The 123,772-nt window shown below is 54.6% G+C and overlaps 3 protein-coding genes across 5 annotated transcripts in view; all 3 read left to right on the top strand.

The window, feature by feature from the left end:
- Positions 1-10,392: 10,392 nt before the first annotated feature.
- PEBP4 (phosphatidylethanolamine binding protein 4) lies at positions 10,393-86,436 on the top strand. Of its 2 annotated transcripts, XM_053966694.1 has the most exons (8): positions 10,393-10,560; positions 10,724-10,795; positions 12,329-12,456; positions 13,074-13,206; positions 46,467-46,565; positions 79,471-79,516; positions 80,484-80,600; positions 86,255-86,436. In XM_053966694.1, the coding sequence occupies exons 3-8, from the start codon at positions 12,335-12,337 to the stop codon at positions 86,344-86,346; spliced, it is 609 nt and encodes a 202-aa protein (XP_053822669.1). In that variant the 5' UTR covers positions 10,393-10,560; positions 10,724-10,795; positions 12,329-12,334; the 3' UTR covers positions 86,347-86,436. The 2 variants fall into 2 exon arrangements, with proteins under 2 accessions (XP_053822669.1, XP_053822668.1); XM_053966693.1 differs by lacking the exon at positions 10,393-10,560 and having other exon boundaries at positions 10,671-10,795.
- Positions 86,437-97,269: 10,833 nt separating this feature from the next.
- EGR3 (early growth response 3) lies at positions 97,270-105,843 on the top strand. The gene is given in 3 exon segments (XM_053966683.1): positions 97,270-99,161; positions 100,212-100,388; positions 100,391-105,843. Coding segments are annotated over 3 exon segments (1,989 nt in total). The 5' UTR covers positions 97,270-98,209; the 3' UTR covers positions 101,251-105,843.
- A 1,659-nt stretch (positions 105,844-107,502) lies between these two features.
- Positions 107,503-123,772, top strand: part of BIN3 (bridging integrator 3) — a 47,003-nt gene continuing 30,733 nt past the window's right edge. The window contains exons 1-2 of one of the 2 annotated variants that reach the window (XM_053966691.1): positions 107,503-107,544; positions 121,764-121,812. In XM_053966691.1, the coding sequence (XP_053822666.1) occupies positions 107,537-107,544; positions 121,764-121,812 (57 nt within the window). In that variant the 5' untranslated portion in view covers positions 107,503-107,536. Of the gene's footprint in view, positions 107,545-115,930; positions 116,081-121,763; positions 121,813-123,772 lie in introns of those variants that run through there. The other variant, XM_053966692.1, reaches the window with a different exon arrangement.

Here is a 123,772-nt window from a genome sequence, read left to right as displayed (position 1 = left end):
AGAGAAACTTCCTACCCCAAGGGCGAGGGAAGGGGCAGCAGCGCAGGGCACGCAGGCAGGGAGGTGACCCAGGGCTCGGTGGCTGCGTGGCCGTGCTGGTGACTGGCCAGGAGCCACCAACAGCCCTGAGTGGATTCATGGCTGTGCTGATGACCTGCCAGGAGCCACCAACAGCCCAGACTGCCTGCATGGCTGTGCTGATGACCTGCCAGGAGCCACCAGCAGCCCTGACTGCCTGCATGGCTGTGCTGGTGACTGGCCAGGAGCCACCAACAGCCCTGACTGCCTGCATGGCTGTGCTGGTGACTGGCCAGGAGCCACCAACAGCCCTGAGTGGATTCATGGCCATGCTGATGGTCTGCCAGGAGCCACCAACAGCCCTGAGTGGATTCATGGCTGTGCTGATGGTCTGCCAGGAGCCACCAACAGCCCTGAGTGGATTCATGGCTGTGATGATTGTCTGCCAGGAGCCACCGACAGCCGTGACCGAAACAGCGAGCAGCGCACGGGGAGCGCCGCCGGCTTTATCTGCGGTTTTATCTCCCTTTCCCGTGGGAGAGCAGGGCCAAATTCCGCGCTGGAAAACTCTCTGCTCGCACACCTCGGTGTCTCCTCACACGTGGCTCTGCCTGATCAGCCTCTTCTCTGCCCTGAGGGCCACCACGGCACCCCACAGGCCCCACACCCCAATTCTCGACAGCTCCAAGAGGTAGTGAGAGAAGGAGGAGCAGCGAATGCCACCCTCTCCCCGCTCCGGAGGGGCTGCATCGCCCCTGGGCACCGGGAAAAGCCTCGGAGGCGCTTGGAGCTGTTCCTAGGGCAGGATCCAGCCCTTCTCCCGCACAGTTCCCCCATTTCCCAACTCTCAGAGCCTCTGCATTCCCAGCGGAGAAACCTTCACCCCTCCGTGCCCCATCGGCGCTCCCTGGGGAAATGGGGCATGATTTGCTCCGGGCGTGGTTACCTGAGCGTAGCGGCCCTGCTCTGTCCCGCGGCTCTTCCCCTCTGCTCCAGCAGCCGCCTTCTCTTTCCAGGTGCAAACTAGCCTGGACTGGCAGCACCCATTTTTATACGCTCGCCCATGTGATCCAAACAAATGCCCTAGGGATGAGTTTTTGCACTGACACAACTCAAGGGGCTGGGACTAAAAACCTGTTGGACCACAATCCCAGCTCAACGGACAGGAATTTTCCACTCAGGTCGGCTCTGGGTGCGCCGGCACGCGCCGGGGCCCGCATCTCTCTGCTCCCCCCCGCCCCCCCCCCCCCCAAAAAAAAATCCCATTTCCCTGCAAATCCCAAGTCTCTCAGACTCGTTCCTAAATGTTTCCTCTGCTACAGCTGGAGAAAACGACCCATGGGATGGTTCCACGATGGAGGGAGGGATGGATGGGAAGTGTGAAAGAATATGTTTGAGGCACTGATTGCATCTAAATTCTGCAAAGCTTTTAATTTTCTCATGATCTGTGGGAAAAAAACAAACAAACAAACAAACAAAAACCCAACACAGCAGAAGATGCCAGCCAGGGTGAGAAATGGGGAGAATCCTTTGCTCCTGGAAAAGGAAACTCCCTGCAGCCTTGAGGCCTGGGAATAGCACTTCTGCACAGGTTGGAGGTGATTTTAGGAGCTGCCCAGCCTTGGGGTCCTGCTCTGGGATGCTCCTCAGGGATGCAGGGAAGGAAGGCAGGTCCCAGGTGAGGCCGAGTGACCAGAAATGCCCGGGATGGGAACTGGAAAAGAGACGGTGAGCTCTGAATGGGTGAGTCAATGGGAACCGAGGCACCGGGGAAATGGCCACGGGCCACGGAAAGGAGGCACGAGCGTGACTCAGTGGGATCGAGCGGTGACTCCGTGGGAAAGGAGGGTGGCGATGGGATTATGGGCAGCGCCACGGGATTAAGGGGCAGGAGGAGCCCCTTGAACGCGCTCCTCTCGGGCTGTTCCCCTCGCTGGAGAACGCTGGCAGCGGGAGCCGCTGGAGCTGATCCCGATGGATTTGATAAGAGCAGGAACGTGCAGCTCGGCACACACGGGGCCAGCGCAGCGCTTGCCTCGCCTCCACCCCGAGGTGCCGCGGGGCACCCAGCGGGGCTCTCTCGCACCTCCAGGATGTTCTGGCCTCACTGCAGGCACAGCCCCGCGCTCCAGCCTGGGTCAGGGAGGGAACTCGGGGGCATTTTTCCACCTAATTTGGTGGGAGGCACTAAAAGGCGCCTGTTTTGCCGGGTCACAGAGCGAGGGAAACGTTCCCCGCCCGGAGCAAGGGCGGGTTTGCAGCTGCGTCTTGGAGCATCTGCAAATGGTCCTAATCTCGCCCAAATTGCTCCCAAATGATCACCCTGGGGGGATCTCAGCCCTCGCTGGCTCCAGGCTCAGCCCTGGGGCTCTGCCAGAGCCGGCTGGGCACAGGCTCAGCCCTGCCCTGGGGATACTGGTGCTGGAAAGAGGGGCAGGTGGAAAAGGGGGGCCTGGCTGGATGTGTTGGGGACCCCAGGCTGTTTTCTGTCGCTTTGCAGCTTAGGGTTTTTTGGGGTGTAAATGCAGCGGCTCTGTGACCCTGCCACTGTGAGGAACTGTAAACAGGGGAGATTTTGGGGTACCCTTCAGAGCCAGGGGGCCAAGGGGCTGCGAAAAAACACCTGGGCAGGGGAGAAGCTGGAAAGTGTTCTGGAAAAGATGCTCACGCTGAAGGATTCCCCCCAAATATGGGAAGTGCCCTCACCTTCTTCCAGCTCCAAACTGGTTTTGGGGGATCAAGAGGGGGCTCGGGGCTTCCCAGGAAAGCACCACCACTGGGACTCAGCTGTGAGCTCGTTAAAGCTCTACCAGCCCCTGCTGCAAACCAGTTAAACCCATTTGGAGAAGGGTTAAGCAGGTTCAGAGTGATTTGGGGGCCTATTGATGAAAAGGTTAATCTGGTATAAGTGCATCAACATAGGGGATTTGAACCAATTTAACTGTTCCAACTCCAGGTTTTCCCTGGAGGATTTAGGGAAGCGTCAAGCCTGTTGTGCTCCCCTTCATCCCAGGCTGCAGAGAGCCTTGGGAAGAGGGAGAAAACAGAGCAGGGATTGAAGGGAAGAGCTTCATGGAGGCTGAATGTGGAACGCTGCTGTTTATAGCCCACCCCTGCCCAGCCGGCTGGGATTCCACGCGGGTCCCGGTGCCCAGCTGGCACAGGGGAGCAGCAGGGTGGGCAGTGGAACCCTCCCAGTCCATCCCAGCTCGTGGGACCAGGGCTGAGCCCGAGCTGAGTCAGAGCAGAGGATGCTCCTTCCTCATCCCGGCTCCTCATTATCCCGCTGCCCCAGGGCTTTCCCACAAGTCTCATCCAGCCGGGCTGTGGCACCTGGAAGAGGTGTTTGTTTATTTTTTGCTGTCATCCCTGAAGGGCTGTAATCACAATTAGAGCATCCACGAGGCACGGGGCAGAGATTCATCTCCTCTTCAAGGCCACAGTGTGCAGGAGAGTGGGAGGGAAAGAGGGAAAAGGTGGAAATGCTTCCATCCCGATCCCTGCGCCCACACAGCATCCCCGGGGAGCGCGGTGAGGTTGGCAGAGGTCACACCTGAGGGTTTCTCAATGCTTTCCCTGCAAGCTGAGGTCGCGTGTCAGGTGTTGCAGCAATTCCCGGTGGTTTTTCCCGTCTCCAGGAGCCGGGAGTGCTTAATGCAGGAATTCGAGCCGGGAAGTTACAGAGGGGCTCAGCGCTGTGGGAACGGAGGGATGGGAACGGGATTGGATCGGGCAGCACCTGGAGAGGAGCGGGCTGGGCTGGGCTGGGCTGTGCCAGCACCGCTGGGGTCGGGGAGCTGCCAGGCTGCGGAGCTGCTGCCGGAGGAGAAGCGGCTCCCGCACCGCTCTGCGCTGCCTTGTGACTGCAAAATGAATGTGCTTAATATAGGCCAAGTGAAAACATTCTGCCCAAAATAGAAGCCCTTCCCCAGAAAGCGCCGCAGCTCCGGCAGGAGCAGTCACAAGGTACCTGCCGTGGCACGGGGGGCAGTGCCAGGTGTGCCTGTGCGGCGCTGCACATCCCGGCTGTCCCCAAGGTCACCTCCCCCGGGCTGCAGCTCCCCCCGACCCTCCCCGAACGTGCCAGAGGAGTTCAGGGATGGGGCAGCCGCCCCCGGGGCTGGGATTGGGGTTGGGGTGCGGGGGTGATGGGGTGGGGGCCGCATCCCCAAGTCCTGTGATCCCACGGGTGCTGCAGGGGATGGAATTGGGATAATTCCTGCTCGTGCTGCTGCTGGACCTGAGCTTTGGGATGGGAATGGGGCGGCTCTGGGGGTTGCTGCCGGGCTCGGGGGGCTCGCTCAGCTGCGCGCTTTTCCCCGGAAAATATCGGATATCCCTCTTCTCCTGATGGCTGCTGGAAAAGCCAGCTGAGTCAGAGGAGTGGGGGTGGTGCCACGGAAGGGTCTGGGGGTCGCAGCAGCGCCGGGGCTGCTCTGGCGCTGCGTTTGTGCTGCTCCTCCTGTTGGGATCCGTGCAGGAGCCGAGGTGCTGCCGGCTCCAAAGGCAAAGAGCATCGTGGATCCCTTCCCTGATCGCACAGACATTCCTGCTCAGAGGGCGCTCTGGGTCCAACCCCCCTTCTCGGGGCTCTGACCTGTCCCCTGCGGTCACTCGTGACCTGCCCAGCCACAAGGTTTAATCCAGCTCCACCAGGCACAGCTGCCGGCCAGGAAAATGGGCCAGGAGGGGGTGAGAGTTCAGCGCTGGAGCTTTGGCAGGTATAAAGGGAAAAGCCAGAAATCCTTCCCTCTTAATCTCAGGCTGCACCAGGGATCTGCATTCGGTGTCTAAAGCTCTGCTGTTCCAGCCTGCGGCTCACAGGAGGGGTTTGGGGAGATAAATTCAACCCCCCTCCCTCCAGGTTTTGCCCCAGCATCTTATAAATGCTGGAAAAACCCAAAATTCCAGGCTCAGCCCTTTAACACGTGGCTCAGCTTTTTATGCTGTGGGGACTTTAACCCCTGCCCCCAACGTGGCTCTAGACAGACCCAGGGGAACTCCCGAGCCCAATAAATCTGTCACATCCCTGAAATCCACTTAAAAATTCCCCAAGGAGCAGAGCCAGCCCCGCAAATCGCTTCAGATGCAAATTTACGGCGTGGGGTTTTTGATTCACAAAGCTCTTGCCCAGGGGCTTGGCCAGGACAAGGTGAAGGCGACCTTGGGGTTGTTGGCTTGGAGCAGGGACCGAGTTCTTGGCCGGGGAAGGAGGGAAATGCGAGGACAACCCATGGAGAAGGGAGATAAGAGGCACAGCGAGGCCAGGGCACAGCTGGAGCTGCTGAGCGAGGAGAGAGGATGTGGGTTTTGTTTCCTTTTCTGATTTCTGCTGAATTAAAGGGCTGGAAAATGGGCTTCCTGCAAGGCCAAAATTGAGGGAATTCCCCCAGCCACCGGGTGCTTGGCTTCGTGCTGCCTTGCTGCTTGGTATCAGCAGTGTAAATACGGTTTTTTAGTGATTTTTCAGCCTGTGGGTGTTGATATTTTGGAGTTGCTCAGGTGATTTGCTCAGTGTACTCTGGGGCATGGAGGTGCCTCCTGGAAATAATTTGGATTTCTTCCCGAATGAGAAGAAAATGCTGGATTATTGAAGGAAGAGCTGGGCTGGGCTGATGCCTGTGGGTCTTGTTGGTAGCCCAAGGAGCATTTTTATTGCTCAGAAATACTTCTGCTGGTGAAAAGCAGAACAAATCCTTGTTTTCCAGAGCTTTGGCTCGCTGATGAGGAAGGATTTGAAATTTCATGGCTTCAGTGGTGACTTAAAATTTTTGTCCAGCCTGAAATTGGGAGCAAAAAAATCCCGATGGGACTGGGGACATCAGGGGCGTGGTGTCACCTCCCTGTCCCTGCAGGCCATTCACGCCTGGGGACAGCTGGGGCTGCAGCGAAATGGGATGGGAGCAAGCTGAAAATTCCAAGAAAATGGCAAAATGTCCTTTTTTTTTTTTTTTATGCAGCAGGGAGAGCAGAAAGGCCGACGTGGGCGCTGGTTTATCAGGATTTCACATCAACAGGAAGCCAGCTCCGGGGGGGGGCAGGAAGTTCCAAACAATGCTTTCCTGGGAAATAAAAACAAGATTTTAATGAACTTTTTAAGTGAAACTCTGCTCGGGAAGTGACGGTTCCGCATTAGATAAACAAAGAGCTGGAGGCTTTGCACATGTGGGGGAGCTCTGAGAGCTCCTCACTCTCAGCTGATGGTCATGGGGAGCCTCGAAAATTTTCTATTTTTGCCTCAGCTGGATCTTAAAGCTCCCTTGAAGAATCCTGGGGCCCCTTGGCAGCGATGGGAGAGTGCCCAGGTGGGATGTGCTGGGGGTTTTCGCCTCCTCTGCCCCTTCCATTCCCTCTCAAACCCCACTTGTGGCCCCATGGCTCAGCCCAGGTTGAACTTGGCTCCCAGCTCGGCTGATTTGGCTTTCACAGGTGCTTTGTTGCTGTTAAAACAAGCCCCAGACTTCTCCCTCCCTCCCCTCCCTTCAGGTGGTTGCCTTTTTTTAAGAGCGTTTTAATCTCTGATATTAACAGGAAAATAATTTCCTCACCTAACTCTCGGTTTTGTCAGCTCTGAGAGGCTTTTGAGCAGCTTTTGGAGGTGTTTGCTGGGGATACAAATGCAAAATATATTTATTTTTGTATCTCTATTTAAATATCTGCTCCCAAATGAATTGATGTTGGGACTGCAGTAATTTCATTCCATCAATTCCCTCATTTGATTAATTAAATTAATCTTGTGACTGATTAGTTTGAAAGCTTTATTCTATTTCCAGAATATTGGGAAATATCCCTCATGAAAGCTGGGAGAGCTGAGGCATTTTAAACAGGTTTTCAACGGTGTTTTTAGCTGAAATAAATGAAAATTTTGACGTGCAGGGCAGCATCTCTTTGTTTCTCATCCCACCCTGGAATGAGGGGGGAATTCCTGGACTTCCCTCGGCTCTGAACCTCACGTGAGGACGGTGGCAGAGGTTTCCCAGCTGGAAAAACGAGATTCCTGCAGTCCCACAGGGCTTAGTCAGGACAGGGAACCTGGGAACACCCCGGGGTGGCCGGGACAGGAACCCGGCTGGGGTGGGATGGTCGGGAAGGCTGACCTGGAACAGAGCTACAGAATAAAGCAGGGATTTATGAAAAGGATCTCCTCCATGGGCAGCACAAGAGCCCAGCCAGGGCTGCACCCAAAATGAACCAAAATGGTCCCAAAATGCACGAATTTTATAAGTTTGGGTCCTTTTGCACATTGGAGTTCATTGTCCAATTACAGCTTTAGCTGATGAAGTCTGTGAAAAACGCCAGTCCCTTGGTTTTAGAATTTTTAGAAGAATTTATTCTAATTTAGAAGAATTTAGAATTTATTGAATAATAACAAAGTGGTTATAAAAGCAGTAATACAATTAGAGTAAGAAAAATTTAGAGTTAGCACAATTACAAGACAATAAGAAGCGAAGAATTTTGGACGTCCGGATGTTTTTGGGCACTGAGCTGCCAAAACCACGCCTTGTGAACAAAGGAACAACCCTTAAAAGCAACAGCCTGTTGCATCTTCATAGATCTCATACATGGTGCAGAAATTCCTTGCAAATTAAGATTTTTTCTGGTTTTTGTCAACTTCTTCCCCTTAATCCTGGTGGTTCCATGAAGATGGAGAGGAGGTGGAAGGATGTTTGTCTTTGCTGATAAGGAGGCTGTAACTCTTTGTGTGCCCTGTCGCTGTTATCTCTGCGTGAAGAGTTTCTTGTTTACCTCATCCCTTTCTTGAGCTAGTAAAAAATACCTTACAGAGTTTCTATTTTAACATTATGTTATAACCTAAAGCTGTATTTAGCACACTACTTAAAAGAATTAATCCAGCACAACTTTCCAACATTACACATATAATACTCATTTTAATATTTGCGAAAAGCCAATCATAAAATTTGCGTTTTTGACAAAGTCCCATCCTCCTTGTTTTCTCTCTCCAGCCCACGTTGTTTGTGCTCTTGGACCTGAAACTTGCATTGATTGTCCTTGGTGCCCAGCTGGAGAAGGAATTGTTTTGTCTCCCTGCTCTGTGCAGAGAGCTCACCATCCCCTGATGTGAAGCCCAGACCCACACACTAAAGCAGCTCTATTTTTTAATATATTATACATTAATGTATCATGCATATTATATATATAATGTATATAATATATATCACATATACAATATATATATAATGTATATTATATATATAATATATTTAATTCTTATAATTCATGCCATTACAATCAAAAGCCAACTATTTTTAATTACATTATAAGCTGTTTTTTGGCCTAGCAGCTTTTGCCACGCCGTACTGTAAATGCTTTAAAGTTAATTATCTAGAATTACTCCTCACACATTTTACTATAATGCATCTTTCATTGTTCTATTTCTCTAAAGTACTTAGTTTTATTTGTAAGGCCATCCTTTCAAACTTGTTTCTGGTTATATTTCTCTCTCTGCGAAGTCTGTCCTATCCTGTGGCATTTCTACGTCAGGATTTCTTATCTCGAGGTGTGCAAACCTCTCAGTTACCCCATCTCCGAGTCAAAAAAGAACCTAAATGTGAAATGTGAATGTGAAAAATAGAAAAGCTCAAACCTGAGGCATCATTTCCCCTCCCTGGGAGCTGGTTTGACACCCAAGCTGCCTTTTCCAACAGCAGGATCCTTCTCCAGAGGGGCAATTGCAGCCTCTGCCGGGGTTTTCCTGCTTCTCCCCAGCCGGGAGAGCTCCAGGCACAGGCAGGAGGATGGAGAGGAGGATGCTGGAGGAAATCGCCCATCCCTGGGGCCGGATTTCCAGGAATGTGGCAGGGACAGCAAAGCCAGCAGATCTGGAGTCACCCTGGCCTGGGTTGCGAAACCACAGGGGTTTAAAAATTAAATATTCCAGTGGTTTCCCGCCCCTCAGGATCATCACACAGCAGAGGGTGTCTGGCCCTGGCAGCAGGACAAGTTTCCTGCTGCCCTTTAAACTCTCTCTCCTGAGTGGAGGAAATAAAATCTTTGTTAAAAAAAAAAAATCTTTCTTTTTTTTTTTCTTTTTTTTTTTTTTTTTTTTTTTTTTTTTTTTTTTTAGGGAGGAAGCCATGGTTCATCTTACATGGGAAGATGAAAAATTGTAAAAGTTTACGTTTAAAAAAAAATGTAAAATTGTTGCTCCCTTGAGTTTTGCTTCCTGAGCATCCCTGGGAGATCCCCCTGCACCTTTTCCATTGGTAAACACTTTTGGGATGATCTGTGAGAGGTCTCCAGATGGAAGGAGCTGATTTTTGGCTCTGCAAAGGACTTTTCTCAGTCTCTGGGCTTGGGGAAAAAAAAAAATCCCTTTTCTGAGTTCATCCCATTTTGAGTTCTTGGTGTTGTTTGGGGAAGCTCTGTAAAGGGGTCACCCAAAAAAAAAAACCACAAACAAAAACAAACAAACAAACAAAAAAAAACCCACTGCAAAGGGTCTGGAGAGGATCCTGAGCCAGACCTGGGGGCCACAGAGCTGCTCCAGGGCTGGAGCCCCTCTGGATGCTGGGAGAGCTGGGAATGCTCACCTGGAGCAGGGAAGGCTCCAGGGAGAGCTCAGAGCCCCTTCAGGGCCTAAAGGGGCTCCAGGAGAGCTGGAGAGGGACTGGGGACAAGGGATGGAGGGACAGGACACAGGGAATGGCTTCCCACTGGGAAAGGGGAGATTTGGGTGGGATATTGGGAAGGAATGATGGTGGGGAGGGGCTGGGATGGAATTCCCAGAGGAGCTGTGGCTGCCCCTGCATCCCTGGGAATGTCCAAGGTGAGTTTGGAGCAGCCTGGGACAGTGGGAGGTGTCCCTGCCGTGGCAGGGGTGGCTCTGGAAGGGATTTCAGGTCCTTCCACCCCAAACCATTCCATGTTTTGCCAGGAGTTCCTTGTCCACATCTCCACCTCTCCCGGTGCCCAGCTCCCTGCCTGCCCCTTGCTCAACTTTCAGCCACATCCCCGTTTCTCCAAGGAAATTCCTGCCTTTCTCACCGTTCCATGACCACATTTCTGGGCGTTTTCTGCTCATCACCAGTTTTGCCCAGGGCTGGGGACCCCGAATTTTCAACCTCCCCTGTCCATGTGCCACCGTGAGGGTGCAAACCCTAGCCCTGACTCAGCCAGCCCGGCATTCCTGGGAAAAGCCTGACTCACGTGAGCCCATTTGCCGGCTCAGGGCTCTAATTACGGGCTGTGCCCATCTCGGCAGCGTGGGAACGGGAGCCATTAAGCCCCTAAAAGCTCCCGATCATTCCCAATCCATTAATGTTTCTAATTAGTTAAGCCCGGCGCCTCTTTCTCTCGCCGGGCTCGCTCGTGTTCTCGGAGCGTGCAGCCACAGCCCCATTATGTAATGATCCCCTCGCTGCTGTAACCCCCACTCCCAACTCACACCGGCCTCTCTTTTACTATTTTATTTTATTTTATTTATTCGCATGTGCCTCTTCCCCGGAGCCGATCAGGCAGTGGACGAGACGGGCAAATCAAAGTTGGGCTCACACCGCTCCTGATTAGCCCGAGCAGCTGCAGGTGCGGCCGGGGGGGGCTGGGCTGGGCAGGACCCGGCGCCGTTTGGGGCGTTTGGGGCGGTTGCCGGGGGGGTTAAAAAGCCGTTGGCACATTCGGAGCAGCCGGCTGCCTCTTCCCTGGGCTTTGACTCTCATTCCCAGTCCCTCTGTCCCTTCCTTCCAAGGAAACCATCTCCACGGCAACCTCAAACCTCCGGGCTCTGCCTCGGAGCTGCTCAGCCGTCCCCAGGACCTTGGTAAGTGGCTCTCTGGTGGCCCGTGGCTACCGGGTCCGCCAGGAGGTGAGGGCTGGCGCTGGGCTTGGCAGGGGGGTGGGGGGACCCAGCCCCGTGTCCCCTCGTCCCCCTCGAGGCTTTGTGTGGCTTAAAAATGGGGTGGCCGGAGTTGTCCTCGTGTGGGAAAAGCGCTGGAGGGGGTGGCCGGGTCAAGGCTCCCCTGCAGGACCAGGGTGGGGACATGTCCTGGTGTCCTGGCTGGTCGCGTGTCCTTGGGGGTGGTCTTGGACACACCACAACCACTCCTGATCCCAATTTTCCGTCGTATTTGGGAGAGCAGCAGGTGGAGATGGGGACTCTGTCCCCTCTTGGCGCTGGGTTTGGAGCGTGGTGTCACCACGTGGGGACATTGCCGGTGCCACGCGGGAAAGGGTCCTCAGAGTGCCTGGCAAAGGGGAGCAGCAGGAAACAGCTGTCCTGGAAAAAATGGGATTAAAGTTGTGGAGCTGGAGGAGGAAATGATGGGCAAGTGCCGGATTTAGGTTCGTTTTCGACTCGGAGATGGGGTAACTGAGAGGGTTGCACACCTCGAGATAAGAAATCCTGACGTAGAAATGCCACAGGATAGGACAGACTTCGCAGAGAGAGAAATATAACCAGAAACAAGTTTGAAAGGATATCAAATAAATACAAATAAAACTAAGTACTTTAGAGAAATAGAACTATGAAAGATGCATTGTAGTAAAAATGCATGAGGAGTAATTCTAGACAATTAACTTTAAAACATTTACAGTACGGCGTGGCAAAAGCTGCTAGGCCAAAAAACAGCTTATAAAGTAATTATAAAAGAGTTGGCTTCTGATTGTAATGGCGTGAATTATAAGAATTTGATATATTATATATATAATATACATGATATATATAATATATATAATATACATGTTATATATATTAATATATAATAGAATATATTATATATAATATACGTTTTATATATTAATATATAATAGAATATATTATATATAATATACATGATATATATATAATATACATTTTATATATATTCATATATAATAGAATATATATAATATACATGATATAATATATAATATACATTTTATATATATTCATATATAATAGAATATATATAATATACATGATATATATAATATACATGTTATATATATTAATATATAATAGAATATATTATATAGATAATATACCTGATATATATAATATGTATAATATTAATATATATTAATATATAATATACATGATATATATTATATAGATAATATACGTGATATACATTATATACATAATATGCATAATACATTAATGTATAATATATTAAAAATCGATATAAATATTAAATTCTATCTGTGTTGTCTCACCCTTCACACGAGCCTAAAAACAGAATAACAGTTCCTAAAGTGCCTCTCCGTTACCGCATCGCTGGGTCCGTGAAGGCCCTGATGGGACCCACGAGGACGGGGATGCTCTGCCTGGTGCGGGTCCCCGTGGGGCTGAGCCTGGCTGTCCCCTTGTCCCCAGGGCAGGATGAAGCTGCTGGGGGCCGTGCTGGTGGCGCTCACCCTGCTGCTGCCGGGCGCCTGGGCCAGCGAGGCCTCCCGCACCTGCATCTTCCAGAGCCTCAGCGAGTCCGACCACGAGTTCTGCAGGTGAGCCTCGCTCCGTGGCCTCTGTCCCCCGCCCGGCCCGGCCATTCCCTTTGTGTCACCTCCCGGCTCTGTTCATCCCGCCGTCCCTTTGGCTCTTTTCCTCCTTTCCCGGGAATCCGGGATGGCTCTGGGCGCCTGGAGTGGTCCCCGCCCTGCTGTGCAGAGGCTTTGAAGTGACTTTGGCAGCGTCAGGGACAACAGAAGTTTTCCGTGGAACACTTCAGGCTGCTTTTTCATGGAATCCTGAAATGTTTTGGGTGGGAAGGGGCCCTAAAACCCATCCAGCTCCAACCCCAGCACTCCCACTCTCCCAGGCTGGTCCAAGCTGGCCTTGGACACTTCCAGGGATGAGGCAGCCACAGCTCCTCTGGGAATTCCATCCCAGCCCCTCCTCACCTTCCTTCCCAAAATCTGCTGAAGAACACACGAGGAGCACAGGAATTTAAAATGCTCTTCAGCAGATTTAGGGAAGGAATTTATAATGACAATCATTTCAAATAACCTTCTGTTATCCCACCCTTGCAGCTCCTGCCTGCCATTCCCAACCCCATCCCGAGCCCGCCCTGGCACCATTCCCACCTCCAGCCTCATTTTCCCTCCCTGTCCCCTTTTTCCAGGGGGAATTTGGAAGTCATCTACCCCGAGGTGGGCGACGTGAGCTGCTCCTACATCCCCAAGTGCCACGGGTACCGCCAGAAGCTGAGCCAGGAGTGGGGCAAGCCCCGCGTCCGCTTCCCCTGGGCCAAGAAGGTGAGGCCCCGCTCCGGCTTTTCCTGGGATCAGGGTGACTTTTGGAAGTTTTTCTCCCACTTTTCCTCATCGATTCAGGGGTTTGGTTGTTGGCTGAGCTGTGGATAAATGGAATTGCCTTTTTTTTTTTTTTTTTTTTTTTGGTGATATTTTTGTCGTTTATTTCTATTTTTTCTTCCTACACTGTGGCCATTAAATCACCTTTTCTCACATTCAGAGTGGTTTTTTTTTTACTACTCTGAAACCCTTTTTATATTTTTACTTTTATATTTATAGTTTATTTTATTATTCTAAAAAATATCTTTATAGCTGTATTTTTAATTTTATATATTTTATATTTTTTTCTTTTGGCCATTTACTTAATATATTTTTTTCTACATTGCACCCATTTTACAGCTATTCCAGCCACATTGTAGCCATTTAATAAATTATTTTCACCCTATCACCACATCTCAATTTAGAATATTTGCTGTATTGTAACTATTATTTCCCCTCTAAATGCAGCCATTTATAATTTTCTCTACATTAACTTTTAAAACAATTAAATTTTTTATATATTATGACCATTTAAGTGGCCAGAAGGTAGCAAAGAAATTAAATTATGTTTTCTGCCACACGTAGCCACTTAATAATTTAATTTGTTGCTATTTGCAGCCTCCTAATGGTTTAATTTTGTGTTCCATCATGGCTGTTTTTTAAAAAGTAATTAAATGGCCACAAAGTATGAAAAATAGGAATTAAATGGCCACATGTAGAGAAAAAAATAATTAATTTTATTTGTGTTGTGGCCACTGTATATATTTTTTGCTGCATTTTCACTATTTCGATTTTGTTTCCTCTGCTTTGACTACTTAATTTTCGGTATTTTCTGACCACTGGATTTTTTTTTTTTTTCACTCCACTGTGGCCGTTTCTTTTTTTCTTTTTTTCTTTTTTTTTTTTGCCACAACTCAGCCAAAAAAAAAAAAATTCAATTTAAACATTTCCACCGCTGATTTTATTTTTGTAGTCAACTTTTCAAAGCCGTCCCGGCCTCGGGCTGAGCTCTGGGATTCGCGTTGGAATTTGGGATTCGCGTTGGAATTTGGGATTCGCGGCGGAATTTGGGAATTTGGGATCGTGGCTGGGGGGGGCGGGTGATGCCGGTGCTGCTGTTCCCTCCTGCCACCACCAGGTGGCAGCATTGAACTGCCCGAGCTCCAGCGCCGCCCGGACTGGGAGGAACTGGGAGGAACTGGGAGCGCCGGGATCTGCGCTGAGGGTGCCGCGGGCACGGGGAGGGGACAATAAATGGGGTGACATCGCCGTATTTTGGGGGACACCCTGCGCCGTGCCCTGCTGTGATCCCAAATCTGTCCCAAGATGCGGCATCGTCTCGTAGCGTTCCCAAATCCAGGTGGAATCCTCGCTGGCACCCCAAAAACCTCCCTATCCCAATAATTTCCGTAATTCCCACGGCCAGCTCCAACCCTGGGAGCTGCTAAGGGAGAAGTCAGCTCTGCTGGCGTTACCTCGGAGTGTGAACAATCCGTTTTTCCGGCTCTTCCGCGCCGTCTGGGAAGTCTCTTCCCCCTGCGGATCACATGGTTGGAAGGAGAACTTTTCCTTAAAGATGTCTGATTCTTCAAAAAAAAAATCCTCCTTCCTGGCAGAGGCTGCTGCACGCAGACCCATCCCCGGCTTTCCAGGAGTTTGAAGTCTCCCAGGGATGTGGGCAGTTGTTTTTCCTTTAATTTTAGTCCTGGAAAGCAAATCAGGGCCGGGAGAAGGGAAGGGACTCTCCGGGGCTGGAATGCCGCTGCCGACGGCTGTGGGAAGGATTTTGGGGACCAGAGCCAGACCTTGCCAGGCTGTGCCAGTGGGATGCAGAATCCACAAAAAGCAGGGAAGGCTGAGCTGGGAGCGTGGGGGTGGCACCTGTTTATTTTGGGATGGAATTCCAGCTGTGCCTCGGGGGTGGCAGGTCCCCAGGGAGCCCCTGGCACGGGCGGCGGCTCCCGCTGGCACCGGGAATGGCTCCGCTGATGGATTTGGCACCGTTTCCTTCCAAGACATCTCGGCACATCTTGCGCTGAGGCGGCATCTGAGGACACGGGGCCCCGCTGCTTCCCAGGGTTTGGGGTGGTTTTCCCCTCTGGCCTTCCCCAAAAATGCCTCCCCAGCTCTGCACAGCTGGCAATGATCCAGCTGCAGTGTCCAAACCAAGAGCTCGTTTTGGGTGGCCTTGAACCCCTCACAGAGAACTGGCTCTCCTCAGGTTTTTTTTTTTGTTTGTTTTTAATAGGAATATACAATTTTCTTACTCCTGAACCTCTAAGGATGCTTTGGGATAATATTTTCCCCCTCCTAAGCTCACCCTAAATTGAGTGGGACCAAGAGCTGTGTCATGAGAGTTGTTTTTATGCTTTGTGTGGGTATTTCTAAACCCAGAAAATTTGATTATTCCTAATTTATTCCCAAATGAGAGTGGGGAAATTTGGCAAAGCGAGGAGATCTCCATCTCCCTGTGGTGCTCCAGTGGGATGCTCCAGCTCGGTGATCCTGGATGGGGTGGGGAGGGCTGGCCGAAGGGCTGGAGATGCTTTTCCCCATCCAAATCCGTGGCAGAAAATCTCGGGGTTTGAGGATGCAAACTTGTGTAGGAAGTGTCGGCTCTCTGTGGAACACTTTGTCTCTTCAAGAAAAACAACCACCAAAAAAGCCAAATGCGGAGTGTTTGTTTTTCTCTCTAGAAATATTTATCAGTTTTCTGAAAGGGGTGGGGGGGGGGGCGAATGGGAAGTTTTCCACTCTCGTCCCAGATATTTGGGATGGGTTTGGGGTCACCTTTGTGCTCAAGGTCTGTCCCTGCAGCTGCTCAAGGAAGGGAACATCGATGGTTTGGGGTGAAGGAGCTGAAAGTGGGGTGGCATCTTGCAAAGCTGAGCTGTGACAGCAGCAAAATCTGGCCTCGGGGACTTTACTGCATCATTTTAGGGTGGAGTTGAATATTTTGTCATGTTTAAACACTGAGCTGTCGAAGCCAGCTTTATCAAACATCAATTTACTGCCCAAAACCCCCATTTTGGGGCAGTTTTTAGTGCCGTGAGAGCATCTCAGTGAGCAACAGGCTCAGGGAAAGGAGTCAGGGATGCACTGCCAGGGACAGGAGAGTGGTTCTGGATGGCTTGGATACCCTGGGAAACCTTGAACTGCTCTGTCCTGGTGGGCAGAGATCTGGGAATATCTCTCAGGAGATCAGCCCTGGGATGTTTGGGATGTTCAATCTATAGGAGATCACTCCAGGGATGTTCAGGATGTTCGATCCATGGGACATCAGCTCTGGGATGTTCAGGATGTTCAATCCATGGGAGATCAGCCCTGGGATGTTTGGGATGTTCAGTCCATGGGAGATCTGGGATGGTCAGGATGCTGAATCCATGGGAGATCAGCCCTGGGATGTTCAGTCCATGGGAGATCATCCTGGGATGGGATGTTCAGGATGTTCAATCTATAGGAGATCAGCCCTGGGATGTTCAGCATGTTCAGTCCATGGGAGATCAGCCCTAGGATGTTTGGGATGTTCAATCCATGGGTGATCTGGGATGGTCAGGATGCTGAATCCATGGGAGATCAGCCCTGGGATGGGATGTTCAGGATGTTCAATCTATAGGACATCACTCCTGGGATGTTCAGGATGTTCAGTCCATGGGAGATCAGCCCTGGGATGGTCAGGATGCTGAATCCATGGGAGATCAGCCCTGGGATGTTCAGTCCATGGGAGATCAGCCCTGGGATGTTCAGTCCATGGGAGATCATGCCCAATCCTCACTGGAAAACTCTCCTGAGCACTCCCCAATCCCCCTTTGGGTCCCACTGCAAAGACCTGACCTCGAACCCCCAAACATCCAAGCACCCACAGCACCTTCCCAAAACCCCCATCCTGGGAGCTGCTGGAGGCCCTTTCCCAGGCCAGGGAAGCAGGAGAACATCTGGAAGGACGGGAAACGCGTCCTCCTTGTCCTGCCTCGATATTGCTTCGCTCAAGCAAAAATAAATTGGAAAAGAAAATTGGCCCTTGCACCAATTTGGGGCAGTTTCTCAATTGTGCAGCGTAGCAAAGCCCCCGACGATGATGGATCGCTGCATTAACCCAAACCCGCGTCCCCTGATTCCCTTTTATTACCACTCGTGGTGGCAGACAGAAAAACAGATTACACGGGAGATCAAATCGATAGGAACTTTATTTACTGGCCTTTTAAAAACATATTTCTGGGCTTTATAAAAACATACGGCAGATGCCAGGGATGGGCCTTGTCTCCTTGTTAAAAAGCAATTTACCTGTGCTGGAGCCGCTACCTTTTACCTGCTCCTCCAGATTTGTTTTCATCCCAAGGTTTGACAACTTCCTTAGAGGCTTCTTTAGGCCATGCCATCACTTTTTTAGGATACAGGAAGGAATTGGAGGGGGTTTTTTTGGTGATAAAATCTAGAAATAAAGTGTTTTTCTCAGGGTTTCTACCCCAAAGGTAACTATTTAAAACTTGTTTTTGCAAGCAGCCCATTTGCACATCCCTGAGCTCAGCTCCTTCCTGGTGCTCCAAAGCTCTCTGGGATAAAAGCATTCCCAAGTTGGGATGAACTGGGGCTGGGAAGGCAGCTGGAAAAGCTCCCCCAGCTGTGTGACCCATGGGATGAGACCCTCAGGGGTGGCTTTGAGCTTTTTGTGCCTCAACCTGTGACCAGCACCCAGGGGTGGGGCTGGAGAGGTCCTGGGAGTTGGAGCTGTCCCCTTTGGAATGGGAGCCCAGGGAGGGAAGAGCAGGAGGATGAGCTTCTCCCAAGAACCCACAGAAAATCCACTCTGGTTCTTTTCCCTGATTCTCCCCCTTTTTTTTTTTTTTTTTTTTTTTTTTTTTTTTTTGTGAAGCACTTGGTGGCCTGGTTGGGGACAGGCCTGATTCATAAAGAGTTTTGTGTTCCCGTTATTTGGGCAATCATTTGTGTGAGGAAATTCGTTAATTTTAACAAAGGTAAGGGGCGGCTTTGTTCCATCTCCTCCCGGGATGTGCAGGAGGGGACGTGCAGCTGCCTGGGGAGGGACCTTTTTGTGGCACTCAGGTTCCATGCACGCCTTGCTGGAGAAGATGGTTGGAAGCAGAAGATTTCTGACAGTTTGTGTATCCCTGCTGGCTCATGGAGCCGTCTGGAGCTGAGGAGCCACCAGCGTGGTTTTCTCCCTCTCTCAATCCTGTCTGGGCTCCTCAGAAACAATGGCCCAACATTCCTTCCCGCCGCTGTCAGCCCGAGATTCCCGGGATTAGCCCAAGCCCCCGGTGATGAACCCCTCCCTCTGGCCCTGCTGGGTTGGGTTCCCATGCCCTGGGATCGCTCCGTGGCATTCCAGCACCCCGGACTTCAGAGGGGAATGGTGTGAGGGATCTGAGCTTCCAGAGGGGTCTCTTTGAGGGCTTTGGAGTGGGGTGGCAAAGCCAAAATAAATGTGTGTGCTGAGAGCTCTGCGTGCTGCCTCGGCCCTGTCCTCTGCTGACCCCCCTGCCACTGCTTCCATGGGGGATTTATTCGGGATGTGACCCCTCCGAGCCAAGCACTGCTCCAATTCCCATCCTTTTGGGGAGCAGGGAGGTTTTTTCCCCTTGATGGGAATGCCTGGAGTGGCTCAACAACATCACAGGGGGTGTTCTCCCCCACCAGGCCCCGGTCCCACCGGAGGGGACCGGTGAGCAGCTGGTGCCACGCGCCAGGAGAGCCTCGTTCCAAGAGCAATCCTGGCAGGAATGTCACTTCACATCCATCTCCTGACCTTCCCGTTCCCTGGACCTTTAACCACCCGGGACAAACATCATCCCCCGAAGGCAGGAGGCTGGGAAGCACCTCCGGGTCATCCCCCGTGCCTCAGCGTCTCCCGCTCGCTCCTCGTTTTCCGCAGCACAGAAAATGTTTGAAGGCGCCGCTGATTTCTCCCTTTGATCCCTGTAAACACTATACAGTAATCAAAGTTTAAGCTGCTTTGGGTGAAATAATTGCTTAACAATCATATAAGACAAAGTGATTCAACAAATGACAATTAGGACTTGTGATCTACAGAACAGATGCATTCAGTGTAGCATATTATAATGTGCTAATAGGAGATTGACAGCACAATAATAGGAGAGAACAGCCACTCAGCCTATAATTCCCAACCAAATGTGAGGCTGTCCACAGAGCTCAAATCCGAACAGGCTGTAAAATTAGAGGTAAGAAGGCACAAGTTTCACAAAGACTCATTAGCAGGTTGGCTGTGAATTTCCAAGGAAGGGGGGAAAATTCCTGCTGGAGGATTTACTCGCGAAAGGAAGGAAGGGGAGGCGGGGGGGGGGAACCTCAACCTCCGCACGTCTTTACGCTGGGAATGAGTAACCTCGATCACACTGGGCTCCAACAGGCTGGAGCCGCCGCTGTTCCCGGATGCCAGCCAGGTTTTGGAGCAGAGGGTGGCTCCCGAGCCGTGGCAGCAGCCGGGTCCCGCTGCCAGGGGCCGGGAAGCGCGGCTCGGCATCGCCGTTCCGCGGGGGACGCGCGGAGCAGGCGACGGTGTGAAGGACCAAATGAAATTAGGACTGATATGAGCACGGAGCTCCACCGGGCGTTCCCGACGGGAATTGGGCACTTCCCAAGCCTTAAATGATACTGATGGGTGACAGGGGCACCCTTTAGCCCTGTCCATGGGAATTAAGGCTTGTGCTTTCTCTGCTCTTTGGGCACATCGAGGGATGGGGACGTGTGCGGGAGTGGAGCTGTCAATCTCCACAACCCTGGCACGTGCGGAGGCAGGAGCTGGGATCCATCCCTGAACCCCTCCACACCCTGGGATAAGGTTCTCTGTGCGCTGCTCTCTCCTCTCTCCTTCCCCAGCAGCTTTGGAGGCAGGGAGATCAAAGGAACTTAAAATTTCCAGCTCTGGTGACAAAACAGATTTCAGCTCGGCTCGTCCTTGCCGTGCCCCGCGCACGTGTTCCACCAATGTGGAATTTGGCCATATTTTATTATTAAATAAACATGCCAGGAAATGCACTTTTTGTGCATGGGGGAGGATGAGAAGGTTTGGTAATTAAAACTTCCATCCATCAACGCTTCGCTCCCAGAGATAATTGTGTGGCTCCCGCAGATGTATGTTTTGTATGGAATTAACCAGTGGGAATTGGTGCTGGTGTGTCTGAGGGGATGGGATGTGCCAGGGGCTGCCCAGGATTCCAGTGGAATATCCTGGGGAAGGTGTGGTCGTGCTCTGGTTGGGAATTTGTTGGAAATTTTGCTTTTTGTCTCAGTTTATTGCACGGGCAAGTGCTTTATATTCACTTTATTTTCACCTGCAAATCCCAAAGCTGCAGGGATGCACCTGCCAGGTGGGTCTGGCATAAAAAATACCGATTTTACATGAATTTTATTAATTGCAGAACCAAACCGAGTTGTAGAAGCAGACGAATCTGTTGGAAACAATGTGATTTTTCTTTCCCCTTGCCCCATCTTTGGGTTTTCCCGGCATGCCGCAGCCTGTGATGTGCCAGTGTGGGCATCGGGCACTTGGAATTTCAGAGCCTTTAACCAAGGTGACACTGGAGAAGAAAGCTGCAAAGATCCCTCCCCTCATCCCAACTCCAGGATTTATTTTTGAGGAGACCCTTAGGAAGCGCTGCCCCCGCAGAGCCTGGAGCCCAGCTGGGTTTCAGAGCTTCCACGTGGTGATCGATGGCAGATCAATGAGCCCCAAGGTGGACCTGTCACCCTCGTGGTGTCTCCTGACATGCCCCGGACCCGCCTGGGCTTTTTCAAAAGGAATTAATGGCATTTTGGGTGGGCATGAGGGTTTATAGCAGCAGGCAGGTTCCTCCCGATGCTCCTGGCGCTTGAAAATTGAATTTATGGGGTTTGGAATTGTGTTTAAATATGGGGGAGCTGAGCATGGCTCCCCTTCATCTTCCTGGCATCCTCCTCGTCTCCCCAGCTCCTCCTGATTCCATGGAGTTTCCCTGCTCTGCAGCTCTGGACATTTTTTGGGCTGGGAAAGGCTCCAGGACCTCTGGAATACTGGGCTGGGTGTACTGGGGGGGGGTCTTTGCTCCATCACTCTCCCCACTCCAGGCAGGTGTTGCTCTCCCTGATTTTCAGAGGGCTCTGGGAGCAGCTGGGCTCTCCTGGGTTTCTCTGGGGTGTGACAAGCTGCTGGATACATGGCTGAAAAATCTGGGAATTGGGAATTGCCAGGTGCTGGGCGGAGGGCAGCGAGGTGTGGGAGAGGTGTTTGCCTGGCAAACACACCCTGACCCTGCTGCCACCCTCCCTTGGGATTATCCAAGCATCTCCCAGCCTGGCTCTGGCATCTAGGATGCCTCGAGCCTGCTCCGAACCCGAATTTTGGCAGCGATGCCCTTCAGCAGCCCTTGCCAGGTCCCTTCCTGGCAGGGAATCCTGCTCTGTCCTGCTCTGCCGCCCCAGCTGCACTTCCCAAACATCACCTCCCACTGCAGGGAGCATCCCGGGGAGCTCAGCCTCACCTCTGGGCTCGGAGCATCATTCCCGGGAGCCTTCCCTCCTCCCCTGCAGTATCTTCCCCGGAGCCTGCCCGCCAGCACAGGAGCCTTTTTTCCATGGATGAGTAATTCTTCCCAATTTGGGGGCTCCTTCCTGCGCTATAACAACCCCGAGCTCGCCTGCCTTTTTCTTTTTCCAGCTGCCATCTCCAGCAGAAATTCCCCTTTTTTTTCTTTCTTTTTTTTTTTTTTTTTTCCCCCTCGGCGGGAGGGGAGGGGCTGGTGGGGGGGGGATCTCGGTTATACAATCCGGGGTTGGGGCGACTATTTTGGATCCCTCCTTCCTGCCTCCAAATTGCAGCTCCGAATGTGACAAGTTACAAAACACTTGAGTCATTTCTCTCTCTCTCTCTCGCGCGCGCGCTGCCTTTTTCCCCCACAAGGGTTTGGGTTGGTTTAAAGGAAAAAAAAAAAAAAAAAAAGAAAAAAAAAGCAGGATGGGGATGGCGATGGGGATGGGGAGGGGGGGGAAAGGCGGCTCCCAGCGTTGCCTCCCAGCCCGGGGGGCTGCGGGCAGCCCCCACGCAGGGGAACTCGCGGGGCTGTTTATGTAAGATGCTCATGTTCTGCTGAGCTGCAGCGAGAGCTGCTGTCGATTCCCAGGAAAACCCACGGCTGCCCACGTAGGATCTCCCGAGCAGGGTTGTGTAACGGGGAGCCAGGCAGCCGCGGGGGGGGGGGGGTCGGGAGATCCTGCCTGGGGAGGGGGGAAAGCAGGGAGGGCTGCGTTGAAACGAGTGGGAAAAGTCCGTGGTGCCGGGGAAAATCCGGCTGCTGGGATGTGCTGTGGGTGCCTCGCCAGGAGGTTTTGGGGTGCTCTCACCTCTTAGCACGGATTTGGAATTAATTGAGTCACTGGGTGACTTCCCAGCATCCCTGTTTCCTTTGGATCTTGGGAGGAAAGGGATTTTTGTGATGAGATTCAGTGTTGAACTCAAAGGAAACATCAGTGATGGCTTGGTGGAGGCGGCCTGATCCTGAGCGCTCCTGGGATCATCCCAAGGGGAGGTTCAGGTTGGACATCAGCAGGAATTCCCTTATGGGAAGGGTTGTTAAACCTCGGAAGCGGAGGTTTGGAGTCCCCATCCCTGGGGGTGTCCAAGGAACACCTGGACGTGGCACTCAGCACTCTGGGCTGGTGACAAAGTGGGGACAGGGCACAGCTTGGACCTGGTGATCCTGGAGCTCTTTTCCAACATGAATGATCCAAAGATCTGGGAAAAAATCCCTCATTTCCCACTGTCCCCGGTGGATCTGCACCACCAGCCTCAATACCTGAAGGAGGGGCTCCAAACCAGCTCTGCACCCCACCAAAATCACCATTTCAATGCTTTTTTCCCTAAATACCAAAAATCCAGGAGTGCTGGAGGCTTGTGCTGCTCCAGCCCGCGAGGAGAGGAGCCCTCTCGAGGTGCTGGGCTGGGAGTTGCGTGTGTTACATTTTTATCCCTATTTATTCATGCAGAGCCGAGGCGCGGGGCGAGGCGCCCTGCTCGGGAGCGCTGCTCTCCATGAGAATGCTCCTTCATTTACATCCTCCCTCCTTCCCCACAACTGAACTTATCCGGGTTATTTTTATTCCTCGTGTGTATTTTTTTTTTTTTTTTTTAAAAAAAAGGTTGGGGGAAGGGGAGGAGAAAAGAAAAAAAAAAAAAGAAACCCCAAAAACCCAAGCATCACCACCCGTCTAAATTCACCTTATTTTTACTTCTATTAAAATTTCCCCTCTGGAATTTTGATAAGCCAGAAAAAAATGAGGCACACGAGTGAGCTTCACCCGAGGGGAGAGCCGAGGCCCGGGGATGAGGGGGAGGAATGTGTTTTGGGGCAAAGAGTAAGTTTAGAACTATTTTTCTCTTAACTGGAGCACTTAGCTGCACTGCAAGCCATTCATCTTGTGCTTTAATAACTCATTCTCCCTGCGAGATGGGATATCACAGCCCTGGATATTGCTTTTCTTGGGATCCAGGACCAAAGATGAATCTGCTTCCTCTAATAAAATACGTTTTCATTGCAATTGAAAACGTTTTTTGCACCCTGATTTTCCCCTGTATTTTGGGTGTTGAGCTCTTCTTTGCCCCAAATCCCCCTGGCTGGCCTGGTATTTATTTATTTCCCTTCCCAAACGATGGAAATACAAATTCCTTCATTTTTCCCCATCCCTGGGGAGCTCCAAGTGCTGCCATTTGCCTCGAGCTGTCTCTAATCAATTGATAAACCAGATATTTATGATTTATAGAGGATATTTTACATCCTGGGGTCTCCCTTGTCATGGGAGCTGATGCATTTTTGGGGTGATAGGGGTTTGTGACCATTTTATCCTTTTCCTGCCACTTTTTAATCAACAATTCATCCCCTGCAGCAAACATTTCCCTGTGCAGCAGCTTGTGCTTGTCCCCTGGGGGTGTGACGAGTTTGCAGGGCCTCGAGAGCGGGCCGGGGAAGGAGGCTGGGAGCGTTTGGAATCCTGGAAGGTTTTTTTCTGGGAGCAGAGGGAGCTCTCGGCTCGCGACTCCGCCGCTTCCCGGCGCCGCCTCGCCGGGATGAAAATCCTGAAACAAAACTTCTCCCTTTCATGTTCCCCCCGGCCCGACTGTCTCTTAACTACGCATTTGATCTCGGCATCTCCGCGAGAAGGTTCAGAGCCTGATCAGGAATTAATGGGAAGCAGGAATTAAGCAGCGGATCAAAGCGGCCGCGTGGCGGGCGGCGATCGGGGAGCGGAGCGCGGCGGTGGCCGAGCGGGGGACGCGATGTGGTGGCACCAGGGGACACGGGGGACACCGCGGGGTGACTGCTCTCACTCCAGCACAGCCCGAGGGGGGCACGGGGTGAAGTGCCCAGTGCGAGGAATTGTCACCTCCACGCCGCAGCTGGGGCCGGGGCTCCAGGGGCTCGTGGCTCTCTGTCTCCAGAGGTTTTCCAGGGTTTGGGAATGCTGGAGGCAGCCGCGCTTCCCGCGTGGACGGGAATTCCCTCGTTAAACAAATATTTGGTGAGTGGGAAGAGGAGGGGAGCAGCAGCGCTGCTGAGCCCCCCCCAAAACGCTGGGTTCCCCAAAAGGTTGAGCCCACCAAAATGCTGAGCCCACCAAAATGCTGCAGCCCCTTAAAATGTTGAGCCCCCCAAAATGGTGCACTTACCCAAAAAGCTTTTCTCCCCCAAAATGCTGCCCCCCCAAAATGCTGCAGACTCCCAAAATGCTGAGTCCCCAAATGCTGCAGCTCCCCAAAATGCTGCACTCACCCAAAAAGCTTCACTCCCCCAAAATGCTGAGCCCATCAAAATGCTGCACTGCTCCAAAATGCTGAGCCCCCTAAAATGCTGCAGCCCCCCAAAATGCTGCGTCCCCAAAATGCTGAGCCCACCAAAATGCTCACTGGTCCAAAATGCTGAGTCCCCTAAAATGCTGCAGTCCCCCAAAATGCTTCACCCCCCAAAATGCTTCACCCCCCAAAATGCTGAGCCCCCCAAAATGCTGAGCCCCCCAAAATGCTGAGCCCCCAAAATGCTGCAGCCCTCCAAAATGTTGAGCCCCCCAAAATGCTGAGACCCCCAAAATGCTGAGCCCACCAAAATGCTGCACTGCTCCAAAATGCTGAGCCCCCTAAAATGCTGAGCCCCCCAAAATGCTGCAGCCTCCCAAAATGCTGAGTCCCCAAAATGTTGAGCCTCCCCCAAAATACTGCACTGCCCCAAAATGCTGAGCCTTTGAAAATGCTGAGCCCCCCAAATGCTGCAGCTCCCCAAAATGCTGTCCCCCTTTCCTGCTGAGCCCTCCAAAATTCTGCAGACCCCAAAATGCTGCAGCTCCTTGAGATGCTTCAGCCCCCCAAAATGCTGCAATCCCTTAGGGTGCTGCAGTCCGCCAAGATGCCAGAGCCCCCCAAAATTCTGCACCCCCTAAGATGTTGCCCAGCCCTTCCCCATCACTCACAGCCCTGAGGAGGACAATGACAGAGCCAGGATGACCCCGGGGTGGGAGCAGTGTCTTGCGCCCACAAGATTTGTAAAATCTGAGTTTTTCTCCACTAAAACTGTTAAATTCCTGCCTGGACCCGACTGTTTTTGGGGGGATTATCCTGGATGGGAGTGAGGGGCACGTGCTGGGCCTGGGGGTCAGGATTGGGTTGGGACTTTGTGGGGCAGCTGCTGGACCTCGTCCTGTCCTCGCTGCTCCCGGGAGTTCTCCCTCCTCACAGAGGGGCGGGTCACAGCAGCCTAGGGATTTGCCAGATTTCTTCCAGCTGGAGTGAAAAGCCTGGGAATTTGGGTGGAGAGCTGGCCATGAGGGAGATCAGGGCTCCTGATGGCTGGGGACAGGAGCAGTTTGGCTGCTGGGTTGGCCCGAGTTTGGCCTTTTCCTTTTCCTTTTCCTTTTCCTTTTCCTTTTCCTTTTCCTTTTCCTTTTCCTTTTCCTTTTCCTTTTCCTTTTCCTTTTCCTTTTCCTTTTCCTTTTCCTTTTCCTTTTCCTTTTCTTTTCCTTTTCCTTTTCTTTTCCTTTCCTTTTCCTTTCCCTTTCCCTTTCCCTTTTTCCCCTTTCCCTTTCCCTTTCCCTTTCCCTTTCTCTTTCCCTTTCCCTTTCCCTTTCTCTTTTCCTTTTCCATGGGGTATCCATGAAATGAGCTGGTCCAGGAGAGGCTGCTGGCAGAGAGGGAGCTGCTGTCTGGCACCTTTCCCTTTGGAAAGTGAAGGAATGTTTGGCAAACGGGACTTTTGTTACTTTTTGGTCTTCTCTCGTTGGAACATCGCTGTGGGGTGAGAGGAGAGATGAGCAAAGCCACTCTGGCCCCTGCAGTGACTGCAGCCTTCACACACGTGGTTTTCCCAGCAAAATCCAGTATTTGGGATGGGGGTACCTGCAGGTGGATGGGGGGATCCCTGTGGGGTCCCTACCTGAGCGATGCCACCCATATCCCACCCAGGCACGCGGAGTTTAAACCCCAACAGATGCTGTTTTTCCAGGCAAATCCTTTATAAACCATGTAACCACCTACATCCAGGGTGGGAATTGCACTTTTCCCAAGGGCTTGAGGCCACAAGGCAGAGCTGTGGCCAAGAAAAGTCTCTGCCTCCTCTTTGCACACCTCAACACACAAAAAATACCTCCTGCACGAGGCCCAGCGTGCAATTAAAACCCCACTACGCGCACACACAAACCCGTGGCAGCCTCCAAACAGTGAATTAAACGAGGATGAAAGGCACATGCCAGCTCTGGCAAAACCCTAGGAAAGGAGCCATCAGCTCTCGGCAGCGTCCTGGGATTTTCAAACCACGCCAATGGAATTTGGCCGCTCCATTTCATTCGCTGTCAATCAGCGTCGCTGCTACTGATGCTTCCTCCTCTTTTTAGATCCCCCATTTCTTTTGGCGATGCCCAGAGCGCAGTTGTATCCCAGCCAGGCAGCCCTCATCACCAAGCGATTAAATCAGCGGGAAAAAAACCAGGAGAGACGTCTCTTCTCAGACATAATAGTAAAAAGGGGGCGGCAGGGACGGGGAGGGGGGCGACGGCTCCGGGTCTATTTCTGCTCTGATGTGTCCTGGCGCCGCCGGAGCCTTCCCCGGGTGCCGAGCTGTGCCGGCGATCACCGGCTGCAGGTGGCAAAGTGGGTTGTGCAGGGAAGGCTCCTGCACCGAGCTGGGTTTTCCCGGCATCCCAAAGTCCCTGGGCCCGCGGGTTGGTTCTGTTTTGGGGCTGGGTCCTGCTGCAGCCGTGACGGGTTCCTGCAGGTGCTGTCGCTGCATGGAGGGATTGGGGTGTTGGGGAATGTGAGGGACTGAGCGTTCCGACATCCAAGGGTCCTGATCCCTGAATATCCTGATCCCTGAGCATCCTGATCCTTGAGCACTTTGATCCCTGAGCATCCTGATCCTTGGACATCCCAACCCCTGAATATCCTGATCCTTGGGCATCCTGATCCTTGAGGATCCTGATCCTTGGGCATCCCGACCGCTGAATATCCTGATCCTTGGGCATCCTGATCCCTGAGCATCCTGATCCTTGGGCTTCCTGATCCCTGAATATCCTGATCCTTGGGCATCCTGATCCTTGAGCACTTTGATCCCTGAGCATCCTGATCCTTGTACATCCCAACCCCTGAATATCCTGATCCTTGGGCATCCTGATCCTTGAGGATCCTGACCCTTGGGCATCCCGACTGCTGAATATCCTGATCCTTGGGCATCCTGATCCTTGAGGATCCTGATCCTTGGGCATCCTGATCCCTGAGCATCCTGATCCTTGGGCATCCTGATCCCTGGGCATCCTGATCCTTGAGGATCCTGATCCTTGGGCATCCTGATCCCTGAGCATCCTGATCCCTGAGCATCCTGATCCTTGGGCATCCTGATCCCTGGGCATCCTGATCCTTGAGGATCCTGATCCTTGGGCATCCTGATCCCTGAGCATCCTGACCCCTGAGCATCCTGACCCTTGGGCATCCTGATCCCTGAGCATCCTGATCCTTGGCCATGCCAACCCCTGAACATGCTGACATCTGAGGGTCCTGATCCCTGGGCACCTTGATCCCTGAGCATCCTGATCCCTAAACACCCTGACCCCCTGTGCATCCCAGACCCTGAACATTGCAGCCTCTGAATATCCTCACCCCTGAACATCCCAGTCCCTGAGCATTCCAACATCCAAGGATCCTGACCTCTGAGCATCCCGGCCTTTGGGAATCCTCATCCCTGAGCATTGTGACCCTTGAGCCTGACCCCTGAGCATCCTGTTCTCCAAGCATCCAATCCTCTGAGCATGCAGACCCCTGAGCACCCTGGCTCTGAGCATCCCTCTCTTCAAGCATCCTGACCCCTGATCATCCCAACCCCCAATCATCCCAGCCTCTGAGCATCCCAATCTCTGATCATCCCGACCTCTGAGCATCCTGACTCCCAAACATTCCATCCTCCAAGTCCCCCAGCTGTTCAACATCCTGCCTCCAAGCATCCCTGGCCCCAAGCATCCTGGCCCCATGCCTTCCTCAGGGGCAGCTTCCTCCCAGCCTCTAAAATCAAGTGCTTTAATAACAGTCTGTAAAAAGACCGTGGAGAGAGGGGGAAATAATTGTGTGATCCAGGGTTATCAGTTCACCAAGTGTTTCCTGCCCTGGATTTGGCCATTCCCAGGATAAAACTGAGCGATGAGGGCTGCCTTAATGAAAATGCCTGTCCCTAGGAAACACCAGTGTGACCATTCCAACCCTGCTGTGGCCGAGTGTTGCTGAACCCCTTTTTCCTGCAGGAATTTGCAGCAGCAGCATGACCCTGGCTTTGCGTGTGTCAGCCCTGAGCTTGTTGGAAGTTGCTTTTATTAATTTTATTGTTGCTTTTATTTCTTTTTAAGGATTTAATGTTTAAACATAAAGATTTAGGAAATCCCACACTGCTCATCACATCCCTGGGGCAGCTCCAGCCGCTGCCACCACACCTGGCTCTGTCCCGAGTGGCAAAGCTGAGCTCAGAATCCCAGTTTTTCCCACACAAAACAAAACCTCTTGGGGTGGGAATCCAAAACTTGCCATCCCAGAGGACCATCCACGAGTGGCTGCACATCCGGGCTGGGGAGTGACGGCTCTGGGGGTTGTTTGTTTGGGAAATAGGATCAGAAATAAGCCCTGGAGTTGTGGTGTGGCCTCAGTGCAGGGCTGGGCCAGCCACTGCTTTTCCATTCCAGAAATGTCACTGAGTCACGAATGACTCAGAATTATAATGGGAGACATTTCCAACCCTGTGCATGACTCGGAGACGTCTTCCAGGGATATTAGAGCTGTTTGTAAAGTCCAGGCCTTGCCCTGGCGCTGTCCCTCCCTCCCTGGCTGCTTGGTGTCCCCCCCTTGGCCAAGGTGACAGCCCAGCGTGTGGTGGCAGCCGGGATGTGGCTGAGGATGCTCCTCCGTGTCCCGCGGGTTCAGGGGGACATTCTGTGCGATCAGGGGGACGCATTAACGCTCCCCATCAGGTGACAGGTGTCTATTAACGTGACTCCCATCACCGCTGCCTCCGGCCTGCCCTTGACCCGGGGCTGGCCCAGCAGACAGCTCCGTGTCACGCGTGACCCCCGTGGGTGACCTCAGCGCCGAGGTGGCCACGGCTCCCGGGATTTTGGCTGCTGCACGGGGGGGATCTGTGTCTGAGCATCATCTGGGTCCGTTCTGCTGCCCTTCCCTCCCCTTCCCACACAGGGAAATTTCCCTCCTGCTCCCGGATGACAGGAAAGGGACAGGTCTATGAGGTGTCCCCGCCTCAGGGACGCGCTGGCACCCAGGGGCAGCGCTCCCCTCGGAGATTCCTCAGCACCTCCTCTTCTCACAGCTCACCTCATCCCGGCCTCCAGAGCCAATTAATGAAGCAGGAATGAAATGAGGGAGGCGTTTGATCCAGTCAGACCAGTCTGGGGCTCTGGGGTGACCGGTGTGGGTCGGTGCCGGCGCCGTTCCCGGTGCGATGCCGTGAGCCGGGCTCGGGGAGCTGCGCGCTTCCCTCCGCGCTGGAAATACTTTCTCACCAAATAGCATTAAATATTCCTGAGCTGTGAACATCTTGGACTGATTTTATTTTCCATAAATAAACTTGTTGGGAGATATTTGGAGATGGGCCTAAGCTGCAGAGCTTGGACTGGCTCCCAAATCTCGCTGCTGTTTGGGCTCGAGGGGTTGGTTCAGGATTGTTTCAAGCTTTATTTCGGTTTCATGGAGTTGGGATTAAAGAGGTGCCCTCAGACAGGACCCTCTCAGTGCTTTCCTAAAATCCCTGATCCCCTCAAATGCTGTTGATGGTGGGAGAGGGGATCACAGGTGTCCCCTCCCCTCCAGACATAGGTGTAGGGTTATATCTATAGGGGTGGGCATTTTGTAAGCAGCATTTCCAGTGGGATCAGCTGGATTCTTCCAGAGGTAGCAAATCCCAGTTTATTGGGCTGGGACTGTGATGTTCCATGCTTTAGGCACTGTGGGGTTTTGGGGCACAAATCTTTCATCATCACACAGACAAGGGTGCCCCTTGCCCAGCTGGAGATGCCTCCAGCCTATCCCAGCTTCTTGCTGGAAATTTGTTGCTTTCCAGATTGGACAAAGAAAAGCAGAAAAAGAGAGATTAAAAAAAAAAAAAAAAAAAGAAAAAAGAAAAAACCCAAAACCAAACAATGATGTTTATTTATTTTCCAATGGGGAAATGAAGTGGGAGAGCTGCAAGGACGTGTTTGCAAACCTGCTCCTGGCACAGCTCATCCAGAGGAGGCCGGATCCGGATCCGTGGGGCAGGGAGGTTTAATTCCAATCCTTTCCCGGCAGGGCCGAGCGTTTCCCGCCTGTCCCTGTGCCTGATTAACAGTGACAAGGACAGGATTGCTCTTTTGGTGAGCGCACATGCTCCCCAAACCCCCGGCCATCCCTCAGCCTCGCCTTCCCTTCTTCTCCCTCAATCCCCAGGTTTATTCCGGAGGAAGAGGAGTCTAATCCGCCCTGTAAACTCTGTCACATCCTCATTAATTTGGCCATGTCTCCCTCGGTCGCCTTAGGGAAGCATCACATTTTTAACGAGGCTCTGGAGGAGGGGGGTGGGCCAGGGCTTCATTTTTGACAGCTGAGGTGGGAAAGGTGCAGCGTCAGGGTTTGTGGCCGCTCCGGGGGCTGCGTTCGGCAGCTCCACACCGGGAATTTCCTCTCGGCTTCTCTTCACCTGGTGTGAGGCCGCTGCTCCCGAATTTCCTGCGGGATTAAAGCTGAGATGAGCACAGACCCAGAGCCGAGGGGTGCTCTGGGTTTTCCACAGTTCCATGGGGTTGGCACTGCCATCCCAGTGTGAGGCACTTCCAAACCTTTAGAAGAACCTCATGGCTCAGCTGCCCTGGCTAATTCTGGTCAATTCTGGGGTTTTTTCCCCCCCATTTTTCCTAAATTCAAACATTTTATAGTGAAATCTCATGACATGGTCTTATTTCCAAAGAATATGTATTCCAAAGAATGTATTCCAAATAATCATACATAAATGGCATATTATATGCCATAAATGGCATTGCCAATTAATTAATGTATATATAATGTATATTCCTAATATTGTATCTATATTATGTATATTCCCAATATTCCTGTTATATTATACATATTATGTGTTTTCCCAATGTATTATATATAATATTTATATCCCCAATATATTGTATATAACACAGCTTTTCTATACATCTGTTTTATATTCCATACATTTAATGCTGTCGCTGGCCCTGCATCCCTGAGTGTTTTTGTGCTCAGGGCAAGGATCCGTGGCTTTTCTGTGTAAGGCCAGTGGCTGATCCGCAGGGATCTCACTCCATCCTGGGAGCTCTTCTAACCCATTCTAATGCAAATGTGCATTAGCTGATAATCGGAATGTTGAGTGGATTATTTCACCCCCAGACAGAGCTGCTGCAAGGCACATTTTTATTTTCTTTCCCTTTTAATATATTAAACCTAAAGAAAAAAAAAAAAATCCAAACCAATCCGCCACAAAGAAACCCACCTTGGGATTAGGATTGATCCCCGGGGATCTGGGCAGGAAGCAGGATCTCTCTTTTTCCCTCTCGAGGCCATAAATAAATGAAGACCCACGACCTGGTGACACCCTCTAACAGCTTTATGGAGTGTGCACCATAATTGTACCAGCAAACATTTGTGTTGTAATTAAAGCCAGGAGCCACCAAACCATGAGAAATTAATTAAAAGGAATCCTGGCTGTGGGAGCAGCATCCCAGCCCTCCTGCCTGTCCTGCTAAAATGCTGCTTCATCCTTTCTCTTCCCCCAAAAAAATCCCACAGAAGGGGCTGATCCCCCCTAAATGGGGATTTTTCCTCCCAATCTCCTGGATGCTGGAGCATCCCTGTCCTGTGGTGTCCCAGCCTCGCTGCTGGTGTTGATTTTGGTGGATTTGGGGAGTGGAGGGGTTGCCCTGGGTGTGTCCCAATGTCCACATGGGATGTGGGGTTTTTTTGGGAGCAGCCACAGGTTGGATGGTTGGTTAAAGGTGCCAGGCTCAGCTCCTGCCAGGAGAAACATGCAGGAAATGGGCATTTTTTTTTCCCAGCAGGGTTTGAATTTTGGGATATAAACAGGGAAGGGAGATAAACCCTTAGGAACAGGACCCTGCTGTGAGATCTCATTAAAAAATATTTAGGGATGATGGGAGAAATCTACACCCATCTATCCCCAGAAAGGGCTTTGGGGTTTTTTGGGGTTTGAGTATAAAAAGGGAAGGGAGATCAGCCCTTAGGAACAGGACCCTGCTGTGAGATCTCATTAAAAAATATTTAGTGATTATGGGAGAAATCTACACCCATCTATCCCCAGAAAGGGCTTTAGAGTTTTTTAGGGTTTGGGTATAAAAAGGGAAGGGCCATCCCACTGTGGGAATCTTGGAATGCTGCTTTGCCTCTGCTCCAACCCCTCAGCATCTTCCCCAAACCCCCTCCCACCCCAGGAGCAGCTTCTGACTGAACCCATCATCCCAAAAAGCGGGATTTGGCTGGAAGCTGCCATCCCCCTCATCCTGCTCCAACCACGGGACACTCCACCCACGGGGAAATTCAATCCCCCCGTGCTCCAGGAGCTTGGAGAAAGGAGCTGAATCCACCAAAACAAACCCTCTCCCTGCACGTGTGGCTGCTTCCCCCGGGAGAGGCTGAAAGAGAGACTGAAGCGCATGTGACAGATGTTAATCGCATCATTTAATGCACTCCTGGAAGGCACTTGGATACAGGGATGGGGAGGAACAGGAGAATAGACCATTGTCTCCCGTTTCCGGCAGCATCCCCCGGGAATGGATAACCCCAGGATGCACAGCTCAGCCCGGGAGTGAGGGAAGTGGGAATGGCAGCGAGGAAATTTGGGAGTTTTCTGGTGGATGTGCCCGTTTTGGTACAACGGAGTGATAAAAAAAGGCAGAGAAATCGGTTTTGTTTGGTTTCCAAAGGGCTGTTTATGGGGAAAAGTGGAGAGGGTGAAATAGAGGTGGTGGGATCACTTCTGATCCACAGCCTGGACCAAACACGGATACAGGAGAGGGGAAAATGGGGATTCAGGGATCATGGCTGGCCCACATCTGAGCATCCCTGGAGAAAACAGGGGATACAGAAGAGGGGAAATAGGGATGGAGGGATCACACCTGATCCACACCTGAACGTCCCTGGAGCAAGCAGAGAATGCAGGAGAGGGGAAATAGGGATGGAGGGATCACTTCTAATCCACAGCCTGGACCAAACATGGATACAGGAGAGGGAAAAATAATGATGGAGGGATCTCACCTGACCCACAAACAGGGAATGCAGGAGAGGAGGAAAGAGGGATGGAGGGATCATTCCTGATCCACACTTGAGCATCCCTGGAGCAAACAGGGAATACAGGAGAGGGAAAATAAATGATGGAGTGATCTCATCTGACCCACACCTGAACATCCCTGGAGTGAACAGCGAGTACAGGAGAAGGGAAAATAAGGATTGCCCCTGATCCACCTGAACATCCCTGGAGCAAATAGGGAATACAGGAGAGGAGGAAATGGGGATGGATGGATCATTCCTGATCCACACCTGAGCATCCCTGGAGCAAACATGGACACAGAAAAGGGAGAAATAAGGATGAAGGGATTTCATCTGACCCATTCCTGGAGCAAACAGTGATACAGGAGAAGGGAAATAGGGATGGAGGGATCAGGTCTGATCCACACCTGAGCATCCCTGGAGAAAAGAGGGGATACAGAAGAGGGGGAAATAGGGATGGAGGGATCACACCTGAGCATCCCTGGACTAGAATTGGATACAGGAGAGGGGGAAATAAGGATGGAGAGATCAGATCTGATCCACACCTGAACATCTCTGGACCAAACACAGATACAGGAGAAGGGAAATAGGGATGGAGGGATCATCTGAGCATCCCTGTACAGAATGAGCGATACAAGAAGGAAAATTATTGTGGAAGGATCATTCCTGATCCACACCTGGAGCAAAGACCTCCTGCTTGGCCTGAGGAACGATGAAACCCCATCCGATATCCATCGTGGGTGGGTTGGAGAGGGGAATTGCATTTCCAAGACAGGAGCAGCATCCCATGGGCTGCTTCCCTGATTGAATTCCCCCTTGGTGACCCGGGCAGGTAATTGAGGCACAGGGGAGCCGGGGCAGATCGCACCCCCTGGAAATCAGCACCTCCAGGCACCCCCCTGAGTCGGGCAGCAATTGAGGCGAGCTGCCTTCAAGGTGCCTAAAAGTAATCAACTTATTGCCTAATAGATTTCTCAGTCATGAATTCCCCGTGCTCCATATGCCCCCCAATCAGAGCAATTATGGATTTAAATGGAGCTGGAATCCGTGGTGCAGAAAATGCCCGTTTTAGCGGGAGATTGGCCAGAGGTGAGGGACCTGTAACACCCCTGGTAATGAAAGCTCTTCACAGCTTGCCGTGTTCCACCCGGGAATAATTGCTGCAGCCTGTGATACGGATCCGGCTGCGTTAATGATGCCCTGTTCCTTTTCACAGGACTCATTTCAGCTTTCCCCCGGTTTTTTTTTTGGTGGTTTGTTTTTTTGTTTTTTTTTTTTTTTTCTCCCGGGATTTCAAAGCGCCGAGGCATGGTGGGAATTAACGCATTAACGCGGCTGTTGTGGAGCTCGGGGTATTTCCAAATGTTGTTCCCGGGATCGATTAACAAAGTGCCGGGGATCAGGAGCCTCGGGAAAGGGTGGCTGGAGGGGAATGGAGTGTGACACGGGTGTCATCCCTCTGTCCATCCCATTTGGAATTTATTCGCTGTGACAGGATGGATTTATCAGAACAAAACATACATCAGGAATTAAAAAAAAAAAAATTAAAAAAATTTTGGATTGTAAATAAAACTCCCATTAACTTCCAAATGAAAACCACATCCAAGGGAGACAGTTGGCTTCTCCTCGGAGTTTATTATTAAATATTTTACCAGGGAGGGAAGTTCTGAGCTGAGCATCTTTTCCCTCCTGTTCCTGGCAAGAGCAGTTTGTGTGGAGGGAGGGTGAGCTCTTGGTTGTTTTCCCGAAGCTCTTTCTGGGGGTAGCTGGGTGTAGATTTCTCCCATTATTCCTAGATTTAAACAGCTTTTTAATGAGATCTTAAGGCAGGGTCCTGTTCCTAAGTAATATTGGGAATATATCTGTACTTCCAATATATCTCTATCTATCTGGGTTATAGTCTGTATTTCTATACAGTGCATATATAAAATATGTAAAGATTATATAGAAAATACATAGAGAATATACAGAGAATGTATAGAGAATATAGTCTACATCTCCATGTGGAATATATTTTAAAAATCTAGACATATATATTAAAATATACAAATATATCTGTTCTATATAGAAATATAGAATATATATAATCTTTATTCCAAATATATGAGATATATATTTTTATAAATTATTTTATTTGGTGCATAGGGGTGGGAGAAAGGCCCTGTCTGTTCTTTTGGATACTCACAACTCGGCAGCAGCAAATTCCAAGTGCTGGGAGGGGGTTCCAGCAGGTGAATGGATGCCGTGGGTGGGTCCGTGCCACATCCCCAGGGATGGAGCCGGACCGAGCAGCTCCCGCCGCTCCTGAAACGCTTTAATTTCCCCCCAAATGGAACCGAGGTATTTTTTTTCTCTCCGTGCCTTTGCGATCGCTCCGGCGGAGGCTCCCAAGGGACTCCGGGATTAATTTCCTCGGGTGACCCTGGGGGGCGCAGCCGCCTGACCCCGGCGCCGGAGGGGCCGCGAGGTCGCGGCGAGGGAGCGGAGGGGACCCGCGGCCGCTGATAAGGAGCTCGGGGCGCTCCGCGCTTTGGACAGCGCGGAAATGGCATTTCCAGTGAACTCAATCCCGGAGCGGCCCCGCCGAGCCCAGATTCAATTACCGGGCCCGGCAGCGCCGTCCCTGGGGACAGCAGTGTCACCGTCCCCCCGCCAGCGCCGCGGCCGCCCCGGCACCCCCCGGTGGCCTCGGGGGCGGCCCCGGGTCCCTGCAGAGGGGTCGGGGAGCGTTCGGGAATGATCAATGAGCAGGGGGAGAGCGCCGGGGGATTGTAGGAATGAGAGCTCATCCCTGTAAGGAATCAGGCTGTGGATTTTCTCTTGGAGCAGAGCTGGGGTTTGGTGGCTGTGGGGGGTGTGTGGTACCCTGAGGACTGTCCCGTGTCCCCCTCTCCACACAGGGCATGGGGCAGAGCCAGGCAGCTGCCACAGGGCCCTATCCATGTCCGGATGATTTTAAGGCTGATCCCAGTGGAGGAGGGGATGGGAGAGGCTGGGGAGAAGCTGGGGAGGCTCCTCTCAACGCCGTGTGCTGCTCTGAGACTCCTCACAAAGACCACAGGGACATCTGCTGAGACAGTGGCCACGTTCCTGACGTGGGCCATGCTCAGGTCACCTGGATCTCCCACAGCCAGGGTCTGTCCTCATCCCCAGATCCTCCTCCCTCAGAAACACAGAATGGCTGAGGTTGGAAAAGGCCTCTGGGATCGCTGAGTCCAACCAGTGCCCCATCCCCACCTTGTCACATCCAGCCATTCCTTGGACACCTCCAGGGCACTCCAACCCTCCCTGGGCAGTTCCAAGGCCTGAGCACCCTTTCCATGGGGAAATTCCTGCTGGTGTCCACCCTGAGCCTGCCCTGGCCCAGCCTGAGGCCGTTCCCTCTCCTCCTGTCCCTGTTCCCTGGAGCAGAGCCCGACTCCCCCGGCTGTCCCCTCCTGGCAGGAGCTGTGCAGAGCCACAAGGTCCCCCCTGAGCCTCCTTTTCTCCAGGCTGAGCCCCTTCCCAGCTCCCTCAGCCTCTCCTGGGGCTCCAGCCCCTTCCCATTTGGGACAGTTTGGGATGTGTGTGCTGGGTGTTTGGCACCATCCACAGCCCCAATCCCAGCGGGAAGCTGGAATTGTGACAGTGGGATAATTCCACTTGTGCTGGAGCCTGTGAAAATGCTCTTTCTTTTCACAGAGCAGAATCTAATCCAGAAGAGAAAACACTCATTATTTAATTTTCCCCAGTATTTTTGTGTGCTCATGGGATTTTAACTGTATTAATTATTATTTAATTTGCACTTTGGCAATTGATTTGTGCTGAGCTATTCTGGTATTTGAGAGCCAGCGATGCTCAATCCCTTTTGCATCCCCATTCATGTTGCCTCTCTCCAGCCCTTCTTCCCAGGTATCCATGCATGCCTCAGTCCCATCCACCTTTCTTCCAGGTGCTCACCCTGTCCCATCCAAAGCATCTCCTCTTTGTCCACCTCCCCTTTATTTGATTTTCTTGCTAATCTCCAACTACCAGACCCCAGCTGGGAAATTCCGAGCAGGAATCATCAGCTCGGAGTCACAGAGTGGAGGAGCTGGTGTCTCCTGGGTGTTCCTGGTGCAGAACCCCCATCCGTGGGGCCAACATCCTGCTGTCTCCATGGAAACATCCCCCCATCCCCTCTCAAGCATCCCTAAATCCCCATCCCTTCATTTCCATGTGAGGATCCCGAAATCCCCATCCCTCCATCTCTGTGAGCATCCCTCAAATCCCCTCTCTCCATCTCCACACATTCCAAAACATTCTTCCATCCACATTCCACAGCATTCTTCCATTCCATTCTTCCATTCACAGCATCCTTCCAGCCCTCCATCCCCACAAGAGAATCCCTCCATCTCCACACAAAACATCCTCCATTCCTGTCCCTCCAGCTCCTCACGAGCATCATTCCATGGCCACAGAACCATTCCTCCATTTCCATTGAAGCATTCCTCCATTTCCATTGAGCCTCCATTCCCATCCTTCCATTTCCATGTGAGATTCCTCCATTCCATTCCCTCCATTTCCATGTGAGATCCCTCCATTCCATTCCCTCCATTTCCATGTGAGATTCCTCCATTCCCATCTCTCCATCTCCATGTAAGGATTTCTCCATTCCCATCCCTCCATTTCCATGTGAGATCCCTCCATTCCCATCCCTCCATCTCCATGTGAACATTCCTCCATTCCCATCCCTCCATCTCCATGTGAACATTCCTCCATTCCCATCCCTCCATCTCCACGTGAGCATCCCTCCTTTTCCATCTGAACATCCTTTCATCTTCTCCATTTCCATGTGCACATCTCTTCATCCCACGTGAGGCTCCCTCCATTCCCCTCCATTCCCTTCCATTCCCCTCCATTCCCCTCCATTCCCCTCCATTCCCCTCCATTCCCAACCTTCCAGCTCCACAGGAGCATCCCTCCACCCCCAATCCCACTATTTCTGTGGGAGCATCCTTTGATCCCATGCAAAAACCTCTCCATCCCCATTTCTCCATTTCTGTGTGCGCATCCCTTCACTCCATTCCAGCCTCTCTCCATCCCATTCCAGCCTCTTTCCACCCCATTCCAGCCTCTCTCCATCCCATTCCAACCTCCCCCCATCCCATTCCAGCCTCTCTCTCTCCATTCCAGCCTCCCTCCATCCCATTCCAGCCTCCCTCCATCCCATTCCAGCCTCTCTCTCTCCATTCCTGTTTCCCTTCATCCCATTCCAGCCTCTCTCCATCCCATTCCTGCTTCCCTTCATCCCATTCCAGCCTCTCTCCATCCCATTCCAGCCTCTCTCTCCATTCCAGCCTCCCCCCATCCCATTCCAGCCTCTTTCCACCCCATTCCAGCCTCTCTCTCTCCATTCCAGCCTCCCCCCATCCCATTCCAGCCTCTTTCCACCCCATTCCAGCCTCTCTCCATCCCATTCCAGCCTCTCTCTCTCAATTCCAGCCTCCCCCATCCCATTCTAGCCTCTCTCCACCCATTCCAACCTCTCTCCATCCCATTCCAGCCTCTCTCCATCCCATTCCAGCCTCTCTCCATCCCATTCCTGCTTCCCTCCATCCCATTCCAGCCTCTCTCTCTCAATTCCAGCCTCCCCCATCCCATTCCAGCCTCTTTCCACCCCATTCCAGCCTCTCTCTCTCTCCATTCCAGCCTCCCCCCATCCCATTCCAGCCTCTTTCCACCCCATTCCAGCCTCTCTCCATCCCATTCCAGCCTCTCTCTCTCAATTCCAGCCTCCCCCATCCCATTCCAGCCTCTCTCCACCCATTCCAACCTCTCTCCATCCCATTCCAGCCTCCCTCCATCCCATTCCAGCCTCTCTCCATCCCATTCCTGCTTCCCTCCATCCCATTCCAGCTTCTCTCTCTCCATTCCAGCCTCTCTCCATCCCATTCCAGCCTCTCTCCATCCCATTCCAGCCTCTCTCCACCCCACTCCAGCCTCCCTCCATCCCCAGCCGAGCCCCCTCCATCCCCATCCTCACATTTCCAAGCCAGCATCCCTTCATCCCATCAAGCCTCCCTCCATCCCCCTCCATCCCCGCCACTTCCCCAGATAATGAGAGCGAGTTTAAAAAACTTAAAGCCTCTTCCTGCCCGCGGTGAGTGACACAAATGGAGTTCATATTTAATCATCTGTTAACTCGTTGTCTATTATAGCTCTTTAATAGCACCAGAGATATTCTTAATGAAGCATGATTTAAGGTATTTACAGCTCTAGGACCGACAGACATCACTCACAGTGTGCAGGTAATGAGGCGTAAAACAGCTCTGGAAACCGTAAAAATGGGAGAGAGAGAGCGAGGAGGGAGAGAAAGCAGGCGAGGAGTTCGGAGCTGAATTGTTCCAGGGTTTGTTTTAAAATGTTTAGGCATTTAAAGTCATTTCAGCTTCGCCGAGGTGTCTGGTAGCACCGAGTTCAGCAATTCCCAGCGCTGAGAACCCCTGCCTTGCCAGGAGGGGTCTGGGCCCCCGATGCTCCCGAGCTGAGACATCTCAGGAATCATGGGAGGGAGCAGGGAAAAAGCTTTTGAGGGTCCCCAAGGGCCTTGTGGGTGCACGGGAGCAAAGCCTGGAATTTCTGGGTGCACTTTCCCCTTTGTTTTCCCACTTGGTGGCACAGCAACCTTTGCTCACGGAGGGGACACCATGACCCTTCCCTTTGCTCGCCTGCAAATGCCACCCCCTGTGCAACGCTTTTGTTTTCTTATTTTTCCCCCCCAGAAAAAAAAAAAAAAAATTAAAAAAAACCCATCAGAACCCAAGCCAAGTTTTGCAAAATAATTTGTGACGGAGGTGCCATTCTGCATCAAAATATTGTGTAGAAAATGTCAAATGTCACCAATCCATGTGTCCCCCCGCGTGATAGTAATTGGGCTGGAAGGCTGCGCTCTGCCACCGCGGCCGCTGGCCGCCTCCTCCTCCTCCTCCTCCTCACACTCTGCTCGGGAGATGTGTCGCTTCCCGAGTCCGTCCCGGCTGCCCCGCCCGCGGAGCGGGGCCGGCCGCGGTGTCCCCAGCCCGGGGACGAGTGCGTGGTGCTCATTAGGCTGGAGTGGTGATAAACAGCTCCTGGGCAAAAGGGGGGCACGGGGTGGCAGCTCGGCAGCTGGAGCAGGCGGTTCTCGGGGTGCTGATTCCCTCCTGGATTTGGGACATGTGGCCCCATTCCCTGGTGTTTTCCCCTTGTGGATTTTGGTGGAATCCCCTCGATTTGGGGAACCCAAAGCAGAACCACAGTGGGGTCTCTGATTGAGGAATAACAGCCTGTTGCTCCCCTCCCTCCCCAAAAGTGCTCCAGAGACACTGACACCTGCATTTCCAGCACCACGGGCCCTTTGGAATATTTATCCCACTTTCTGCCTGGCTGTGTTGGGTGTGTAACAACCCCACTGCTGTTTTATTGCTGCTACGAGGGAAAACAAACTGTTCTTTCAGAGCAAATAATCCATTCCTTAAAGCATCCCAAGCCCTTAATCTGGGAACAGACCTTTCACACACACTCCTTAACCATCCTGGATGAATCAATCCTCATTAGGACATTAGGCTGCATAAATATTTGGCCGGTGAGGGAGCCCCAAGGGAGAGCAGAGGGATGGGGAGAGTTGCAGTTGGAAATTCAATGAAGTTCCCTTCGGCAGCGGGAGCCAGGCCTGGGAGAGTTGGGTCAAGCCTTCAGCCGGTGCCACTTGTCCCCTTGGGCAAGTCCTGCGGAGCAGGGTTAATTTTGCTGACCTATTTTTTTGCCCGTGGAAGTGGCGAGCTGCAGGTGGAAAACGAGGAGGTGAAATCCTGCCGCGCTCGGCAGCTCCTTCCCCAAGCCACAACACAACTCGGTCGCAAACAATTTCTTTGCCGCCGAGGAAGGAGCTGGAATTTCTCTCTGGCGAGGCAGCAGCAGCAGAATTGCGAAGCGGTGCCTGTTATAGAAACTTTTTAGTACTGGGGACAAGCCAAGAAAAAAGCCCAGATTGATCTCAAATCTCAGCTGGTGTTGGCGGCGCTTCCACCTCCGACTCCTGCACTGGTGGGACGTGAGCTGGACCCTCCAAGCATCCCTGAGGAGAGCTGATGATGTTTCCCAGTGTTCTGGGTATTCTTCCCAGCTCCCTGCACAGCCAGGAGCACCTGCCCTGCTCTGGAAGGTGATTTTGGGGCAGATTGAGATTTTTTGGTTTGTAATTGCATAAACACAGCTCTTCCCTGGCTCCATCCCCCGTCCCATCCCCACACCGGTGGGACCAGCCTGGATCATCTCATGCCATCAAAATCCTTCGCAGTAGGATAATCCGGGCTGGGGCAATGCCAGGCTGCAGCTCCCGGGGAGGTGAAAGGTTTTTTGGCTCAGATACCATCACAACCTGTCTGTGATTTCCACGATTTCCTTCAGCACCCAGGGAAATTCCTCAGGAGCTGTCAAGGATGTGGTGGCAACGGGGCAGCTGGAAATGTCACCTCGTCCCTTGAGTGGCGAGGGGCTGGTGTGGGGAACATCCTGTGCTGCGGGCGTGCACGGACAAGGAACAGCTCTGAGGGGTGGGTGAGCTGGGACGATCCAGACTGGATCCATCCAAACCTGTTCATTCCCCATGTTGGGAAGCAGGCGCTGGGCTGGTCCTGGCTGGGGCTTGGCCCAGTTTTGGGATGGAATTCCTACGGCAAAGCTGGGCACCATCCATCTCCCCTTCACAGCATAAAGCACATTTTAATCCATTTTTCCTCCATGCCCTGGATAAACGGCTGCCAACGGGGTGGACACACCAACACGGACACCCCTGGGCTCATCCAGCTCCATGCCCAGCCCAAGCTGGGTATCCCTGGCAGGGCAGAGCTCCGGGGCCACCCCGGCGCTGCCGAAAATGCCGGAGCACTGCATGTGTGCTGCTTCCATGTGTGCTGGTTTCCAAGGAAACCGCTCGCTCTACATGTGTGTCGCTTAACACCCTATTTGCTTTCATTTGGATAAGTCTTTAATTCCTGTGCAGCCCCGGCTCCGCGGGATCTGTTGAGCTCCATGTGTATCCTCAGCGCACAAAATCCCTCTCCTGCCTGCCTGCCTCTTGGAAAAGTCGCTGCCTGCTCGGAGCGAGTTTCCTAAACCTGTGCCTAATTGGAGCAGCTAATGCTTTCTGCAGGAATAACTGGATATTTCACTGCTGCTTCCCCTCTAGAAACAATTAGCAGGGAAAACACGGAATGCAGGGCTCTCGTCACCTGCCACCAGCGCTGCTGCTCCGGCTCCGTGTCGGGTGGAGGAGCAGGGCAGGGACGCCCCTTCCCAGGGATGTGGGGGGCAAAGCTGGGCGGTGCAGCTGGGTTTGAGTCCTTGGGAAGGCAGCAGCTCCTGTCAATGGTTAAATGTCGATTTTAAAGTTCCCCCCAGGTGAGGAAGCAGGGAAGGGTGGCCATGGAAGGGTGACCCAGTTGGTGTCACACATCAGCCTGGAGAAGGGAAGGCTCCAGGGAGAGCTCAGAGCCCCTTCCATGGCCTGAAGAGGCTCCAGGAGAGCTGGAGAGGGACTGGGGACAAGAGAATGGCTCCCACTGCCAGAGAGATGGGATATGGGGAAGGAATTCCTGGCTGTGAAAGTGGGGAGGGGCTGGGATGGAATTCCCAGAGGAGCTGTGGCTTCCCCTGGAGCCCTGGAACTGTCCAAGGCCAGCTTGGAGCATCCTGGGACAGTGGGAGGTGTCCCTGCCCAGGGGATGGAACTGGATGGAATTCAAGTTCTCTTCCCACCCAAACCATTCCAGGATTCCACGACATGGATAGGACACTCTGGGTCCTGCACTCCAGCAGCTCCTCCTTGGCCTGGGCCAAGCAGGAATGAGTGACAAAACTTTGGGGCTGCTTTTTTCCCCCCAGATTTTCATCCGCAGCAACCCAAAGTGGCTTTTTCTTCCCTTTCCCCCTTCTTCCCTTCCCGTTGCACAGCAAGATGCCTCCTGTCCTTGTGCACTGGAGGAATTTTCTGAGCTAAAGCCACTTTCCTCCTCTCCCAAAATCCCTGGGGCTGGCTCATGCTTGCAAAGCCGAGCAGCTCCCGTGTCACTCGGGGCTGGCTCCCGTCTGCAGCCCTGACAGCAGCTAATGCTGTTAGCCTGTGTCGAGGAGGGATTTCAGCATCAAAAACCCCCAAAATCACCACACTCGGGCTGCTCTGCTGCTTGCAAGCAGTTCAAAAACATCCACCCCCCGTGTTTGGGGTGCCTGGCATGGCCCAGGGACGTCGCACAGGGGGTTTTGGGGAGCTGCTGCAGCCTTGGGAGTGGCGCAGGATGAGCAGCCTGGATTAACTCGGCTCGGGGAGGGCTTTGCTATCTTTAGGTGGAAGGTGAGGGATTGTGGCTCTTAGGTTGGCCAGCAGGTGAGGAAAGAGAAAAATCCCCCGGGGCCAACCCGGCTCAGGGCGCTGACCCCAGCTCCTGTCCCCAGCGGGGTCTGGCCCTGCCGGCCCCCGGCCGCGTGCGCTGTCACCTTTCTAGGCCACAATCTGTCCCCAATTCCAAGCCTGCTGTTAGCTTCACTTGCACTCTATTCTCGTGTTTGCTGTTATTTTTTAACACTTTTTTTTCTCCCCATTTTTTTCCTTTTTTTTTTTTTTTTTAATAATTTTTTTTTTTTTTTTGCATAAAAACACTATCCTCTCCCCAGAGCCTGCCTGGAGCGAAGGCATGGTCTGTACAACTGCAATTATTTCGAAGAACAGATGGAGTGAGGAGCAGAAAGTCTGTTAATAGTAATAGAAATGCTACATGTTAACCTGGACAGCACACGATGACAGTCCCATGACTACACGTTCTGTTCCCACCAGCTGGGCTCCGAGCGGAGCCGAGAGATTCAGAAACGCCGAGCTCGGCTCCGCACCCTCCCCAAAGTTAGAGCTCAAATTCCTTCACACTTCCAGCGTAGGGTTTTTGGGTTGTCGGGCTTCTTCTCCCCCTCCCCTCCTCCTCTTCCTTCCTATTAAACGCTGATTTCGGCGCTGTTAAGGAATTTTGCTGCTTCTTCCCCTTTTTTTTTTTTTTTTTTTTTTTCTTTTTCAGCCGGCTGCAGCTGGGAGCGTGGTGGGGATGGTGGTGGCGGCTCAGCCTCGAGGTCCTGACCTTCAGCCTCACGTGGTGACGCCAGCACGGCCCCTTTCCCACGCTCACATCTGCAGGCTTGTTGTAATTCCCCCACCCTGGATGATGCCAGGCTGGGATTTGTGGAGCAGGGCAGTGGCGCTCCCGGGCGGGGCGCTTTGCAGGAGTTTGGGATTTTCTCTGCAACTGTTGCAAGCTAAATGGGTTGAAATCCTCATTTTCTGGTTAAAAACGGCTCTCCCTGTGGAGGTGGGGTCTTCAAGAGGTTTATGAGACATGTGGGATGCCAAGGGAGGGGGGCACAGGTTATGGCAACACCCCAGGGGGTTTTTGCCTCTTTACCCCAGCCAGAGGTTGGGAAACAGAGCAAAAATATTGAGTCAGCCCCAGGAACCTCGCTGTGCAAATCTCTGCCCGGTTTCACAGGGCGGGGGACGCAGCCACAGAGCTCCAGCTAATTCCAGTGGGAATTGCAGGGCTAAATCCCGGGGCTGTTTGTGACAGCCCAGCCCCTGGGGCGGCTGGAGCAGAGCGTGGCACCGCTGGCGCCCTGACAGACGCACCTGGAGGTTTTATTTGGATATAGATCCCTTAATCTGCGTGCTTGCGGGATAATCTGGTGCCTGAGGTCCTGCCAAATCCCTGGAGATCAGCAGGTTTTCCCTCCAGAGGTCACTTCCAACCCAGCTCCATCCTCAGAGGACAAAAATATCCACGTGGGCTCTGTGCTGGTGGCACCTTTGGGTGCTGGGTACCCTCAGTGGGGACCTGGGGTGGGCTGTGAGGGTTTCCTGGGGGCTAAACCAGTGTTATCCATAAATCCCAGCTCTCTTTGCTCAATTCCATCACCCAGGAATGGTACCTGACCTCCAGGTGCTACTTGCTGCAGCATCCCGGGAACATCTTTTGGTTATTTTGGGATGTTTGGGGTAGAGTTTGGCTCCCCACAGCCACTCTCATGGAGGATGGGGTACCCAGCTTGTCCTAAACCAAGTCTGGACCCCAAAAATACCAGAGTGGCTGCAATCCTGCACCTCAGTGGGATGTGGTGAGGAGCAGAGGGAATTCTCCTCGATGCCTTTTCTTTGGAGGAGACAGAACCTACATTTTTCCTCTGGAAAGATTTGGGATTAAATCCATCCTCAGCGGGTTTGTGGCCTCCCCTGGCGCCCGTTCCTCGCTCACCTCTGGCGTGATACCACCAGCATGCTCCTGCTGGGAAAGAGTGGAAAAATGTGGATTTGGGGGCTTCTTGTTGTCACCCCATGGCCACAGCATCCCTCTCTCCTCTGTTGCAGAACAAGAAATACGTCCTGGTGATGGTGGACCCCGACTCTCCCAACAGAGCCAACCCCCAGCACCGCTTCTGGAGGCACTGGCTGGTCACCGACATCCTGGTGAGTCCACGGGGTCCTTCCCAAGCCCCCGGGCAGGGCTGGGTTCCCATGGGATGCAAACTCCTCCCGGTGAAAGCCCGGAGGGGAGGACGAGTGTTTGCCAGAGAAATGTAAATGGTGCTGAGCGTGTAGGGAAGTGCTTCCTCAGGCTAAAAAGAGCCAGGCTGGTCCAAAAATATTGCTGCTTGGGTTTTTGGATTTGTTGGGTTTTTTTTTTTTTTTCCCTCTTTCTCCTAAGGAAATGCTGGAAAAAAAAAAAAAAAGCCCAAAAAACACTTTGCCAATTCCCCACCACCGGTTTTCTCTGCGGAGACAACGCGTCCTTCCAAACAGCTCCTGCTGCTGGTTGGGTTTTGAGCTTTAAAAAGTGGTTTTGGTGAAAATCTCAATTACTTTTCTTGCTTTTAATTTATTTTTTTTTAATTAAAAATGGTTTGAATTCAGTGAGAAAACAAGGGGGGAAATGAGTTTGGGATGAAGTGGGGCACTTCCCAGCACTGTGTCCATGGGATGACTCCTTCCCCCAGTCCCGGTGTGTCGTGGCTTTGCTCCCAGAAATATTTTGGAAAAGCAGTTTTTTCCCCCTCCTGCTTGTTTTTATGTGTTCAAAAAATGCGATGTTGCAGCCCTAAATCAATCTAACTGATAATCTGGGTACTAAAGCCTAATTAAGATATCAATTAATTTGCAGCGTGCATTTAACAAGAAATATCGCGTCGTTCTCCTCTATTATTCTCTGAAATTACTGCTGAGGGCTCTTTGTACAGATACCTTAATTAGACTTTTTATTGTTAATGGGCATATTAAGCAAATTAAAACGGGATATTAATACTTTCCATGAATTCCATAATTGGCTGAAAAATAGGAAGCATCGGGAATAATTGCAGGAATTTGTATACAAGGCTTGGGGTTTTTTTTCCATGTTGTTTTGTGTTTTTATCCTTCACAGAAACCCTTCTGCATTTCTAACAACAGGGTCCTGAAAGTCTCTCATTAATTTTAATATTTACCAAACGCAAAGGAGCCCAAGCTCCTGTGTTTCCTTCTGTACACAGATCCTTCGGAGCCGTTCCCTCTTGCTAATTATTGTGGTTTTCCTCTTTTTTTTTTTTTTTTTTGAGTGTAAAATCCTTTAAGCAAAGAAGGGAAATGTGGGATTCAAACCTCCAGCACAAATGGAAGGTGGGATTTTTTTTCCCCTGGCGTTTGAGTGATGCCATTTGTGATCTCTAAGGTCAAAAATTCTGTGTTAGGCCATGAAAGAGAGTGGGGAAAAAAAGGAGATTTTTGGGAAGGAAAAGGGTTTTCCCTATCTGCCAGGGATGGAGTGGATCCCAGCCCCAACAATTCCTTAAGCTTTCTTATCACGAGATAAATACATTTATAAATATAAACACACACATCTGAGCAGGGATTTGGCCTCGGTGCTCTTGATGGTCCCTTCCAACGTGAGATATTCACTGACTCCATGCAATATTCTATATAAATCCTATATATTGATATGATCCCTATAATGATGGGATAAATATATCCCCTCTATCTCCCGTGGGTGTGTGTATATGTATCTCTCCTCTACACACACAGAAACGCGTATAAATCCCCCAAATCCCACAAATGCACAAGGAACCACCAAAAAAATCATCCCCGCCCCATGAGGACACCGCGACCAAACCACCTCAGCTCGGTCCCCGTGGCTGGGGGTGCAGTGGGGGGGGGGTTCTGGAGTGTCTAGGAGGAGTTTTCCCGATCCCCCAGCCCCAAATCCGGGTGCGGAGCCGGCGGGCTCAGCCACATGGTGTCTCGTTGAGATGCAGATCCTTGGGGGATATGGAAGTCTTGGCTCCGAGGAGCTTCAGCTGACAGCCTTATTTGCACACTGGCTCTAAAATAACCGTGTAGGCTTTACATGACACCTTCTGTTGCTTTGGTGCAGAGAGGGGCTTGCAAGTGCCTTTCTCCGGGAGGGATGGGGCGGCCGGTGCCGTGCCGGGGGGGCTGGCGGAGCCCCCGCGCCCGCTGGTGCCCCGGTGTCACCCCAGTGTCGCCCAGTGTCACCCCAGCACTGAGCCAGCATCACCCCAGTATCACCCAGTGACACTCGGGCATTGCCCAGCAGTGCTTGGTACCAGCCCAGTATCACCCAATGTCACCCCAGTATCACCTCAGTATCACCCAGCAGTGCTTGGGTACCACCCCAGTATCACCCAGCGTCACCCCAGTATTGCCCAGCAGTGCTTGGGTACCACCCCAGTATCACCCAGCATCACCCCAGTATCACCCAGCATTGCCCAGCAGTGCTTGGGTACCACCCCAGTATCACCCAGCATCACCCCAGTATCACCCACCATTGCCCAGCAGTGTTTGGGTACCACCCCAGTATCACCCAGCGTCACCACAGTATTACCTCAGTATCACCCAGCAGTGCTTGGGTACCACCCCAGTATCACCCAGCATCACCCCAGTATTGCCCAGCAGTGCTTGGTACCAGCCCGGTACCACCCCAGTATCACCCAGTGTCACCCCAGTATCACCCAGTATCACCCAGCATTGCCCAGCAGTGCTTGGGTACCACCCCAGTATCACCCAGTGTCACCTCAGTATCACCCAGCATCACCCCAGTATCACCTCAGTATCACCCAGCAGTGCTTGGGCACCAGCCCAGTATCACCCAGTGTCACCCCAGTATTGCCCAGCAGTGCTTAGTACCACCCCAGTATCACCCAGTATCACCCAGCATTGCCCAGCAGTGCTTAGTACCACCCCAGTATTGCCCAGCATCACCCCAGTATCACCCAGCATCACCCCAGTGTCACTCCAGTATCACCCAGCAGTGCTTGGTACCAGCCCAATATCACCCAGTGTCACTCCAGTATCACCCCGGCATCCCATGGGTGTCACCCCAGCATCCCTTGGGTGTCACCCCGGCATCCCTTGGGTGTCATTCTGGCATCCCTTGGGTATCACCCCAGCATCCCTTGGGTGTCACCCCGGCATCCCTTGGGTGTCAGCCCAGCATCCCTTGGGTGTCAGCCCAGCATCCCTTGGATGTCATTCTGGCATGTCTTGGGTGTCAGTCCAGCATCCCTTGGGTATCACTCTGGCATCCCTTGGGTGTCACTCTGGCATCCCTTGGGTGTCAGTCCAGCATCCCTTGGGTGTCACTCTGGCATCCCTTGGGTGTCAGTCCAGCATCCCTTGGGTGTCAGTCCAGCATCCCTTGGGTGTCACTCTGGCATCCCTTGGGTGTCAGTCCAGCATCCCTTGGGTGTCACTCTGGCATCCCTTGGGTGTCAGTCCAGCATCCCTTGGGTGTCAGTCCAGCATCCCTTGGGTGTCACTCTGGCATCCCTTGGGTGTCAGTCCAGCATCCCTTGGGTGTCAGTCCAGCATCCCTTGGGTGTCACTCTGGCATCCCTTGGGTGTCAGCCCAGCATCCCTTGGGTGTCAGTCCAGCATCCCTTGGGTGTCACTCTGGCATCCCTTGGGTGTCACCCCGGCATCTCTTGGTGTCACCCCAGCCTCCCCCCAGCATCACTTGCGTGTCGCCCTGGCATCCCTCTGGCATCGCCCAGGCTTTGCCATCCCCCAGTTTGGAGGGAAGCAGCTCCAGCAGCACTAAATGGGTGCTGCAGTACTTTGGCACGCCACCAGCTTTGGGGTTTGGCTCGGGATTTGCTCTCCCAGGTGGGTTTTAGGGATGGAACCATCCCGTCCCCTCGGCGCCGCTCGCCGTTCCTTATCAGCCGCTGCTCCGTCGCCGCTCCGATTGTCAAACAGAGAGATGCTTTCACTCCTATTCAAAATAATTTAAATAAAAATGTTGCTACAAAGTGGAATAATATCTTTTGATGAATGTTTTTAAAGCCCTTTAGGTTTTCATGGTAATTTGCAGTGTAAAATTATTTAGAGATAAGAGCCAAATTAGCTCTTATAGGCGGAGGTCGATATGTCCCGTTATCCATGGAAGCAGTGTTTAAATATAATCAGCCTTTACTCTAATGCAGCATAATTGTTCATTTGAAATAGCTTTTTTTTTTCTCCCTCTTTTTTTTTTTTACTCCATTCAATGAGTCATTAAAATATTCAAAGGATAATGCAGTGAATTGGAAATGAATTTATCACATTATCCTGTACATACTGTAGAGCATCAGGTAACCAGGCAGAGTCGGAACCGGTTTACAGTGAATTCCCGGTAAACAAGGTTTTCCATTTTGTATTCAGTGGGGAAAGAAAAAGAAGGGAGAAAATACTGCCCTTCAAATGGAAAGCTTTCCGTCTTTATTCCCCCTCCTCGGGGAGGAGGAAGGGGGAGGGCGAGAGCAGTGAATTTGTACTCCACTAAAGCCTCGCCGCTTTAACTTTATTTTTATCAAAATATGTTTGTAACAGAAAGTCGTTATGGAAACGGGTTCTGCCAGCCGGGAGAAATCCTGCGCCAGGATGGAACTGAGCGGGACCCGCCGGGCTCTGCTGCCACCGGCGCCGCTTGGATCAGCCACCAACCCCTTCCCAGGGCAGGGCGCTGGGGAAACTGAGGCATGGAGCTGCCACAGGCAACTCTGGTGTCGGATAGGGGAAGTGCATCCGATGTTTTTGAAGGAGAGCCATTCCCACCCATCGCTCATCCCGGCCTTCCCCGCACTGTGGGTGCAGCTCTCGCTGCTCCAGCTCCTCCCGTGGCTTTGGCGGGCAGGGTGGGGATCCCACGGATGGGCACTGGCGCATTTGGGTGCCGAGGGATGGTGGCACCGCTGTCCCCAAGAGGTCCTGGCAGCACCGCTGGCCTTCCCCGCGGTGCCGTCCCCGGCGGTGGCCGCGCTTGTCACCGCGCGCGGCGTCGCCGTTGATAAACAGGCTCCGGGTTGCAAGTGTCACCATAGAAACAGGTGCTGTCTTAAGCAAACAAGGGCTTTATTAACCTTAAAAATTATGGGGTTTTTGCACAAGGGAAAGATGGAAATGGAGCTGCAGGGCACAGGCTGCTCGCCTCTGCCCGTGGCTCTGTCCCCTGGCCCTGTCCCCGTCCCAAAGGGATGTGTGCTCTGCGGGAAACTTTTCCTCTGTGGCACACGGAACACAGCTCCAGCTTCTCCAGAACGCTGGATTTATCAAAAATCAGAGAGATCAGCTGTTAATTGCTCACTGCTGCTATTCCAGCTCCTCGGTGAAGAGTTGTAGGGACACCTTGGGGACACTTTTGCCGAGCACTCATGAGCCAGGTGCATTCATCATCCCAGCAGGAGAAAAAAGTCAGGGCAAGGAATGATTTTTCATCATTAATTGATGCTGGGGGGAGGAAAAAAATCAGCTTTTGGGTACCCTGCAGACAGGGAGGTTCCACATTTTGGGAGCTGCTGGAGGTGCTGGGGCAGCTTTCCTTGTGCCATGCAGCATCCATGATTCCCACAGATCCGTGGAATTGTGGGATCGCTGATCCCTGCCTCGCTGGGGGGGAGAAGGGGCAGATGTAGGAGTTGGTGCCCTGCTATTGTTCCTCCTCGCTGGAGCCCTCTCGACTCTGCTTTTTGGTGATGAAACCGAGGGTTTGAAAGGGAAAGAACAGAGGGAAATGTTGGTTTAATTGATGACTTGGCTCCTCGGAATACTCAGTTCCCTGGTGTGAGTTTCTGTCGCTGCTCGTTAATGAAGCCTTTATTAATAAAAGAAATTAGAAAAAAAAAAAAAAAAGAAAAAAAAAACCAAAATAAGTAAAGAGACTGCAGCTCAGGGGGAAGTTTTCTTTGCTCTCCAAGCTCCTATGGAAGGAAGGAATTCTTCCCTGTGAGGGTGGTGAGGCCCTGGGATGGATTTCCCAGAGAAGCTGTGGCTGCCCCTGGATCCCTGGAAGTGTCCAAGGCTAGGTTGGACAGGATTTGGAGCACCCTGGGACAGTGGAAGATGTCCCTGCCCATGGAGCTGGATGAGATTTCAGTTCCTTCCCACCCAAACCACTCTTGATTCCATGAATTTCTCATCCTGAGAGATGTTTGAAAGGAGATTGTGTGCCTGGAGGGAGGTTGTGGGCTGGCAGGGATCAGTTTCTTCTCCCAGGTATCAAACGACAGGACAGAAGTTGTGCCAGGAGAGGTTTAGGTTGGATATTGGGAAGATTTCTTCCCTGTGAAGGTTATCCAGCCCAGGGCAGTGGTGATGTCACTGTTCCAGCAGGGATTTTAAAGCCATGTGGACGTGGCACTTGGGGACATGGTTTGGTGCTGGCCCTGGCAGTGCTGGGGGATTGGTTGGACCCGATGATCTCCAAGGGCTTTTCCAACCCAAACAATTTCATGATTCCGTGATTCCATCAGTGCTGCGGTGCTCTGTCCAGAGGGAAGTTGTGTTCCTGGGATGCCGAGGGTTAATCCCACTGCTGCACCCCTGCAAATCCCACTATTCCCACCCCAGGAGCTGCTGGCTCAGCCGCCCTGCTCGGCTTTGTGCTCACCTGGAGTGTAATTAACACTGCCAGGTAATTGCACTCCCAAAGCCCCTGAGAGAGCTGGCACTGAGCAATTCCCACTGGGACCAGCAATGGCTCTGCTGAATTTTGGGAATGTCCATCCCACAGCCGGGATGCAGCAGGGACAGGGAGGATGGAGAGTGTTGGTTGCTCCCTTTGAGGAGTAGGAAAAAAGGGGAAAGCATCCCAAAATCTCCCTTCCTTCTTGGGGGGAGGGTAGGGCAGGCCTGGGACACGCAGCTGTGGCTTTGCTCCCTGGCTCATCCCTTGGGAATGCTGCTCCCTCCTCCTGGGAGCCGCGGGATGCCAGGCTCAGCACAGAGGTGCCTTTTAGCATTATTATCCTAAATAATCCTAATAATCCTAATAATCGTGATGAACGGGGTGTTAACGATGGCTCCGAGAGGCTCCCGGGGCCGCTCGGATTTATCCACACCCCAGCCTTGTCCCAGGGCTGATCCTGACCCTGCCATTCCCTAGGGATGAACTCAGGGTGAAGCCACAGTGCTGAAGTGTTCAACACCCAAAAACCTGCCAGGTTTTGGGGTTATTTGGGATTTTTCCACACTGGCCAAGAGTTGCTCCCTCTGCTCCATGTCCACAGCAAGGATCCTTATATGGATGGGAATTCAGGTTTTTTTTCCCTTCGATGCTTCTGTTTCATTTAACATGCAGAGGCTACTAATTTGTCACAATTCAATAAAGCCAAGGTTACAAACACTCTGGCTGCTGTTTATTTAAACGATAGTTTGTTAATTAGCTCCTCTTAACGAGGAGAGAATAAATCAGATAAAACCTATCAAAAAAAAAAAAAAAAAAAAAAAAAAACAACGGCAGGGAGAGATTTCACAGATTAATTTTATATTCCATCTGAGGTATTCCTGGCAGCCAAGCTCCCATTTCCATCCCAAGCTGCTTCCCTGTGCAGGTACAGGTGTGTGAGGAGCACTGTGGACCTGGGATAATGCTCGGCCTCGTGGCATTTTGCTTACCAGGGGTACAAAAAGGACTTTTCTGGCTCTTTTATGGCTCTTTTATGGCTGTTTTCTGCTGTTGGGCTCCCTCCCTCCAACACGGTCATGGTGAGGGGTGACCCTCTCTGCCTTTTCAGTTTTCCCTCTGTTTAATCTGAGGAAGTTTGGGATGGAATCAAAACTCAGATCCTGAGTAAAGTTGATGCAGTTGGGAGTTCAGGGAAGGTTTATCCATCACCACCAGCAGTGCCGAGCTCCAATCCCATCGCTGGCTCCTGTCACCAACCCATGCCACCACCACGGGAATATTTCATTTACAGCCTGTAAAACCTGTCTGGGGACGGGATTTCTTACAAACTCTTGCCTGTGTCCCCTATTTGGGGACACCTGTGAGCATCCAGGGACCTCAGGAGCATCCTGGTGGCCGCGGTGGTGGCCGGAGGAGAGCGCTGGAGTCGGGCCTACTTTGCAGAAGAGACACTGATCAATGATTAATCGGGCATGTGTGGTTGTGTGGGAGCGATTTGTGTTGGAGGAGGGAACTCCTACAGCACCCCGGTCATGAATCATTTGAAGAGCAAATTTGTGCAGTTACCAAGGGAACGGAAGAAAGGAAGGGACTTCCCTTGCCGAAATGACTCGCGCTCTGATGCGGCTGAGAAAATCGCTCCAAAAAAAAAAAAAAAAAAAAAAAGGGAAAAAAAAAAAAAAAAAAGAGCCGAAGCTGTGACTAAGCAGCAGAAGTTATGTAAAGTGCTCGCTGGGAAGTGCAGGGGAGGGACAGCACATCCTGCCGCTGCCCACGGCGGTGGCGGGGGGCGGCCGCCGGCCCCCTTCTCGCCTCCCCGGGGAGCGGGGGCGAAGCCGCCGGCTGGGCCGGGCCCGCTCCCGCCCCTTGCCCTGGCTCAGGCAGCCGCTTGCAAAGGTTGGGGAAGAGCCTCGGTGTCCCCATGGAGTGCGGCAGCGTCGCCAGGCTGGGACCGCCACGCGTGTCCCACCCCTCGGTGTCACCCTCTGTCGCTGTCCCCCAGGGAGGTGTCCTAGCACCGGGCAAGGGGGGCAGTTTTGGGGTGCTTGGGGTCCCTCATCCAGCTGGGTGTGTGGAGCTGGGATTCTCCATAGGGGATGGGAAGATGTGGGAAGCGATGTTTGCATGGGGCTCATGGTGCTGACCTTGCGGTGGCCGATTTGTCACGTCTCAGTCAGGACCGGAGTGGTGGCCCAGGGTGGGATCCTCTGCTCCGCTCCCCGGGCAAGGGCCACACACTCATTTTGGGGCTCAGCACCCCGATTTAACAATGCTCGCCCAAATTTGGGGATGCTCATCCAAAGGCCACCAAAGCACCAACCTCCCCTCCACGGCAAGGGATGCGCGGGGCACTTCCAAACCCCGGGAATGTGGTTTCCCTGGGAAAAAGTTCCCCTGGGGCTGTGCGAGGCAGAGGGAGAGGCAGAGGCTGCGGCAGCCGAGAGATCCGCAGCAGCAGCGGCGGCGGCATCGCCGGAAAGATGCTTGGGATCTTTCCAACTTCCGCCCGGGAGCCCCCGAGCCCGGCGGGGAGCCGCTATCGCTCCCGAAAAGGGAATGCAGAGGCAGCTGCACGGTGAAGGAAAACCCTCTGCCTGCCCTCCCCTGGTGCCACAGACACCCGGTGTCTGAGCGATTAGTCACCGCCGAGGCTTCCCTCCTCCACAGCAGAGCCTGTCCCCCCACACAGGGAGCCAGCGGAATGCTTAATTGGAGTTCCTCACACCTACCCGGGGGTAGCCTGAAACGAAGTGACAGCGCCGAGCGAAGCGCTGGAGTCAGACCCCGGAGCTGCGGGTTGCTATGGAGTCCCCGGGTCTGGATTTTAGGGGGAAAGGAATTGTGCGGATGGGTACGGGTGGTGGTCCCGACGGCAGGGTGATCCCGTGGGATGGGGAAGGTGCAGGGCTCGTCCCTGAGGGGTTCTGCTCCTTGACGGGATGCTCGGCCCCAAGAAGGTGTTTTGTGCCCCATAAAACTGTCAGGATTTGGGATTGATGAGAAACTCTGTAAGGCTTCTGAATCCTGGGTATGGCAGGGCAGGGAAGCTCATCCTTGAATTCTGGGCATGGAAAAGGGTCAGGGAAGCTCATCCCTGAATTCTGGGCATGGAAAGAGTCAGGGAAGCTCATCCCTGAATTCTGGGAATGGAAGGAGTCAGGGAAACTTATCCCTGAATTCTGGGCATGGAAAGAGTCAGGGAAGCTCATCCTTGAATTCTGGGTATGGAAAGGGTCAGGGAAGTTCATCCCTGAATTCTGGGAATGGAAAAGGGTCAGGGAAACTTATCCCTGAATTCTGGGCATGGAAAGGGTCAGGGAAACTTATCCCTGAATTCTGGGCATGGAAAGAGTCAGGGAAGCTCATCCCTGAATTCTGGGCATGGAAAGGGTCAGGGAAACTTATCCCTGAATTCTGGGCATGGAAAAGGGCCAGGGAAGCTCATCCCTGAATTCTGGGCATGGAAAGGGTCAGGGAAACTCATCCCTGAATTCTGGGCATGGCAGGGCAGGGCAGGGAATCTCATCCTGAATCCTGTGTAGGGCAGGGTCAATGAAGCTCATCCCTGAATCCTGCAGATGGAAAGGGGTAGGGAAGTTCATCCCTGAATCCTGCGGATGGGGAAGAGGATAAGAAATCTGATCCCTAAATCTCTTGTGTGGAAAGGGGTAAGAAAACTCATTCCTTAATTCTGCAGTATGGGAATGGGTTAGGGAAGCTCATCCCTGAATCCTGTGAATGGAGAAGGGGAGGAAAGTTCCTCTCTGCCTTCCGTGCATGAGGAAAAGGGTGGGAAAGCTGATCCCTGCATCCCGTGCTTGGGAAGGAGTAGGAAAACCTCATTCCTTCACTCTGAAGTATGGGAAGGGGGCAGGGTACCCCTGCATCCTGTGGGGGTGAGGAGATTGGGAAGCTCAACATGGCTGGGAGCATCCCACAGGACCCAGGCAAGCTTTTCCTTCCCAATGAAGTTCCTTTGGAACTCCCAGATGCATCAGGAGAGTCCCTGGTGACCGTGTCCCAGGGGTGGGATGTCTGTCCCAGGGGTGGGATGTCTGTCCCAGGGATGGCAGGACAGTCCCCACAGCCTGGGTCTGGAGGCAACAGCGCTGGAGTTGGACCAAAAGATTCATTTTCCTGCCTGAAATTCCCAGTGAGGATTTTAAGCCCCTTAAAAGCAGTTCCTCCTCCCAGTGGGGCCGAGCACCACGGTCTGGTTTGATCAGCCAAGGGGACAGAGCAGCACTGGGACACCCCTAAAAGTCCCATATCCCCCTTCTCATGGCAGCCCATCACCTTCATCTTCCTCCAAAATATATTTGGTTTCAACTTCCAGGTGTTTTTTTTTTTATGTAAAATGTGGAGAGTGGGGTCCCAGGACCTGAGTCCCCACCTGTGCCCCTCACCTGGGGGAGCCTGGACGTTTGCTTTCCCTCAGGAGAAGGAAATTACAGCTTCATTCCCATCAGGAACAACTTCTTTTCCTCAAAACAGAGCAGGAAAACAGGATATCGTTTGTGGTTTCATGAAAAAGTCATCTTTTTTTTTTTTTTTTTTTTTATTCTCGTCACTTTAGGTTCTATTTAAAATTTGGGTATTCTGAGATGGAAAGTTATTTCAAAAGGGCAAAAACACGTCAAGCTCCAGAAAACGGTGAAATCAGCTCCATGGTGGCTTTTTTTTTTTTTAATTTTTTTTCTTTTTAAAATTTTTTTTTTGGAAGCACAATTCTCCCCCAAACTCCCCCAGTGCAGGATCCTGCTCTTGCCCCAGTGCTGCTCAAGGAGCATCCTGGTACCAAAATGCCATTTTTCACCCCGATCTCTCGCCCAGCTGATGGTCTGGGTGTATTCCTGAGGGATTTTCCACCCTCCGGAGCCTCTCAGTTGTCTCAGTTGCCTTGAACCCGACCCCAAACCCGCGGGGGTGGCGAGGGACGATCGTTGCAGCCCCATCGATCCCATCCGCCAGCTAAAGGACCCCTCATCGATAAGGCATCGACTCTCACGGGGCATTCCCACCTTAAAAAGATCATCTAGAAGCGAGAGTGATTAATTAGTGTCTTGTAAACGACTCGGAAAGGAGGTGGCCGGTAAATGCGAGAGCAATTAAATCCGCAGTGCCCGAACGCCTCCGACCCCTCGCCCGGCACATCGATCCCCCTCGGCAGCCTCTGGGGTGGGCTGAGCCGGGATCCTATCCCCCAGGCATGGGGAAAAATGACTTTTCCCGGCCTGGGAAGTGCTGCCGGCTCTCGGTGCAGGCCGGCCCCTGCCGAACGCGATGGGTTCGCTCCCCGCTGTTTCTCAACGAGAGGGATGGAACAAGGTAGGAGAGCGAGGGAAAACCCTCCGCTGGCTTCCCTTGATGAACTGAGCTAATTTCTCTCTTAATGGTTAGCTCCGGAGCTGAATGTGAGGCTTTCCTCCTGCACAGCAAACCCTCTCCCACACACAGACAAATAGGCTGAATATTTAATTGGAATTCCTCACACCTACAGGGTAAAGCCTTGTCAGTAGAAATAGAGCCCATCGCCAGCTGGCATCCCCGCACGCCACCCACCTTCGCTCGGAAAAAAGAAATCCCTCCCCGTCCTCCCCTCTTTTCCACACCCCCACGGTGCCCCCCCGGCCGCGGCGGGATCTGCCCCCCACTCCCGGGATGCCCTGTCCGGGATGGGGGTGCCCGGGCAGCACCCGGCCCTACAGGTCCTGCCGGGAGAAGATTCCAGCGGTTCGTCCCCTGCTGGGCACTGCCCTGGCCGGAGCAGCCCCACGGGAATACCCTAAAGAGCCCCCCTGGGAAAGTGAGGACCCCAGGGCAGGGCCAGGCTGGTGGCAGGGGACTGGGAGCACCAGAGGGCACTGCCAGGCTGTCCATCCGTGCCATCCCTGCCAGCCCAGAGCCATGGAACGCTGGAGAGATGGGGGCTGGCAGGGGGATGTGGAGCGCCCCTGTTTGCCAGCCCTGGGGGTGGCAAAACCACAGCTTGCACTCCCTAAAATGACTTTCCTTCCTGTCCCCACGCTGTCCTGGCTGCTGTGGGATGTGATCCATGTGGGAGCACTGCCAGGGAGTGCAGTACCTCAAGGTTCCCCTTTCGGGGCAGGTTCTGGGCTCTCCCTTGGGGCTGCAGGTGCTGGTAACCCAGCCCAGAGCAATCCCCCAGTTCAGATTTTCCAGGGATGGGTGAAGTGGGAGGAGGAAGGAGTTGCCCTGCGTGGACTCCTGCACCAGGGGACCACCCAGCGCCAGGCAGAGCGTGGCACTGTCCCCATGGTGGCACTGTCCCCATGGTGGCACCATCCCCATGATGTCACAGCACACCCAGACCCTCCCCTTACCTCTGGGAAGGCCAGGGATGGGGCTGTGTGTTCCCAGCTGGATCCACAGCCCAGGCCTACAGGATTTGGGGTGGGATGATGGCAGTGCAGGGACAGGGATGTTCCACCCCGATGTTTCCTCACCCTTGGGATCACCAGGATGGAGGAGCTGCTGGGGACAGGGATGTTCCACCCCGATGTTTCCTCACCCTTGGGATCACCAGGATGGAGGAGCTGCTGGAATGCTCCTGCCTGTCCTGCCCCTGCCCCTTCCCACCTCCATCCCGTGGGGCAGTTCTGACTCCAGAGCATCCCTGGGCAGGGAGCTGGGTTTGCTCCTCTTCCAAGGGATCTGGAACCTCCCGGAGGAGGAGGAGGAAGTTAATGGGTCATGACCCCTGGGACACTCCAACACCACACTCTGCCTTTTATGCTCTGGAGAGCAGTGCTTGCATCCCCCTCATCCTCCCAAAATTTCCTTTGCTTTCCCAAAGAACTGCTCTTTTCTCATCCCCCTCTTTTCCCTTTCTGCTCTTTTTCCCTCTCTCCTTCTCGTACCTCTCTCATCCCAGGTTTCAAAGACCCCCCCCATCCATCCCCTGCAGGGACCTGCCACCATCTGTGGTTTTTCTTTTCCCTTTTATTTTTCCCCCTCTTTTTAAAGTTTCCCGTGTCTTTGTCTTAACGAGCCAGGTTAAATATTCTGTAATCAGTGTAATAATACACCTGGACTCGCTCGCGAGATATCTGCCTTTTGTACTGCGACAGGACATTAATAGTAATTATTCTGCTTTGTAATTGGAGCTTTAAATACTAATTCAAACAGCCAGAGGAAAACCAATTAGTGCTAATTTATCTCTATGTGTTTTGGAGAGCCTGTGTCTGTCATACTGTGAAGAAATAGGTTGGTAATTAGTACAGTTGGGTGGTAGATAGAAGTAATTATCAGATTCTTTCATGTTCTTTAAAGGAAGGGAGAAAAAAAAAAAAAAAAACTCTAAAGGCTGCATGACTCTTCCTTTCCGAGGAAGTTTGCACCTCGAAGGAAGGGCCCAGCCAGCGCCGGCTCCGCGCGACGTTCCCGACGCTCCTGCCCGGATCCGTGGGCACCTGGTGCCACATGGAGCGGGACTGATCCTGGGAATGGGGTGTGAGGGCACGGATGGAACATCCATGGCCTCGGGTGGTGGTTTAGCAGGGCAGGGGGGTGGCCTCGGGGTGACACACCAGTGACAAAGTGTCCATGGCAGGAGGAGCTGCACCCCTGGGATGGCCGGAGGGACGGTCCTGGGGCTGCTGTGTCCAGTTCTGAGGGGCTGGAGTGAATCCAGGGCAGGGAACGGAGCTGGGGAAGGGGCTGGGGCAGCAGGAGAGGCTGAGGGAGCTGGGAAGGGGCTGGAGCACCAGGAGAGGCTGAGGGAGCTGGGAAGGGGCTCAGCCTGGAGAAAAGGAGGCTCAGGGGGGACCTTGTGGCTCTGCACAGCTCCTGACAGGAGGGGACAGCCAGGGGGGTCGGGCTCTGCTCCCAGGGAACAGGGACAGGAGGAGAGGGAACGGCCTCAGGCTGGGCCAGGGCAGGCTCAGGACGGGACATCAGCAGGAATTTCCCCATGGAAAGGCTGCTCAGGCCTTGGAACTGCCCAGGGAGGTTTGGAGTGCCCATCCCTGGAGGTGTCCGAGGAAGGGCTGGGTGTGACAAGGCAGGGATCGGGCACAGCTCAGACTCAGTGACCTTGGAGGGTTTTTCCAAGCTCAACAATTCCATGATTCTGCGATTCTGAGCTGTGACCTCTGCATGTGAATCCGACTCCATTTATTTGAGCCATAACTCCTGGTTATGAAGCCTACCCTGCGCTTTTGGGCCAGGCCCCACATTTATCGAGCCAACCCTGTGCATTTAGAATCCTTCAATCCCAGAATGGTTTGGGTTGGAAGGGACCTTAAATCCCATCCCATGCCACCCCTGCCATGGCAGGGACACCTCCCACCATCCCAGGCTGCTCCAGCCTGGCCTTGGACACTGCCAGGAATGGGGCAGCCACAGCTCCTCTGGGAATTCCATCCCAGGGCCTGCCCACCCTCACAGGGAGGAATTCCTTCCACATATCTGAGCTAAACTTCCCCTCTTTCCATTTGAATCCACTATTCCTTGAATCCACTAAAATTCCTGATGATAATTCCTTCTCCCTCTTCTTTGGAGCCCCTTCAGACCCCCTGGAATGTGCTGGGAGGCAGGAAAGTTGCTATTTGAGGCAGATCCTCTGTGTTTGAGCCATTTCTCACAAAAATTTCAGCCACGCCTCGTGGTTTTGAGCCAGACCTCGAGTACTTAGGGGCATATTTATGGTCCAACAGCCCTCGTGCCCCTCATCTGTGTCCCCAGCACCCCTTCCCAGCTTTCCCATGCTTTCCCAGGAGGAAGCAGCAGGTTCCTTGAGGACACCCAGGCCTGTCACACGCTGCTCTTTTATTTTTCCACTTCTTGGATGAGAAAATCGCGAGGTTTTCGGTGCGGGGAGGATTTATTTGTGGTTACTTCAGTCTCCCCCCCCCCCACTCCGCCCAAGTTGTGCTATTAAAAAAATAAATAATTCATGGAGTAGTTGTTCCCCCCATCAGGAATTCTGGCCGAGCCAGACCAGGAGTGCAGCAGGATCTGCAGGAATTCATTAATGGCCCATTCTGTGTTTCCTTTCCCCTTTAAAACCCCAGTGGAGTTACCTTGGTAATAATAAAGTGCATGATTCCAGGAGGGAGGGAACAGGTTCTTATTTGGATTAAACGGATTTCTCCGCCTCCCCTCTTTTTACCCCTTTTTATTCCTGCCAATTTAAAAAAAAAAAATTGTTTAGGGGGAAGAAAAAAAATTATAAGCAAATGTTAACGCTGGAAAGGAGGGGGAAAAAAAAAAGCACATTTTTTTCCAGGGAGGGGAGAAAATGCTTTTGGAAGTGTTCTATGCAAAGAGATGCCGGGGGGCACGATATATCAAAGAAAATATAATACACCCAGGTTAAAACTAATGATTGCCATATAATTAGATGTGAAGCATTGTGCTATAAATGTGTATTCTTCAGCGTGCTGCGATTTTACTGTAAGAGAGAGAGAGAGAAAGAAAGACAGAAAAACACAGAACCCAGCAACATACTATAAAAAGCACTCTGTTGACTTTTCGGCTGTTTAGTATTCCTTGCCCGTACTCCCCCGGGAGTATGTAATTAGTGCTTTATGAAGAGTGCATTTAAAGCAGTTTAATATTCACCTCATTCAGTCTGAAACAATGTGATCACTGCTTAGACAAATCACTGCTCCTCACTGACATCCTCTGTCAGAACATTACCTCTGAAAAGACCTTTCAAGAGGCTCCGATGTTAATTAGTTGTCTGTCATGGATAAACAGAGCAGTGAGCAGAAGGGCTGCACCAGGCCACAGACACACAGGGAAATACTGGGAATGCTGTGGGATTTTTTTTTTTTTTAATCTTTTCCATGCTCTCTCTCTCTCCCCCTCCTCTTTGTGAAAATTCCTGGCTTTCTCCCCGGCTTCGCGGAGTTTGGCATGGCCTGGAGTGGAGCCTGGGTTTTCCCAGGGTTGGGTGAAATCCTTGGGATGCTGAGCCAGGCTGGCACTGCCAGAGAGGTGCTGGCAGATCCCAAACGGATCCAGGAGCATCCTCTGCTCTGCTTGGGCACCTGCTGAGCTGCCCTGCTGTGCCCCAAAGTGGGAACATCCCAGGCAACATCCCAGTGCCACATCCCAGTGCCACATCCCAGTGCTATACCCCAGTGCCAAATCCCAGTGCCACATCCCAGTGCCAAATCCCAGTGCTAGATCCCAGTGCCACATCCCAGTGCCACATCCCAGTGCCACATCCCAGTGCAACATCCCAGTGCCATATCCATGTACTATATCCCAGTGCCATATCCCAGTACCACAGCCCACTGTCACATCCCAGTGCCACATCCCAGTGCCAAATCCCAGTGCCACATCCCAGTGCCAAATCCCAGTGCCACATCCCAGTGCTATACCCCAGTGCCAAATCCCAGTGCCACATCCCAGTGCCACATCCCAGTGCTATACCCCAGTGCCACATCCCAGTGCTATACCCCAGTGCCACATCCCAGTGCCATATCCCAGTACCACAGCCCACTGTCACATCCCAAAGCCACATCCCAGTGCCAGATCCCAGTGCCAGATCCCAGTGCCACATCCCAGTGCCACATCCCAGTGCCAAATCCCAGTGCCAGATCCCAGTGCCACATCCCAGTGCTATACGCCAGTGCCACATCCCAGTGCCAAATCCCAGTGCCAGATCCCAGTGCCACATCCCAGTGCTATACGCCAGTGCCACATCCCAGTGCCAGATCCCAGTGCCATATCCCAGTGCCAGATCCCAGTGCCAGATCCCAGTGCCACATCCCAGTGCCAAATCCCAGTGCCAAATCCCAGTGCCACATCCCAGTGCCAAATCCCAATGCTATACCCCAGTGCCATATCCATCTACTATATCCCAGTGCTGTGTCCCAGTACCATACCCCAGTGCCAAGTCTCAGTTCCATATCCCAGTTCTATATCCCAGTTCCATGTCCCAGTGCCATATCCCGGTGCCAAATCCCAGTTCCATATCCCAGTTCCATGTCCCAGTTCCATATCCCAGTGCCACAGTCCACTGTCACATCCCAAAGCCACATCCCAGTGCCATATCCCAGTGCCACATGCCAGTTCCATATCCCAGTGCCATATCCCAGTGCCACATGCCAGTTCCATATCCCAGTGCTGTATCCCAGTGCCATATCCCAGTGCCAAGTCTCAGCTCCCTATCCCAGTTCCATGTCCCAGTTCCACATCCCACTGCCACATCCCAAAGCCACATCCCAGTGTCACATCCCGGTGCCAAATCCCAGTTCCATATCCCAGTTCTATATCCCAGTGCCATATCCCGGTGCCAAATCCCAGTTCCAAATCCCAATGCCATGTCCCAGTGCCATATCCCAGTTCCATATCCCAATGCTGTATCCCAGTGCCATATCCCAGTGCTAAGTCCCAGTTCCATGTCCCAGTTCCATGTCCCAGTGCCATATCCCAGTTCCAAATCCCAGTTCCATGCCCCTGTGCTATATCCCAGTGCCATATCGCAGCCCTGCCTCCCAGACCTGTGCCCCAGTTCTGCATCCCAGCCCTCCATCCCATCCTGAATCCCAGCCCTTCATCCCACCCTGTGTCCTTGTGCTGTATCCCAACCCTGCATCCTGGCCCCTCATCCCAATAATGCATCCCAACCCTGCATCCCAGCCCTGCATCCCAATATTTCATCCCAACCCTGCATCCCAGTGCTAAACCCTGGCCCTGCATCCCAATAATGCATCCCAACCCTGCATCCCAGCCCTGCATCCCAATATTGCATCCCCACCCTGCATCCCAGTGCTGAACCCTGGTCCTGCATCCCAATAATGCATCCCAACCCTGCATCCCAGCCCTGCATCCCAATAATGCATCTCAACGCTGCATCCCAGCCCTGCATCTCAATGTTACACCCCAGTCCCAAATGCATATCCCAGTCCTGCATCCCATCCCCTTTTTGAAGTCCAAAGCAGCTTTTTAGCCATTCCAAGAGACTCTTCCCACTTTCCACTGTGTGTCAAATGTTGGGTAATGGTGGTCACCTCATCCCACCTGCTCCTGGTTTTCATTTCTCAGGAAAACCCCACAGATCTGGGGCAGTGCCCACCCTGCCATGCTTCGCTCATCCCCCTCCAGCCCCATCCCTGCAGGATGCTCCCCCTTCCAGCCCTGGAGCTGGAATTCCTCCTTCCCTGTGTGCATCCCTGAGTCCTTCCCGTGTCCCCCTGCGTGTTCCCAGTGTCCCCTCGAGGGCACAAGTTGGATTCAAGGCACGGTCCCAGGAGCTGCTCCTGGCTCTGCTCGTGGCTCCTTCGGGTTGGCATTGAAGGTTTGGAGCCACAGAATTCCATTAGCAGCCCCCACCTGGCAGCTCCCAGGTTTTTGGGAGCCAAATCCAGCAAATCCAACACTTCGCAGGGCCGAGGGAGCCACGAGCTCCTCACTGAGGGGTTTGAGGGGCACACAAGGCCTGGCACCATCCTTTCCCTCTGGGAAGGAGCAGACACAGAATGCTGCTCCCTCTGCTCCTGGGAATGACAGCCAAGGCTTGAAACCTGGGCTGGGCTTGGGTGGGAGCCCCCCACACCCCACGAGGGGCTCCATCCCCCTGCACATCCCATCCTGCAGCGGGAACGCACGGAGCATCCCCCTGGGACACCTTCCTGAGCCTTCCCTGCCTCCAAGCACCCTCCAGCTCAGGGCTTTTCCCCCTTTCCCTCCCTTTTCCAGCAGTTTGTTTCCCTGGCTCTCTTAGTCACGAAGGTGAGGCCCTGACAGAGACACAGACATCAAAAACAAGAGGTGATGAAACGCCGGGAATAATTAAGTTGCACTAAATCACCGGCCCCGGCGGAACGCTGCCAGGGAGCTCGGGAAAACTGGAGCACCACGGAGCAGAGTTATTATTAATAATCACCAGCGCCCTCGTGAACAACAACCTATTTCACACCTATTTTTTGGGAAGGGGTTGGGATGGGGAGAGAACCTCCAGCGTGGAGGGGCAGGAGGGTGAGGTTTGCTTCCGTGCTGCACATCCCAGGATATTCCAGCACGGATCCATCCCGGGGCTGCCGGCACGGTCCGGGCTGAGCCCAGAGCAAGTCTGCTCCCGCCACGGATCCTCCACGCAACCCCGGGCCTTACGTAAGGGCAGCTTTATCCTCCTTCCATCGGGGCCCGGCCTGCAGCTCCCGTTCCCAGTGTGTGGGTGAGCCACTCGCCCCGGGCTGGGAATTGCACAGCTCCTGCACCTCTGCCTTGCTCCACGCATGCAAGCGGCTGCAATTCCCGATGGGCAGATGATAGCAGGCCAGGCTGTCAGCCCTGGATTTGTTGGGTGTTTGGGACGTGTTTCCCTCGCATCCCGTCAGGATTCATCCTTGGGAATGCTTGGGAAGGGGTTGTTGGATGTGCAGGATTTGCTGCCCCGCAGCCTCACCTTGGTTGTGTGGTTTAAGGTCCAGCCATCGCTGCTGGAGGTGCTGGTGGAAGGGATGCTCCAACTCCCAAAAATCTGGAATGTCACTGAGTTTTTTGAGGAGAAAAAAGAGATTTTAATGCAAAGATTCCTTCTCCAATGAATGCTGAGACGATGGCTTTACCTTGTGCAGGTTTAGGGTTTGATCCCACTTGGCTCCATCTCTGCAAGAGCCCAGACAAGTTGAGGGTTTTTGGCTGATTTCAGGTGCCACGTGGCCGTGGGTTAAGCCTGAGCCCCAATTCCCATCACCGCTCCCACCAAGTTTCATCAGGAAAACCATCCAGACCTGGTCAAAATCCTCCCTGGCGGGGTAAACCCGAGGGTGTCGAAATTTGGGAGAGCTGTAAATCTCGTGTGTTTGTAAAATCTTTAAGCCTCCGTCTGCAACGTGCAGGTAAACCTTTAATTCCCTGACAATACCGAGCTAACTCCCAGCTAAATCCTTAATTCCCGTGCACCGTAGCCCTGTGGATTCACCCGTCTGCAGCCCAGGTCTTGTCTGCAGCACTCACCTTTGGGTGTGGAAAATTCCCCCCAAAAATAGCTGTGCCCAAGGTTGTGGTGCTGGAAAATCCCCCTAAAATTGCTGTGCCCAAGGTTGTGGTGCTGGAAAATCCCCCTAAAATTGCTGTGCCCAAGATTCTGGGCTGGAAAAATCCCCCCAAAAATAGATGTGCCAAAGGTTCTGATGCTGGAAAAATCCCCTCAAAATCGCTGTGCCCAAGGTTCTGGTGCTGGAAAATACCACCAAAATTGCTGTGCCCAAGGTTGTGGTGCTGGAAAAATCCCCCAAAATATATATGACAATGGTTCTGGTGCTGGAAAAATCCCCTCAAAATCGCTGTGCCCAAGATTCTGGGCTGGAAAAATCCCCCCAAAAATTGCTGTGCCCAAGGTTCTGATGCTGGAAAAGTCCCCCAAAGATTACTGTGCCCAAGGTTCTGGTGATGGAAAAATCCCCCCAAAATTGCTGTGCCCAAGCTTGTGGTGCTGGAAAGATCCCTCAAAAATAGATATGACAAAGGTTCTGGTGCTGGAAAAATCCCCAAAAATAGCTGTGCCCAAGGTTCTGGTGCTGGAAAGATCCCCCCAAAATTGCTGTGTCCAAGGCTCTGGGCTGGAAAATATCACCAAAATTGCTGTGGCCAAGGTTCTGGTGATGGAAAAATGCCCCAAAAATTGATATGACAAAGGTTCTGGTGCTGGAAAAATCCCCAAAATAGTTTTGCCCAAGGTTCTGGTGCTGGAAAAATCCCTCCAAAATAGGTGTGCCCAAGGTTCTGGTGCTGGAAAAATCCCCTAAAATTGTTGTGCCCAAGGTTCTGGTGCTGGAAAAATCCCCTAAAATTGCTGTACCCAAGCTTCTGGTGCTGGAAAAATCCCCTAAAATTGCTGTACCCAAGGTTCTGATGCTGGAAAAATCCCCCCAAATTGATGTGCCCAAGGCTCTGATGCTGGAAAAATCCCCTAAAATTGCTGTGCCCAAGGTTCTGGTGCTGGAAAAATCCCCCCAAATTGATGTGCCCAAGGCTCTGATGCTGGAAAAATCCCCTAAAATTGCTGTGCCCAAGGTTCTGATACTGGAAAAATCCCCTAGAAATAGTTGTGCCCAAGGTTCTGGTGATGGAAAAATCCCCCAAAATTGCTGTGCCCAAGGTTCTGGTGATGGAAAAATCCCCCAAAATTGCTGTGCCCAAGGTTCTAGTGATGGAAAAATCCCCCAGAAATAGTTGTGCCCAAGGTTCTGGTGATGGAAAAATTCCCCAAAATTGCTGTGCCCAAGGTTCTAGGGTTTTTGCTCTGTTGATCAAAACCTCTGAAATGCTTTTGCAACTCTTAAGAGGAATAATGATGGATCTTGCATCCCTGCAATGGCCGGTGCCTGCCCTGAGGTCACAACGTGCAGGAGGACAGGGAAAAGCCACCAATTTGGGGTTCCAACCCTTCTGAAGGACCTTGGCTGTGACACATGGGAATGATCCCATTGCTGCTGCGGCGTTGCAGCAGCCGCTGACAGACTTTCCCCCCTGATCCAACCGGATCCGATCCTGGGGCGATAGGGACAGGGCGCAGCTGCGGGGCCCCGTGCAGGTGGAGGGGACGCCGAGGAGCCCAACGGGTTTGGGAGCTCGTCAGCCCCGTGATGACAGCCGGGCTGGGATTGGGATTGCTCCACGCGGGTCCCAGCCGCTGGCAGGACGTTTCCCAACCCGGAGGAACCTGTACAGACGACCACCCTTTCTTAGGCAATTTTCCTGACTCAAGATCCCATCCCAAATCAGCTGGAGATGGATCTCTGCTGCCTCTTGCAACACAACTCCATCCAAACTGGTTTTCCCATTAATCCTTTCTCCAGTGATTTTTTTTTTCCCCTTTTTTATTTGGGTGACCATGGGTGCTGTTGCCTCTTCAGGAGGGTGTTTGGTGCTGGCTTTCCTTGGATAGGGATCTGAGCCCACCCAGCACAGATGAGCCAAAATTGTGTCTTTTAGGACACAATTCCTGAGGCAGGAGGGAAGGGAATGATTCCTCTTGGAACTGGGCAGGTGACACACAGGGAAGGACTGTCCAGCAGCCTTTTTTTAATGTTAGTGGCCCAAATATTGATCTGGAACAAACCCAGAGGACAACGCTGTGTTCATCCCCTTGGATCTTCAGCTGAATTCTGAAGGGTGAATATTTTTATAGAGGAGTGAGAAGTTGCTGATTTATTTAAGTGCCCAGCAAACCACAGAAATGTGGAATATCCTGAGCTGGAAGGGACCCACAAGGACCAAGGATGATGATACCAGTGAGTTAAAAACTCTTAATTACATATCCCAAATATATCTGGAAGCATCTGTTGTGATCTCCACCTTGCCCAACCCACTTATAAATTAATTTTGGGGTCTTGGGCACCACCCGCTGCCGCCTCACCTGGGTCCTGCCAGGTCCTGCGCCAGGTCCTGGCAGCTGAAGGGTTACTCAGCCCCATCTGCTCAGCTCCCCATTTCACAAGGGCGGGTTCGGAGTTTTACTACAAGTTTCAGACAATGAAGGTGTGTCTGCGCTCCGAGCCTCGTTTGCCCGTTGTGTAGGCGTCGGGTTCAGCGCCGTCTTGTCAACACTTGAATATGTTGAGCATCACTCACGGGGCATTCTGTAAGAAACCTATTAATTTAATTACCGAGGCTGTGTGTGAGAGAGAGAGAGAGCGTGTGTGCTGCTCCTGTAAAAAATTTGGCTTTCTTCGTTGCAAGACACTTGTGATGCAAGCCCCGGGCTCTCGGTGTGATGACATCTCGTCTGCTGCTGTAACTGAGCCGGGGCTCGGGCGAGCTGCCTGCGAGGGAGGGGGGGTCGAGGGAGGACCCCCACTCGTCCTGCCTTGGGGACACCCACCCCAACACAGGGACCTGCTGCGGTGTCCCCGTGTACAGCCCCGGGGGGGGAATTGGGGTGTAAATCCTAAATCTGTGGGGTTTGAGCTCAGAGCAGCGTGGGGGGAGTTTGGGCATCTCTGTGGGGAAGAGCAGCTCCTGGTTTTGTTTCTTTTTACCTTTCTGCTCCGTCCAAATTCCTGGGACAACGCAGTTTCACAGGATCGTGCAGTGGTTTGGGTTGGAAGGGACCTTAAAACTCATCTCATTCCATTCCACCAGACCAGGGTGTTCCAAACCCCATCCGACCTGGCCTTGGACACTTCCCAGGACGGGGCTTCTCTGCGAGACCCCTTGGTTTGGGAAGAGGGCTGGGAAAAGACCTCTTGGTCTTTATATTTGCACCACCACCCTCAAGTGTCCCAAAATAATCAGGGCTGGAGTTGGGGGGGCTGAGAGGTCCAAGTTTGGTTTGGGAAGGGGATGGAGCAGAAAGAGGCTCCATGGGGGGGACACCCCTTGTGTTTCTCCTCTCCCTGCTTCCCACCAGCCTCTCCAGGGTCTTTCCACCCCCGTGGGGAAGGAGCTCTGGGTCTCCTGGAGGGGAGCAGGGCTGTTGGAGCGGTGCGGGAACTCCGTGAGGAGCAGCACGTGCTGCCCCAGCCCGGCCATCCCTTCCCAGTTTTTCCCCACATCCCTTCCCAGCCCGGCTGGAACGGGGCCGCCTCGCGCTTCGCCGCCCCCAAAAATACGTTTAAAAGGAAAAAAAAAATATATATATATATTTTTCCCCCTCTGGAGCCCGAGGCAGGGCAGGGAGCGGGGCGAGCGCTGGCTCTCGGATCCCGGGGTGGTTTTTTTGAGGGGGGAGGCGCTGCACAAACAGCCCCCGGCGCTTGCACGCGCCCCAGGTAGGGCGGCTCAGCCCCCTCCCTCCAGCATCCCACGGGATCCCGGATCCGGTGGACTTTTATGGAAGAAAGGGAAGTCCGTGGCACCGCCGGAGCGGCTTTTGGCAGGCGAGCAGCGGCGGCGGCGCTGCCGTTAACCCCTCGTCCTCCTCCTGCTGCTGCGGTTGCATTTTTGGGGGGGGGTCAGCAGCTCCTCTGCGGCTCTGCCAAGAACCTGCGGGCCGTGGGATGCTCAGCGGCCAAAAAACTCCAAATAAAGGTGAATTTGGCTCCTCCTCATTATCCAAATCGACGCAAAGCGCTCCTGAGCATCCCATGCTCCCCGAGCACCTCCTCCCCGAGCGAACTCCCAGGCAGGAGGGAGAAGTGAGGAAAACTTGTGCAGCTCCAGAGAGTTTCCGGTTGGAGTTTCTCCCGTCCCAAGGGCAGCTCTGGACTCTCCCTCCGAGTGCTGCCAATTCCAGCCGTCAGGAAGCGGCCTGGGGGGGTTTTGGGGGGAGCGGCGAGGCCGAGCCCGCCCGGATGCTCTGGCGGGGGCCGGACAGCGCGGTCCCCTCCCGGCCGGGGCTGTCGTCATCGGGGGCGAAAGGGAGAATTTTTAATTTTTGGCCAGCAGAAAGAAGGGAAAAGCAAAAAAAACCCCAAACAAACAAACAAAAAACACCCAAAAAAAAAAAAAAAAAAAAAAAAAAAAAAAAAAAACCCAAACCCTCAGAGGAATAAATGAGCCCCCCCAAGCCGAAGCTCCCGCTCCCATCAGATTAGGGAAGCCGAAATAGCCAAATTGGCCCAGAGCGGGAGCAGGACTGGCACGCGCGGGCTTTGATCCGCCCCCGCGCCCGGGAAGGTGCCTGGGACGGGGATCAGACACCCCAGGGAGGAGGAATTTGCAGGGGAGGGTTTTGCGGCGTGTGAGAGCACCCCCGGACCCCCGGCAGCCCCCCCAGCCCGGCTCTGGGGTGGGATTTGGGGTCCGTGTGGGATCTCGGGGAGGGATGGGCTCAGCGTCCAGCCCCAAATCCCACCGAGATCTGTTGGTGGTCACGGCTGGGTGCAAGCCCCAAAATCAGCACAGCATGGCCAGAAAGTGCAGGGAGGGGATTCTTCCCCCTCTGCCCTGCTCTGGGGACACCCCACCTGCAGCTCGGGGTCCCCAAAATCGCAAGGACATGGAGCTGCTGGAATGAGCCCAGAGGATAACACGGAGCTGCTCCAGGGCTGGAGCCCCTCTGGAGCCAGGCTGGGAGAGCTGGGAATGCTCACCTGGAGAAGGGAAGGATCCAGGGAGAGCTCAGAGCCTCTTCCAGGGCCTGAAGGGGCTCCAGGAGAGCTGGAGAGAGATTTGGACAAGGGATGGAGGAACAGGACACAGGGAATGGCTTCCCATTGCCAGAGGGCAGGGATGGATGGGATATTGGGAAGGAATTCCTGGCTGTGAGGGTGGGGAGGGGCTGGGCTGGAATTCCCAGAGGAGCTGTGGCTGCCCCTGGATCCCTGGAAGTGTCCAAGACCAGCTTGGAGCAGCCTGGGACAGTGGGAGGTGTCCCTGGGCATGGCAGGGGTGGCACTGGATGGGTTTAAATCCCTTCCCACCAAACCATTCCAGGATTCCATGATCCTGGCTGTGCCTCGCAGAGGGATGTGTGGTTCAGAGGCGAGGCCCTCGTGCCCCACGGCCGTGGTTATTGCTGGTGACCACAGCCTGGCTGGTGGCAGCACTGGGAATGTGCTGGCACTTCCCAACCACCAAAGGAAATTATCCCTGTCCCCAAAGGTGACACAGCAGCAGAGCCTCCCCAGGGACACACCCCAAGGGACGGTTCCAGTGCAGGCTCCGCTCTCATCCACACAGAATTCGGGCTACGGGCCTTTAAATGACGGAATTAGGCAAAATTTGGTGTTTCTCCAAGAATCCTCCGGAAATCTGCTGCTGGAAAAGCAAACTCATCTTAAAGCTACACGCACACAGGGCGAGCAAGTTTTCCATTCTCAAGGAATGGGATGGAAAAGACCTTTCCAGTCTTAACCAGCCCTTTTTTTCTGGCCAGGTCAAGCTTGTTCCTCCTGCTGGAATCTCAGGGGCTTTGTGGACACCTCTTGTAGTTCACCTTTCCTGGGAGCTCTGCGGCATTTTGGGGATGTCCCATCAGAATGGGAGGTGATGGGGGAGCACCGAGGGAGCCCAAATCATGGGGTGGATGAAGGGAGATCCTGGTGGAGCTCCTGGGAAGGGCTGGGCTGGTGACAAAGCCCAGGGCACCAAATGCAGGCGTGGTCTCACGCCTGGGTGTTGCAAGTGGCATTTGAGCAGTGCCACCATCACACTGAGGGGCACAAAGTGCCCTCCTCCTTGTGCCTGAGCCTTCCTCATCCCCTCCTCCTCCTCCTCCACATCCGGCACCACTTCCCACCCCAGCAGAGCAGCATCCCACTGAGGAGAAGGAGGAGGAGGATGCTCCAGGGGGATCCTGGCCGGATCCTGAGCCAGACAAATCCCACCCCAGCCCTCCCTTGGCCGGGCCAGCCCCGGGCCAGTGGGTCAGGGTGATTCATCCAGCAGCCAGCTCTGCCGGGAGCTCGCCCGGAATTGCGACACCGTGGGGCTGTTAAAGGCAGCCAGCGCCGAGCCCGGCATCCACGCAGCTTCCTAACACACCCCTGGGGTTGCTATCAACATCCCTGTTGTTCTTAGCAATCGCATCCCTCATTTATCATCCCGGCTTTGCAGCAGAGGCCCAGGGGCCGGGAGCCGGGGTGTGACCGTGCAGGACGCGATCGCGGCGCTCCCCGAGAGGGGCTTTGGGGTGCAGCCACCCCCCGACTGCCCGGGCTCCAGAGCATGGCAAGCAGGGAGTGCACGACCCTCTCCACACCCTGGTGCGACCATCAATTGTTCAACCATCATTTTATACAACTTTCATTTGATTCCACCGTCATTTTATTCAGCCATCATTTGTTCAACCTTCATTTTATTCCACTCTGATTTTATTCAACCTCCATCTTACTCAATTTCCTCACTTCAACAAACCCCTGGTGCTTCCCTGCAGGGGTGCAGAGGAAAGGGTAGCAGGGAAACTCCTCCATGAAGTTTCTTGGCAAAGCCACGGGCCTCGACTCCCAAATCCAGCGCTCCGGCCCATGCCAGGAGTGTCCTGGCAAAGCCACATCTCCCGTGCCCTCCCACAGCAGCTCAGCTGCACTTTTGGGAAGGGAGCCCAGCATCCTGCATCCCATTCCCACCCCCAGCTGCCTCCACAATCCTGCAGGTGTTTTATATATATATTAAAAAAAAAAAAAAAAAAAAAAAAAAAGCCAACAAAATCCCTCTCCTTTTCCAACACAAATGTTTTGTCTGAGGTTTCAAAACCCTCCCGGTGTCATCACAGCCTCCGCCCCGCTGGCTCGGACCCCTCACCTATATCCTGCAGGAAAGGTGCAGATGGGCACAGCAGCCGTGCCAGCTACGCCTGAGCCGGGCAGGGATCTGTCTCTCCCTGGAAATGCACCCAGCAGAGCCTCCCTCTTTGCACTGGGGAGCTGCTGGCACTGGGAATGCCATCCTCGGGCTGCCAGGAGGGAGGCAGGAGCCTGGGAAGGTCCCTGCCAGGGATGGTTGGGGTTATGGAGTGCAGGGTTTTATTTCTAGATTAAGAAAACCTTGCAAAAGCCAGGCACAGAGGTGATTTATGTTTATTTTGCTCAGTTAATAACCCGTGGCACGTCCTCCCCTGCGGCGTTAGGGTGGATCAGACAAAGCTGCATTTAAATTACAACCGTGCCCAATATTTATTTTTTAATATATTTTTATGGTCGCCTTCCCCATTTATCGTGAGCTAGAAAAATGTCTGTGCCAAGAGCTGCCTAAGGATCCTACAGGCTGTAGGGGTAAATCCTTGGAGCTCAGACCCTGGAAAAGTGGGAGAGGCTCTTCAGATCCCTGTTGGAGCTGTGACACCCCTGGGTCTGCTCCCACCTGAGCCTCCCAAGGGTGACAAGGGGAGCCCTCCTGCTCCTTGGGGACCCCCAGCAAATTTTCCCAGGAGTTGTGACGAGCCTCAGAGAGTTTTTTGGGATGAGGGTGTGCAGTCAGTGTTGGTCAGTGCCTGCTGGGATGGGGTGTCCTGGCACGATTTTGGGGTTAAAATCACCCAGTTTTGGTGCTTGTGGCTGTGTCAGTCCCTAAACAGACAAATCCAACCCACCCAGGTTTAGCTTTCCTGACGTTGTGGACCTGCCCTGAAAAGAAGTCCCCTGTAGAAGGAAAAGTACCTTCTCCACTTTTTGTCTGCGTGGATGTGGCTCAGATCACGGTGGTTTATCAATTTTTTCAGGTGCAGACTGACGGGGAACAAGTCAAATACCGCTTGGAATGGTGAAATTGCATTAATGTAAAATGTAATAAATTAAAATAATGGGCTCTGGGTAAGGGGGTTGGCAGCTGGAGATGGGGTGATTCCATATATCCCACCCTCCCTGGGGAGCACAGGGCTGGACTGGGCATTCCTGGAGCCTGTGAGAGAAGCAGGAGACTCTGGAGAGAGGATTGACTCCTGTTCCTTACAAAGTGTCTGGGCAGTGAGGATCCAGGTGGGAAGTTTGGATGGAGACGTGGGCTGCAGGGAAATTCTGGGAATCATTCCTGCCTCAGGCCCGGGATGGTCTGGCCACGTCTCCAGCTGTGCCCGGAGAGTGAAACCAGCTCCAAGCACAAAGCTAGGGCCCTGAGTCATCCCAGGATCCAGGAAAAACTGGGGCTGCGGGGAAGCACCAGAGCAGGAGGCTGAGGAGAAGGTTTGGGCTTGGGAAAGCTGGGCTGGTTCCAGCAGGAAGGGGAGGTTTCTCTGGATCTGGGGTGTGATGGGATCCACCCTCTGTGGGGTCTCATCCCTGCCCTGGGAATGCTGTCAAAACACTTTGGAGCAATAGAGCAGGCAGGAGAGGCCGTTCCCAAGGAAGCCTTTCCCATCCAGGCTGGAAGGTGACTCTCCCATCCTGGTTCTTGCATGAAAACTGTTTCTGTGTTTCTCGGTATTTTTTCCTCTTGCTCCCAATTTCTTTCCCGACGGAGAGCCCACGACAATCCAGCAGCACAGCAAGGCTGGCATAATGGGATGTGACATTTCTCATCACAAAAGGACTCGCAGGGTCGGGGCTGACAGGCTCCTTCAGGCACCAAACCCCGGCTTGACGGTGACGGGAAAAGCAAGGCTGGGCTGAGAGCGAGAGGGTCGGGGTGGCGTGGGCGAGAGCCGGAGCCCCTTGGGAGCATCCCACGCCCCAGATCCAGCACCAGGATCCCACTGGAAGCGAGCTGCTGCTCAAACAGGCAGCTGAGCTGGGAAATGCCAGAGTCTGGGAGTGCTGGGAGCTGGCCGGGCCCTGCCCTGCTCTCTCCTGGCCTCCCTGCGCGCGGGGATAATTGGAGGGAGAGTTGCTCTTGGATCGGCTCTTTGCTCACATGCTTTTTGTTGGAAAGCAGGACGAGCCTGGACGTTTCTGGGAGCTGGGGGAGGAGTGGTCCTCCCCACTGCTGCTGGCTTTGGTGGGGAGGAGGAAACCCCAAAACCTTCACCTTCCTCTGCAAGGACACGGTGGAACAGATCCAGATCCACCTGCAATTAGCACCTCATCCTTTTATTCCCCGTTCCAGCCTCGCAGGGAACTGGGTTGCCATCCCAGCGGCTCTACCCTTCCCGGGATGCTCCCCTGCACTCGCTGAGCCAATTCCTCCATCCTGACCTCATTCCAAAGATCACAGGAATTGAGGAGAACAAATCTGGGCTCCCACTGGGCCGGCTTTGAAGCCACTCGGCCCCATCAAACTCCTGCTCGTGAGGAGCAGTGCGGGAGGAACCCCGGGTGTTTGGGATCAGCTTCCCCCTCAGATAATTGTTGGTTAATGCCGGGCCGGCCCCTCGCTGCTTCCCATGGGATGCAGCCCCCGCACCTGGCTGAGCCCCCCCTCGGTGTCCCGAGGTCCCCGGGGCCAGGTTGGGACGCGCTCCCGGCGAGGCAGGAGCAGCCCAGCCCTGCTCGGCTGCACTTCCCCGGGTCCCATCCGTCATCTGTTTGTCCTGGTCCCCTGCCAGCGATTGTGCCGATTCCCACACCCACTTTCCATAAACCCTCCGTCCTCGCCCGGGCGAATCGCTGGCGAGAGCTCGCCACCCATCCCTTTCCCCTCCTCTCCGATGGGATCAGACACGTTCTGGAGAGGGGGAAGAAAGGGGAGGGGGTGAAAAGAAAACAAAAAGATCAAGAGGAAAACACAAGGTGACTCACTGCCTTTAATTTATTTGTGTTTATTTATTTATTCCCCCCACCCTCGGCTGCGACGTGCAGGCAGCAGCAAGGGCTGGCCGTGAGCTCCCAGGGAGCCTCTCTCGGTGCCCAGGGCACCAGAAATGGCAGGGATAAAATTCCCCACTCCTTTGGCCAAGGAAAAGATCGTGGAGAGGAGCTCCTGGGGCTTGAACTGTGTGGCACGGATTTTTTAGGCTTCCCAGGTCTCTGCACGAGCATCCCGTGCCCCACCAGCTCTCAACACCACCCGCCACAGACCGGAGGGTGGGAATATCTAATTCCACCTCCTACACCGTGTCCTCGGCAGGGGAAAGAGAGAAAGAGGAGATAAAAGGCTGGGAAGCTCAAATGGTGTCATTAGGAACTATTAATGCTCTCATAAAAGGGCATTAATAAACGCAGCAGCTCATCAGTGTCCATTAGCTCGGCTCGTGGCAGGGATCTTTGGGAGCTGCCGGAGTGTGATGCTCCCCTCGCCCTCACCGGCGTGCCAGCAAAGGGGAAAGTGGCTTGGGGGGGGGGGGGTTATTCCTCCGACAAACCATTCCCTGAGCAAAAAACAAGGAGAAAATGTCACAGGGCGTCACACCCCACGTCTCCAATCCCTCCCGTATCCCGGCAGCCGTGCCCAGAGCTTGCTCCTTGCTCCCAGGATAGCTGTTTACTATTAAAGAAAAGAAAAGGCAGGGGTTGGAGTGCTCATCCCGACTTTCTCCCTCCCGCCCTCTTCCTGTTCTTGCCTCTTTAAAAGGAGCTTTATCCTTTGACTCTCCCATGCCCGGGGCTAGCGAGGAACCCGCAGCATCTCGAGGCGAGGAGGCAGCCCACATCAGCGGGCAGGGAAGCAGGGAGGAGGCCCGGCCTGTCCCGATAAGCCCCTGGCAAAGCCAGGAATAGCAGCGCGGTCCCCGCACGGGAGAGTTCCTGCCAGGAGCAGAGAGAAACCCGCAGTCCGTGCCTTTGAAGAGCTGGGGCTGGCAGCCGGCCCGGCCGCACGGCGAGCTCGGGATGAGCTCGGGATGCGCCGGCAGCTTCCCCACGCCGGGCAGCGGCAGCGACACATCTGGGGGAGCAGGCACAGCTGGAGGGCTCGCGCACGTCTGCACATCTGGGCAGAGGAGGCGCGAGCCCGTGTGGGTGGGCTGGTGGGGCACATCTGGATGGGCGCTGCCGAGCATCTGCCTGGAGCCGGTGTGCGCATCTGGATGGCGCCGGTTGGCACATCTGGATGGCACGGGTTGGCACATCTGGACAGGGCCACAGCAGCCCCACGACCCCGTGTGTCCCCTCCAGCACCCCTGGATGCTTCTCCCCTCACATCCTGCGCCGCGCCTTCCCCTCCCGCTGTGATCCCAGGCACCCAAACCTGCCCAAATCCTTACTCATCACCTCCCTGTCACCGGGATGTTTTGGCTACAGCTGCCAAGGTGGCAAGCCAGTGTTGGGGAGCCAATATCCAAGGATCTGAGGGAGCTCTTGGCTCCCCGGTGACCTTTGGTGTGCCAGGGGCAGCTGGCAGGAGGCTGTCACCGGCCGTGACTCAGTGCAGAGCAGTTTCCTTTGGAGGGAAAGGGAAGCTTTGATTGCGGGGAGCCGAGGCACTGAACCCTGTTCCCCACGTGCACTTTTGCTGGGAGTTATCTAAGGCTTTTTTTTTTTTTGGGATAATAACTCCCAGGGCAGGTTAGGACAGAGGAGCCCTGGCAGCGGAGCGTGTGTGGGCAGGACTGGAATAACGGGTGCCGTAGGAGAGGATTTACGAGTGCTGGGAGGTTGGGAATGGCTGGGAATAGCACAGCAGGTCAGGGGTGAGGTGGGATGTGCTGGGCCAGGATGTGGGTGCAGCTCCTGTTATTGTCCCTTTGCCATCCACGCAGTCCCACAGGATGCTCGGTGTCCCAGGAAAGGCTCCCCACTCCCGGGAAGCATCCCAGTGTGGGGATGGGGAGCCGAGCCTCTGGTGGGACAAGCTCTGTGAGCAGGAGTTTATTGAGAGCAAAGCCAAAGCTTTGCCATGGGAATGCTGCTGGAAATCATCACAATCCCACCTGGAATGGGCCAACTCTCCCAAATGCTGGTGTGCCAAGCAGCACCGAGGCTTTTAATGGAATTATGGTGGTTTTCCCAGTGTGCCACAGCCTGGATCCCTGGCCTGGATCTCCAGACCGTGGATGGTCTCTGTGTGCGGGTGACAGCAGTGTCACCTGTGTGCCAAGGCATTGTGGATTGAGCCCCTAAATCCCAGATAGCCAAAGAAAAGCCCTGGCACGCTCCTTCCCACCCACCTGGAGAAAATTCTCTTTACAAGGAAAACACACCAGACGTTGGAAAAGGAATCCCTGGGGAGAAGTGGGCACAGCTGTGGGGGCAGGAGGGGTCCATCCCCCCATCTTTCTCCTGAGGATGCCAGTTTCACTTAACCTCCCTCTTTTTGTCCTTTCAGGGTTCGGATCTGAGGGTTGGGAAGATCAAAGGGAAGGTCCTGACAGGTGAGTGCAGACCCCAGATGAGGGGATGGGGTCTCAGCCAGCTGGGACAAGGGGGTGGCAGTGCTGGCTGGGGTGGGCACACCAGGACATGAGGGAGGGACACAAGGGGGGGACACAAGGAGCTCCCTAGGGCACAGCTGGGCACTGTCTGAAATAGGAGCCACTTTTTCTCTAATTTTTTTCTAGAGGCAAAAGTGGTTTAAAAACTCCCCAGCGGTTGGAAAGGCTCCAAACCAGTGCAAAAAGAGGGGGGAGGGATAAAACCCAAAAGAAAAACACAAGATAAAAGTGTGTGGATCCCAACAACTCCTGTGATGTTGCAGGAACAAAGACTTTCAGTTCAAAATGGGCCAGACGTGGCCCAGGGAGGTCACACCCCAGGGGAGAGGGGCTGGGGGCTCACCTGGCTGCAGGTGACTGAGTCCTGGCAGAGCTTCAGCCTCTTGTCCCTTGGTGTCACATCCTCCCTGTCCCTGATGGAGACCGAGGGGTGGCTCTGCTGTGCATCCCATGGATTTCCCTTTCCCAGGGACAACCTCTGTTCTCAGCAGCTGGACATGCCCTGAGCCAGCTGCAGGCCCCACATCTGGGCAGATGTGCACTGCTCCCTCCCAGCCTGGAGCAGAGGGTGGGCCCCAAGACCCCCCTGGGGCAGCCCAAGGGGTGCTGGCTGTGCCCTGGTGGGGGGCTGGGGGGGTCTCAGGTTGGTCTCCCCTGCCCAGGGGAGGCTGCACCCCAGCAGGGAGGGTGCAGATGTGGGAAGGGGGATGGAGGAGAGGTCAGGGTGGTCCAGGATGTGGTGAGGGGCTGTTTTGGTGGAACACCTGAGCTGATGCGCGGTGAGGGGTCACAGCGCAGGGAGCTGCGTGGGAGAGCTGATCTCGGCCTGGAGGAGGGTGGTGGATAACAGGTTCTGGCGGGAGTTTCAGCTCAGAGGGACACTCAGCCCTTCTCTTCTGCATCTCAGATTACAGCCGGCCCAAGCCCTCGCGCTACAGCGGCTACCACCGCTACCAGTTCCGCCTGTACCGGCAGCCGACACACCAGACCATCTCCCTGAGCTCCGAGGAGCAGGAGTCGCTGGGTAAGGACCCGCCGAGTCCTCGATCCCCGCCCCGAGGGCCTTTTCCAGGGCTGTGGATGATGCTGCGTGCTCTGGCAGGCTGGGGATGCCCGCTCGGTGCAAAGGGATCTTTACAGGGGACGTGGGTGAGGTGTTAAATCCTCGCCAGGCAGCAGAAACCCTTGGAAAACGTCTGGTAACGGCCTGGCTAGCGGGATCGGAAGCAGGGAGAGATGTGGGCTGTGAAATGCAGCCCTTGCTGGCACATCCCCCCCAGCCCGAGCCGCGGGAGTTGCATCACCGGCACCTCGGAGCAGGCGGATAAGGATCAGCCGCGGAGAAGGTTTAGCAAGGGATTGCTCAAACCGGGCTGACACAACGCCCGCCAACTCCCAGCTCCTCCCAAAACCTTTCACAGAAGGGATGGAGCAGCCGAGACCCCCAAAATGCCAAGGGTTCCTGCTGCTCCTTGCTGGGGCACGGGGCAGCCTGCAGGACCCCCGGCACGGGCAGGGATCCATCGTGCCCAGTGCCAAGCGTGGGCTCCTCCCTGCCCTGCCTGGAACTCGGGGCTCTGTGGCTCACGTGGCCTCCACAAGGGAAATTTCAAAACTTTCCCAGCTGGGACCACATGAGCAGGGCTCGACGGGCAGGTCAGGTCGGTGCGTCTGGGCTGCGCTGCCTGACTCACCCCGTGCCTGGTAACGCACAGCGCCCGGCCCGGAGTGGGGGCTGCCTCCGGGGGGGCTCTCGGACAGCCCCTGCCCCCCCTCCCTGGCACTGAGCCGTGGTGCTCATCCCATGGCCGGAGCGGGATGAGGCTGCCACGAGTCTCCCTGCGGGTTCTCCCTGCCCTTGGCTTTGTTTTCTGGCTCATTAGCTCCGCTTCTTAATGACACCGCTGATGTCACCCCCCTGCCAGCCCCTCATTCCTGCCCGGAGGAGGGGGCTCCGTGTTGTCCCCACATTCCCACCGCAGCATCCCGGAGCCAAGAAGGGACGCAGAGACACCCACCAAGGAGCTTTTTCCAGATAAATCCTCTTTCTAGCAGGATACGCAGCTCCAACCCCCCCAGATGTCACCCCCGGGGAAGGTCCCGCAGCACTCCGCTGTCCCCAGGGCGGGGGTGGCCAGGCATTCCCCAGCTGCCGCTGTCCCCATCCCATCTGTGTTTCCCAGCCCTTCCCGCACTTCCTGGGAAAGACCCAGCGGATATTTTGGATATTTTTCTGCAGGATCCGATGCCTGAGCATCATTTGTCAGGCAGCTGTGAGGGTCTGGCAGGGGCTCATGTTTAAGGAGTTGGTTGAAGGTTCTTTTTAACCATTTCACTGCTGCATCACATCCTTGGCCTGGCCGGGGGATGCTGCTGGATCCAGCCCCTCATCTTTATTCCCAAGGAATGAGCCCTAAAAGCTGCCAAAGGCTGAGATTTTGGTGTCTCGAGGGTTTTAAATAAATCCATCCCCAAGGCAGTGGGATGAACGCCGATGGATTGGGTGCATCCAGCCCTATGGTGCAAAGGCAGTGCACGGGGGAGAGGAGCAGACACCTTTGGCAGAAGGTGGGAACAAGGAGGGGGTGACCCCAATCCCAAAGGATCACGGATGAGAACCCAGCCCGGGCTCTGCCTTGCTCCTCTCCTGCAGTAGAAGCGATGCAGGTTCTTCCGGCGATGCCGCAGGCACAGTTTGCATCCTTGCTCAGAATTTCCCATCTTATTTGGCCTGAAATGAACCCCTTCTTGCTGTTCTTACTCCGTCCTACATCTGGTGACAGCGACATCTCTGTCTCACCGAGGCTGGGGATGCCCATCATCACCAGCCCTGACCGGGCACAGGGAGTGGCGCTGGCCCATCCCAGCCTCGGGATGTGTCCAGCCTCAGTGTGCATCCCTGTGCTGGGCATTCCTCCCTCTGGCAGCTCCTCCCCTGGCAGAGCTGAGCCCCACCAGAGCGTTTCTGTTCAGCTCTCAGAAAAATTCCCTGCTGGCACGGGATGTGTTCTGGAGGCCAGGCCAGGCGAGGTCCCGGGCCAAGCGTGGCCGAGCCGGGGGAGGTGACAGTGCCAGGCGGGATGGCAGTGGCTCGGCCGGAGCCTCCAGAAGAGGGCACTAAACCAGGACCTGCCCGCGTCGCCTGTCCCTGCTCCTGGAAAAGATCCCTGGGAATTTAAAACGCGAGGGGCAACGGCGAGCGTGGAAAACAAATCCCTGTTCCTTCTCCCTCCTTGTCTGGCTGTGCAGCGCCAGCAGCTCAAAGGGAACGGGGACATTTCCACCCTCCCGCGGGGATGTCCTGGTTGGGATGGCACTGACGGGCACAGGTCGGGTGCTGGAAGGGCTGCAGGACCTGGACACGTCCCCCTGTCGCTTGTGACAATGTGGAAATCAGTTTACGGCCGAGGTGTTTCTCCAGGGAGGCTCTTGAGCAAAAATCTTGTTTCATCAGGGAAAAAAAACCACCCCGATCCTTCCCCGTGAGTGTTTCTGATCAATCCCAGCACCAGCCGGCTCTATGCGACCTCGGGCAAATAACTCAGAGCCTCAGTTTCTCCTCTGGAGTCTGATTCACTTCAATTTTTGGCCGTGCCACTGAACTGTCACCAAGCAGCAGCTCTGTCCCCGCTCAGTACCAAAGGTGGGGACGTTTGGGGTGTCTCTTCCTGCCACTCACCCCACTTCCCTCGCAGCCAGGAGTGTTACAAGCCGTGGTTGTGTTTTGGGGAGATGCAAGATAATAATTTGTGGTCTGTGAAATGTCACAGCCACCGTCGCATCCCGAGGTGGCGGCACTCTGATCCACGGGAAATTCCACAGCTGGGGGAATTCGGGCACCCACCAGACCCCGGCTGCGGAGCTGGGGAATTAAAGTTCCCCCACAGCTTTCATCGAGGGGGATCATTAATTAGCACAAAATCTTGAGGATTAATTGCACCTGAGTTCATCCCTCTGCTTCCACCTTTTCCCATAAGCTCCAGCAAGCTGGGGAGAGGCTCCAGCATTCCCAAAGCCCCTCCTGCCCTGGAAAGATGTTTTACAACAGGGAATGGATTTTTTTTTTTCCTCCCAGAAATTTTGCCTCCGGGAAGCAACAAGTCCCTTGGGGAGCAGGGACAGGGATGAGCCCGGCCAGCCTTTGGCTCCATCCCTCCTCCAGCTCCAGCTCCGGATCGGGGCCGCGGCATTGACTCATGAGCCGACCTTGTGCGCCTCCAATCCGATCCACCCAGCTGGAAAATCGGGTTGGACTGGGCCCCGGCGGGGAGGGAAAGGCTGCGGCCGGGACGGGAGGCGGCAAAGGGCTGCGGGGAGAGCACGGTGCCGGCCCAAGTCCCCGGGTGTCACTTAATGGTGACCAAAGCAGCTGCCGGCCTCCCGCCCACCTCCGCTGGGACATCATTAATCTTGGCAGAGAAGCATCAGGGCTCCCATCAGGAGAACATTGCCGCCGATGAGGCTGATAAATTACAGCCGGGGGCCGGGGGAGGAGGGGACCGGCGTTTGGGGGGTGGGCAGGAGACAACGGCAGCGCTGGGAAACCTGTGGGATCAGAGGGATGCCGAGCTCCCCGAGCCCAGCGGTTGCCTCGTGCCTCAGTTTCCCCATCGGGTGCTCCGGGCTCAGGCGGCCGGGCACGTGTGGGTGTCAGCGGGCACTCCTCTTCCTCCGGCGGGTGCGCAGATAAGAGCCAAGTGGGATGATTTAATCCTTTGGGAAATGAGCTTGAAAACGGACCAAGCCACGGATGAAACGCCGTATTGTTGTGGCAGGGAGAGGGGACAGCGGCACCGCGACCTCGGCTCCCCGGCCGGCCCCCCGCTCCTTTCCCGGCTCCGTGATCCCAGTGACTCACAGTCCCCAGCCTTGGGAGCCAGCTGGGGTGATTTGGGATGGCTGGCACAGGGATGTCGCCCTGTGCCGGGAGTTGGTCACGCTGGGATGGGGCACCCGCTTTGGGGATGCGCCCGAGGGGTTGGATTTGCTGTAGGGGGACCCGGCGCCCCAAACCTGGCACCCCCCGGTGCATCGCCCCTTTGCCACACCCGCGGCTGCCCCGGGGTTTTCCCTGGGCACTACTGGTGCCAGGGCAGGTAGGAAAGTAGGTCAGGAAAAACCCCGGCCCCACGAGCAGGGCGAGGGCCGGGGCCGGCTCCTGCAGCCCCGCAGAGGCTCTGCCTCCCCCGGCTCCTTTCATCCGCGCCTCTCCGGAGGCTCCGCGAACATCAGTGACAGCTCCGGCACCCCTGGGAGTCGGGGGTGCCGCGTCTCGCTCTCACCCCGGCCCCGCGGGGCACCGGCAGCTCTCCCGTGGGGTTTTCCCAGCGCTTTGAAAGCCTCCGGATGAAAGGCACCCACCCGGCAAAGGCTGCAGGCGCAGCGGGAGAGGCCCCCCCGAGGCTCCTTCCCCTGGTGCCACCTTCATCGGGACCCCCAGCACGGAGGGGGTTGGGCTGAGACCCCCAAGTGAGGAGCTGCCGAGGTGGAATTTGGGGCCCGTGGCTCTGGGTGCCGGCTGGCCGTGACCCCCGTGCAGGATGGTGGGACAGTCCTTGCTCTCAGCTTGGTTTGTGTCCTCGGAGGGTGGCAGGGGACACCTGGGAGCCTCCAGTAGCAGCCTGGTGCATTCCAGCATCTCATCCCAGGTGGAATGTGGGATGCAGGTTCTTCCTGAGCGTCCTGTGAGCTCCTTCCCTGGCCCTGGAGCGTCCCAGCCGCGGCCTCCCGCAGCTCCGCGAGGTCACAGGGTGCGGCGCCGTCACCACGAGAATCTCCAGAGCTTTTTTTGGAGCTCCGAGCCCGAGGTGGGGAGCAGGTGGGAGCTCCACCAGCTCCCCGAGCCATCACCACCCCGCGGAGGTGATGCAGCAGCTCAGGTTTTGCTCAGCACTTTTGCAAGAGCAAAGGGGACGCTGTGCTCCAGTCGGGGCTGAGATGTGGCAGCAGATAAAGGCTGCCGGGCTGCCGCGTGACATTAAAGAGCAGCCAGGAAGAGGAGAGGACAGGTTTCAGATAAACAGCGGGCCCCTTTCCCCGGTGGCCCACAAGGAGGGGCAGCGTGAGCTGTTTGGCTGCCAGGGAAAGCCCCCCCCCGGTCCGAGCAGGATGCTCCGGCAGCCGCCAGCCAGACACAGGCTCGGTGCCCGACCCTGGCAGGGCACAGGGGGATTTCTGCCCCGCAAGGGCCGGGTATGAGGGAATCCCTCGGGCCCTTCGACCTGGAGAGGGTTTCCCTGCCGCCCACGTGGGAAAAACCACAGCTGGATCCAGCAGAAGCTGCCCCCAGAGCTCCGGGATGCTGGGGTCAGGGCAGGCAGCGGGGGAGGAGGGTCAGCAATGAGGAACCCCCTCGGCTCCAGCAGCCGGGGGAGCAGCAGCTCAGTGAATGCCAGTGAGGGGGACGGGGGGATCTCCTGTGAATCCCCAGGGGGATTTCCAGCCAGGCCACCCCCGGGGTGGGCTCGTAGGAAGCCGTAGGAGGGTTTGCTCCAAAGGTCAGGGGGCAGGAGAGGAGCCTAGGTACCCCTAGGACGATCAGAGCTGGGGTCCCTGTGACTTCTCGCTGTCCCTGGGGCCTCCTGGGGTGTGCAGGATGTGGTTTGGGGCAGAGCACAAGGCTGCTCCCCTCTCCAGCCCTCCTCCAGCCCTGCTCACCCCCTTTTCCTCTCTCCCCAGGCACCTGGGACTTGAAGGACTTTGTGGACGATTTTCATCTGGGCCACCCCGTGGCCTCGACCCAGTTCCTCACCAAAAACTACAAGGATTAACTGCGGCCATCCCTTCCTTGCCCTGCACATCCCCACACCACAGAGCCGCCTCTGCCCGGAGCAGAGGGGACCCCAGGACCCACCGAGGATGAACCCACCCTGCTCCCAGCCCAGAGCCACAGCACCATCCCCACCTCCTCCCCTCCCAAAGCCAAGTTCTCTTTCCCTCTGGAGGTGTCCCAGCTCACCTGGGTATCCCAGGAATTCTGGCAACTCCCCTTGTCCTCCCTTCACCCCATTTCTGACTTGACCCCCTGCATGTCCCCCTGGCACTTTGGGGACTTTGAGTTTGATGCCTGCAGCTTCCCGAATAAAATTTGGATGGAGCACACGGGGCTCTGTGGTGGCACTGCCAGGTGAGTTTTGGGATCTGCATGGGATGAGCAGACCCCTGTGGGCAATGGGAGCAGGGGGTGGCCAGCCAGACCCTCGTTTAGGTGACACCAGGAGGGGACAGGGACAGTGATGCCTGTCCAGGGGTCCCTTGGTGGCCCCGTGTGGGAACCGGGCACTGCCCCGGCCCTGCCCTGCCTTTGCCCTCAGCCCGTTTCTCTTGGAAAGCAAAACCAGAATTAAAGGCATAAATCAGCAGAGCTCTGCCTACTGGCCACTTAGCCGGACTTCCCCTTTAATTAGCTCCTTAATTAGGCTTTCATCTAAGACTCAGTTTTCTCCGAGGCTCAGATTCACCTGCCTGCAGGCCCTCCTTGAAGCACATCCCGGTGTCTGCGCTGTGACAAAGCCACCTCTGTCCTGCCCTTGGACAGGAATAATATTCCCCTTGGAACAAACCATGGGGAGCAGGAGCCCAGAACATTCTGCAGGCAGGGGAAACTGAGGCACAAGGGAATGACTCGCTCAGGGCTGGGCAGGGAGGCCTGGGATCCTTCAGAGGGGCTGTGATGCTCTGGTTGCTGCATATCAGCCCTGCATCAGTGCCTGGGTCTGGAACAGAGCAACCTGGTCCTGAAAAAACATCTCTGTGCCATCCTGCTGGTCACCTTCCCTGGGTCCCTGGCAGTGAGAGCAGATTTCAGTCCTGCCTGGGGGCTTGAATGTGGATTTCAGTCCTGCACTGGGGGGGGGTTAAACATGGATTTCAGTCCTGGGGTGTTAAACATGGATTTTAGTCCTACACTGGGGGGTTAAACGTGGATTTCAGTCCTGCACTGGGGGGTTAAACATGGATTTCAGTACTACACTGAGGTGTTAAAAATGGATTTCAGTCCTGCACTGAGGTGTTAAACGTGGATTTCAGTCCTACATTGAGGGGTTAAATGTGGATTTCAGTCCTGCACTGAGGGGTTAAACGTGGATTTCAGTCCTACACTGAGGGGTTAAATGTGGATTTCAGTCCTATACTGAGGGGTTAAATGTGGATTTCAGTCCTGCACTGGGATGTTAAATGTGGATTTCAGTCCTGCACTGGGGGGTTAAATTTGGCCGGGACTTTCCCTCCAGGAAGTGGCTCTTTGCCTCGGAGGGGCTGAATCACACCAGGGTCCTGCAGAGCTCTGTCCCCTCCAGGAAGGATCAGGGTATCCAGGGGGATGCAGGAGCAGGATCCTTGCACACAAGGCTGGGTGAAGCTGCAGGAGCCGGCGGGAAGGAAAGCAACAAAAAAAGGAAGCTGGGTAACACCACAACCCAGGGGAAAAAAAAAAAAAAAAAAAACCAAAAAACATGAACCCTGCTGCCACTGGCACTAAGATTAGCAGCAGAGGAAATGACACCGAGATGTCATGGAAGTCTGCTAAAGTTGGATTTCTCCTTTTTCTATCCCTGCCCTCAGAGCAGGGTGTAATTGGCCCGGCAGATCGGAGCGAGGCTCGGGTGTAAATGAGAGGTCACAGCTGGGCTGACGTCCTGCAGCCAAACTCCATCACCCTCCCCTCCCTGCCCTCAGCTCCCTGTGGCTGGGGTGGTTATTTTTGGTGGAGAAAAGGCAATCGGATGTTTATCCTTCTAGGAAATGATCAGCGTTGTTCCTGGGTTTAATTGGGGATGAGACAGCTCGAGCTGAGCCGGGATTGGGATCGCTGGGAGTCAGAGTGATCCACGGCCCTGTGTGACACTGATGGGATGGGAATGGGATGGGATGGAGAATGGGAATGGGATGGGATGGAGAATGGGAATGGGGATGGAGAATGGGGATGGGATGGGGAATAGAGATGAGAATGGGATGGGATGGGATGGGATGGGATGGGATGGGATGGGATGGGATGGGATGGAGAATAGAGATGAGAATGGGATGGGATGGAGAGTGGAAATGGGATGGAGAATGGAAATGGAATGAGAATGGGATGGGATGGAGAATGGAAATGGAATGAGAATGGGATGGGATGGAGAATGGAAATGGAATAAGAATGGAAATGGGATGGAGAATGGAAATGAGGATGGGATGGGGAATGGGGACAGAGATGGAGAATGGGGATGAAGGGACAGATGGAGGTAGAGATGGAAATGGAGGTGGGGATGTGGATGGGACAGGTGGGAAATGAGATGGAGAACAAGGATGGGAGTGAGGTGAAGATGGAGGAGAGGGGAGTGGAGATGAGACCAGGGACAGGGATGGGATGAAGATGGAGATGGGGATGGAGGAACATGAATGGTGATGAGGATGGGGATAGGATGGAGATGGAGATAAAATAGGATGGGATGGGGATTGAGAATGGGAATAGGGATTGAGGGTGGGAACAAGGATGAGGACGGGGATGGAGAATGGAAATGGAAATGGGGATGAGATGGAGAATGAGAATAGGGATGAGGATGAAGGTGGGGATGGAGATGGAGACAGGAATGATCCAGATCAGGGATCTGCCCTGCTGGCTGCAATATCCCTGTGGTGGGATGATCCCTGCCAGGACACAGCACCAGGCACCCGTGGCCTTGTGGGGGCACTCAGGGCTGCAGACGCAGCAGCCCTGGCCAGCCCTGCACCACAAACTCTCACTGGGATGCACACGAGGCCTCCACGGCATGGAAAATATTAATTGTGGTTTTCTGGTTCACTTTTCGATTATTTAGAAAGAGTGAAGGGAAAAACTCACAAGGAGGAAGCCACGTACAGTCACTTCATGCTGGTCCCACCCCCTTTATCTCTCCTTCCATTCGCTCACCATCGGCGTGAGAGAGAAAAGAGAAGCTGAGCCTCTCAGCTGCCTAAATGTAGAAAGTTTTGCTTCTAAATCAGTTTGTGATGGAAAGGAAACACGTCACGTCCCTGGGGAAGTGGCTGGTTTTGAGCAGCCACAACCCCAGCGCCGAGTGCTGCAATGGAACAGCCCAACACTGAAATAGCTCCACGCTCTGTTATTGTCACCCAGAGAAGTTTTTTTTTCACTGTCTACAGGTGTCATTTTTAGCCTCCAGAGGAAGTTTTATTTGTATTTGTTACCTCAACTTTCCACTGGTCGTGGCTTCATGGCTTTTTCGTGTAAAGGGCCGGGAGAAAACAGAGTGGGGTGAGCTCAGGTGTGGTCTCGGTGGGGTGTAAGCTGGGACCTACAGCACCAGTGGCACATCCCAGGAATTCCAGCATGGATTCACCAGCCCTGCAGAGCCCAGCTGCATTCCGAGGCCACAAACCCATGGAAACACAGAATCCCAGGGATTTTGGGCAGCTGTGAGCTGAGCTGAGCCCAGGCATGGCTGTGGGATGGACACAGCTCCCCTTTGCTCTCCCAGGATGGGGCTCTGAGCTGGGTTTGGGTAATTCCAGCCTCTTCCCAAAGCAAACCCACCCACTCCATGGGATGACTGAGGGAGAAGAGGACTTGGAGTTCAAAAATTAACAATGAACTCGTGCAAATTGAGTGCTCCTGCTGAGAAACAGCAGCACCCAGCAGCACATGGGGGGTGTTCCTTGCCAAAACTGGGCTGGAGGCCAGGAGAAGCTCGTGCTAAACACGAGCCCTAAGCCAGCAGGATAATAATTACCTGTTTTTAATAATCACTGAAATAATTAATGGGAGAAAGTCTCAGCCCCCAGCTCAAGAGGGGCAGCCCTGGGTCTGATGCAGAGGGCTCACCCCAGGAAAATGCAGATTTAAGGCTGGGGGCATTAAGGATCAGGTACTGGGAGACACCCCTGGCACCCCCAAAGCCTCGGTGGCACCTGGGGATGCCACAGGGACAATCCAGCTGCCAGGAGCTCGGCAGTGCCAGGCAGCAGCTCCCCCTCAGCCAGGGACTTGCTCAAGAAGGGATTAGCAGGATCAGCTGATGATGATCTAAGCGCATAACTATATCAACCTGCGAATTAATTACTGATATCTCACACCTCGGAGCTCCTCTATCTGCAGATCTCTGCACTCCTCAAGCATTCCCTGAGCTAAGCCCGGCTGCACCCCCCCAGGAAATAGGTCAGGAGGGATAATGCCCAAATCCCCACGTGCTGGCGGGGACGCACGGCGTGGGGACGAGCAGCGCTGCCCGTTTTGGGAGCCGACGTGGGAGAATCCCCCGGCCAGCTGAACATCACCAGCCCCACGGGATGCTGAGGCAGCCGGCTCTCCACGTCAGCCAGGGGTGGGCGACGCTGGGATGATCCAGTGAGGAGCTCCCAGCCTTCATCCTCGTGCTGGGGACACACAAACCCCCGGTCTGGGGGTCCTCCTGTGCCACGGGGATGGGGATGGGGGTGGGAGCCTGCACTGGGAGCTGTTGCTCGGCTTTGCTGCTCCAGGAGCTGGCAGCTGGGCGGGCCCTGGGAGAGGCAGCTGGGCCGTGGCAGGAATTTAGGGCTCCTGAAGTAATGGGTAAGGCAGGAAAGGCGAGGTGTCCCCACCTCTGTGTCCGTGCCAGCGGGCAGCAAGGGGCACGCAGGCTGGTCCTGTAGTGATGGTTTCATTAATTAGCAATAATTAATTATTATTGGGTTTCCAAATTGCTGTATAACATCAGAGGAGCTTTGTGGGGCTGTCTGGGGGCCCAGGGCCAGAGCTGGGTTGGTTTCGGGGTCCTGGACCCCCATCCTGCTCACTGGGGCTGGATCGTTCAGCCGTGCTCTGGCAGCATCCTGGGATGCAAATTCCAGCCATTCCTGAGGGAAAGCAGCAGCTCAGCTGTGCCCAGAGGCGCTGCCAGGCATCCTGGGATGAGCATTCAAGGGATGCTCAGTGGGGAGAAACTCAGCCCAGGTTTTGTTTCCTCTTTCAGCTGCTCCCTGAGTCGGTTTGAGCTGGGTTTGTCCGCGGCAGTGGGAAGCTCCCAGCCTCTCCCACTCCTCCGGGAGCCACGAGCACCTTCAGATGTGGTTTGCCCCAAAACGCTCCTCGGCAGAACAAAACCAACCAAAGCGTTTTTGATACGGTGGTCCCAGCCCAGCAGCTTCGCCCCTGCCCAGGAGCTGCCGTGCCCGGGGTGCCTGGCACGGCCCTGTTTACCCCAGCTGGCTGCGGGATGAGGCAGATGCCCGCCGGGCTTTGCATCCCAAGGTGTGGTGGAAGGAGCCGGATGGCTCTGCCAGCGCCCCTGCTGCTCCACGGCCAGGACAGACGGACTCGCCCCGCGGCCCCGGCCCGGCCTGTCCTCACTTGTCGGCTGCTCTCGCTTCCCATTCCCTGCCCGCAGCCCCGCGGGTCCTCAGCCAACCTCACATTTCCTCATTGCTAGGAAATGGCAAATTCCCCCCGGGCTGGTTTCAATGGCTCACAGATCCCTCGCCTTTGGCCTCTCCCCAGTTTCTCCTGGGCTGGTTGTAGCTCAGCCTTCGGGAGCAGCGCTTTTTCCCAAGCACGCAGCCTTTGGAATTCTCTGTCTGGGAGGACATCCCACCCCTCCCACCATGCTGCATTCACCCCTCTGTGCTGACACAACACCGAGCTCTTTTTCTGCTGGATGTGGTGGATTTGGGGGGTTCTGACGTTCTCTGCTCCTCTCAGGGAATTGCTCATGCCTCCGGAGTGCTGTCATGGCACAGCTCTGGGAGCTGCAATTCCAGTGTCCGGTTCCTCTTCTGTTTCTTGGTTTCACGTTAAAAAACACCTTTGTGGTCTCCCTTTGCAAACCTCTCATGGGGTCACTCCAGGGCTCCTTCCTGGGGCCACCACGCCAAGATTGCCACTGGTCCCATAAAATCATCCTTGGTTTTGCAGCCTGCTCTGCTCCTGATCCCTGGCTGGAATCCCATCCTTCCCACTGGTGCTGCTCCCTCGGGACCACTTTCACTCTGGGCCTACCCTGTAGTTTCCCTGTTAATCAGCTGTCTCCTTATCTCCAGGTCACACTGTGCCAGCTGCCGCTGCTATTGTTCCCCAGCTGGGCAATAACAGGAAGGGCTTGGGAAACCAGACCTGTGTCGGACTGAGACCACGCAGAGGTTCCCACTCCCCCAGAGCACTCAGCAGCCCCTTGCTGGCACGGCCTGGAGCCACCCACCGACCCCTGGGAGCAGCCGGAGTTGTGGGGATGGTGTCCCCCACCCCTGGGAGCAGCGGGAAGTTGTGGGATGCTCTTTGGGAAGAGCCTCCCCCCACAGCACCTCGAACGCTCCTGCAGGTGCATCCCTGGCCTCCAGCCATCTCCCAGGGCTGCTCCCTTCAGGAACCAAGCCCGGCCACCCAGAACCCATTTCCCAGGATCAGCAAGATGTTTGGAGCTCTGCTCCAAAGGGCTTTTCCTCCCCATCCCAAGATTTTCATCCTGCTGCCGCACACAGTGAGGCAGGCCTGATCCCTGCCTTGCCACGGGGGAAACTGAGGCAGGAAATGGCTTCCCACAGCCACCCACAACGCTCCTGTAGTTTCCCCCACCAGCCACCCTGGGGTTTGGCTAATGGGGATCCATTCTTTGGGATCTACCCAGGGACAGCCCAGGCCAGCAAATTCTGCCAGCGGGTCCCTTCCTCCCCTGCAGGAGGAGGGAGATGCCAGTCTCCTTTTCCAAGAAGGAGATGCCCATCTCCTTTTCCATGAGGGAGATGCCCATCTCCTTTTCCATTCATATTTCAGTGTGAGTGTTTCCAAATATTTTCGGAGGAGGAGGAGGGTGTGGAGTTTTCACAGGCAAATCAGGAAAACCAAGGTGAGGCGGAAGCGTTGGGAAGGACACAGGCCGGGATGGTGTTGGGCTGGGATCAGGAAGGCTGCCCAGCAGTTTCTCCTGGCTGAAGTTCCCTCCATCAGAGTTTGGCCTGAAATGAGGATTTCCCACGACCCACAGCAAAAAAGAAAGTCTCTCTTCCCCCAGAAATTACAGATTACCCTGAATCCCATCCCTGCCAGTGCTGAGCATCTTTCATGCCAGGCTATGGAATGCTCAGAGAACAAACTGCTGCTGGTACAGCCACATCTGGGCAGCTGTTGTTTGCCAGAGAGAATCGACAGCCCTGAAGTGCCACATCAGCTCAGCGCTTGCAAACAAAACAAAATTCACAGCCCTGAGTAACCACCGAGGCTTGATCAGATACCCCCGCGACGCCCACCCCGTGGTTTGGGTGGCTCGGGGTGTGTTTTTTTCCCTCTGCAAGCTGCTCGAGAGAAGTTTGTGTTGTCGACCATCCAGGCAGCCGCCTACACACGTGGCCCTGGCACAGTCGTCCCCCGGGGGTAGGAGGCCGGTGACCTTTCAGGTCCCCACCAGCCACACTCTGTTTATGACTCTTGTGACCTTACCAGCCCCAGATCTGCATCTGCAGCGAATCCAAGGGCTGGGGAGGAAAGGCTCGGTGCTCTGGTGTGTGCCTCAGGCTCCGTGCCGGAGCATCCTTTGTAATCCAGGATGAGGTGACAATGCTGGTGATCATCGCCGTCATTACAGATGATCCCTGTCTCCCTCTGCGGAGTTAAAAGCCTGACACACAGAACCGTGCACGGCGTGGAGCTTTCCAGAGCTCCTGAGACACTGAACAAGAGCAGCTCGTGATGTGCCCCGGCCTTCAAGGCTCAGCTCTCTGCATGCTCAGCTCAGCTCAAGTGAATTTTAGGGAGCGAGCAGCCCATCAGCCTGGCCACAAGGCACGAAAACTGGGCTCGCGTTCCCTTCCCTGTAAGTACAATTAAGCTGTCGTTAATTAGGTGAAAAACCCTGACGAGTTCCCCTTTTCGAAGCCCGGGGGTCCCCCAGGATGTGCAGCCCGGAGCAGCTGCAGGGCTCCCGGCACATGAATCAGGGCCCGGTCGGTCACAAGACCGAGAGGAGCGGGGAGAAGTCGCCCGTCAGGTGACAGCACCCAGGGGGACAAGCTCCCGGTCCCATGGGGGCCAGCGGGGTTTTGGGGACGGGGTGTGGCTGCTCTCAGCATCACACAGCCCCGAGGGAGGGTCGGGGTGGGAGCTGGGGGCTCTCGGTTCCTTGCTGAGGGGACGCTGCCAGCACCTGGATGGATGTCACAGGTAATGTCACTGTTTGTCACAACCCCTGCACGGGCTGCTGTGAGGTGTGGGACGCTTGGGATTGAGGAGGGATGGCAGCATTTCATGGAATTCTGGAATGGTTTGGGTGGGGAGGGACCTTAAAGCTCACCCAGTGCCACCCCCTGCCATGGACAGGGGCACCTCCCACTATCCCAGGCTGCTCCAAGCCCCGTCCATCCTGACCTTGGGCACTTCCAGGGATCCAGGGGCAGCCCCAGCTTCCCTGGGAATTCCAAGCGAGCTCCTCACCACCCTCCCAGGCAGGAATTCCTTCCCAATATCCCATCCATCCCTGCCCTCTGGCAGTGGGAAGCCATTCCCTGTGTCCTGTCACTCCATCCCTCGTCCCCAGTCCCTCTCCAGCTCTTCTGGCTCCCTTTGGGCACTGAAGGGGCTCTGAGCTCTCCCTGGAGCCTTCTCCAGGTGAGCACCCCCAGCTCGGCTCCAGAGCAGAGGGGCTCCAGCCCTGGAGCAGCTCCCTGACCTCCTCTGCAGCTGTTCCAGCAGCTCCACGTCCTTCCTGTGCTCCCCAGGCCTGCACCCAGCACCGCAGGTGGGGTCTCACCTGAGAGGGGCAGGGGAGGAAGATCCATGTGCATGGAATGCCAGCAGTGATGATCCAGGTTACTGAAACACCTGGATCGGGATGGGATTCACACGGGGCAGGTGTGTGGGATGACGAAAAAAAGAGCGAAACCTCTCAGACTCCATCCAGCCTGGGCTGTAATTTAAAACCATCCGGAGCCACCCCAGGTGAGATTCTGTGTTTTCCCTCCACCTCCCGTTGGGTAAAGAGCTCTGCTCGGGATGCTCCGACCCATTAAGCTGAGCTGTAACTAAGCCAGTCCAACCCCCATGCGGCCGTTCCCGTGCCAGTCTAAGTCTGCCTCGGTTTATTTTGGCTTAGGGCCGTTCCCAATCAAACCGCTGTCAGTGCCTGAGCTGTCCCGCTCTCACCAGCCGGCTTTAGCGGCAGGTCCTCATGACTCAGGAGCTTTAAACCCAGCCTAAACCCCACCACGAGGGTTTGGGGTGCACCCACAGCCCCAGCCGCCCCGATCGGGCAGGAACCAGCTGCATTCCCAGCGGGAAGCAGGTGCCACTCGTGTCGGGGGGGGGCAGGTGAGCGTTCACACTCCCGTGTCACTGTCACCCTCGGAGGGTAGACACCCACCCGGGTCGGTGTGAGCCGAGCGCGGGGCTGGCACTCGTGAGGATGCGGAGTTTTCCAGAGCAGGGCGAGGAGCTGCTTGCTCCGGAGCAGGAATTCCCCACGGGACCCTCGCCCGTGGGTGCCGATAAGGCTGAGCAAACCCGCACCCCTCCGCTATAAATCGGGAGGAACCGGGTGGTGGTGTTGGTACCGGACACAATGAAGGGTTGAGGAGGGGTGGTTTAATTTTTGGGCGGGGGTCCCTGCTCTGACCTGCGGGGCCGTGGGAGCCGGACACGCAGCGGGGGCCCCGCAGCATCCCCGGCGCTGCGGCTGCGGGCGCGCTCCCACCGTGGGAATGCGGTGACGGGGGAGGACGCCTGGGGGACGGGGGTGTCAACGGGACCCCCTCCTCACCCCCGCGGGTCAGGGCGGTGTTGCCCGGGGAGGGGGCGCGGGCTGTGGATCCCCCTCCGCGCCCCGCGCCCGCCCCGCACCTCGGCAGCGCCGGGGGCGCCGGAACCGGCGGCCAAAGAAGGGAGCGGAGGCGGGGCCGGATCCAGGCCTTGTATGGCGCTTCCCCTCGGCCGCCCGCCCGCCGCCGCCCCGCGCTCCCCCCCCGTTCCCCCCGCCGCCGCCGCCGCCGCCGCCGCCGCGCTCCCCCCGGGCCGCGCCGGGCCACGGGCGGGGCAGGCGGGGGATGCGGCGGAGAGGGGGGGGTTGCGGCTTGGGGGGCGGCGGGAGGGGTGCAAGGTGGGGTGAGAGACGGAGAGAGGGGTGCAAAACAAGGAGCGTGCCCTGCAAAGGACGGGGGGTGAAAAGGGTGCGAAGGAAGGGGGCTCTGGGCAGGATGGGGGGTGGTCTAAGGAGGGTGGGGGGTTCTGCCCAGGATGGGGGGGTTCTGTGCAAGATGTGGGGTCTCTACAAAGGGTGGGGACTCCGCACAGGATGGGGGGGGTTCTGCACAGGGTAGGGGGGACTTCTAGTGGAAGGGGGGGGTCGGTGGATGGAGGGGCATCAGCGCACTGGTTGGGGTTGCAGTGGCTGGGGGGCTGCAGTGAATGAGCGGCCCTGCAGTGCACGGGGGCCCTGAAGTGGATGTGGGGGGCCTTGAAGTGAATGTGGGGGGCTCTGAAGTGAATGGTGACCCTGAAGTTGATGGAACACACAGGCCCCTCCTCCCCCCGCGGTCACAAGCAGACCAAGTCGGGGCTCGCTGCCCCCCACCCCCGGGAACGCTCCCCCCGCCCTGCACACAGCAGCACCCCCCGCCCACCCCGCCCCTCGCCCCAGCGGCTGCCGGCACCGCGCAGCGACAGTGCCCGGGCCTCGCTGCACCTCCACAGCCCCGGTGTGCCCGTGCCCCGTGTCCCCGCAGCTATTGCCCGGTCCCCTCCCGCCGCAGCCCTCCCGTAGCCCGGATTTCACTCCCATGGCAAAGCCGGCCCTGCAGGAATTGGGTAAGTGGAGCTATTGCAACACAGCATTTTTCCATACATTTGCTATATAACTCGGAGGGTTTTAAAGATAGCATCAGTTGGCACACTTAGCACGAAACCACCTAATTACTGACGCCTTGGAAGTGCCAAACTTTTAAAGGGGGGAGGTGAGGTTAAAATCACAGGCGACCAACAAGTGTTACCTGTTTTTAAAGTATTCCAAGCGCTGTTCTCCAGGGGGGCCAGGACATGGGGAGGGGGCAGCTCGGGGCAGAGCCATCCCCTCTGTCACCACTGCCACCACACCGAGGGGCTGGAGGCTTCTGCAGCCCCCCCGCTCTGACCCTCTCCTTCCCACCAAACTCCACTGCCTGGCGCTGTGGCTTTCCCTGCACAGCTCCCATCCCGTTCCTGTGCCAGCCCGGGCTGCGGGATGGGGTTTGTGGCCGGTCCTGGTCTCCACTGGAGGAAAAAAAAACCTCCCGGTAAGAGCCTGGCTCTGAGCAGCCCCGGAGGCGGCCGCAGGGTCAGGCACGGCGGGGGCGGACTGTCCCCGCGCCCCCGCTGCTTCCCGGGGGGAATGATCCGGGCTGGAAGGGCTGGAGCCGCCGCCGCCTGCCCTGCGCAGGGGGACGGCACCGCTCGGCGCGGGGGATGCAGTGCAGCGGGAGAGACCCCCGGTCCGATGCACTGTGCCCGGTGTCCGGTGCGAGATGCCCGGTGCCCCGTGGAGGGTGCCCCGTGCCGGAGCGCCCGATGCACGCCCGGTACCCTGTACTCGGTGACAAGTGCAGGATGCCCGGTGCCCTGCGCAGGGTTTCTGGTGCCCACTGCCCGGTGCAGGGAGCCTGGTACCCGGTACAGGATGCCCGGTGCTTGGTGCAGGAAGCCCGGTACCCCTTATCCGGTACGGGATGGCCAGGTCCCGGTCCCCGTTGCCCGGTGCAGGATGCCCGGTACCGGGTACCCCTTCCCCGATGCAGCATGCCTGGTGCCCGGCCCCCTTTGCCCTGCGTCCGCTGCCCTGTCCCCCTTGCCCGGTGCAGGATGGCCCGTTCCCGGCCCCCTTAGCCCGGTATCCGGTGCCCGGTTCCCCTTGCCCGGTGCAGGGTTCCCGGTACCCCTCGCCCGGTCCCCTGTCCCCCGTCCCCGCGCGCGCCGGCCCCGCTTCCTGCTCTCTCCAACGTTCCATTGTGCGGAGCTTCCATTGTGACGTCTCGGCCTCGGCTCGGCTTTGTCTGTCCATATATGGGCAGCTACGTCACGGAGCGCTCCCGCATAAAGGCCCCGCGGAGTCCCCGGCGGAGCAGTCGGGCGGCAGAGAAGGAACCGGCGAGCGGAGCGGGGCCGAGCGCGGGGGAAGCGGGGCCGGGGCCGGGAGCCGGCGAGAGAGAGAGAGAGAGAGAGAGGAGGGGTTAAATCCTCCCCCCCACCCACCCCCCCCAGCTTCTACAACCACATCTGCCAGCCAGATCGCCCCCTCCCCCTCGAGGAAACACCACCAAGGGACCCACGGAGGACCGCGCCCCCCCCGCGCCCCCTCCTCCGCGGCCACCCCCAGCCCCCCCCCCGCCTCCTCCTCCTCCCCCCCGCCGCCCCCGCCCCAACTTTTCTTCTTGCATGATTTCCCTCGCACGGATTTGCCACTCGGATGTTGTTTCCTCGGGAGCCGAGCTCGGAGCCACGTTGAACCAGCCTTTTCCTCCAGTGCTATGACAGGCAAACTACTGGAGAAGCTGCCGGGGACCATGAACACTTTGATGAACCAATTGCCTGACAATCTGTACCCAGAGGAGATCCCCAACTCTTTGAATATATTCTCCAGCACCAGCGACTCGGTGGCTCACTACAACCAGATGGCTGCAGGTAAAGCGGGAGGGAAGGAAAATGGGGAAAAGGCAGGAGCAGGGGGGGAGCCGGTGGGGCGAGGAGGAGGATGCTGTGGGTAGGGTGTCATGGAGCCTCGGAGGGAAGGGAAGAGCTGGGGCTGGGGAGCGTCCCCCCCCCCGCACCCACCCACCCCTTTCCTCGCCGTGTCTCCGCGCGATCGCTGCAGGGCTCCGCCGAGCGCTGCCGCCGCCGAGCCGCCGCCGCAGGTACGGGGACGGCGGCCGGGCTCCGTGGGGAGGAGAACCCGGGTGGAAAAGCTGGAGGGTCGAGGGGACGAGGGGAAGGCCGGGCACCCCCGTGTCGCGCAGGGGCCGCCCGCCCGCGCCGGGATCCGCGCGGGTGCGGAGGCGCCGCGGACGCGCGTGGCCGTGGCAGCCGCCCCCCCACACCCCGCAGCGGCGGCGGCGGCAGCGTGGGCTCCCCGGGACGCGGCGCCGACTTTCCCGGAGCGCGGGGTTGGGGGAAACAGCGGGGCGCGGGGGGGACAGGAGAGAGAGGGAGGATCTGGGGGGCACAGGTGAGCGCCGAGGGCGGCGGGGGCGGGTGCTCCCCGCGTGTCCCCGCTCCCACGCGGAGCCCCGCCAGGCTTAAAACCACCCCCCCCCCCATCCCCGTGTTTCTCCTCGCCGGGGCTCGGCGCAGGGAAGGCGGCGAGTTGGTAACGGCGTCGGCGGCCGCAGCCCCGGCTCCGCGGAGTGCCCAGCGCTGCCGGGGCTGGACGGGGAGGAAGCCTACCTGTAGCCGCAGGTACCTCCTTCCCCCGGCGGCGCGGCGATGGGGTGTCCCCCCTACCCACCCACCCACCCCGGGCAGCTCCTCGCGGGGGCGGCGCGGGCGGCCCCGCATCGTCGGGACCCCCGGCAGGCAGCGCCGCATACGCGGGGTGGAAGCAGCGAGGGGAAGGGGGGGAGCGAGGCGAGGGGGAACCGGTGCATCCCCGCTCCCCGGAGCATCCCCCGGAGCATCCCCCGGTGCATCCCCGGGCCCTCCCGGCTTACCCTGCCCCGCTTCTCTCGCACTTTGCAGATAATGTTATGGACATTGGCTTAGCGAACGAAAAGGCCGGTCAGGAATTGTCCTCCTACTCGGGCACTTTTCAACCCGCCCCGGGCAACAAGACTGTCACCTACCTGGGGAAATTCGCTTTTGACTCGCCCTCCAACTGGTGCCAGGACAACATCATCAGCCTGATGAGCGCCGGCATCCTGGGGTGCCGCCGTCCTCGGGCGCGCTCACCAGCACGCAGAGCTCGGCGGGCAGCATGGGGCCGCCGCAGGGCGAGGTGGACCAGATGTACCCCGCGCTGCCGCCCTACTCCTCCTGCAGTGACCTCTACCCAGAGCCTGTCTCCTTCCACGACCCCCAGAGCAACCCTGGCCTCACCTACTCCCCCCAGGATTACCAGGCGGCCAAGCCCGCCTTGGACAGCAACCTCTTCCCCATGATCCCAGACTATAACCTCTACCACCACCCCAACGACATGGGCACCATCACGGAGCACAAACCCTTCCAGAGCTTGGACCCCATCCGCGTCAACCCGCCCCCCATAACCCCGCTGGAGACCATCAAGGCCTTCAAGGACAAGCAGATCCACCCGGGTTTCGGGGGGCTGCCGCAGCCGCCCCTCACCCTCAAGCCCATCCGACCCCGCAAGTATCCCAACCGGCCCAGCAAGACACCGCTGCACGAGCGGCCCCACGCCTGCCCGGCCGAGGGTTGCGACCGCCGCTTCTCCCGCTCCGACGAGCTCACCCGCCACCTTCGCATCCACACGGGCCACAAGCCCTTCCAGTGCCGCATCTGCATGCGGAGCTTCAGCCGCAGCGACCACCTCACCACCCACATCCGCACCCACACCGGCGAGAAGCCCTTCGCCTGCGAGTTCTGCGGCCGCAAGTTCGCCCGCTCCGACGAGCGCAAGCGGCACGCCAAGATCCACCTCAAGCAGAAGGAGAAGAAGGCCGAGAAGGGCTCGGGTGTGCAGCCCCCCGCCGCGCCCCCCGCCGCCGCCGCCACCACCTCGCCCCCCGTCGCCCTCGCCCCTGCCGTCACCACGTGCGCTTGAGGGATTGTGGGGGGCGGCGCGGTGGCACCCCTTCTCCTCCCCTTGCCCTCGGCACCGCTCCGGGGGGAACCCCACGGTGTTCAGGATACCGGGGTTGTGCTGCGACGGGTCCGCTCCGCCCGCACCCGGATTGACCGGGTCCAGGCTGCCCGCACCTGGATCCTGCCTGCACTTGGATCGATGGGACCCGCACTGCCCGCACCCGGATTGCCCGGACTCGCGCTGCCCGCGCTGGGATTGCCCGCAGCACCTGGATCCCGGCTGCCTGCTCCTGCACCTTCCACATCCCGGCTGCTTCCACCTGCACTGCCCGGGGCCGGGCCGCCCGCACTGCCCGCTCCCGCAACTCCCGGATCCCGGCTGCCCACACCCGCACCGCCCGGGGCCGGGCTGTCCGCACCCTCCTTGCCCGGCTCTCCCGGATCCCTGCTCCCGCACCTGGATTACTCGCACCGCCCGGATCCCGGCTGGATTGCCCCATCCCGGCTCTCCCGGCTCCGACTCTCCCGCACCCCACGGCCCTCACCCGGCACCTCCCGCCCGCACCCACCCGGCCCGGCTCCGGGCTGCCCGGGCCGCAGATCCCGGGAATATTCCCGGCTGACCTGGATCCCAGGGCTCGGTCCGACCCGCCCGCCCTTGCCGGGGCTGGCTGCTCCAGGATCGGCCCCCCCCCCCCGCCCCCGGTCCTGTCCTGCCCGGCTCCCCCGGGGCTGGGCGCTCCAGGATCCGTGAGGGGATGGATGGATGGATGGATGGATGGATGGATGGATGGATGGATGATGGATGGACGGAGCTGATCTGGCTCCTCTCCTCGCTGGGCCTGGAGCCCCCGTTGCCCCCCCCGGCCCCGTGTCCCCCCCGTGTCCCCAAGCACCGGCTCCCCGTGTTGGAGGTAAGAGGGCTCAGCCCCCCAAGCCAGGCTGGTGGGGCGGGGGGCGGCTCTGCGGGTCCCCCCAACTCTGGGGGGCGGCGGGGAGCGATGTCCCGGCAGCAGCTTTTGGGTTTGTTTTCTTATTTTTGTTTTCTTTTCCTTTTTATTATTTTTTTTTCTTTGTTTTCAGCAGAAGGGAAATTCTTTACAGAAATACAGGGAAAAAAAAAAAAAAGCACCCCAGTATTTTGCTGAATACTTTTTATAATGTGAGATATTTTTATTTTATTTTATTTGGTCACTTTAAAACAACCACCCAACTATGGAGGAGAAAAATCAATTAGTCCTCTATTTTATTATTATTTTTTTTTTTCTTTCTCCTTCTGGTATGTGCATGTCATTGCATGACTGCTCTGATTTTTTTCTTCTTTTGTTTTAATAAAACTGTGCTCAGACATTTAAGCTAAACTAAGCAAAAATAATAATGACTTAAAAAGAAAAAAAAATCTTTGTTGCCAAAAGGTCGTGCTATCCAGGTTTGATGTCTGCATGTGAAAAAAAAAACACAAAAAAACACATTAAAAACGTACAAAAAATAAAGAGAAGAGGAAGAATGCAGTCTAATTTATGTGAACTGAAAGGAACAAAAAAAAAAAAAAAAAAAAAACCACAATCAGGTTTAACCACACAAACCTAAGGGAATGATATTTTTTGAAAGACTTTTGTATAAAGTTGAGTACTTAGAGAAAAAAAAAATCATACCAGATGTAATATATTTTGTGGATGTTTTTATTTCTTGGATTTATAGTACCTTATACTAAGGTTAAAAAAAAAAATTATGCTTGATATTGTGAAAAGGTGATAATTTTCACACACATTTCATTTGCTCATTTGTCATGTTGTAATGCAAATATGATAGTTAATGCATACAGCATTTTTAAGGGAAAAAATCAGAAATATTGAACTGATGTATTGTTGTACCATTTGCACTGTGAGCAAATGCTAATGCAGTAAATATATTGTGTTTGCTGACAATCAAAATCTGTAGTAAATATCTTTATTTGCTTAAATTGATCTATATTGGTTTGGAAAGTAAAAAAACAAAGGTTTTAATGTGTAAGGGGAGTGTAAAAAGGGTTGAAATGTGCAGGGAAGTGGGTGCTGCGTCTCTTTACGGGCGACTTTGAAACCTGTCTGTACAGAATTTTTTTTTTCCTAGTGCTGTATTTCCTTAAATATTATTTTTTTATGTGATCTTTTTAAAAAAAAAGTAACCCACTTTTTTCTTCTCAGTCCCCCTCCCTCTGCTTCAGTTCTATCCACAGGACGGCACAGCAAGACCCCGCTGGGTGACCCCGAAGGCGACTGGCTCCGTCCTCGCGTCCCGGGATGGGAGCACCCAACTGGGATTGGGGAACCCAACTGGGATGGGGGCACCCAACCGGGATTGGGGAACCCAACCGGGATTGGGGAACCCAACCAGGATGGGGGCACCCACCCTCTCCCCAAAAATCCGCCATGTCCTTGCTTTGCCCTTGACCTCCCATGCTGTTTTTCCCTGCTCGTGCCGCCGCCGCCTTGACCCCGTCACCATTTTGCCGGCGGCTTCCGCGGCTGCCGGGATAACTTTGGGCCACCAAAGAGGATCGCGCCGCTTCAGCCGGTAATGCTCCCGCGCCCTTCGCCCGCCAAATCGCCCCGGGGGCAGCGCCCGCAGGGGATTTTTTTTCCCAGCCTGGATCGCTCGGGATAAAAATAAACGGCTGGGTTTCAGCGCTGGCGCTCGCACGGGCACGAGGAACGAGTGGGAGAAGGAGTTTGGAGGCGCTTGGATGTTTGGAGTGGTGGCGTGTGGTGGTTGGATCCTTCCCCAGGGATGGGGATGGAGGCTGGAATCCCGGAGCTGGGATTGTGCTGGAGGATCCCAGACCGGGGCTCTGGGGGTCCCTCGGTGCGCGCGGGTCCAGCTCTGCTGGGGTGGAGCGTCCCACAAGTGTCCTCCTTCCTGTCCCAAGGTCTGGCTGGCAGTGCTGGTGGCTGGCGTTGGCACCGTGGTCTTTCCTGGTGTTCCCAGGGTATGAAAGCGTTGGCAACGTTGTCAGATTTCCTGCTTTTTGATTTGGATCCGCAGCCGGGCCTGGAAAAGCTGCTGCTCCAGCCATTCCCGGGCAGCTCTACCCATGGCAGGGGGTTTGTTGAGCTCTCTGGCTTGGAAAGGTTTTAATCGTGGGGCAAATCCAGGCTCTGATGGTGACTCAGGGCACAGCTGGCCCAGACAGGGATGGCATCTAGTGGTGTTGAGGACTTGGCTGAGGCGCTGCACCAGGTCTCCGCGTGGATTCCCGGTGGTTGAGTGTTTGGACGTGAGGCTGGACTGGGACGAGCTGGGATTGTCCTTCCCTGTGTGCTCCGGAGGTCCTGCAGCCATGAGGGGCTGCGGGACGCTTTGGGAGCCATCGGTGCCCCTGTGTGTGCCCGTGTGTAGCTCAGGTGGGCAGGAACCAGAGCTGCCACGCACAGGGAGAGCCACCACGGCCCCTGGCATCACCTGAGGGTGCTGTGCTGCTGCTGGTGGTGCTGGAGGTGCCCATCTCCACCGGGGGCTTGTGCTGGAAAATGCTGGAGATGCTGGCACGGCAGAAGAGCTGCCCCAGTGAGGAGCCACCCAACGCTGCACCGACGCTTTGGGCTCCTTCTGCGGGCGAGGAGGAGGAGGGAAGGAGCCCACCAGGCCCTGGGGACCCTCTCTGCCAGCCAAGCCTGGGTGTCCCACTGGGCAGGACCGCCCTGGCGCGGAGCAGGAAGGTGAGGAGCACCCTTGGGTGGCAAAGCGCGGGGAGTGCGTGCAGCACCTTGCACGAAAAATGTTGGTTGCTACGGAAACACGGCACTTTCCATCCCCGTTCTGGGCTATCTGTGTTCTGGGGAGGAGGGAAGGGCTTCCAGTCACGTACCAGCTCCACAGAACTTGCTGCCTTTGCCTCCTCAATGGGAGCGGCGAGGTCCTGAGGAGGCCACCAACACCTCGCTCCTCCCTGCCGAGGGGCTTTGCAGGATGTGGATGGATCCAAGAGCTCTCCACGGGATGGGATTTGCTGCTCAGGAGGAGCACCAAGAGCTGAGACCCCGTCCCTGGGGTCGGGAGCGACGAGGACCCGCAGCCAGAAGCTCCTGGTTTGCAGCTGGAGTACAGATGTTGGTGGGATCCTTCCCTGATCTTCTCACCTCTGGCTCAGCTTCTGCCACTGCCTGGCAGGAGACATCATCCACAGAAGGCCTGGATGGTTCTGGATCATCTGACCTCATCTCCCACCCCGTGGGACCGTGTGGATCCATCCCCATCCCTTCTGGGGGAAGGGGCCAGACTCATCCCCCTGGGACAGGGGGACAAACAGCAGAGCCTCCATAGAAGATGCTCCCTGAGTCCCGTGGCCATCAGGATGACAGATCCAGGCTCGTGCCAGCCCTGTCTCGTCCCACCCCCTGCGCCCCGAGGTGACAGTGGGGGGCATCACGGTGGGGACAGGCCCAGGAGCAGCAGCCTGGCCCAGCTGGCAGCAAAACCTTCCTGGCCCCAGCCTTCCTCTTCCTCCTCACCCTGCCCACACCTGGACGGGGATGTGGGGGACCCTCCTGGCTGCCTCCCCTCGGGCTTTGCTCTGACACCCACCAGCACCCCAAAACTGATCCCTTCCCCTCAGGCCACCTCACATCCTCCCCTCTCCACCCACCCTGGCTCGCACAAAATGGGACAATGGTGGGGGTTGCCACCCTTCCCCCGGGTGGCCCCCCCCAAATCCACCCCCCCCCATTCCTTTTGGGCTAATCCCTGTCCTCAGCGGTGTCGGTAACACCTTCCCAGTTTAGCATCATCCTCCCTGGCTGTAATTACCGTGCTGTTTACCTCCACCTGCTAATTGATAAAGCCACCCCTGGCGCCCGGCCCGCGCCTCCGCCCCGTGCGCTGGCATGTGGCTGGTGCCACCAGCCCGGTGGCACCGGGGCCGTGCCCACCCCCAGGATGGCACCCTGGGCCGGTGACTGGGGGTCCAGGGGCACCCCTGGATCTTGGGGGGGCTCCCTGCAGCACCCCAGGCTCACGGATGGAGGTGGCTGGTGGGTCAGTGCTGAGGACAAGGCGGGTTTTTGGTCACCGAAAGGACTTTGCTGTCCCTCCCACCCCTGCCCAGCCTCCTCAAGATGGGTTTGGGGGCTTTTCTGCTCAAAAGCTCTTCCAAAGGTGCTGCACATCCCTTGGATATCCTTGACTGGGGCAGTTCTGCTCCTCCCCCTGCTCCTGCCCACCCCAGGCTGTCCCTGGGCCATGCCCATCCCGGGAATCCCTTCCCTGTGCCCTCGCCCAGCCCAGGGAACAACCCTGGGCACCCCTCTGAGAGCTCAGGATGCTCCCAGGCAATCCCTGACCCTCGCCCACCCCAGGGATGCCTGATCCAGGCAATTCCTTGTCACCCACCCCGGGGTTGTTCCAGGCAATTCCTCGTCACCCACCCCAGGGGTGATCCAGGCAATTCCTTGTCACCCACCCCAGGGGTGATCCAGGCAATTCCTCGTCACCCACCCCAGGGATGATCCAGGCAATTCCTTGTCACCCACCCCAGGGGTGATCCAGGCAATTCCTCGTCACCCACCCCAGGGATGATCCAGGCAATTCCTTGTCACCCACCCCAGGGGTGATCCAGGCAATTCCTTGTCACCCACCCCAGGGGTGATCCAGGCAATTCCTTGTCACCCACCCTAGGGATGATCCAGGCAATTCCTTGTCACCCACCCCAGGGATGATCCAGGCAATTCCTTGTCACCCACCCCAGGGGTGATCCAGGCAATTCCTTCTCCTTGCCCACCCTAGGGATGATCCAGGCAATTCCTCGTCACCCACCCCAGGGGTGATCCAGGCAATTCCTTCTCCTTGCCCACCCCAGGGATGATCCAGGCAATTCCTTGTCACCCACCCCGGGGTTGTTCCAGGCAATTCCTTGTCACCCACCCCAGGGATGATCCAGGCAATTCCTTGTCACCCACCCCGGGGTTGTTCCAGGCAATTCCTCGTCACCCACCCCAGGGGTGATCCAGGCAATTCCTTGTCACCCACCCCGGGGTTGTTCCAGGCAATTCCTTCTCCCGGCCCACGCCGGGGACACTCCACGGCTCCCAGCCCCATTTAACTCCACCGCCTCCCGCCCCATTTCCATCCTTTGCACCCAAACCGGACGAATTTCGGGCTCTTCTCCCCGCGCGCCTTGCCCGTGACGTCACGCTCCCCCCGCCGTGTGACGTCACCCCCCCTCCCGCGTGGCGTCACCGCGGCGCGCGGCCCCGGAGGTGAGCGGTGCCGGAAGGGGCGGGGCCAAAAGCGGCGGCACTTCCGGGAGCGGCGCGGGGCGGAGGGGGAACATGAGCTGGTGAGTGCGGGGGGACCCCCGGGGCACCGGGAGCGGGCAGGGCCGGGGAACGGGAGCACCGGGAGCGGGGCAGGGCCGGGGAACGGGAGCGCCGGCACCGGGAACGGGGCAGGGCCGGGGAACGGGAGCACCGGGAACGGGGCAGGGCGGAGGAACCGGGACCAGGAGCGGGGCAGAGCGAGGGAATGGGAGCACCCGGGACTGGGTCAGGGAGAAGGAAGCGGGACCGGGAGCAGGGACGGCGGGGGAACCGGAGCCGCTGGCACCGGCCCGCCCGGTCCCGGCTCCTCGCCTTGGGCACTGCGGGTGAGGAGGAGCCGGGGACGGGCCCGGAGCTGAGCGGCCCTGGCCCGGTGGGAGCCCCGGTGCAAGCCCTGGAGCGGAGCCGGTGCTGCCGGGGCCTGGCCCGGTGCAGGCCCTGGGTGGGTTCACAGTGCTGGCCGGGCTTGGCCCGGTGCCGGTCCCGGTGCTGGCCGGGCTTGGCCCCACTTCTGGGCCTGGAGGGCCCCCGGTGCTGGCCCTGGAGCGGAGCCGCTGCTGGTCGGGCTTGTCCCGGTGCTGGGCCTGGTGGGATCCCCTGTCCTGGCCGGGTTTGTCCCGGTGCTGGCCGAGTTTGCCCCAGTCTTGGCCGGGTTTGCCCCAGTCTTGGCCGGGCTTTTCCCAGTCCTGGCCGGGTTTGCCCCGCTCCTGGCCGGGTTTGTCCCAGTCCTGACTGGCTTGCCCTGCTCCTGGCCGGGTTTGTCCCAGTCCTGACCAGGTTTGTCCTGCTCCTGGCCAGGTTTGTCCCAGTCCTGACCAGGTTTGTCCCGATCCTGGCCGGGTTTGTCACGGTCCTGGCCGGGTTTGTCTCGGTCCTGGCCGGGTTTGTCTCGGTCCTGGCCGGGTTTGTCACGATCCTGGCCGGGTTTGTCCCAGTCCTGGCTGGGTTTGTCCCAGTCCTGGCTGGGTTTGTCCCACTCCTGGCCGGGTTTGTCTCGGTCCTGGCCGGGTTTGTCCCGCTCCTGGCCGGGTTTGTCACGATCCTGGCCGGGTTTGTCCCAGTCCTGGCTGGGTTTGTCCCACTCCTGGCCGGGTTTGTCTCGGTCCTGGCCGGGTTTGTCACGATCCTGGCCGGGTTTGTCCCAGTCCTGGCCAGGCTTGCCCCGATTCTGGCCAGGCTTGCCCCGATTCTGGCCAGGCTTGTCCCGCTCCTGGCCGGGTTTGTCCCGCTCCTGGCCGGGTTTGTCCCGCTCCTGGCCGGGTTTGTCCCGCTCCTGGCCGGGTTTGTCACAGTCCTGGCCAGGCTTGCCCCGATCCTGGCCAGGTTTGTCCCAGTCCTGGCCAGGTTTGTCCCTGTATCATCCCCACAGGTGTGCACCCCTCACCTGTGCCCCCCACAGCCCCCCCCACCCCTTCCCACCGTTCCCCCCCCTCCCTGCCCAGGTGGGTCCCCCAATGTCCCCAGTGGCTCTGAAATGCTGAAAAACCACCTTTAACTCCATGAAAGTTTTTTCCTTAAAAAAAGAGAAGAATTCCTATGTGTTTGAATCAAACCGATGAGGGCTCAGTTTGGACGTGCTGCTTCCTTTGGTGCTTATTTATTTGAATTGTATTAGAAATCAATAACATCAGAAATTAATCTGGACTGCTGTGTGTGATTTCTCATCCTGGGTACTTCTGGAGATCCAGCCCTGATGTGAGAGGCAAAGGATGGGATGGATCAAGAGCTAAAAGGGCTTTTCCTTGCCTGGCAGGTTGAGTTCCATGGTGACAATGGAAAATTTTTTGGGTTGGGAGCTGTGGAAGTTGTGGTTTGGAAATGTTCTGCAAGAATGTAACGAGGCACACACAGGTGCTGATTAAAACTCGGCATTTGGGCTAAAAATGCACATTTATCCACCAGAATCACTTTGGTTTTGCTTCACTCATCTCAGAACAGCGACAATTACGGTCAGCATTGGCTAATGAGGTTTTGGAGCCAACTTTTCCCAGGGACTCTGAGGGAAGGGACTCTGGAAGGGACCTTCTGGTCCAGGAGGAGCTTCAGAGCCAAGATGTGAGGAAAAAATAATCCCTTTGTGCGTTGGATGCGGAATAATTTGGGTGCAGCACTTCTTGGTGTCCATCCAGCCCCGGGGACTGTCCCTTGTCACCACAACACACGTGGCTTTTCCCGGGAGCCCTTTCTCTGGGAGATCTGGTGTTTTCACCTCTTTCTGGAGAGGAATCCGAGGTCCTTGCCTGCCAGTTTTCAGCTTCCTTTTTCTACTTCTGTTGAGGTTGGGATTGAAGGTCCTTGGGATGGTAGTTTATCAGGTGTTTATTATTTCTTATCAGTGTTGCAGTCTCACAGCAGCGAGTTTTGTAGTCTTTCATTAACAAGGCACAAAATGGTTAACTGCCTCTTGTTACAAGGTCTTTTAAGGTTAAACTATCCAATGTAGAAATGGTACCTGAATTATTTTCACTTTTAACCCAATAACTGATCCCTCAAAGTCCTAACCCTGGTACAAAATACCACCCAAACCCATGAAGAAGGAGGAAGAAGTTGTTAAAGAAGAACAACCAGCCTCTGCCCTAAAACCTCCATCTTGCTTCATATTTATTTCTATATTCTAATACCCCAAACTCTTTAAGTTTTCCACCCTGTGATGTCACACACTTCTAGCCAACTCCACACGCGTAATCCCAGTGCTATCAATCAATTTTGGAAGCCTTTTCCACTGCCTCAACGCTCTCCTGGGGGTCAGAGTGAGTCTGTACAGAAAGTCTTGAATTTTCAGCATCCAGAACTCCAACACTTGCCCGGGGAGTGGGGGGGAACTCCGGGGAATTCTGAGTCTCTTTCTTCTCCGGCCGCGTCACCCTCCGGAGCGCGGCTGACGCACGACGGGCTCGGAGCCCGCGGGGTCCCAGCGCTGCGGCGGCCGCACAATCGCCCTCAGTGCCCTCCCTGCCCGCTGCTTCCCGGGGCTGCCCTCCTTCCCGGGCTGCCCTCCCGGCATCAATGGGGCCATTGACGGCGTGCAGGGCCCGGCGTGACGTCCGTGGCGGCGCTGACACACGTGGGGTCGTGCCCTGCTGCTGAAATGTCACGGCGAGGCGCGGCCGGCCCTGACATCGCTCCGCGGAGGGAGAGCTTTGTTCCAGCCCCGGCAGCTTTGGATCATGCATACACGTGCTATGTGAACTTTCTATCCAGCTTTAGAAACGCTCTAGGAATTCATTTCCCACAGGGAAGCGGGGACTTTGCTCAGCTTCCACGTGCGTCTCTCTGGCGTTGGGCACCGTTAGTCCTGGGTTGATCCCTCTTTTTCCAGGCCTTGGATGCTGCAGCTGAGGAAGAGGATGGAGCTTCGTCCTCAGCTTTGTCTTGCAGAGCTGGGAAGTGGCACAACCTGCCACCATTTGGGCTCCTGGGCGCTTGTGTCCTTAATTTTTTTGTAAGGGAAATCCCCAGAGATTTAAGGGCTGTTGGCAGGTTGGTGCTTTGTTGAGTGGTGTGGAGTTAATCCTGGGTCATCCCTCGCTCCTTGTGGGTTCTGTGTGCTGTATGAGGGCTGGGAACACTCCCAGGAACACGGGGAATTCTCCCAGGAACACAGGGAATGCTCCTGGAACACAGGGAATGCTCCCTGGAACACAGGGAACACTCCCAGGAACGCAGGGATCACTCCTGGAGCACAGGGAATGCTCCCAGGAACATGAGGATCGCATCCTGGAACACAGAGAATGTTCCCAGGAACACAGGGAATTCTCCCAGGAGCACAGGGAATGCTCCCAGGAACACAGGGAACGCTCCTGGAACACAGGGAATGTTCCCAGGAACACAGGGAACACTCCTGGAACACAGGGAACACTCCTGGAACACAGGGAACACTCCTGGAACACAGGGAATGCTCCCTGGAACATGGGGAACACTCCCAGGAACGCAGAGAATGCTCCCAGGAACGCAGGGATCACTCCTGGAGCACAGGGAATGCTCCCAGGAACACGAGGATCGCTCCCTGGAGCACAGGGAATGCTCCCTGGAACATGGGGATCATTCCCTGGAACATGGGGATCACTCCTGGAACACCGGGAATGTTCCCAGGAACACAGGGAATTCTCCCAGGAACACAGGGAACGCTCCTGGAACACAGGGAATGTTCCCTGGAACACGGGGAATGCTCCCAGGAATACAGGGAATGCTCCTGGAACACAGGGAATGTTCCCTGGAACACGAGGAATGCTCCCAGGAATACAGGGAATGCTCCCAGGAACACAGGGAATGCTCCTGGAACACTGGGAATGTTCCCTGGAACACGAGGAATGCTCCCAGGAATACAGGGAATGCTCCCAGGAACACAGGGAATGCTCCTGGAACACTGGGAATGTTCCCTGGAACACGGGAAATGCTCCCTGGAACATGGGGATCACTCCTGGAACACAGGGAATGCTCCCTGGAACACAGGGAATTCTCCCAGGAACACAGGGAACGCTCCTGGAACGCGGGGATCACTCCCAGGAGCACAGTGATGACCCTTGTACCAACACAAGGAAACTGTTCCAGAGGGCTGCTGCTGGTGACAGAGCCTGGATTAAACCCCCAAATTCCCAATTCCTGCTCTCAGGCAGTGAGGCAGCTCTGCCTTTCTAGCCTTGCATGGACAGCTGAGATGTTTTGGGATCTCAGCCGAGCTCCATGGCTTCCTTTAGGCTTTGGGTTGGGATCTCTTGGAGCATCCTCATCCCCCTCTTCCTCATGTGCAATCCAGTGATTCCCTTGGCCATCACTCCTTCTGAAAATAAAGGGGGTGGAGTGCTGGATTTTACTCTGTCATCCCCTTACTGCCCCAAGTGCCTCATTTTTGACTTTATAAAGTGTTTTTTTAAGGTTCCTGAGACTGCAAAAAATCAAACCTTGTGACCAGACTCCCAAACATCCCCTGCTTTGGTTTCCCAATCCCCCCCCAGCTGAATTCCCACAGGGAAAAGAGGATCTTGTTTGCCTCTCCCAGAGGGTGGGAGCGTGGATGAGTTTGCACAGCCTCAGACTGGGGTTGTTGGTTATTCCTGATATTTTCCTCATTATGGATTTGCACAGGTTGTTGGTCATTCCTGGTGTTTTCCCTGTTATGGATTTGCACAGGTTGTTGGTTATTCCCAGTATTTTCCACATTATGGATTTTCATAGGTTGTTGGTTATTCCCAGTATTTTCCACATTATGGATTTGCACAGGTTGTTGGTTATTCCCAGTGTTTTCTGTGTTTTGGGTTTGCATAGGTTGTTGGTTATTCCCAGTATTTTCCACATTATGGATTTGCAGAGGTTGTTGGTTATTCCCAGTATTTTCCACATTATGGATTTGCACAGTTTGTTGGTTATTCCTGGTGTTTTGCACAGGTTGTTGGTTATTCCTGATATTTTCCACGTTATGGATTTGCACAGGTTGTTGGTTATTCCCAGTGTTTTCAGTGTTTTGGGTTTGCACAGGTTGTTGGTTATTCCTGATATTTTTCACATTATGGATTTGCAGAGGTTGTTGGTTATTCCCAGTGTTTTCTGTGTTTTGGGTTTGCACAGGTTGTTGGTTATTCCTGATATTTTTCACATTATGGATTTGTACAGGTTGTTGGTTATTCCCAGTATTTTCCACATTATGGATTTGCACAGGTTGTTGGTTATTCCCAGTATTTTCCACATTATGGATTTGCACAGGTTGTTGGTCATTCCTGGTGTTTTCCCTGTTATGGATTTGCACACGTTGTTGGTTAATCCCAGTATTTTCCACATTATGGATTTGCACAGGTTGTTGGTTATTCCCAGTGTTTTCTGTGTTCTGGATTTGCACAGGTTGTTGGTTATTCCTGATATTTTCCACATTATGGATTTGCACACATTGTTGGTTATTCCCAGTATTTTCCACATTATGGATTTTCACAGGTTGTTGGTTATTCCCAGTGTTTTTTGTGTTTTGGATTTGCACAGGTTGTTGGTTATTCCTGGTGTTTTGCACAGGTTGTTGGTTATTCCTGATATTTTCCACATTATGGATTTGCACAGGTTGTTGGTTATTCCCAGTGTTTTCTGTGTTTTGGATTTGCACAGGTTGTTGGTTATTCCCAGTATTTTCCACATTATGGATTTGCACAGGTTGTTGGTTATTCCTGATATTTTTCACATTATGGATTTGCACAGGTTGTTGGTTATTCCCAGTGTTTTCTGTGTTTTGGATTTGCACAGGTTGTTGGTTATTCCTGATATTTTCCACATTATGGATTTGCACTGGTTGTTGGTTATTCCCAGTGTTTTCTGTGTTTTGGATTTGCACAGGTTGTTGGTTATTCCTGATATTTTCCATGTTATGGATTTGCACAGGTTGTTGGTTATTCCCAGTGTTTTCAGTGTTTCAGGTTTGCACAGGTTGTTGGTTAGTCCTGATATTTTCCACGTTATGGATTTGCACAGGTTGTTGGTTACTCCTGATATTTTCCACATTATGGATTTGCACAGGTTGTTGGTTATTCCCAGTGTTTTCTGTGTTTTGGATTTGCACAGGTTGTTGGTTACTCCTGATATTTTCCACATTATGGATTTGCACAGGTTGTTGGTTATTCCTGATATTTTCCATGTTATGGATTTGCACAGGTTGTTGGTTATTCCCAGTGTTTTTTGTGTTTTGGATTTGCACAGGTTGTTGGTTACTCCTGATATTTTCCACATTATGGATTTGCACAGGTTGTTGGTTACTCCTGATATTTTCCACATTATGGATTTGCACAGGTTGTTGGTTATTCCTGATATTTTCCACGTTATGGATTTGCACAGGTTGTTGGTTACTCCTGGTATTTTCCACGTTATGGATTTGCACAGGTTGTTGGTTATTCCTGATATTTTTCACATTATGGATTTGCACAGGTTGTTGGTTATTCCCAGTGTTTTCTGTGTTTTGGATTTGCACAGGTTGTTGGTTATTCCTGATATTTTCCACGTTATGGATTTGCACAGGTTGTTGGTTATTCCCAGTATTTTCCACATTATGGATTTGCAGAGGTTGTTGGTTATTCCCAGTGTTTTCTGTGTTTTGGGTTTGCACAGGTTGTTGGTTATTCCTGGTGTTTTGCACAGGTTGTTGGTTATTCCTGATATTTTCTGTGCTACGGATTTGCACAGGTTGTTGGATATTCCCAGTGTTTTTCTCATTATGGATTTGCACAGATTGTTGGTTATTCCCAGTGTTTTCTGTGTTTTGGATTTGCAGAGGTTGTTGGTTATTCCCAGTATTTTCCACATTATGGATTTGCACACATTGTTGTTATTCCCAGTATTTTCCACATTATGGATTTTCACAGGTTGTTGGTTATTCCCAGTATTTTCCACATTATGGATTTGCAGAGGTTGTTGGTTATTCCCAGTGTTTTTTGTGTTTTGGATTTGCACAGGTTGTTGGTTATTCCTGATATTTTCCACGTTATGGATTTGCACAGGTTGTTGGTTACTCCTGATATTTTCCACGTTATGGATTTGCACAGATTGTTGGTTATTCCCAGTGTTTTCTGTGTTTTGGATTTGCACAGGTTGTTGGTTATTCCTGATATTTTCCACGTTATGGATTTGCACAGGTTGTTGGTTACTCCTGGTATTTTCCACGTTATGGATTTGCACAGGTTGTTGGTTATTCCCAGTGTTTTCAGTGTTTCAGGTTTGCACAGGTTGTTGGTTACTCCTGATATTTTCCACATTATGGATTTGCACAGGTTGTTGGTTATTCCTGATATTTTCCACATTATGGATTTGCACAGGTTGTTGGTTATTCCTGATATTTTCCACATTATGGATTTGCACAGGTTGTTGGTTATTCCCAGTATTTTCCACATTATGTATTTGCACAGGTTGTTGGTTACTCCTGATATTTTCCACATTATGGATTTGCACAGGTTGTTGGTTATTCCTGATATTTTCCACGTTATGGATTTGCACTGGTTGTTGGTTACTCCTGGTATTTTCCGTGTTTTGGAGCCGTGGCCAGGCTGGGCAGGTGCAATGCAAACACAACCCCGGGCTCTGTTTTCTTCCCTCTGAATCAATATTGATGTTTTTTGGAGCCTGACGTGGCCGATGGCAGCGCTCCCCCTTCCCTGCAGGTTTCAGTGATACTGGGATCGGGAGATGAGCATGGGATAAAATTAACTGGGATGAAGCAAGTGGATGCCAGAGCGGTGAGCGAGGCTCCCAAACACCTCCCTGTTACCTGGAGCACCTGTGCAAGGTGCTTTGCACATCCCAAAGTTTTTATCTTGGTGAAACTGGAGCACCAGCCGGGCATTTCCCGGGGTGGAGCAGCTGGGAAGAGCCACCTGCCACCTCCCCGGTCCTCGGAGTGGTTATTCCTTAATTGTTCATTTTTCCACCTGTTTTGTCCAGGTAGCTCCAACCCAGTGCTCTGGTTGAGCCACAACCGTGTTTCACAACCGTGCTTAAAATGGATATTTTTGTAGCACAGTCAGGGCCTAAAACAGCCCTGCAAAATTCTGCTCGCCCACGCGCCTGGCGTGAGTAATTTTCTTTTGATGGGTGAGTAAAATATCATTATTTTTTTCATGCTCCTCTTGGAATGGGTGGGAGAGAGGATTCTGACATTATTTTTGATTTGCTTAACACTGACACCGTGCCTGGCTCTGTGCAGGATGCAGAGGGACCCGCTCCCAGGAGCTCATCCCTCCACTGCCAAACTTCAGGAAGGTGCCTTGTTTTCCCTGGCCTGACCTAAAATCCAGAAAATCGATGTTTACACCTCTTTTTTTTTTCCCTCTTTTTACACCTCTCTCTCCCTTCTCCCCCGCTGCAGCAGCCCTGACATTCCCTGCGTGGCTTTAAAGCCTCCAAGTTTCCAGGGATGGGGCAGAAATCCAGGTGGGAGCGCTCACCTGCGGCAAGGGCGCGTTCATTCCCGTGGGATCCCATCCCCACATCCCTCCTATCCCCACCCCGTGACCTCCCCTCTCATCTCCACGAGGAGAGCACCCAAACGGGGATTTGGCGCAGAGTCTCCCTCGACAGAAGCTGTTTGTGATCCGTTGGAATAATTTTTTTTTCCCCTTTTTTTTATCTCTTTTTTTTTTTTTTTTTTTTTTTTTCTTTTTTTTGCCTCCGTGCTGTGTTTGGAGCGGTTGCCATGAGTTCCTGGGAGGGGGGGAGCGGGGTGGGACGGTGCCTGCGGTTTCCATGGACACGCCTGGAGCACAGCGAGGAGGAGATTCACGCCTAACCTGAGCCTGGCCTCCTGCCTGGCTCACCTGGGCTCGCCTGGGATCCCCTCCTGGCCAGGGATTTGCACCTTTGGGTGTTTTTAGGGAGCCCAATCCAAGTTTCCAAGATTTTGCTGTGCAGTGTTCCCTCTCCTTGTGCAGGCTGACATGAAACTCAGGAATGCTGTTCAGCATTCCTTTGAACTTCCTGGCTTTCCCCTGTCGTGGAAAAGTCCTTCCCTAACACCTCCATCCCGCAGGGAAGCTTCACCCAAGCGGAGAGGGAGGAGAAGCTCAACCAAGTTCACTCCATAGCAGAGTGGGAAAGTGAAGGTTCACATCCTTCCTGGAGTGCTCCCGACCTTCCTGTTGGGGTTTGCAGGAACACTTTGATCCCTCTGGGGTGGCAGCTGATCCCATGACCAGGCAGCTTTTCTGGATGCAGCTGAATCCATTCCCAACCCAGCAGCTTCCAAAGGGAAGGAGCCAATTTCTGTGGTAGCTTTTGGGACGATCTTTGTCTGCACAGAGGATCGGGTGTAAAGGGATGGCTTTGTAGAATCCCTCATCATTCCATGTGCCAAAATCTTTGGGAGAACCAGGCTTGGAGGTTCGGGGTCACCCTGGCAGCACGGGAGGCTGGGTGTCATCCTCCTGCCTGCAGGCACAGAGAGGTTTCTTTCCAGTGAAGGAATTGAGATTTTTGGTGGAAATTCAAAGAGTGAGAAGCTCTGGCGGGGATCCAGGCTATGCTGGCACTTGGGGTTTCAATGAGAGAGAGAAAGGGGAAAAAAAACCCTGAAACTTTCCACGGGAAGCGGGCACTTCCCACAAAACATGGATTTAGTCGGTGGTCTGGCAGTGGTACCAGTAAAAACCACTTTTGGCCACCAGTTCATAGCAAAGCAGGACCTGCAAATGCCACTCATGCCCAGCTGGGGCAGGAATATTGAATTCAGAGGCTCACTGTCACTTCTCCCAAATTAATTAACATCCAAACTGCCCCAGCCTCTGCTGTCCCCATCCCTGCCTGTCCATCCTTCCCTCCCTTCCCAATCCCTGCCTGGCTGCTCAGCATCCCCAGGGAGAGCATTTTATCAGCTGTGGGTGAAAATATTTGATGTTTATCCCTTGCTTATCTGCCAAGGGCCTTCTGGGGCCTGATTAAGGGTGGCAAAGCCATGTTGAGCCGGAATGAGCTGGGAAGAAGAATCACATCCCACAGGGAATTTGTCCTCTGGGCTCGCTCTGAGCTCCATCCCAGCTCCCCACGGCCGGGGGTGATGCCAGGGTTTGATGTCCACCCAGGGAAAGGACCATTCCTCCCTAATTTAGCCAGGATTGAGCAATTCCTGCTGGCAATTCCTGCGTTCCAGGGGACTGCTGGGAAGTGGGAGGGGGAGCTCCAGGTTTTAAGCTGCAGCTCCCCGCAGACCTCATGGAGCTGTATCCCCCCCTCCCCTGCCTGGGAGGTTTGTTTCCAACTCTCCTGTGCATCCAGAGGAGAATCAACTGCTTTGGTGTGTGTGGCCCTGCGTTTGCACATGGAAAAGCCAAGTAAATAGATGAGATTGCTGGGGAAACTTCAGAGAAAATCAGCCACAGCTTCTCCCACCTTCCCCTCCCTGGGGTTCCTGAGCATCCCCGAGTAGAGCTCGCAGGATTCTCTCCACCCACACTTTTTTTCCTTACTTTAAGCTCTTCCCACCCTCTCCCTGCAGTGTTTCACCCTCCTCCCTCCCCTCTGAACCCTGCTGCTTTCCCAAACTCCAGGTGCCCTCCCAGGGAGGGGGCTGCGAGGGGCCGGGATGCTCCCCCAGCCCCGCGGGCTGGGAACGCTCTGGCTGTGACTCAGCGCGCTCGGCTCTTCAGGAACGGGATTTCAAGGGATTTCACACCCCAAACACAACCCCAGCTTTCTCTCGCTCAGCAGAAACGAGACATCAGGAAAAAAAAAAAAAGCAAAAAAAAAAAAAAAAAAAAAAAGCAGCACCGATTCTGGTTTTTCTTTGGTGTTTATAGAGCCAGGCTCAGCTTTGAAGGGACCAGGGAGATCCGTGGAATTCACGGCAGTGATGGATATGGATCCACCTCCCCCCCCAGTTTATTTGTATTTATCCCCATCATGCATTTTCTAACCAGAAAAAAAAAAAAAAAAAGACTCTCAGTTTTGAAGCAAATGGTTGTGATGTTGCTGTGGCAGCTGCACTTTGTCCCCCCACAATTTTGCAGGCAGGGACACAACTCCCAGAGGGACAAAACTTAGGTGCCAGCAGCAATTTTGAGGCGTGGGGTGAATCCATTTGGTTTAAAAGCTCCAATAAAATCCATACCTTTCATCTTTTTTTTTTTTTTTTCTTCCATCTTTCTTTCCTGCTCATCCATCTTCCCCCCCCCCCTCCCAGAGAATCATATTAAAAGGCAGTGATTTAAAAACCAGGAAAATTATGTAAAATTGTAAAATAGAACAAAAAAACTCCAATAATTGAGGAACAGGCCTGACTTGCACAGGGTTATTTTTTAGAGGTTTTTACTGAGACAGACATAATTACCAAGTGGCATCACGATGCTGATAGAGATATTTACTGCTGCACAGGAGATTTGCAGCACTTCCCTTTGTTTCTGGGAGAAGAAAAGGGATTTTTGGGGTTCCTTGGCCTCTGTGGTGGGGTGAGGATGGGGAATGGGCTGGAACAGGACCCCCTGTGCTCCCTCTGCCTTCCCTTCCCAGCTCTGATACCCAACCAATGCTGATTCATGGCTTTTTCCTACCCCTCATCCCTCTTGGTAGCGAATTCCCGGATTGAACCATTTTTCCAGTGGACAGCACCACTTTGGGATGCTCTCTGTGCCCCTCAGAGGGGCAGGTTGTGCACAGTAAATACTTTAATTACCTTTTTAATTGTCCTTTCCCACTAGGAACCAACCTGGCTCCAGCTCCTTGCTTGTTCCCACCCTGCCAGAGAGTGGCAAACTGGTTTTAAGTGGGCTAACACTCCCTTGAGTAAAATCCTGATTTTTTTTTATCCTTTCACCACCAAGTTGATGCCATCACTTCCAAAAACATCAAGTGACAGCACCTGGCTGCGGATGGCAGGCAGGAGGTGCCTCATTTTGGTTTATATTTGACCCACGGAGGAAAACACAAAGGAAAAAAAAAAAAAATCCATATATTTTTGTTTTCTTCCTGTAAGGCACCACACCCCCAGTCATTGACAGGGAAATTATACAGCAGAGTGGTGTTTGTTTATAAAAGAAGGGTGATTCACACTGCCACAGGAGCTGGAAAGGGTTAAACCCAAAATTACACCGGTCCTGGCGGAGAACCATAAACAGGAAGTTCTCCTGAAAAAAAAAAAAAAATTTAAATTTAAACCTGGTGACTCAGGTTGGCTCCAGAGCTGCTCAGGGAGGGTCACGGGGGGCGCAGCCCTGGATTATTCCCGGTGGGTAATTACAGCCTTGCTTTGAAAACAACGGGAAAAGTGGGAAGAGCAAGGTTTGGAGTTTGGATAATCGGGTTTTTTTGCTTCTTCTCGCCCGTTCTTCCATTGCAAACTCTTTCTCCTGTTGCACACAGTTGGATTTTACAGCAGGTTACACTGATAAAAATATTTCCTGGGGGTGCAGCTGTTGGATGGAGCAGTGCTGGGGACTTGGAAGTGGAGCTGGTGGGAAGCAAATGGAAAACCAGCAGTGGGAAAAACCAGACTGGGAGGCAGCAACGCAGTCCCAAAATCCATGGTTTTATCTCTGGTTTGGTGTAGTGGCATGAGAATTTGGGCTGGTCCAGTCCAAATTCTCAGGAGGGGACTCAGGCACTTTCCCTGAAGCTCCTGGTGCAGATTTGGGATGGAATGGAATTGAAAATTGGCAGTGGAAGATTCCATTGGAATGGAATGAAGCTGAGCTGTAGGTGAAACATCTTTGGTAAAAAAAACACTTGAATGTCATTATGACCTCGATTTTTTCTATTTATTTAAAGCATCACAACCCAAAAAACATTGGGAGATTTTGGCTGAGATGCTTTAACCAAGCAGCACCTCTTTAACTTAATTAAATCCATTGACAACAGCAGTTAAATTCCTGGATTTTCATTATACTGATAGGTGAAAGAAATCCAATTATTTTCAGGCTGCCTGCGTGGTTGCTCCCAGCTGACCCAGCCACCCTTACATATGTTGTGTAATTTATTTAGAGTACTCTTCTCATTCAGGTAACCCAGATTTTCCTGGGAATTAGGGATTTTAAGAATGAAGGCTGTGCTGGCAGGTGAGCCTCTCCTCCAGCTGTTGGAGCAGAGGAATCCTTTGAAGCAGCTCACAGCTCCAGACAGCGCGTTGTTACTTTTTTTAATATCCTCTTTCTAAATATTTACAGGCTTTGTTTGGGATTTTTTTTTTTTTTTTAGTATTATTTTCTCCTCCCCGGCAGATTTGGTTTTAAACAAATGGTTTAAAGTGGTTTTTGGTTCTTCAGCTGCTTGTGGAGCATCCTTGCCTTGCTTTGGGGTGGAGGGAGGTTGTGTGGGGCTGACCTCAGGGGTGGCACTGGCTCTGGGGGAATCAAAGGGACCCACAAGGACCATCCAGCTCAGCTCCTGGCCCTGCACACACACCCCAAAATCCCCTGTGCATCCCTGGGAGTGTTGTCCAAATGCTCCTGGAGCTCTGGCTGTGCCCATTCCCTGGAGAACTGGCCCAGTGCTTCTTCCAGCCTTTGGGGGAAGAATCTTTCCCTAAAATCCAACCTGACTCTCCCTTGGCGCAGCTCCAGCCGTTCCCTGGGTCCTGTCACTGTCACAGAGCAGAGATCAGAGAGCTGCCCCTCTGGAATGCTGAGAAGTCTCCCCACAGTGTCTCCCACCCTTTCCCTCTCTGGGGGGTGCACAGTGCCTGGAATGAGGGGCTGCCACCCCGGGACACCCCCTGCTGCCCCCAAACCCACCGCCAGCACCGGGCCCAGCATCAGCGCTGCTCACACATTCCCTTCTCCTCTCTCTTTTCCAGGATCCCGTTCAAGATCGGGCAGCCCAAGAAACAGATTGTACCCAAGACAGTGAGTAAACCAGTTCCCCCTTTTTAGCTCCAGCCTTGGATCATGTGGCTGATGAGTCAAGCCAGCACTTTGACTCGTCCCATTTTGCAGCGTGTGGGAGGGAGCTGGAGCAGCAGAACCTGTTGCCGCGTGTGACCAGCGCTCGGCTCCTCGTGCGAGGAGCGAGGGGGAGCCCCATCCAGGCAGAATATTTTGGTTTGGGATCTGTTGAAATTATAATTTTTTTTTTTTTTTTTTTTTTGAGGAGGGGAGTGTGTGTGTGCAGGGTGGGGGAAAAGAGCTCTCTTGGTCTGGCACAGTTTTCCTCGGAGATGGCTGAACGGGTTTGCTTCCTTCCTTCCTTCCTTCCTTCTTTCAGCAATGGCTTGTTTGTTCATCCTTTCGGAGCAGATGGAGGAGGAGGAGTGGTTCAGATCGCTGAATATAACTGTTTCCAAAGAAAGGCTTATAAGCTGAGATGCTTAGTGCTCGGGCGTGAATTAATTTGTGCTGCACAGCATTTGCTTTAAAAGCAAATTAAAAAAGCATTTTGTATTCCCGTGGATTTGAGGCTCCTACCCCAAGTGCTGCTGCTTGCAGCTGGCTGTGGTATTTTCCCTTCTTAAGCAGCTTGGCTTTGCATTTGTCCCATGCCAAAAAAAAAAAAAGCTGTGGAACCTCCCAGGAGCTGGCCCTGAAAACTCACCTGGACACCTGCTCTAAAAAGGGAACCCTAGAGGCAGCGTGGGGCAGAGCTTGTCCCTCTAATGGCATTGGTGACCTAATCCCCTGCACAGACCAACATCCCTGATCCTTCCTCTCCGGGACACCCAGCTAATTCCGCAGGATGCGTGGGCACCCGTGTTTGTGGGGCAGTTTCTCCTTGGGACATGACATTTTCCCTGGAGGCAGAGGGCTAATCCCACCACTCCCTTCAAGGCTTGATTGTCATGTTTTATTTTAAAGGATTTGGTGGTTGTCTGCTGCCGTGGAACAGCAATTTTCTGTAACAGCTCCAAACTGTCAGTACAGAATTTAAGCCAGGCAGGCAACGAAGAGGACTGGTAAAATTCCTCCGTGGTTTTCCCATGTTTTCAGTTGCCCTTTTCTAGCAAGGTGCTGTTGCCTGTGATCTCTCAGGTGAGGCAGCCCAGCCTCAGCTCTTCACACCTCTCCCAGCTCGTGTCAGGAGCCTCCACATTCATTACCCCACAATATTTTGCCTTTCCTGGTGTTCCCAATGCCGGTGTCCTTCCAGGCTGGGGCAAGAACCAACTGCTCTGCAGTTCTGGGTGTCTTGGCCAGCTCTGCTGGGCATCTCCAGCCCACCCATTCTCACATCCCAGTTGAATACATTCGATTTCCTTGCTGGTTTCCCTCCCCTCCTACTGTTGGAAGAGGTTTTTTCTCCCCTAAAATCAGCCATCTCTGTGCTCGGGCTCCCTGCAGATGAGTGGTGGCACCTCTGAGATCTTCCCTTCCCCGGAGCTGCTGGAATGTGCTGTTCTGAAGCAGTTGGCAGCCTTTGCTTATATATACATGTGTGTGTATTAAATAGAACAGCTCAGAATATCCGGCAGGCAGAGGTTCATTCAGCACCCAGAGCCTTTCCAGGCCTTTTCCTTTTCCTTCCTTCCTCCCTCAGCTCCCCAGGAACAAGATTTTGTGTCAACAAAGTTGGGAACTGATTTCTAAAACGCTTCCACTTGCCCTGGGATGATGATAATGATGATGATGATGGTGGTGGTGTTGCTCTCCAGGCACCAGATACAGGGAAAGCAGAAAACAGGAAGCCCAAAACCTTGGAACTTCACGCCCAGCGTAGAGTGCAGCTCTTCAAAGCAGAACAAACGGCAGGAAACCACGGATATCCCCGGGATCAGGCATTCCCTGCCGTGGTGTGGAAGGGATGGAGTTGCTTTGAGCTGCAGGCCCCCAAATTTACCTCCCAGTTGCAGGCTGAGCCACTCCATCTGTGCAG

Source organism: Vidua chalybeata, chromosome 28, assembly GCF_026979565.1.
Source record: "Vidua chalybeata isolate OUT-0048 chromosome 28, bVidCha1 merged haplotype, whole genome shotgun sequence".
Taxonomy (NCBI): Eukaryota; Metazoa; Chordata; class Aves; order Passeriformes; family Viduidae; genus Vidua; species Vidua chalybeata.
Note: the sequence above shows the minus strand (reverse complement) of the source record. Positions and strands in the feature narration are given on the sequence as shown.

What these genes read in the sequence shown, in the direction of transcription:
- PEBP4 (XM_053966694.1), top strand. Translation starts at nt 12,335, where the DNA reads ATGAAGCTGCTGGGGGCCGTGCTGGTGGCGCTCACCCTGCTGCTGCCG. An exon ending in TCCGACCACGAGTTCTGCAG is followed by an intron (nt 12,457 to 13,073) that starts GTGAGCCTCGCT and finishes CCCTTTTTCCAG; the next exon opens with GGGGAATTTGGAAGTCATCT. An exon ending in GCTTCCCCTGGGCCAAGAAG is followed by an intron (nt 13,207 to 46,466) that starts GTGAGGCCCCGC and finishes CCTCTGTTGCAG; the next exon opens with AACAAGAAATACGTCCTGGT.